Source organism: Bos indicus, chromosome 16 (genome assembly GCF_029378745.1).
Source record: "Bos indicus isolate NIAB-ARS_2022 breed Sahiwal x Tharparkar chromosome 16, NIAB-ARS_B.indTharparkar_mat_pri_1.0, whole genome shotgun sequence".
Classification (NCBI taxonomy): domain Eukaryota; kingdom Metazoa; phylum Chordata; class Mammalia; order Artiodactyla; family Bovidae; genus Bos; species Bos indicus.
The window spans coordinates 6,967,664-7,079,496 of record NC_091775.1 but is presented as its reverse complement, the minus strand read 5'-3'; the positions used below and the strand labels follow the sequence as shown (position 1 = coordinate 7,079,496).

Below are 111,833 nucleotides of genomic sequence, written 5' to 3'. Positions count from 1 at the left end.
GCCCAGGGCTTCCCACTTTGGCTTCTGTCCTCATTACCACACGGGAGCCTCAGGTGACTCTAACTAGAGGAGGCCATCGTGTTAAATTCCTACTGGATACAGGAGCCACTTTCTCAACCCTCCTGTGTAATCCGGGTTCTCCTTCTACTAAGTCATCTACTAAAGGTGGCATTTCTGGAAAGCCAATTACAAAATTCTTTACACAACAGTTGAGTTGTAACTGGGATTCTCTTCTTTTTTCTCATGTGTATATGTGCATGTGCTCAGTCATATCCACCTCTCCGACTCTACGACCCCTTGGACTGCAGCCCACCAGACTCCTCTGTCCAAGGGATTTTCCAGGCAAGAATACAGGAGGGGGTTGCCATTTCCTCCTCCAGGGCATCTCCCCCTCTCAGGGATCGAACTTGCATCTTTTGCAACTGCCTGCATTAGCAGACTGATTCTTTTCTACTGCGCCACCTGGGTATCCCAAGTGAGCACAGGGCACCTGGCGTGCAGGCGTGGGGTGAAGGGCAGTGGCAGCAAAACTCCAGGAGGTGAAGAAGGGGGAGGGCGACCACCCGAGGCCGGGTGATCCGCTCCTCCCATGGGGAGGCCGAAGGATCCCCCACGCTCCATCCACGAGGGACGCAGCATCCTTCCCCAAAGTTCTGATGGGGAGACCCTCCTCGAGGGCCCGGTGGGCCGGAAGTGGGGCTACGGACACCAGCCGGGCACATCAGGGACAGCCGTGGCACCCTCACTTCCACCCCCCCCGGGGGTGGTGGTATAGGCATGGCATTCCACTCCAGTACTCTTGCCTGGAAAATCCCATGGACAGAGGACCCTGGTAGGCTGCAGTCCATGGGGTCCCTAAGAGTTGGACACAACTGAACAACTTCCCTTTCACTTTTCACTTTCATGCATTGGAAAAGGAAATGGCAACCCACTCCAGTGTTGTTGCCTGGAGAGCCCCAGGGACGGGGGAGCCTGGTGGGCTGCCGTCTATGGGGTCGCACAGAGTCAGACTCGACTGAAGTGACTTAGCAGCAGCAAGCCGGTGACCTGCGCACACTTGGACGAGGGTACCGCAGGGGGCGTCACGCCGGGGGCTCAGGCGCTCTTCCTGGTCCAGCACGCGACAACATCAGCGGACAGAAGGAGGCAAAGGGCAATGGAGACGGGGCAAGGCGGGCCAGGGAAGTGTGACGCACTAGGGTGCAGCCCCAGGGATCAGAGGACAGGACGATCGAGGCACCAGTGAAGTGCTGCCACGTAGGCCCACGTGGCATAGACACGGCAGAGGCATAGAACCGACAGTGGGGGTGGGGTGGCCGCTAGCTACTGCGAGGGGCCCGGAAGTCATTCTGAAGGACCCGGAAGCGAAGCTGCTTCTGCGTCAGGACACGGAATCTCACCGCAAGAAGCCTCCAGCGCAGGACGGTCCCCTGGCACCCAGGATGTCTATTGACCTTCCTGGCCCCCATGGAGCCCCCGTATCGGGGCTTGCGCCCACCACCGCCAACACCCAGAGCCACAACTGGCCCAGGAGAGCACTTTCCCGCCATGTACCGGTGCCTCCACGGCCCTCACATGCAACTTGCTGTGCCCAGCTTCCCCCCTCGGGGACCGAGGGCACTTCTGTGCCCGGAGACACCACCAGCCATGGAGGCCAGGGAAGGACACCACATGAGGCAAGACCGGTTAGGTCCTAAACAGGGTAAGGGGGCACTGGGCGGTCACCTGTGTGGGGTGGGCCGGGAGCGGGGAAAAGCTGGAAGTGACGGGGAAGAGCAACAAACACGCACAGGGAGGGCCGGGGGACAGGAGCACGTGCGCTGTCTGGTGATCAGAAAGACTGAGTCACGGCCGGCCACCTAGTTCAAGTAGGAATATTGCTATTTTTAAACAAAAACACGTCCACACCTGTTAAAGGATTTTGAGAGGCAGATTGGAACCACTCACCCTTGTATGTACTATCAGCTGACCGAGTAGAATGATTTGAATTTGTTTCATGAATATAAAGATATTTTGCTGCTTTGTTTTCCTAACGTATACTACAGATTCCACTCCAAATAGTAACAGAGATGAATTTCAGGTGTTTAATACATTCATCACCTTTTGGTAATTTTTTTTCTTTTTTGTTTTATTCATCCTGTTGAGTATGTAATGGGTCCTAATTTTCTTGAATACATATTTTTCCTGATGACTAATGATATTATGCAAGTAAGCTTTTGGGTCATCACGTTCTTTTGCCAACTTTTGTTGGGTTATTTGCCTTATTAGTTCATTAAACTTCTTTATAATTGGGACCATGAGTCTTTTCTTAGAATAATATATATTTCAAATAACTTTATTCATACTTTGTCCTGTGTATTTACTCAGAAAATGCATTTGGTAAGCAGAAGTTCTTATTCAAAATATGTTTCAGTTCCTTATATTTTCCTGTGTAGTTATTACTTTTCAAATCCTGGATAAGAAAAAATTCCTACTCCAAGATTTTGAAAATGTTTCCTTATGCTTTATCTTCTAAGAGACAATTCTATTTTTATTTGCACTTATATCTAAAATCTATCTAGAATATATTTATGTGTTTAGTGTGAGGTTGCTGTTGTTGTTCAGTCACTAAGTCCAACTCTTTGTGACCCCATGGACTATAGCCCTCCAACCTCCTCTGTCCATGTAATTTTCCAGGCAAGAATACTGGAATGGGTTGCCATTTCCTCCTCCAAGGGATCTTCCCAACCCAGAAATAGAACCTGTGTCCCCTGTCTCCTGCTTGGCAGGTGGATCATTACCACTGAGCCACCTGGGAAGCCCTTAGTATGAGGTAGGTGGTTACATTATTATTATTTTTTCTGTGTACTTATTTAAACAAACTCATTCAATTTCTTAAAAATAGTACAATTTCCTCTCACTTCACTGCAGTGGAGCATTTCTTACACATAACATAACTTTGTGAAGTATTAATGTATGTTTGTCTGGCTTCTGTTTTACTGGCCATTTTTTTTCTTCCTATTTTTACACTAATGCTTCACAATCTTATTTACCAATGGTTTATAAGAGCCTTGATATCTGGTGGTAAATGATGATGATACCAGCAATTGATGTACCGGGCTCCTCTGTCCCTGGGATTCTCCAGGCAAGAACACTGGAGTGGGTTGCCATTTCCTTCTCTAATGCATGAAAGTGAAAAGTGAAAGTGAAGTCGCTGAGTAGTGTCTGACTCTTAGCCACCCCATGGACTGCAACCTACTAGGCTCCTCCATCCATGGGATTTTCCAGGCAAGAGTCCTGGAGTGGGGTGCCATTGCCTTCTCCAAAAATTGTGTTTACTAATCTTTATAATAAAGAAACTACTTAATCAGATAGTTGTATTGACGGCTATGATGATGTATGTTAATATTTTGAAAAATATAATATTCTCTGAAAATGTATGTATGTATATACACTCTTGAGAGTCCCTTGAACTCTCAAGACCTTGAGAGCTCAAGGAGATCCAACTAATCCACCCTAAAAGAAATCAGTCCTGAATATTCTTTGGAAGGACTGATGCTGAGGCTGAAGCTCTAATACTTTGGCCACCTGATGCAGAGCACCAACTAATTGGAAAAGGCCCTGATATTGGGAAGGATGGAAAGCAGGAGGAGAAGGGGACAAAAGAGGATGAGATGGTAGGATGGCATCACTGACTCAATGGACGTGCGTTTGAGCAAGCTCCAGGAGTTGGTCATGGACAAGGAAGCCTCATGTGCTGCACTCCATGGGATTACAAGGAGTTAGACATGACAGATGGAGAAGACAATGGCACCCCACTCCAATACTCTTGCCTGGAAAATCCCATGGATGGAGGAGCCTGGTAGGCTGCAGTCCATGGGGTCGCTAAGAGTCTGACACAACTGAGCGATTTCACTTTCACTTTTCACTTTCATGCATTAGAGAAGGAAATGGCAACCCACTCCAGTGTTCTCGCCTGGAGAATCCCAGGGACCAGGAAGTCTGGTGGGCTGCCCTCTATGGGGTCGCACAGAGTCGGACACGACTGAAGCGACTAAATAGCAGTACCAGCAAACATGACAGAACAACTGAACTGAACTGATACATCAGTTCAGTTCAGTTCAGTCACTCAGTCGTATCTGACTCTTTGCGACCCCATGAACTGCAGCACGCTAGGCTTCCCTGTCCATCATCAACTGCCGGAGTTTACCCAAACTCATGTTCACTACACAGGCCTCTAGGGCTTCCCAGGTGGTTCAATGGTAAAGAATCAGCCTGCCAAGCAGGCTGACCCGCTTCAGTCTGTGGGTTGGGAAGATCCCTGGAGAAGGAAATGGCAACCCTCCTCAGTCTTCTTGCCTGGGAAATCTCATGGACATAGAAACCTAGGAGGCTATAGTTCATGGGATCACCAATGAGTTGGATATGACTTAATGACAAAACAAGGAACGGAAGGTTCCTCTAATCTCCACAAAAGAGGGAGAAGGGGTGGAAGAGAGATGGGAGGTAAGCAGGTTGACAGGAGTCTATCAAAGTTACAACTCATTCTCAGGGCCTTCTTTCCCAATCCAAACTGGAAATTTCAAGTCAAAGAACATTTGAAATTACATTATAATATTGCTACTCTCATGATTAGAATGGAGAACTTAAATTCAGATAGATGTGTTTTCTGCATTTCCAAGAAATTAGAGACTCTGAGTATGCCCACAGAAGACGTTCTTTGGCCCAAAATCTATAGTGTGATTCCAGAAGAGTACAGGGGATAAGTTTTGTGGTTGCTGCTGTGGTTTGCCACTGAATTACATTGATTTCTACTCTCCCAGTTCCGTGAAAAATAAACCATTGCCCTCCTCTAACCTAACCAAAGTAGACACCCTATTCCAGATTCCAGCTTTAAGGGTCTCTTTCCTGGAATCACTTCTGTAGCATATGGTTTCTATTTTGTCTCTTTTTATCCTTGATTAATTTTTCAAGAAAACAAATTATTATATACTTGGTCATATTCATTCTCATATAACTTAACATCCATGTAGTTGTGTCATTTTTCTTCTCATTACTCCTTCAAATATAAATTTAAATGTAAATATTTATGGGGTAACTCTTCTGAAGAGGAAAGTGTATGAGAAACATATATATATATATATATATATATATATATGTATATACACACACACATATACACACACAGATGTGTAAAGTGAAGTCACTCAGTCGTGTCCGACTCTTTGCAACCCTATGGAGTATAGCCTACCAGGTTTCACCGTCCATGGGATTTTCCAGGCAAGAATATAGGAGTGGGTTGCTATTTCCTTCTCCAGGAGATCTTCCCGACCCAGGCATTGAACCCAGGTCACCCGCATTGTAGGCAGAAGCTTTATCATCTAAGCCACCAGGGATAGACAGATGTGTATATTCATACACACAAATGTATGAATTCTCCCCTGATATTTGAAGGTGATCTAGTTGATAAAAATTTTGATCCTAGCATTCATTATTTTTTTGTGATTTTTTAAAAAGTTTCATTGGAATGTGGTTGCTTTTCAATGCTGTGTTAGTTTCTAATGTATAACAATGTGAATCAGCATACTTATACATACATCCCCTCCCTTTTGTACTTCCTTGTTATTCAGCTCATCACAGAGCATTAAGTAGAGTTCCCTGTGCTGTAACATTCTCACTAGTGATGCTTTAAAAATACATAAAATATTGCATTATATAATTACTGAGCAGTCTGATGGCTAGCTCAATCCTTGTCAGAGTCTCAGATGCAGTCCTTGGGAATATCAGCCTGTTGTGTAAATTTGTGGGTGGGGAAACAGTTGCAGGCAAGACCCTAACTTGTACATATCTTTGCTAGTTTATGTGCAAATGAGTGCCCAATTTAAAAGACAACTACATGATGTCATGAAACTGGTAAAGATCATTTTTGATTACTTCCATGTCCAGCTTCCCCAAAGGGCAATTCCATTCATGGGACTGTAGATACACTGAATTCATGGTGACTTAGAAGGAAAGGAAGGAGAAAGTTGAATGTCCACAGATGTGTCGTTAGTTTAAACCAATATTCATCTCTTTTGATAATGACCTGTGAACACATAGGCTAGGTGTCAAATCTTGTGAAAGAAAAAGATCACAATTATCCTGGGGAACCAGAGAGAAATAAGAGGTCAATGGAAGCATTCCACACTATTCTATTTAATGCATATTCAGTATTCACTGCAACACTGATGCTAATTTTTCCAACCTAAGAGATTCTTTTGTGAACATTTTTGTACTTAAGCCTTTATATAAGAGCAATTCTAGGGTATATACCTGGAAGTGGAGTTTTGGGATCATGTACAAGGGCATCTTAAACTTTCTCAGATATTAGCCAAATGTAATCTAAAGTACCGTAAAATATTTCTATTTATATGCCAGCAGTGTGTTAGAGTTTCCTTTATATTTTTATAAAAGAGTAATATTTTACACTATTTTAAATAAATATTAAATAGGTGTATAGTAGTATCATTGTCATTGTTGTTCAGTCGCTCAGTTGTGTCTGACTTTCTGCAGCCTCATGGACTGCAGCACGCCAGGCTTCCCTGTCCTTCACCGTCTCCCGTAGCTTACTAAAACTCATGTCCATTGAGTTGCTGATACCATCCAACCATCTCGTCCTCTGTTGTCCCTTCTCTTCCTGCTTTCAAACTTTCCCAGGATCAGGGTCTTTTCTAAGGAGTCAGCTCTTCACATCATGTGGCCAAAGTATTGGAGCTTCAGCTTCAGCATCAGTCCTCCAATGAATATTCAGGACTGATTTCCTTTAGGATTGACTTACTTGATATTCTTGAAGTATTCTCCAATGCCACAGTTCAAAAACATCAATTCTTCATCACTCAGCCTTAAAAATTAGTATTTTAGACTATTTTAAATCCATATTATAGGTGGACAAGGGTATCATATAATCTTTTAATTTGAATATTCCTGATCATCGATGTGATTGATTATTCTTTTATTTGTTTTCTGACTATTTTGATTATTCTTCTGCAGATTACCTGCCAATCCAAATTTTGCATCAGTTATGCTCTTGGTCTTTTCCCTTTTTGTGTGTGCACATTTAATATGTATCTTTGAGACTAACATTGGTGATTTAGTTACATTGCATATTTGTCATAGTATTTAAGATCAATTTTTAAAAAATAAATTCTTTTCTTCTGTGTGTGTGTTTAGTCACTCAGTCGAGTCTGACTCTTTGTGACCCCATGGACTGTAGCCTGCCGGGGTTCTCTGTCTATGGGGATTTTTTAGGCAAGAATACTGGAGTGGGTTGCCATGCCCTGCTCCAGGGGATCTTCCCAAACCAGGGATTGAACCCAGGTCTCCCACACTGCAGGCAGATTCTTTAGCATCTGAGCCACCAGGGAAGCCAGTGTTATTTTATATTTTAAATATATAGTATGTGGATTCCCCGTTTGTACTTCTCTCTTTTTGATTGGAATTATGTTTATTTTAGAGATTATTTAGGAAAAATAATTTCTATCAGTGATATTGTTACTGTACCACTTATCACCTTTATTTTTGCATGAGCACATTTTTGTTTTCAACTTCAGTGTTACTTCTGAGCATTTTAAAAGTGGCATCTTAATATTTTATGTGTTATATTATTATGATTTTTCATTTTCTGATCACTTTTTTCAAGTTTTTATATTCAGAATTTATAGAGAACTAACTTGGCATGTTTATTTAATTAATAAATCTTTTTATTCCTTAACACAATCTATCTATCTATCTATACGTATATATAACCTTGTGGCCATACCAAGTGGCATGTGGGATTTTAGTTACCCAACAAGAGATCTAACCTGTGCCGCTTCAGTGGAAGCTGAGAGACCTAACCACTGGATCTCCAGGGAAATCCCTAACACCTGGCATGTTTTGAGTTTGCTTGTTTATTTAATTAATTTATTTTTAAAGAAGGATATTTGCTTTACAAAATTTGTTGGTTTCTGCCAAACATCAACATGAATTAGCCATAGGTATACATATATCCTTTCCCTCTTGAACCTCCCTCCCATCTCCCTCCCCAAATCACCCCTCTAGGTTGATACAGAGCCCATTTTTGAGTTCCCTGAGCCATACAGTAAATTGGCTATTTTGCATATGGTAATGTAAGTTTCCATGTTACTGTCTCAATACACATCCCACCCTCTCCCTCCTCCCTTCTCCCCATGTCCATAAGTCTGTTCTCTATGTCTGTGTCTCCATTGCTGCCCTGAAGATAATTTCATCAGTACCATCTTTCTAGATTCCATATATATGTGTTCAGTTCAGTTCAGTTCAGTCACTCAGCAGTGTCCGACTCTTTTCGACCCCATGAATTGCAGCTTGCCAGGCCTCCCTGTCTATACCAACTCCGGGAGTTCACTCATGTCCATCGAGTCGGTGATGTCATCCAGCCGTCTCATCCTCTGTGGTCCTTTTCTCCTCCTACCTCCAATCCCTCCCAGCATCAGAGTCTTTTCCAATGAGTCAGCTCTTCTCATGAGGTAGCCAAAGTACTGGAGTTTCAGCTTTAGCATCATTCCTTCTACAGAACACCCAGGACTGATCTCCTTTAGAATGGACTGGTTGGATCTCCTTGCAGTCCAAGGGACTGTCAAGAGTCGTCTCCAACACCACGGTTCAAAAGCATCAATTCTTCGGTGCTCAGCTTTCTTCACAGTCGAACTCTCACATCCATACATGACCACTAGAAAAACCATAGCCTTGACTAGACAGACCTTTGTTGGCAATGTAATGTCTCTGCTTTTGAATATGCTATCTAGGTTGGTCATAACTTTCCTTCCAAGGAGTAAGCGTCTTTTAAATTCATGGCTGCAGTCACCATCTGCAGTGATTTTGGAGCCCCGCAGAATAAAGTCTGACACTGTTTCCACTGTTTCCCCATTTATTTCCCATGAAGTGATGGGACCGGATGCCATGATCTTCGTTTTCTGAATGTTGAGCTTTAAGCCAACTTTTTCCCTCTCCTCTTTCACCTTCATCAAGAGGCATTTTAGTTCCTCTTCACTTTCTGCCATAAGGTTGATGTCATCTGCATATCTGAGGTTATTGATATTTCTTCCGGTAATTTTGATTCCAGCTTGTGCTTCTTCCAGCCCAGTGTTTCTCATGATGTACTGTGTATATAAGTTAAATAAGCATGGTGACAATATACAGCCTTGACATACTCCTTTTCCTATTTGGAACCAGTCTGTTGTTCCATGTCCAGTTTTAACTGTGGCTTCCTGACCTGCATATAGGTTTCTCAAGAGGCAAGTCAGGTGGTCTGGTATTCCCATCTCTTTCAGAATTTTCCACTGTTTATTGTGATCTACACAGAGTTAGGACACCATATTTATTTTTCTCTTTCTGACTTGCTTCACTCTGTAATAGGCTCTAGGTTTATTCACCTCATTAGAAAGGACTCAAGTGTTCCTTTTATGACAGAATAATCTTCCATTGTGTATATGTACCACAGCTTCTTTATCTGTTCATCTGTCCATAGACATCTAGATTGCTTCCATGTTGTAGCTATTATAAATAGTACTGTAATGAACAGTAAGGTACATGTGTCTTTTTCAATTTCTCTAACCTGGCATGTTTTTAATAAGCTTTATTTGTGGTAAATAATAACTATGAAATAATTAATAAAACGTATTCAGAGTTTGTTTCTTTTTACAATATTTTATATAAATATTGAAGCATAGTTAGAAAACATTTACCAGTAATTTCAAGAACTATAAAAGTATTATTAGGATTGAATCTAGATATCTGATCTAGTGTAGTTTAATTTCACTCTATTTTATTCCATAGTTTATTACTCATTTAGGTATAAGTTATGCTTTCAGATGTAATTTTGAACATCATTTTCAGACTTATTTCAAAACTTTGAAATGTTGCTCTTTACAGATTAATTTTATCAGAAATCAATGTTTAGCTGTCAACTTCATTGGGATTTTCAAGATTGCATTTCTTATTATTTTGTTTTAACTTTTGTTGAGAGTTCATTTTCAGCAAGAGCTTTTGGATTTTTTTTCTTTTCTTCTGTTTGGCATTTTGAAATTAATTAGCTCATAAGGAATTCCAGCCTTAAGACATGTTTGAGAGAGTGATTGCTAAGTCACACAGTCGTGTCCAACCCTTAGGGTCCCCATGAACTGTGCCCACCAGGCTGCTCTGTCCATGTAATTTTCCAGGCAAGAGTACTGGAGTGGGCTGACATTTCCTCTTCCAGGGGATCTTCCCAATCCAGGGAAATATGTGTAGTAGTATTTAATTATTTTCCCTTTTTTTATTCACTGATAGAAGTGGAAATACTGACTTGGAGTATTAAGTTAAACTGAGGCCCCCATAATCCTAACAATAACTTAGCATACCAACCAAGAAGGAGCAATACTCATGTGATAGACAAATTCCCTGTTCTTGGATTTATTTCATATATGAACCCAACTGTCCTCTTTAGCTTTCTTCATGTTTATAGTTGCTCTGATTTTAAATAAAAGGCAACATCAAAGCTAGAAATAACTTGCTGTACTGTGCCAGTTGTTTGGGCTGAGTTTCAAAACTGTGTCAGAATCCAATAGAAAAAGCAATTTTCAATTACTAGAAATTAGTACAATATACCTTGACAATATAATAGGTAACCTAAACTGTATACAAAGGGTCATTCTATGTCATATTGCCTTCAAATTTATGATTTTGAGAAACCATCGAGAATTTTTATTCAGCATTAATTGCATTTTAATCTATGCTGATTTATTTATTCAGATTAGAAAATTTTATGTTTTCTAGTTTTGTGGATAACTTCTCAATAACATTGCTTGTGTAATCATATGTACTAGTACGTATAGTATATCAGCAACTTCATTTTTTAGTTTGAACTGTTTCTGTTACATATATTTTATTTCTTTTTTTCTTTTGGAAAAGTTACAGTGACATAAACATTAATTTACTTAAATATACAAAATGTGTTTTAGGAACCAGAAAACTGGTGCCTCTCACTTTGGCCTATACAGACAGGATTGGAGATTGAAATGCTATGAGGAACTGATATTCTTTGGGAAGATTCAGCTTCAGCTTTTATCTATCATTAGTGTTTATGTGATAAGTGTATTCAGCTATTCATGAGTTCTGATGTTTGTTCCACAGTAAGAACTACCTAGTCAAATACCTTACCTTTATGACTAAGAAAAACAAGGATCAGATTTGTGACATTTGTTACAAACTGTCACAAGTTGGAATGCATTCTTAAGATGATAAACATTTATAAGTAAATGGATGCAGTTCTTTGACATTAAGCATTGTAAGATTGTACACTTAAGCTTAAACTGTAAAACTCCTGCCTTAACAGTTAAAAAGTATATTCAAGTTTAAGAACTGTGTTATAATGTTAACCTAATTATTTCTTACATAATACAGTAGCCTGTAGTTGGATTACTTCCATCAGATAATTCAGTTTTAAGAAAACATAATTTAGCAACGGACTGGAATATATAATGGCTGCTTGTACATACTGTTCTGCTTGAGTGCATGCTGTATGTTTGATTGTGACACCAAGGACTGCAGCCCTCCAGGCTCCTCTGTCCGTGGAAGTTTCCAGCAAGAATACTGAAGTGAGTTACCACTTCCTCCTCCAGGGGATCTTCCTGACCTAGGGATCAAACCCAATTCTCCTGTGTCTCTTGCATTGGCAGGCAGATTCTTTACCACTGACCCACCTGAGAACTTCATTCATTACTTGCAACAGTGCTGATCTACGCAAAACAAATTACACACCCTCATTATCCTAAACTGATGTCAGCCATGACGTCACCGGAATAACAACGTTTAACTTTCTTAGGGAAATTAGGTGTGACAGCAATGCAGATTTCCCTTACCAAGCAATAAATAATAGCTTGTTTTATTTTGGTTAGATTGTGTGACTTCAAAAACAAAAGTTAAAAATATTCCACAAAATGATTATTTTCTACATTATATAGATGTTCTGAAATAAAAGTTTTAGTCAGTACTTTTTATGCATATCAGAAGATGGAATGTAAACAAAATTTCCACTTGAAGCTGGAAGATTAACTATATTAATTTCGATCCACAAAATTTGTTATCTAAGGGTGAATGAGTGTTATCCAATTTTTATGTTTCTTTCTATAAAAATGAGATTTCTTGTTTTAAAATCGTCTGCTCTTGGATACGTGCCTTACTCCTTTTCATAGAATTAATGTGGTTTGCATCATTTCTCAGACAGGACTCTTGGTGTCTCTTTCTTTCATCTGGACTGGTGTGAGTCCTGACCTTCTGTAAGGTCTGTATAGACACAGGACTCTTATAGAAAAGTACACTAGTTAGCTCTGTAGAGAAAAACAAGTGATGTTCTTTCTGTTCTTCTTGGTCACATTTCTGTCTTATATCAGAAAGTTTGGGTTCATATTTGATCAAAAGAAGTGATATTTATTATGTCTTATCAGTTATTTTATTTTTTACTATAAAAGTACACTTAATTATACTTAACAAAGTTACTTGCTCACCTGTTTTCTGTATTGAAATCTAATTCTGTAATTTCTTTTGTATATTTTCCCTTGTGTACAGGAATAATAATAATTACATTTACACTCATTAGATGTAGCAACTAGTTTAAACACACACACATAATTTATTCTTCACAACAGTTTTATGAAATAGATGTTATTATGTCTCAGACTAGGAAGACAAGATAGGAAAAGGATGACTAACCACTCCTAGGATACAGACCAAGTAAAAGGTAAACTAAAGATTCATACTCAAACAGCCTAATTTCAGAGTTCATATCTTTTAAAATTTGTTTTGTATATCACATAGCATTTTTACTAATTTCTTCATTAAAACTATATAGAACATAAAACAAAGTAATTGTTCCAAACAACTGACGGTGTACTTCAGTTCAGTTCATTCGCTCAGTCATGTCTGACTCTTTGTGACCCCATTGACTGCAGCTTGCCAGGCTTCCCTGTCCATCACCACCTCCCAGAGCTTGCTCAAGCTCATGTCCATCGGGTCGGTGATGGCAGTGGCACTGAACAACCTCTCTATCTGCCAGTAATGCTTCGAGCTCCATTAGATCTGCTGACCCATGGGACTTAAGTGGCAGAGCAGTTGCAGCTGGTGCCCCTGGGCTTCCAGTCTACTGCAGTCTTCCTGTCTGACTGCTGCCTGTAGACATTAAGCTTCAGCTCGGTGTTGAATTTCTCTGACTCTTAATAAATATTGCTTGTACATGTGAGTAGAAATAGGATGTTTAAATTACTTTGCATCTTATTATTATTCATTTTCCTATTCCTGTTCATCATGAGGCAAGATATTCTGACCTACCAAAGTACAAAGTCAGGAATGTGTGACAGTGCTCCACTATCAAATGGAAGTGGGGATGAAGGAGACAGGGCCTGAGCAGGGATGAGAGAAAAGTAGCTTGTGTGAAGGAAGTAGTTCACATATCCATGGCTCCAACTCATATATCACGTTCCTGAGCCCAGTAAAGACAGTACTGTGGGATATAAAGAGACCACCCAAAGCTGACAGCTGTGACCATCTAGTTTCTGTCTTGGGGTACCTATAAAGGACAGGGCTGAATGGAGACTCGACCAGGAGACTTGTAACAGAGCACAGCCAAGAGCAGACCTCAGCACAGCCATACCTGTGAGCTATTACTCTGCACCCTGTTACCAGGCAACAAGTCCTGTTCAGCCATTTGCAATGGGCTCCTCCCCCCAAGGAAGCAACTGTCAGTGAGTGATAGTTAGTGGGGACATTCAGGCAAGGTCAGTGGAGCAGGGGTCGTCAGGTGGACAGTGAGGTAAGAGTCAATCTCGGCCTTCCCCCCAGGGTGCTCCAGTTCATCCAGCCACAGACCAGCAGTGATCTGGGGGCCCAAGGGACATGTGGGGGGCTGTGTCCTGCTGACCTCCAGAGCCCTCACTGTGGCCCCTACTGCCGGGCCCAGGCCTTGAGGAGCCAGTGACCCTCTCCCCGCCTCTGCCACATCCTGGCAGCACAGTCTGCCTGGGATGCCATCTGCAAGACCTGCTCCCACACCCCCCACCACATGGCCGGCCTGAGGAGCCTGAGGACCAGTTGCGTTTGGCACCCGGCTCCCTCAGCGATGACAGCTGAGGAGGGTCTGAGGGCCCAGCCCTGAGGGTGCTGCCAGCTGAGCTCTGACTCTTCCAGGACTGGACCCTGGAGGCTAAGTCGTGCCTCAGGACCTGCCCTTTCTTGTCAGAACAGAGACTACCACTCATGAGATAATTTATGGGAACAGTTACCTGACCATGACCTGGTCCCCAGATCTAGAGCTCTGACACCAAGATGTTTAAACACATCACCACGCTCCTGCCTCAGCTTTCTAGGAAAGGACTTCACTGAGAGCTTTCAGGGAGTTTGGGGTTTTTAAGGCATGAGCCACTCCTCTCCTTGCAGGGCCCTCAGTACATCTTTCTGGGCTCCACACCCTGACCTGCTGTTCTTGTTTAGCCTCCCTGTAAGTTGGGCATAGGGACTTGTTTTCAGTAAAAGGCAGAGCTTCAGCCAGGGTAATTGCCTGTTTGTTTTTGCCTATAAGGAGAAATGCCAAATGACCAGCTCGATACCAATTCATGAAATGTGGCCAATGGTTTGGTGGAATGATCAGGCACAATTGTAAGATTCATGAAAAAAGAGTCCTGAAGATGGTATGTAGATAGATGTCTTTGGAAACAGGATAGGAAGATATTTGTGTTCCATGTGAATTAGTAAAAAGAAAACAAACAAAAAAAGAGAGAGAGAGAGAGAGAGGGAGTTTAGCAATCAAGTGACTAAGACGGCCTCTACTATGAATGTCTTGTCAGCATCCTGCTCAGCCACCTCTGTTTTTGCTCAGTGACTCATGAACAAAGCAGCCCTGGTGACAAGGATGGGATCAGCATGAGCTTAGCAATGCTGAATTCCACCCCCAAGGCTGGCCTGGCTATAGACTCTGTTGAGTGTCCATATCCCAACAACGGAGACTGACCCTGAGTTCTCTGAGGTGATCAGCCAGATACCTGGTGGCAGGCTGACTACATTAAATCCCTTCCTTTATTGAACTGGGTAACATCTTGCTTTTCCTGGAAAATACACGCACTTAGAAAATGAATTTGCTTTCCTTGTCCACAGTGCTTCCCCCCGGACTACCATGACTGCTATATCCACCGTCATGGTTTCCCACACAGCTTTGCTTCTGAAGTAAATCCTGCAGAATTCCGTTTCTAGTGTGTTTCTACATCGGGTAGGCTGCAAGAGCTACACTCCTGTGAAACTTCAAGGAGGCCTTGAAATAACAATTTTATAGTGCACATACACACACCTCCTAATGACCTAGTTACACACTCATCTTTTCACTGCTGTGTAGGAATTTTGAAGCTGCAATGAAATTGATTTAATGAATCAGGCCTAAGCAGTCAATTTTATTTAAGTCAAGTCATCTTGGGTGGGCCAAATTTAATTAATCAAAAGGCCTTTAAAAGAGGATGTGTGCGTGTTAGTCACTAAGACGTGTCTGAGTCTTTTGTGACCCCATGGATGGAAGCCCACCAGGCTCCTCTGTTCATGGGGTTTCCCAGGCAAGAATCCTGAATCAGATTGCTCTTTCCTTTTCCAGGGGATCTTCCTGACGCAGGGATCAAACCCAGGTCTCCTGCATTAGCAGGTGGCTTCCTTAGCATTGAGCCACATGGGAATTTCTGTTAAAAAAAAAAGATAGACCCTTTCTATATCCAGAGATTCCAGGCTTTCGTTCATATAGTTTCCGGTCATGATCTTTAGCTCCTGACTGTATGCCTTGCCAAAGTTCTTGTCTTTAATCAGCCACCAGGAATGGGTGAACTAATCCCTTGTAATAAGTACTGCTTCTTTTATTGAATTTCTGTGCACAAAAGTAATTCATGTTATTAGAGATTATTTCTAACACCACAAGAAGCACTTTTATTAATTACATTTCTTTATCGTTGATTATAATTTTTACAACTGATGGACCAATGTTGTCACCTGATTATTAAGTAAGCACCATAATTTATGTTAGGCATCACTCTTCCTGTTGTACAGTTTTGTGGGTTTTGACAAATGCATCATGCCATCTGTCCACCGTTGTAATGTTGTATAGATAGTTTTAGGACCCTAAAGACCCCTGGGCTCCACTTATTCATCACTCTTTCTCCTCCCCTTCCAGCAAACTCTTCCACCAAACTTCTGTCAATCCCTGATCTTTTCAACACCTGTAGAGCTTTGCCTTTTCCAGAATGTCAGATAGGTGAAAGCATCCCTTTTGATTGAGGATTTTGAGAATGACTTCTTTCACTTAGTAATAGCTCTTTAAACCTTCTCCATTTCTTTCAAGGCTCAGTAACCCATTTCCTTTACTTACCAAATAATAATCTATTGTATGAATGCATCACAGTTTATTCACTTACTGAAGGACAACTTGATTACTTCCAATTTTTGGCAATTATGAATAAAGTTACTCTGAACATATGTGTGGAAGCTTTCATGTTTTCAGTGCATTTGGATAATTAACTAGGAGTGTGATTGCTGTATTACATGATAGGTAGCCTATATTTAGCTTCATAAGAAGCCCATAAAGTGCTTGTACTGTTTTACATTCCAACAACAGTTAGTTAATTGAGTTCCTGTTGCTCTGTATCTTCACCAATATTTGGGATTTTCTGTTTATTGGAGTTTAGCCACTGTGATAATTGTGTAGTGGTATCTCTTTTTAAAAGAAATGAATTTTTCATTCTTTCTTACTTTACTTTAGACCTTATTCTTGTCTTTATCTATTTAGTAGTGTAGCTATAGTGTAGTACCTGAAAACTTTAATCCCTAGATCTAGGTTTCTTAGATTCAAATTCTAACTCTACCTTTTACTCCTTGGTGACATAGGTGAGCTGTTTAACATGTGCTTCAGTAACCTGTGGGTTTCCGCAGTAAAGAGCTCAGATGCTAAAGAATCCACCTGCAGTACATGAGACCTGGGGTGTACCCTGGATCTGGAAGATCCCCTGCAGAAGGGAATGGCAACCCACTCCAGTATTCTTTGGTGAATCCAGTGTACAGAGGTTTTAGTCCATGGGGTCACAAAGAGTTGGACAGGAATAAGTGACTTTCACTTTTTTCAGTAGCCTTAATGATAAGATATACCTCACAGAGTTGTTAAAGTAATTAGGTTTAGATTATTCTGGAACATATAAATAGCAATGAGTATCTGGCCTGTACTAAACTCTTTTATTATTTAATTGTATAAAATCACTTTTTGTTAAGAGGAATCCATTTAGAATGTAATTCCAAATATAGGTAAAATAATGATCATTATTTTAATTTTAAATTAATTGTAAGGAAAACTTTCACATAATGATAAGATTCCGCCATTGCTGCAGCATTACCGTATTCAGCTATCACTATACTATTTAAAGTGTAATTCAGTAACTTCATAGTTGTAGGTCTTTTCACAAACCTTCAGTATTGAGAAGGGCAGCCTAAAGAATTCTTATTTATTTATTTATTTAATGAAAGGGAGAAGGATACATTTTAACCACCACTATTTTGTAATTTTGTTTGGTCATGGCTTTGATTTGATGAAACTGATTTCAGTATAATAAATGAAATTGCAAGTTCAAGATTTTGATCCTATATTTTTTGTTAACAATTCAATAAACTGAATTCTTAAAATTTCCATTCTCTGTAGAAGATGCCATAGCTAAGCATCTTAATTTCAATATATAAGCAGATTGTTATTGGTACTCTGATTCATCTACCACAACTGAATAGCCTGTGGCCTGACCTTAATAGGGCACAAAGTTCAGAGACTTAATTATTACAAACAGTATGTCTTCTGTTTTAATTTTCTAATGGAGAGTAATTCTAAGACACTTATGCAAGGAACTGACTTATGTTTCATGGCCTTGAAAAATGTTGCCACCTCAGTTAAATTAAGGGTCTACAGCTTTGACCATTTTGGGAGAACTGTCAGTAGTTATATGTCGTAAATGTGGCCAGTTTCATATGAGCATTGTTAAGACATTAGAGGACTTCCTCAGTGGTCCAATGGTTAGGACTCTGAACTTTCACTGCCCAGGCCCAGAATTCGATCCTTGGTCAAGAAACTAAGATCCTGCAAGCCACAAGATGTGGCAAAAAAATAAAATAAAACAACCCCACCTCCCTTCCGAAATACTGTTAAACTTCAGAACTAAGTTGTGCTTGTCACGGACATCATATTTAGGAGTTTTTCTATCACATCAAAATTTTCATTGACACTACCAAATTTTAGAGCTAATGGATTTTTTACTATATATATATTTACTACATATATAGTTTTACTATATATAAGTATCATAAATGGCTTAACTTTTTCATAGGATTTGTCCTGTGAATTTACAGCCTTGTCATGACACTGAGTAATGCTGTGTGTCTTCAATAATGTTATTTTTGGTTTTGGAATATGGGGCATAAATTTTCTCCTGCATTCAAGAGATAATCCCTTATAAACTCTCCATTCCTAAAAAATTTTAATGAACAGAGGATATTTTTCAATTCCTATGCAATTAGATTTTATAGAATAATTATATTTTTAATATTGATATTTTATAAATCTGGGGAATTTCTGACTATGCTGAAGAAATACCACTGGAAAAAAACAAAACAAAACAAAAATCAAATAATAATTCCCTGTACTATGCTGGGCTCTAAACTTGGCAGTTAAAGGTACATTTCTAAGAAAAGTTAATTTCAACAACAGTAATATCTTTAAGGTAAATATTTCCCTTAAACTTGCCTATCATACAACCATACAAAAAGTAGATAGATTAAAAAAAAAAAGTCAGAATTTTCTGTCTGATTGGTCAGAGCCAAAGGGGCAGTGATTCTTTTTTTAATATTAAACTAATAAATAAAATAGAGTGAAACATACTTTTGTAGTTTGTAAGTCAAAGCCATCTCTTAAATGATATTATATTTATCCTATTAAATTTTATTTTTTATGATGTACTTTCCAGTTTATTTATTTTCTTAATTGATTTCTTTTAATTGGAGGCTAATTACTTTACAATATTGTAATGGTTTTGTCATACATTGACATGAATCAGCCATAGGTTTACATGTGTTCCCCATCCTGAACCACCCCCCCCCCCACCTCCCTCCCCATCCCATCCCTCTGGGTCATCCCATTGCACCAGCCCTGAGCACCCTGTCTCATGCTTCGGCCTGGACTGGTGGTCTGTTTCACATATGATAATATACATGTTTCAATGCTATTCTCTCAGATCATCCCACCCTCGCCTTCTCCCACAGAGTCCAAAAGACTGTTTTGTACATCTGTGTCTCTTTTGCTGTCTTGCATATAGGGTTATCATTACCATCTTTCTAAATTCCATATATATGCATTAGTATACTGTATTGGTGTTTTTCTTTCTGGCTTACTTCACTCTGTATAATAGGCTCCAGTTTCATCTACCTCATTGGAACTGATTCAAATGTATTCTTTTTAATGGCTGAGTAACATTCCATTGTATACATGTACCACTGCTTTTTTATCCACTCATCTGCTCTTTGGCCCATTTTTTGATTGAGTCATTTATTTTTCTGGAATTGAGCTGCAGGAGTTGCTTGTATATTTTTGAGATTAATTATTTGTCAGTTGCTCTCTTTGCTATTATTTCTCCCATTCTGAAGGCTGTCTTTTCACTTTGCTTATAGGTTCCATCATTGTACAAAAGCTTTTAAGTTTAATTAGGTCCCATTTGTTTATTTTTGCTTTTATTTCCATTACTCTGGGAGGTGGGTCATAGAGGATCCTGCTGTGACTTATGTTGGAGAGTGTTTTGCATATGTTTTCCTCTAGGAGTTTTATAGTTTCTGGTCTTATGTTTTGATCTTTAATCCATTTTGAGTTAATTTTTCTGTATGGTGTTAGAAAGTGTTCTATTTTCATCCTTTTACAAGTGCTTGACCAGCTTTCTGAGCACCACTTGTTAAAGAGATTTTCTTTTCTCCATTGTATATTCTTGCCTCTTTTGTCAAAGATAAGGTTTCCATATGTGCATGGATCTATCTCTGGACTTTCTATTTTGTTCCATTGATCTATATTTCTGTTAAATTTTCAAACCCTAGTTTTCAAACAGTATTGAAAACAGAGAGATTAAGAAAAATTGCCAACACCTTTTTGGATACTTTCTTTTTTTAAAAGATAGCAAATGGTAGTTTATTTTTTTTAATAAATTGTGTACAATTTAGGAATACTTTCCATATACACTATTCTTGGACATTTTCTTACAATAGTAAATATTCAGAGCACTTCACGATATTCCACAATGACATTTTTAAGTTTATTTTCCATTCTATTCTGATCTCTTGTGTACATCTGTTTTTGTGCACATTAAGGAAAATGTCCAAGTGGTTTAGTATTACATTTTCATTACAAAAGGTAAGTTTCCATAAAGGAACAACTGTGAAAAAGATCAAACAGTATCAATTTTCTGTTTTATTGCCCTCCAAAGCAACCTGTGGACTTAAATAATTGCAATTTTGATCTCTATTGCAAATGATCAATCAGCTCAGACTTATTAAAAACTCTTAATATGACTGACAGAAGAACATACAATTGGGCCAAAAAATGGCCAGAGATGTATTGATCTTAGTTTTTAAAATCTTTATTTGCTCAATGACAGATATAAATATTCAACTCTTTCATTAAATTTATTCAATAAATACTTACGGTCTTCCCAGTGGTCATGTATAGTTGTGAGCGCTGGACTGTAAAGAAGGAAGAATGCCACAGAACTGATACCTTCGAACTGTGGTGCTGGAGAAGACTCCTGAAAGTCCCTTGGACAGCAAGGAGATCAAACCAGTGAATCTTGAGGGAGATCAACTCTGAATTTTCACTGAAAGGACTGATACTGAAGCTAAAGCTGAAGCTCCAATAGTTTGGTCACCTGATGCAAACAGACAACTCATTGGAAAAGTCCGTGATGCTGGGAAAGATTGAGGGCAGCAGGAAAAGAGGACATCAGAGGATGAGATGGCTGGACAGCATCACCAATGCAATGGACATGGGCAACTTGGGCAAACTCTGGGAGATAGTGAGGGACAGGGAAGCCTGGGATGCTGAAGTCCATGGGGGTCACAAAGAGTTGGATATGACTGGGTGAGTGAACAACAACAACATCGAATATTTATTTAGCAGCTAACAGGTGTTAGGCACTAGTCATTTGGGATCTAGAGTGAGACGTTTTAATAGCATAATAAATGGTGGCTTATCTAATAAAGTTACCTCCAGCAGGCCTCAGAAGAAAGTAAATGAATAAGCCAAGCATTGGGGATGAGCTCGGCAGGGAGAGAAGATGCCTAAAGCAAAGGCCCCCCTCTGTGGACTGGGCCTGCCAGGAACAGTGAGGAAGTCAAGGAAGTGGATGTAAAGTGAGGTGTTAGGTGGTGAATTAGGAGGAGTCAACAAGAGCACGCATGGCCTGACCTAACTTTGTGTGTGTCTGTGTGCGTGTGCGTGTGTGTGTGTGTTTAGATCTGATTAATCAGAAAGGGGGTAGGAAAAATAGCAAGGTGTATATCTGTGTGTGTTCTTTTTTTTTTTTTACCCGTTCATTCATTCCTTTATTCAAACACTCATTCATCCAGTGAGTCAACATATGTTGATTTACCCCCGACTGTGGTTAGGCAGTTTCAAGGCCTTAGAGATGCGCAACAATGAACAGTGAACACAGCTCAGGATTCCCTGTCCTCTTGGAGCTGACATTCCATGGGGCAGATGGACAGTCAACACATGGATCTTTATAGCTATTGCTTAAGTGATGTCTTTGCATTCTGCCCTCATGTGACATGACTGCAGTTGCTGACCACAGAGAGGACTTAGAAGTTTACACAGAGACAAGTAGTCCAACTGATGCTCTCGGTCCTTCTTTATGAGTCTCACTGGCCCCTCCTCTATTCCCTAGGAATAGAGGAGGGGCCTGTGTGTGTTCTTATTCTTGCATACTAACAGTGCTAAGGAGAAGGCAGTGGCAACCCACTCCAGTACTGTTGCCTGGAGAATCCCAGGGATGGGAGCCTGGTGGGCTGCCGTCTATGGGGTCGCACAGAGTCGAACATGACTGACGTGACTTAGCAGCAGCAGCTTAGCCTCAGTAACAGTGCTAAATTCTTTATCTGATTCTTGGACATGCCTGATAGCTCAGTTAGTAAAGAATCCACCAGCAATGCAGGAGACCCCAGTTGGATTCTTGGGTTGGGAAGATCTGCTGGAGAAAGGATAGGCTACCCACCCCTGTATTCTTAGACTTCCCTTGTGGCTTATTTGGTAAAGAATCCGCCTGCAATGTGGGAATCCTGGGTTCAATCCCTGGGTTGGGAACATCCCCTGGAGAAAGGAAAGGCTACACACTCCAGTATTCTGGCCTAGAGAATTCCATGGTCTGTATAGTCCATGGGGTGACAAAGAGTCTGACATGACTGAGCCACTTTCACTTTCACTTTTGATTTCATTAAATAACTCTCTGTGTTAGAAATTTTATTTGTATTTTACATGTGAAAATATGGTCTTCAGATTCTTTTTTTTTTTTTCCTGCTTCCTAAACACCTCCTCTTACTACCTGCCAAAACAGTCTTTCTAGGATCCCAGGGAGGCCAATGAGAAGTGCTAAAGAATGCCTTCAAGGCAGCATGGTGCAGATAGGGTGTGGAAATTGGCCCCGGATTTATCTGGGTTTGAATCCCAATGTCACTGCTAGTTAGCTAAATTGACACTTATTCACAGAGCTATACAAATATTTCAGATGATCATTGGTTTCATTGTCTATGAAATGAGTGTAATAATTTCATGTATGTAAAGATGGGCTTCCCAGATTGTATAGAGGTAAAGAATCTGCCTTTCAATGTAGAAGAGGCAAGAGACTCAAGTTCAGTCCCTGGGCTGGAGAGATCCCCTGGAGAAGGAAATAACTGCCCACTCCAGTATTCTTGCCTGGAGAAATCCATGGACAGAGGAGCTTTGTGGGCTACACTCCATGGGACTGCAAAGAGGTGGACCCTACGGGCACACACACAATTAAAAAGGGAGCTAGCCTAGAATCCCCAGATGTAGGTAATACCAGTTCCTTTCTTCTCCCTACCTTTAATTAGAGATAATGGGGATCAGGTGATTTGATCAACCTGCTTTGGGGAAATTGATGGAGAAAAAGAGCATGTGTGGGATGGCCCTGTGAGGCAAAGCCCCCTTGCTGGAGGAGAGTTGAGGTGTGTGGTCTGATCCTTTGCAGGGTTTGTGTTTCAAGGACTGAAAAGAACTAATGTAAGGGGAGATTTGATTCAGAATTGGTGGAGGTGGAGGTGGGGTGGGTGGTCACATTCTGAAGGTTGAACTAGCAGATGTGAAATGGGAAGTAAAAGAAAGTGAGGGATTAATCATGATTATCAGCTTTTTGTCAAGAAAACACTGTAAGGAGTCTATGGGACTCTGAAGTGAGGCAGATTGCAGAAGAGAAAGATCCCTTCTCTTGAGTTGATGGCACACTTGAATATGACTCACAATTCCAGGCAGAAGATTTAGGAGCCCCAACAAATTGGCATTAACTAGGAAACCGAAATGCATTAATTGCTTATACAACAAGATAAAGACATTTTCATTTTCTATTTATTTACATTGTAATACTGTAAGAATTTCTAAGGGTATTATTCATTTCAAAATTTTTCATTTAAAGAAAAACAATAGTATTCTAACAGACATATTCATGAAGAATAGTATTACCAGAATGAAGGAGGATGAAATCAATATTATAATTAAAGTAGCATGTCCAAATTATCTTAGTCTGAAGTAATGCCACAGGGGTTTTACAGATAGGGAAGCCTCATATACACATAGCACCATCCAGGGTTTACCCCTACCTTGGAAGGACTGGGAGGAATGAAACCTGGGAAAGCTTGAGTAAAGGTCACAGAGTAGGCAGGACTGGGGTGTGGGGAGCAGGGGCAGGGCTGTCTGGATAGAGCATTGGGTCCTGTGGAGAACAGTGATCCTGGGTTCTGCTGCTCTGAGTCTCTGACCTAGGTCTGGTCAGTCCCAGGAGACCAGGTCAGCAGGGCTGTGAGTGCAAATGTGTTAAGAAAGCCAGTGGCTCCTTCAAATTTTCTACAATATGTGGCCATGTTGGTGTCTAGGGGCAGCTGGACATGGACTAGTCTCACTTGAAAGCACCTTCAGCACAGCATCCTTGGGTTGGAAGCTGAGATGAGTTCCAGGAGACTCAGTCCAGGCTGGAACGCCAGAGCCTGTGTGCTTTTACGTATCCAACCCCAAGAACACCCTTTACATGAGGAATAAACAATGAAGACAAATGTGAGAGGAATCTACAAATCCTGAAAATGCAGAGGTAGAGAGTTCATGTCTCACCCAGAACCTGACACTCACTGCAAGAACTTGGTCTGCAATGTCAAGTAACTATTAGACTTTTGGTCCCATTAAGGAATGGCCATCATAGGAGAATTTAAACATGAACCCAATGTCCCTTATATAAGACCCTGAAGGCACTGACCATAAGCCACTCTTTCATATTTGTCAATGAAAGGACAAAGAAAGAGGAGTCTTGTGAGAAAGGACATTTCTAAATGTAAAAGCAAGAAGAGATGTCTATAACAAGAGATGACTATAGGCACAACACAACAAAACACATGGACACATAGTCCTATTATTTCATTAAAATATGAGGAACATATCACAACTTTACACATATTCCCTTCTTCTTCTTCAGTTTATATTCACCTTCTTTTATCTCCCAGGTGGTCCATAAACCATCTCCCTCCAATTTAAATCCTCAGTTCATATTCACCTATTTTATCTCCAAAGAAGCAGGTATAACCTGAGTGGTTCAGGAACCCTCTTCCTCTAAATCCTACTCTCCCTGAGAACTGTGCCCTACCTAGTTCTCTTCTACATCACTGCTGCTAGTACTCTGTAGGATACATTCTGTAGAAAGACAACTACGAGCAATAATACAGTCATTATACAAGTTGACCCATCCATCTCTCCTCCTCCTCTTGGCTCACAAAGCATCTCCCTGGTCTTCCCTCCAGGTTCACAGACCTTCCTGTGCTTGGTGGAGTCAGAGCCCTTCCACAAGATGTTGATCACAGTTGCAAAATTTCACATGACAGAGAGATGCTGAGAGAATCACCTTTCAACCTTACATTTCCACATGCTCAGTATAGCTCTTACTTTCAACTTTATGAAACTGAAATTCCAACATTTATGGACACACTTGAAATATCACTAGTGTGACCAAGTAATTGTGTGGGTTTTGTGGGTTTTTTTAAGATAACACGTCTATTATTGTTTGAAGTATGTTCATTATAAATAGGCTTATCTGAGTAGTGGCTACTGCACTGGAACATTCAGCTCTAAGAGCTCCAAAGATAAGGAAAAGACACTGAACTGCTGTTCTGGTTTTTCTTTATTGCAGAAGATTTGATGGTCTGATATGCTTGTTCATATGTAGGTATACCTGGGGCTCTTGGACACAGGCCAGGCATTGGGAGAGTGCTTGTGGATATTTCAATAGTAAAGTGAACACTCAGATTCAAAGAAAATTCCCAGTTGGAGGCTTACTTGTAGGCAGAGGTGAAGGGCATAGCCCTGCACACCTGTACTACAAGTAACCAGAGGGCAGGTACAGAGGGGAGGGAGGACATTCCCTCTCTTCTTGAGCCCATCTTCCCGTCCCTGACTCAGATGACTCAAACAAGGCAGCGCAAAAGGCTCCTTAGGAAGTGAAACATTTGTGCACTGAAAACCATAGGACACTGTTGAAAGAAGAGACAAGTAAATGGAATGACATACCATATTCATAGACTGGAATATTTAGTGCTGTTGACCTTCTTATACAACTTAAAGTGATGTGCATATATATTGAAACCACTCACAAAATCTCATTTCAATTTTATAGAAATGAAAACAAACAAACAAAAACACCCAAAATACTAATACTTATGGAACCTAAAAGAAACCCAAAGAGAAAAAATCTTGAGAGCAAAGAACAATGGGGCCTTAAGGCTTCATGAATTCAAAACACATAAGAATGCCACAACAGTCAAAACAGCGTTGTACCAGCAACAAAAGAGGAAGAGAGACCAGTGAAACATAAGAAGGGAATTGCAAATAAATTGACATATGTGTGGCCATATGATCTTTGCCAAGGTTCTAAATTTACCAAGTGAAGAAAGGACAATCTCAACAATCAACAACAATGCAACCTATAGAATGAGAGGAAGTATCTGCAAAATTTGTATCTGAAAAAGGGGCCTATATCCAGAATATCAAAGAAACTACTACAACTCAACTTCAAAACAACAGCAGGCAAATACTGAATTTTCAGTCAGTTCAGTTGTTCATTTGTGCCCAATTCTTTGTGACCCCATGTGACCTGTAGCACGCCAGGCCTCCTTGTCCATCACCAACTCTTGGAGTTTACTCAAACTCATGTCCATTGAGTTGGTGATGCAATCCAACCATCTCATCCTCTATCGTCCCCATCTCCTCCTGCCTTCAATCTTTCCCAGCATCAGGGTCTTTTTAAATGAGTCAGTTCTTCGCATCAAGTGGCCAAAGTATTGGAGTTTCAGCTTCAACATCACCTCTTCCAATGAACATTCAGGACTGGTTGGATCTCCTTGCAGTCCAAGGGACTCTCAAGAGTCTTCTCCAACACCATAGTTCAAAAGCATCAATTCTTTGGTGCTCAGCTTTCTTTATAGTCCAACTCTCACATCTGTAAAAAGCTTCAATAACATTTCTTCATAGAAGTGATCAATATGCATAAGAAAAGTGCTCAAAATCACTAAGTATCAGTGAAACAGAAATCAAGTCCAAAAGAGATATCATGATATTTTCAAGATGTGTATTATAAATAGAAAAAAGCAGATATTAGCAAGGATGTGGAGAAGTGCAACTTTTGTACCCTGTTGGTGGGAATGGAAAATGACATACCCATGATGGAACAGTTTGGAAGTCCCTCCAAAAATTATTTAGATCCAAAATTATCATAAGATCCAGCAATCACTTATTTGAGTTTATGTCCGAAGGATACAAAGCTAGAATGTCCCAGGAAATATCTACAGTCTCTTATCCATTGCCACATTGTATACAACAACCAAGATGGAAATACTGTCCAGTGTCCACGGGCAGATAAATCAATAAAGAAAATGTGATATATACATACACTGGAATGTGATTCAGTCTTTAAAAATGAAAGAAAACCTGTCATTTGCAGCAATAAATGAAGTTGAAGGATATAGTTAAGAGTGAAAGTAGCCAGTCACAGTAAGACAAACAGCACATGATTCCATTTACCTGTGGTATCCAAAGGAAAACTCAAGAGGAGCAGACAGTGGAAGCGGGATTCCAAGAGCTGGAAGGAGGTTTACATTGGGAGGGTCTGTTAAATAGTTGTAAAATTTTAGTTGCAAGGTGGAAAAGTTCTAGAGACATGCAGAGCAATATGTTGCACTGAATTAACAGGACTGACTGGACACTTCAAAGCTTAAGAGGCAAATCTGTACTGAACTTCCTCCATCTATGCCTGGAGGCTCCTCCTTTCTCAGATTCCTCTAGATCTGGGTGTGTCGTGTGGGTACCACCAGGGGCTCCTGGTAGAAGGAAGGAGCCTCGCTAGTAGCACTAGGTGCCTTGGGTGAGGGGGGAGGTCTCATTCTGAGGCTGGAATAGGAAAGAGTTTGAATGAGGGAAGTGGCATAGTGATGAATCATGATCAATCAAAAAGCCAGAAGACCTACTTAAGGGGTAAGATTTACTGTGAAATGAAGGTGTGATTGACCCAGTAAGGGGGCTTCTGAAACACAGTTTTGCTCATTAAGAAGCCTGTAGGTCTTCCCTGGTGGCTCAGTGGTTAAAAATCTACCTGCCAATGCAGGAGATACAGGCTCAATCCCTGGTCTGGAATGATTCCACATGCCCCGGAGCAACTAAGCTAGTGAGCCACAACTACTGAGCCTGTGCCCTAGAGCCCAGGAGCTCCAGCTACTGAGCCCGTGTGCCAAAACCACTGCAGCCCGAGAACCCTAGAAGTCATGTTTTGCAGCAAAAGAAGCCTCCAAAGTGATGTCTATGCACCACAGCTACAGAGTTGCCCTCACTCTTCACGAGTAGAGAAAAGCCTGTGCAGCAATGAAGACCCAGCAGAGACAATAAAAATATTAATAAAAATTAAAAGAATCCTATAAATATTTTCCTGGGTAATGATCTAAGTTGTCTTCCAGGTTAAAGGTTTTTTCTCACTATAAAATCAAATCCTACAGCAAATGTGTATACTTTGTTTAATTCTTATACACATACTCATTCATGGTACAATGGTGATGGGAATTTTTAGGGGGAAGATGACACCAGTAACAGTGATGTTTAGGGTAACATAAACCAATAAAAACACAACACAAAATAGTCACACACACACACAGAATTACACTCTTCATTACACATAGAGACATACCTATTCCCATGGACACAAACCTACATTATTAATCATAATACAGCTTCTTTCTGGAACTATAGGATTGGCCACATTATTCTACTTGCAAGCTACTTTTACCACCAGGGCCTCTATACTCATTCCAAGCAGGAATTTGGAATCAGTGTGCGTCTGCCCTAAAACCAATGAGAAAGCCCCAAATTTCCCATCTACAGAGCTTTTTTCTGCCCAAGTGAATGACTCTAGAATACCTACCGCTTTCCCATTCTGGAAGGGCCACCGGCAAGTACAGAAGAGAACACACTGTGAGGAGAAGACACAAAGATGCACAGTGTTTGGTTCATTTGGTGACAGTAGAAAACCTGATGAGAAGCAGTGGTGGAGTCCAGGCAACCCAGCAAGATCAGAACACTGGTGCTCAGGATGTCAGAATGAAAGGCAAGACCCGTGCCTGGAGGATGGAACTCCCAAGTCCATTTGCGTTGGAAATTGCAGAATTCTTTTCCTAGGGGAAATGTTGCTGCAGGAGAGAGAACTCTACAGGGTTAATGGATGCTAGCAATTTTAATATCCTGTGGACTGAGGCATCATGAGTCCGTAAAAGACTCCCTCCACATTATCTCAACCAAGGGAATTGTCTCTAACTGGAACAAACACCGTCAAAGACTCATAACTTAATTCTACTGAAAGAGAAATGAAACAATATTTCTGTCTCAGACCAGAAAAAAACAAACAAAAAACCAAAACAGCTAGCCTTGGAGATACATGGAATCTCTTCTGTCCTGTCACAATGTAGGTTGACTGGCAGGTCCTCAGTTAGATCTAGAGGGGCACAGAATAGCTGTTACAACACTGGTGAGGCTGCTTTGCAAACATTTGGGGGGTTTTCTCTTCCTGTTGACACGGGGCGGTCTCTATGGCTGTGGGAGGTTAATGAGCATGAGCTCAATTTGTGCTCATCCATTCTCTTCAGAGGAGGAAGGAAAGCAAAGGAGAAGAGGGAAGAAATGAAAACAGAGCTTTGTCCTCCAGCTAAGAGAAACCTAATCAAAAGGAAATATTCAATCTAATAAAAGGAAAACTCTAAAATGAATGCTACTGTTCAATGAAAGTGACCTATGACTCCTCCTGCTTATTTTGAGCTCCTGTTAAATTGTCATTGTCTCTTGATTTTTCCCAGATCATTCTTCCTCCAGGATCCACAGCTGCTGCTACTACATCATGTTTTCTATGAGACTTTGTACTTGATTAAAAGTAAACTCTGTTAGAGGACTGAATTCAAACCTGAGCAAAATGTGCTATTCTATTAATTCACTAATCACTTGTCTTAAAGAAAATCAAATGCACAAGTTTTGATAATACAGAATTCCTACCATTTAAATACAGCTACTATCAATAATATCATATTTTTCTATAAATATTTGTTTTCTAAACAAATATGTTTTTTTCTTTGTGGATGTCCACTGAGTCATTGGCTGTCCATACTCACAGAGGCCATATGTTTAGTGGGACAACACCTTAGAAAAACCACAGAGTAAGCATTAACCATCTCTAAACCACACAGATAGGAGATTTTCAACAAGAGTCATGGTCACCAAGCTAACAATCAAGTTTCACTTTGAGTTCTTAGTTGCCATTATCCCTTGAGTGTGCATTGCAGGGTTTCATCAATTGAAAGACTTATGGTAATGTTACCCAATACAATAACACATCTTCCTGATTCTTATCTGTTTGTGCCCTAGTTAATCTGACACCTGCAGTGACGGATGTGACCTGTATTGTCTACATGAATCTCCACAACCCTCTGTGAGCTGACAGAAGGATGAGGGTCCAGAGGTAACTTTCACACTAATGACTGTGCCGAAGTTGGCCATTAATCCCCAGAGTAGCTGCCCTGGGTTCTGTGCCACAACTCTGGAGCTACTAGTACTTCCAGGCATGAACATGGAGCAAGGACCCCTTGCTCCATGACTGAGGATCACTCGTCTCACTGACATGGGCAGGTCAGGGGTCCAGAGCATTCATACTTAGACCCAGCCCTGGGTTTTCAGGTTGACTTTTCCACTTAAGAGATCAAAAGCTGAGAACATCGATCTCTGCACCATCTCCAGCCAACTAAAGGGAACACGAGCCGAACCTGGGGAAGAGCTATGTTGATGGCATAAGAGAGAATGCACAGAGACTGTGCAGTGTTAATGAGACTTTTTTGCAAAGAACATTGACAGTTTTATTGTCTAAAAGGAAATATCTCCTGAGGAAATACACAGACAGGCAGATTCACAATCATACTATGTGGGTTCACACAGCCCCACCTCCAAACACCCTCCTTCACACAATCCCACACCATCTAAATGATGCAGGTGCTTCTGGAGAAACTAGAACTGGGCCAGCACTTTTTCCTGGGAGGTCAATCTCTTGGTCTCACCACCTGTAGGAAACCCAAATTCAGGGCTCCTCCTCAACTTGAGGAGGCAAAGAGACCCACCTTCACCAATTAGATTGTATCTGAGAAGAGGGATGTATATCCCTGAATATGAAGAAATCTCTTTGGCTGTTTCATAAACCTGTGATGAGAGAGAAGAAAACAGTGTGAGAGTGTCAGCGTCTTTTATTCTCTGCACTAAGTCTTATTTTCTCTGACTTTTCTTCTTAGAAAACTAAAACTCCTTAAGTCAATGGCCCCAAAACAAAATAGAAAGGCTCCCCTTTTGAAAAGGGTGGCCTATTTCATGTAAGATCTCTCAGTTTCCATTTGACCAACGATTAAAAGTTCTTTTCAAGGAGGAAAAATTTCTGCTGAGGAAAGTACCTACTGTTATACAGTAGTAACATGCTTTCGTTTTAAAATGTCCCTTTGAATCACGTCTGTGTTGATAATAGATACACCCTCAATATTCCAGCAACCAAGTAAACTTGGTAAGTAAACAGTAAAGTAAGTAAGTAAACAGTAAACCGTTGTTTATACAGTAAACTACTATAATTGTATTCAACTGAATAAAAAAGAAGTGAAGCAATGGTCTTATCCCAGAGAAAGAGATGTGACCATACCTTCAGGGTACTCAGTTCCTGTTCCTCATTCCAGCCCTGGGGGGGTTCCTCCACCAGGTCCTCCTGGAGAACTAGTGAGACACAGAGTAGCTCTCAGGACACTGGTGAGGTTGCTCACCAATCCCTCAGTGTTCTGTTTTTCTTTATTTTTGATGAGGACACAAGGTGGAGTGTATGCATGTGGGAGGTTAGTAATTATGGACTGAGCTGCCATTGAATCATTCTCCTTTCTAGATGAAGGAAAGAAAAGGAGAGGAGCAGGAAAGAAATGAGGTACAGCTTCTGCATGTTAACTAACAATAACCTAACAGATGAGGAAAAAAGAGACACTAAAATGCATATCAGTTTTCAATGATAGAGACCTATGACCCTCCTATCTGTTGAGCCGTAATCCCTTTTTTTTGCATTGTCCATTGTTGGGGAGACCTCATGGTTCTCCTGCTTCCGATCTTTCCATCTGTTCTCTGGAAGAGTGTGTACAAAACTGTCAATAGGAAATTGGACATTTTTCTAATTTAGAAAGATATTTAAGGCAGCCATCTGTCCGAAGAACCAAAAAATATAAATAAAGGAATAAAACAAAACTATAAATACATTTATAACTCTGTACAATTATGGAAATTTAAAAAAAAATGAGGAAAAAATGTCCATAAGAGTTAACCAGCCCATTTGAAGAAACAGGCTACAGAGGATCAGTAGGAACCTACCTCCAGAACCACAGTTCAGGTTGCCCATTTTCAATCTCAAGGTTGAAGGTGAGCTCTTCTCTGGTCCTACCTCCAGAACAACAGTTATGGTTGCCCATTTTCACTCTCAAGGTTGAGGGTGAGCTCTTCTCACGACACCATATGTGAACCTCTCAGCTCACAAAGAGACACCTGGTGCAGAATGTGCATTATCACATTACAGTGGAGGCGATTCATCACAGAACTTTCAGAGTGAACTGGACTCTGCACAGGATGAGTCCAATTGCTACTGTCCAGAAACTGTGTTTCTATGGACAAACTGGGCTTTTCAAAATAAACGTTTTATTTCAAAAACTGAATCCCAGGTTCACAGATTCCTCTCTGATTAAGAAAATAATGTATATGAGAGAAAATGGCCTGCCCCCAAATATAGTTGTTTGTGAACATCTCAGGGTGAAGAAGGCCAAGGCTAACACGTTGACAATAAAATGAATTCTATTCCTGTACATATATCATTTCCAATCATTTCTAGTATTTCTAAGTAACCAGATACTTCTAGATAAAATAGTTTAAAATATGTTCCAGTTGAAATAAAAAGCAGCATAATTGAATTTCAATTGCAAAATGTCATATTCTTACTGTAAAATGCATATACTTATCAAATTATGTAAATCCTCTCTCCTTCTGTACATATATAACTTCCTTTTCTCTGTATGCACCTAAATGTACAGGCTTACTTATCTCTCAATTTCTGCCAATTCATTTAACAATTTATCTGTTACTGTGTGTAAAGCCTGGCTATTGACTGAACAAATAACAAAAAAGAATTCAGTGTTTTCACCTGTAGGTTAGGTGAAAGTGTAGATATTGTTTTTCTACATGAAGAATTTTAGACAACCCAAAACTCTAGGATTAAATGTGTGTTCTGGATCATAATTCAACACCTAATCACTCCCCATTCTCGTGGTCATGAACAATGGCTATAGGATGATAAGTGACCAGCCACCTAAAATATAGAAGTGAAAATTTTAAGAGAAAGATGAAAAAGTGAAAGTGAAGTCGCTCAGTCGTGTCCGATTCTTTGTGACTCCATGGACTCTAACCTATCAGGTTCTTCCATCCATGGGATTTTCCAGGCAAGAATACTGGGGTGGGTTGCCATTTCCTTCTCCAAAAGTTGCCCCATTTAAAACAAAGTGGTTGCCCTTACAAGGTATGGAATCCTGTATGTGTGTGCTTATCTCTGTGTTCAATAGCATCTGATTCTTTGAAACCCCATAGATAGTAACCAGCCCTATTCCTCTGTCCACGGGATTTTCAAGGCAAGAATACTGCAGTGGGTTGCCATTTCCTTTCCAGGGGATCTTCCTAACCCAGGGATGGAACTCTTGTGTCCTGTGTCTCCTGCATTGGCAGGCAGATTCTATATCACTGAGCCATCTGGGAAGCCCAGTTCAGTTCAGTTCAGTTCAGTTGCTTAGTCATGTCTGACTCTTTGTGATTCCATGAATCACAAGACGCCAGGACTCCCTGTCCATCACCAACTCCCAGAGTTCACCCAGACTCACGTCCACTGAGTCAGTGATGCCATCCATCCATCTCATCCTCTGTCGTTCCCTTCTCCTCCTACCCCAATCCCTCCCAGCATCAGTCTTTTCCAATGAGTCAACTCTTCGCATGAGGTGGCCAAAGTACTGGAGTTTCAGCTTTCGCATCATTCCTTCCAAAGAAATCCCAGGGCTGATCTCCTTCAGAATGGACTGATTGGATCTCCTTGCAGTCCAAGGGACTCTCAAGAGTCTTCTCCAACACCACAGTTCAAAAGCATCAATTCTTCAGTGCTCAGCCTTCTTCACAGTCCAACTCTCGCATCCATATATGACCACAGGAAAAACCATAGCCTTGACTAGACGGACCTTTGTTGGCAAAGTAATGTCTCTGCTTTTCAATATGCTATCTAGATTGGCCATAACTTTCCTTCCAAGGAGTAAGTGTCTTCTAATTTCATGGCTGCAGTCACCATCTGCAGTGATTTTGGAGCCCAAAGAAATAAAGTCTGACACTCTTTCCATTGTTTCCCCTGTTTCCCCATCTATTGCCCATGAAGCGATGGAACCAGATTCCATGATCTTCGTTTTCTGAATGTTGAGCTTTAAGCCAACTTTTTCACTCTCCTCTTTCACCTTCATCAAGAGGCTTTTTAGTTCCTTTTCACTTTATGCCATAAGGGTGGTTTCATCTGCATATCTGAGGTTATTGATATTTCTTCCAGCAATCTTGATTCCAGCTTGTGCTTCTTCCAGCCCAGTGTTTCTCATGATGTACTCTGCATGAAGTTAAATAAGCAGGGTGACAATATACAGCCTTGACATACTCCTTTTCCTATTTGGAACCAGTCTGTTGTTCCATGTCCAGTTCTCACTGTTGCTTCCTGACCTGCATACAGGTTTCTAAAGGGGCAGGTCAGGTGGTCTGATACTCCCATCTCTTGAAGAATTTTCCACAGTTTATTATGATCCACACAATCAAAGGCTTTGGCATAGTCAATAAAGCAGAAATAGATGTTTTTCTGGTACTCTCTTGCTTTTTCGATGATCCAGAGGATGTTGGCCATTTGATCTCTAGTTCCTCTGCCTTTTCTAAAACCAGCTTGAACATCTGAAAGTTCATGGTTCACGTATTGCTGAAGCCTGGCTTGAAGAATTTTAAGCATTACTTTACTAGCGTGTGAGATGAGTGCAATTGTGTGGTAGTTTGAGCATTCTTTGGCATTGCCTTTCTTTGGGATTGGAATGAAAACTGACCTTTTCCAGTCCTGTGGCCACTGCTGAGTTTTCCAAATTTGCTGGCATATTGAATGCAGCACTTTCACAGCATCATCTTTCGGGATTTTGAAATAGCTCAACTGGAATTCCATCACCTCCACTAGCTTTGTTCGTAGTGATGCTTTCTAAGGCCCACTTGACTTCACATTCCAGGATATCTGGCTCTAGGTCAGTGATCACACCATCATGATTATCTTGGTCGTGAAGATCTTTTTTGTACAGTTCTTCTGTGTATTCTTGCCACCTCTTCTTAATATCTTCTGCTTCTGTTAGGTCCATACCATTTCTGTCCTCCTTATCATTGCTGGAAAAAAAATAAAAGTGTGAAAGTGTTAGTCACTCAATCATGTTGGGCTCTTTGCATCCCAGTGAACTGTAGCCAGCCAGTCTCTTCTGTCTATGGGATTCTCCAGGCAACAATGGTGAAGTGGGTAACCATTCCCTTTTCCAGGGGAATCTTCCTGACCGAGATCGAACCTTTGTCTCCTGCACTGCAGGTAGATTCTTTACTGTGTGAGCCGCCAGGGAAACCCTTCATTGCTGACTCACCTCACTTCCAAATATCTGAACTAATAGATTAAGTGGGTCTTGATGAAGTAAAACAATAATTAAGATGGTGTCAAATTTTTTCCAAGGATTATCAAACTGAGATATCAACCAAGGTTCAAAAATAACAGGTAATATTATGTTACGCTAAATAAAAAATTTTAGTGCTTCCCAGCTTGATATGTGTGTGTGTGTGGGGGGGATGGTATACATATATATATCCACAGACATCCAATAGAATACTACTCATCCATAAAAATTAAAATATGCCATTTGCAGCAACATGGATAGATTTAGACGTTATTACATCTCACATGCTAGTAAACTAATGTTCAAAATTGTCCAAGCCAGGCTTCAGCAATATGTGAACCATGAACTTCCAGATGTTCAAGCTGGTTTTAGAAAAGGCAGAGGAACCAGAGATCAAATTGCCAACATCTGCTGGATCATGGAAAAAGCAAGAGAGTTCCAGAAAAACATCTATTTCTGCTTTATTGACTACGCTAAAGTCTTTGACTGTAGATCACAATAAACTGTGGAAAATTCTTCAAGAGATGGAAATACCAGACCACCTAACCTGCCTCTTCAGAAACCTATATGAAGATCAGGAAGCAACAGTGAGAACTGGACATGGAACAACAGACTGGTTCCAAATAGGAAAAGGAGTATGCCAAGGCTGTATATTTTCACCCTGCTTATTTAACTTATATACACAGTATATCATGAGAAACACTGGGCTGGAAGAAACACAAGCTGGAATCAAGATTGCTGGGAGAAATATCAATAACCTCGGATATGCAGATGACACCACCCTTATGGCAGAAGTGAAGAAGACCTAAAGAGTATCTTGATGGAAGTGGAAGAGGAGAGTGAAAAAGTTGGCTTAAAGCTCAACATTCAGAAAACAAAGATCATGGCATCTGGTCCCATCACTTCATGGGCAATAGATGGGGAAACAGTGGAAACAGTGTCAGACTTTATTTTTGGGGGCTCCAAAATCACTGCAGATGGTGACTGCAGCCATGAAATTAGAAGACACTTACTCCTTGGAAGGAAAGTTATGACCAACCTAGATGGCATATTGAAAAGCAGAGACATTACTTTGCCAACAAATGTTCATCTAGTCAAGGCTATGGTTTTTCCTGTGGTCATGTATGGATGTGAGAGTTGGACTGTGAAGAAGGCTGAGCACTGAAGAATTGATGCTTTTGAACTGTGGTGTTGGAGAAGACTCTTGAGAGTCCCTTGGACTGCAAGGAGATCCAATCAGTCCATTCTGAAGGAGATCAGCCCTGGGATTTCTTTGGAAGTAATGATGCTAAAGCTGAAACTCCAGTACTTTGGCCACCTCATGCGAAGAGTTGACTCATTGGAAAAGACTCTGATGCTGGGAGGGATTAGGGTAGGAGGAGAAGGGGACAACAGAGGATGAGATGGATGGATGGCATCACTGACTCGATGGACGTGAGTCTGGGTGAACTCTGGGAGTTGGTGATGGATAGGGAGGCCTGGCGTGCTGTGATTCATGAAGTCACAAAGAGCCGGACACGACTGAGCGACTGAAGTGAACTGAACATACAGTGAGATATGTTTACTTTTTCCCCTGTAAATATCTGTCTTCTCAAAATAGTTCTTGTACCATGAGATAAAGGGGCCTTTATGTTTTGTTTACTCTTCTAGATTCCAAATGACTAGTACCTAACACCTGTTAGCTGCTAAATAATATTCATTGTTGTTGTTCAGTCACCCAGTCATGTACAACTCTTTGCTACCCCATGGACTGCAGCATGCCAGACTTCCCTGTCCCTTACCATGTCCCAGAGTTTGCCCAAGTTCATGCCCATTGCATCAGTGATGCCATCCAGCCATGTCATCCTCTGATACCATCTTCTCCTACTGCCCTCAATCTTTCCCAGCTTTCGGGACTTTTCCAATGAGTTGTCTGGTTGTATCAGATGACTGAACTATTGGAGCTTGAGCTTTAGCTTCAGTATCAGTCCTTTCAGTGAAAATTCAGGGTTGATCTCCCTTAAGACTCACTGGTTTGGTCTCCTTGCTGTCCAAGGGACTTTCAGGAGTCTTCTTCAGCACCACAGTTTGAAGGTATCAATTCTTTGGCATTCTTCCTTCTTTACAGTCCAGCTCTCACAACTGTACATGACCACTGGGAAGACCATAAGTATTTATTGCATAAATTTAATGAAAGAGTTGAATATTTATATTTGTCATTGTGCAAATAAAGATTTTAAAAACCAAGATCAATAAATCTCTGGCCATTTTTTTGGCCAATTGTATCTTTTGTCAGTCATATTAAGAGTTTTTAATATGTCTCAGCTGATTAATCATTTGTAATAGAGGTCAAAATTGCAATTCTTTAATTCCACAAGTTACTTTGGAGGGCAATAAAACCAAAAATTGATACTGTTTGATCTTTTTCACTGTTGTTCCAAATAAACTTAAAAATGCCATTGTGAAGTGCTCTGAACATTTACAATTACAAGAAAATGTTCAAGAATAGTGTACATGGAAAGTATTTCTAAATTGTACACAATTTATTTAAAAAATTAATAAAATACCATTTGCTATCTTTTACAAAAAAGAAAACATCGAAAAAGTTGGTAATTTTTCTTAATCTCTGTTTTCAATAACTAGGGTTTTAAAATTTAATATGATAAATATAATATCAATTAAGGGATGGCTTTGACAAGCTATAAAAGTATGTTTCACTCTATTTTATATATTAGTTCAATATTAAAAATAGAATCACTGGGCCTTTGGCTCTGATCAATAGATAAAAATTCTGACTTTTTTAAAATCTATCTACTTTTTGTATGGTTGAATGATAAGGCAAGTTTAAGGGAAATACTTATCTTAAAGATATTAGGATTGTTGAAATTAATTCTTTTCTTAGAAATGTGCTTTGCTGCCAAGATAAGAGCCCAGAGTAGTACAGGGAATTATTATTTGACTTTCTTTCCTTTTGTTTTTTCCAGTGGTATTCCTCAGCAGAGTTGGAAATTCCCCAGATTTATAAAATATCAATATGAAAAATATAATAATTATTCTATAAAATCTAATTACATAGGAATTGAAAAAATCCTCTGTTCATTAAAACTTTTTAGGAATGGAAAGTTTATAAGGGATTATCTCTTGAATGCAGGAGAAAAATTATGCCTCACATTCCACAACCAAAAATAACATTATTGAAGACAAACAGTATTACTCAGCATCATGGTAAGACTAAAACTTCACAGGACAAATTCTATGAAAAAGTTAGGCCATTTCTGTTTTATATATATAAACTATATATATATATAGAGAGAGAGAGAGAGTAAAAAATCCAGTTAGTTCTAAAATTGGTGGCATCAATGAAAATTTTGATGCGTTAGGAAAACTCTTAAACATGATGCCCATGATAAGCACTACTTAGTTCTGAGGTTTAACAATGTTTCAGAAGGGAGGTGGGGTTGTTTGATTTTCTTTTTTTGCCACACCTTGTGGCTTTCAGGATCTTAGTTTCCTGACCAAGGACTGAAACCTGGGCCTGGGCAATGAAAGTTCAGAGTCCTAACCATTGGACCACCATGGAAGTCCTGTAATGTCTTAACAATGCTCACATAAAACTGGCCAAAGTTAGGACACATAACTTCTGACAGTTCTCCCAAAATGGTCAAAGCTGTTAGACCTTTAATTTAAACTGAGGTGGCAACATTTTTCAAGGCCATGAAACTTAAGTCAGTTCCTTGCATAAATGATTTAAACAGAAGACATACGGTTTGTAATAATTAAGTCTCTGAACTTTGTGCCCTCCTAGGCTCAAGTCACAGGCTATTCAGTTGTGGTAGATGAATCAGAGTACCAATAACAATCTGCTTCTATATTGAAATTAAGATGCTTAGCTGTGACATCTTCTAGAGAGAATTGAAATTTTAAGAATTGTTTATTGAATTGTTAACAATAAATATAGGATCAAAATCTTGAACTTGGAATTTCATTTATTATACTGAACTCAGTTTCATAAAGTCAAAGCCTTGACCAAACAAAATTACAAAATAGCAGTGGTTAAAATGTATCCTTCTCCCTTTCATAAAATAAATAAATAAGAATTCTTTAGGCTGCCCTTCTCAATATTGAAGAGAAAGAAATGGCAACCTACTCCAGTATTCTTGTCTGGAGAATCTCATGGATGGAGGAGCCTGGTAGGCTACAGTGCATGGGATCACAAAGAGTCAGACATGACTGAGCAACTTCACTTCACTTCACTTCTCAATATTGAAGGTTTGTGAAAAGACCTACAACTGTGAAGTTACTGAATTACAATTTAAATACTGTAAAGTGAAGTCACTCAGTCGTGTCTGACTCTTTGCAACCCCATGGACTGCAGCCCACCAGCTCCTCTGTCCATGGGATTTCCCAGGCAAGAGTACTGGAGTGGGTGGCCATTGCCTTCTCCATACTGTAGTGATAGCTAAATATGGTAATGCTGCAGCAAAGGAGGAATGTTTTCATTATGTGAAAGTTTTCCTTACAATTAATTTAAAGTTAAAATAATTACCATCATTCCATCAATATTTGGAATTACTTACATTCTAAATGGCTTCCTCTTGATAAAAAGTGAAGTTATTTTAGACAATTAAATAATAAAAGTGTTTAGTACAGGCCAGATACTCATTGTTATTCATACATTCCATAATAATCTGAGCTTAATTATTGTAATGACTCTGTGAGGTATATCTTATCCTTAAGACTACTGAAAAAAGTGAAAGTCACTCATTCCTGTCCAACTCTTTGTGACCCCATGGACTAAAACCTCTGTACATTAGATTTACCAAAGAAGAATACTGGAGTGGGTTGTCATTCCCTTCTCCAGGGGATCTTCCAGATCCAGGGTACAAACCCAGGTCTCCTGCATTGCAGGTGGATTCTTTAGCATCTGATCTCTTTACTGTGGAAGCTCATAAGGTTACTGATCCACATGTTAAGTAGCTAACCTATGTCACCCAAGGAGTAAAAGGTAGAGTTAGAATTTGAATCTAAGAAACCTGGTTCTAGGTTTAAAGTTTTCAGGTACTACACTATAGCTACACTACTAAATAAATAAATGCAAAAATAAGGTCTAAAGCAAGAAAGAATGAAAAATCTAATTCTTTTAAAAGGAGATACCACTACACAATTATCAGAATGGCTAAACTCCAATAAACAGAAAACCCCAAATATTGCTGAAGATACAGAGCAACAGGAGCTCAATTTATTAACTGCTGTTGGAATGTAAAGTGGTATAAGCATTTTGTGGGTTTCTTATGAAGCTAAATATAGGTTGCTGCTGCTGCTGCTAAGTCGCTTCAGTGGTGTTTGACTCTGTGCGATCCCATGGATGGCAGCCCACCAGGCTCCCCGTCCCTGGGATTCTCCAGGCAAGAACACTGGAGTGGGTTGCCATTTCCTTCTCCAACCCATGAAAGTGAAAAGTGAAAGTGAAGTTCCTCAGTCGTTTCCGACTCTTAGCGACCCCATGGACTGTAGCCTACAAGGCTCCTCTGTCCAAATAGTACTGGAGTGTATTGCAATTTCCTTCTCCAGGGGATCTTCCCAACCCAGGGATCGAACCTGGGTCTCCCACAGTATAGACAGATGTTTAACCGTCTAAGCCACCAGGGAAGACCTAAAAATTCCTACACAGCAGTGCAAAGATGAGTGTGTAACAAGGCATTACGAGGTGTGTGTGTGTGCAGTATAAAATAGTTATTTCAAAGCCTCCTTGAAGTTTCACAGGAGTGTAGCTCTTGTAGTCTACTGATGTAGAAATGCACCAGAAAGGGAGATCTGCAGGATTTAGTTCAAAAGCAATGCTGTGTGGGAAACCATGATGGTGGATATAGCAGTCATGGTAGTCTGGGGGGAAGCACTGTGGACAAGGAAAGCAAATTCATTTTCTGAGTGAGTGTATTTTCCAGGAAAAGCAAGATGTTACCTAATTAGATAAAGAAAGACATATACTGTAGTCAGTCTGCCACCACAGATCTGAGATGGCTGATCATCTCAGAGAATTCAGGATTAGTCTCCATTGTTGGGATATGGACATTCAACAGTGTCTATAGCCAGGTCAGCCTCGGAGGTGGAATTCAGTATTGCTAAGCTCATGCTGACCCCATCCTTGTCACCAGGGCTGCTTTGTTCTTGAGTCATTGGACAAAGACAGAGGTGGCTGAGCAGGATGCTGAGAGACATCCATAGTATAGGCCGTCTTAGTCACTTGATTACTCAGACTCTCTCTCTCTTTTAAAATTTATATGAAATGCAAATATCTTCCTACCATGTTTCCAAAGACATCAAACAAAAGGTCAGAGTGTGGAGCACAGAAAGATGTACTGAGGGCCCTGCAAGGAGAGGACTGGCTCATGCCTTAAAAACCCCAAACTTCCTGAAAGCTCTCAGTAAAGCCCTTTCCTAGAAAGATGAGGCAGGAGCATGGTGAGTTGTTTAAACATCTTGGTGTCAGAGCCCTTGTTCTGGGGGTCAGATCATAGTCAGGTTCCTGTAAATATCTAATGAGTATTAGTCTTTGCTCTGACAAGAAAGGGCAGGTCCTGAGGCACGACTTACCCTCCAGGGTCCAGTCCTGGCTGAGTCAGAGCTCAGCTGGCAGCACCCTCAGGGCTGGGTCCTGAGACCCTGCTCAGCTGTCAGTGCTGAGGGAGCTGGGCACCCAACCCAACATGCCCTCAGGCTCCTCAGGCCATGTGGTGGTGGTCGTGGGACAGGTCCTGCAGATGACATCCCAGGCAGATGGTACTGCCAGGAGGTGGCAGAGGCAGGGAAAGTGTTACTGCCTCCTCAAGGCCTGGGCCTGGCCAGTAAGGGGCCACAGTGAGGGCTCTGGAGGTCAGCAGGACACAACCTCCCACATGTCCCCTGGACCCCCAGAACACCCACTGGCCCGAGGCTGGATGAACTGGAGCACCCTGGAGGGAAGGCTGGGATTGACTCTTACCTCACTGTCCACCTGATGATCCCTGTTCCAGTGACCTTTCCTGAATGTCCCCACTAACGGTCACTCACTGACAGTTGCTTCCTTGGGGGAGAAGCCAATTGCAAACAGCTGAACAGGACTTGTTGCCTGGTAACAGGGCACAGAGTAATAGCTCACAGGTATGGCTGTGCTGAGGTCTGCATTTGGCCATGCTCTGTTACAAGTCTCTTTGGTGAGTCTCCATTCACCCCTGTCCTTTAGAGGTACCCCCCAGACAGAAACTAGGTGGCCACAGCTGTCAGCTTTGGGTGGTCTCTTTATATCATGCAGTACTGTTTTTATTGGGCTCAACAGTGTGATATATGAGTAGGAGCCATGGACATTTTAGCTACTTCCTTACACAAGCTGCTTTTCTCTCAGCCTTGCTCAAGCTCTGCCTCCTTCATCCCCACTTCCTTTTGATAATGGAGCACTGTCACACAGGCCTGGCTTTGTGCCTTGGTAGGTCAGAACATCTTACCTCATGATGGATGGCTCAAGATGCATTGTAACTCGGTGGCCCACGGTAAAGCTTTAGTCTTTACCAAGACCCAGAAACAAGCCAACAGCTATGTTCAAAAGGACTCTCCTTTTCCATAGATGATGTCTGGGCTTTGCTCCAAAACCCTAAGGGTGGAGATGTGATTCGCCTGTAAGGACCTGCCAGTGGCACCAAACAACATCTATATCTGCTAATAATGCTTCGAGCACAATTAGATCTGCTGACCCATGTGACTTAAGTGGCAGAGCAGTTTCAGCTGGTGCCCCTAGGCTCCCAGTCTGCTGCAGTCTTCCTGTTCTCATGGCTGCCTGTAGACACTAAGCTTCAGCTCCTTGTTGAATATTCTCTGACTCTTAATGAATGTTGCTTTTATATGTGAGTATAAATAGGATGTTTAAATTATTTTGCATCTTATTATTGTGTAGTTTTCTATTCCTGTCCTCAAGCAACTGCTTCTTTTTCACCGATAGTTTCCCATCATCTAATACTAATGCCGGGCTTCCCTGGAGGCTCAGAGGTAAAGAATCCGCTTGCTGATTCAGGAGATGTGGTTTGATCCCTGAGTCACAAAGATCCCCCGGAGGAGGAAAATGGTAACCCGATCCAGTATTATTGCCTGGGAAATCCCATGGACAGAAGAGCCTGGCCAGCTACAGTCCTTGGAGTCAGAAAGGAGTTGGACATGACAGCTATTAAGCAACAACAATATTAATGCCTAGTGTATAACAGGCCCTTTAAATATATGTATTGAATTCATCTAAATTTAATATACGTTGCTGATAAAAATAATTATCTATATACATATGTAACTTCTAAGATGCACATGTACACACACACTCACATATGCATACAGGCACACATCAATAGACACAGAGTTCTGAAGAAAGAAATCACCAAGTAATAATCTCATCATTCATTACCTCCTAATGAAGATATATCTAATACTATTTATTTAGGTCAAGACCTTGATGATTACATATTTTAAAACTCATTTCATATCACCAATTTGGGAATATATGTGCTTTAAAAAGTATACACATGTGCTTCAAAAAGTCCTATTCTGTCGATTTGTGAATCATACATGAATTTCATTTCTTCACTGAACTAACATCATTGCAAAACCACAAGGTTAGACCTTAGCAGTTTCTCATGAATATATTTTATGATTACTATAGTTAGTCTGAGTAATTATGAGATTGATACATTCACAGATTGGTCTAATTAGCCTTTGAACAGACTGATGGCTCAATTTAAGACCTAATATATTATCTGGGTGATCATCACACACATTTTATAGTTGGCTCGATTAATACCAAAACTTTTGGCGAAGTAACTGGGAAAAGGGCAGAAATTTATCCAATCACCTTTCAATAATCACATTGTTAAATGGGTGTGTATCGCTCCTGAGTACTCAATTCCTTTGCTTCAGTTCAGTTCAGTTCAGGTCAGTCACTCGGTCGTGTCTGACTCTTTGCAACCCCACGAACTATAGCATGGCAGGCCTCCCTGTCCATCACCAACTCCTGGAGTTCACCCAGACTCAAATCCATCAAGTCAGTGATGCCATCCAGCCATCTCATCCTCTGTCATCCCCTTCTCCTCCTGCCCCCAATCCCTCCCAGCATCAGAGTCTTTTCCAATGAGTCAACTCTTTGCATGAGGTGGCCAAAGTTTTGGAGTTTCAGTTTTAGCATCAGTCCTTCCAAAGAACACCCAGGACTGATCTCCTTTGGAATGAACTGGGTGGAACTCCTTGTAGTCCAAGGCACTCTCAAGAGTCTTCTCCAACATCACAATTCAAAAGCATCAATTCTTCGGCGCTCAGCTTTCTTCACAGTCCAACTCTCACATCCATACATGACCACTGGAAAAACCATAACCTTGACTAGATGGACCTTTGTTGGCAAAGTAATGCCTCTGCTTTTGAATATGCTGTCTAGGTTGGTCATAACTTTCCTTCCAAGGAATAAGCATCTTTTAATTTCATGGCCACGGTCACCATCTGCAGTGATTTTGGAGCCCGAAAATATAAAGTCTGACAATATTTCCCCATCTATTGCCCATGAAGTGATGGGACCAGATGCCATGATCTTCGTTTTCTGAATGTTGAGCTTTAAACCAACTTTTTCACTCTTCTTTTTCAATTTCATCAGGAGGCTTTTTAGTTCCTCTTTGCTTTCTGCCATAGGGGTGGTGTCACCTGCATATCTAAGGTTATTGATATTTCTCCCGGCAATTTTGATTCTAGCTTGTGCTTCCAGTGCAGCGTTTCTCATGATGTACTCTGCATATAAGTTAAATAAGCAGGGTGACAATATACAGCCTTGACTCCTTTTCCTATTTGGAACCAGTCTGTTGTTCCATGTCCAGTTCTAACTATTGCTTCCTGACCTGCACATAGGTTTCTCAAGAGGTAGGTAAGGTGGTCTGGTATTCCCATCTCTTTCAGAATTTCCCACAGTTTATTGTGATCCACACAGTCAAAGGCTTTGGCATAGTCAATAAAGCAGAAATAGATGTTTTTCTGGAACTCTCTTGGTTTTTCCATGATCCAGCAGATGTTGGCAATTTGATCTCTGGTTCCTCTGCCTTTTCTAAAATCAGCTTGAACAACTGGAAGTTCATGGTTCACATATTGCTGAAGCCTGGCTTGGAGAATTTTGAGCATTCCTTTGCTTAAAAAAAAAAAAAAATACACACACACACACACACACACACACACACATATAGTGTTGCTTATAACAATGATTATCATTTTCCTTTTATTTGCATACAGGCTAGGTATTAGAAGGCTTCCGTGAGACTGTCTCAATGATATAAGTAAGCAATATTAGGAAATCTAGACATACTGTATAAAGATGCATGAAATTGGTATGTGCAGTCCCAAGACGGTGGAGGAATAGGATGGTGAGACCACTTTGTCCCCCACAAATTCATCAAAAGTTCATTTGAATGCTGAACAACTTCCACAAAACAACTTCTCGACATTGGCAGAAAACACTAGGCACCCAAAAAGGCAGCCCAATCTCTTCAAAAGGAGGTAGGACAAAATATAAAAGACAAAAACAGTGACAAAAGATTTGGGGACTGAGACCCCTCCTGGGAAGGGAGTCATGAAGGAGAAGTTTCCACACAGTAGGAAACACACAGGTGTGTCTGTGGGGATTTTTGGATTCACAGAGGGCAACATAACCTGGAATGGAAAAACAAACAAAGAAACAACAACAGAATTTCCACATAACCAAATACAAGCAGAGAGGGAGAAGTAGCCCAGAGGCTCGCTTTTGCCACCAGCGAGTGGGGTCTGGGCAGGGAGGCCCAGGCTGCATCATTGGTCTTTAGGGTAAGGATCAGGCCTGAATGCCCTGTAGACAATATGAGGGAGCTAACCTGAGACAGTTACCCAAACTATGAGATTGCCAGAGAGACAAAAAATATCCTTTCCCGTGAAAGGCTCTAAGGCTGCATGGTGACTCCTGGTGCGCTCACAGAATGAAAGATTGAGCAAATACCAAAGGAGGGCAAGCTGGCTGCTGTATAGGGCCCTACTTTCTCGGAGGCAGAAAGGCAGGCAAGTGACAACCAGACCCAGAAAGCAAGGGGCTGCTGCAATCTCGGCCCCAGAGAAGCCATCTTCCACCAAACTGTGAGCAGGCTCCCAGTTGCTAACCATGTCTTCCTGGGTTCCTGAATGGTTGACATCTGCTAGGAGTGTCACAGCCTGAGATCAGCTCCCGAGAGGAGACACATGGCACACCTGAGACAGTGCTCTCATGGCGAACCTGGGAAACCGAGTGCCCAAACCCAGGAGGCGATTAAGATGCATGGCACACCTGGGACAGTGCAGTCGCCAAGCACCTAGTCGCTTGAGCTGATCAGACCTGGCAAGAGCACAAAATGCATGCCCATCCGGGTCTTGCCCTTGTGGAGCACCCAATAAGCTGGGTGGCTTAGACCCAGGAACTGCGTGAAACGCAGGGCCCACTTGGAACAGTGCCCTTGCAGAGCAGCTTGGACCCTGAGCAGTGTAGACCCAGGAAGCTCACACTGCCTTGGGTTGTGGCAAATCCAGTGAGGTCTATCCACTACAAGAACTCCCCACACACACCAGCGGTATTTGTTTGCAGAGTCCCTCCCTCCTCAAAACACAACTGAACAAGTGAGCCTAAATATGTTGCCACCTTTGCCCCCTTGTGTCAGGGTGGAAATTAGACATTGAAGAGACTTGCAAACAGAGGAATCCACAATAAAGAAAGGGGAACCACTCTGGAAGTTACAGGTGCAACAGATTAAAACCCTGCATTTAATACTGGAGACTGTATTTGAGGGGCACCTGTAGACCTTAGTAAAGTAAGTGTAGACCTTGAGGGGCTTCCCTGATAGTTCAGTTGCTAGAGAATCCACCTGTAATGGAGGAGACCCCAGTTCGATTCCTGGGGCAGAAAGGTCTGCTAGAGAAGGGATCCACTACTCACTCCAGAATTCTTGGGCTTCCATTGTGACTCAGCTTGTAAAGAATCTGCCTGCAATGCAAGAGACCTGGGTTTGAGCCCTGGTTTGGGAAGATCCCCTGGAGAAGAGAACAGCTACCCACTCCAGCCTTTTGGCATGGAGAATTTCATGGACTGTATAGTCCATGGAATTGCAAAGAGTCAGACACAACTGAGTGACTTTCAGTTCACACAGAACTTGAGAACAAGCACAAGCTGGAACAAGGGACTATCTGACACTGAACTGACCCCATACTGCCCACAACAGTTCCAGAGAAATCCCTAGATAGGCTTTTGCTATTATCACTTTTTATTTTTTTTAACTTAGTTCTTTATTATTCCTTTAACTTTTACCTTTAAAACCTTTCCAAAAAACTTATTTAAAAAATTCCATATATTAAAAAAAAAAATTTTGTGATTCATTGTTTTGTATTTTTATATTGTATTTTTGAGAATCTAACCTCTATTCTAGGTTTTTAATTCTTGCTTTTGATATTTATTATCAATTGTGTACCTCTAAGAATCTAATCATCAGTATCCATTTTCACTTAGGGATTTGATTACTGGCTTGATTGCTCTCTCCCCTTTTGACTCTCCCTTTTCTCCTCCAGGTGACCTCTATCTCCTTCCTCCCTCTTTTCTCTACATAACTGTGAATCTCTCTGGGTGTTCCAGTCTATGGAGAGCACTAAGGGACTTAATTACTGTCTAGATTGCCCTCTCCCCTTCTGACTCTCCATTTTCTCCTCCAGGCCACCTCTATCTCTCTCCTACCTCTTCCCTCATCTATATAACTCTGTGAATATTTCTGGGTGTTCCTGGACGTGGATAATTATTTCACCTATAACCTAGGGGTTTTATCTTCTGTGCTGTATGGATGAAGAAGTCTTGAGGCTACTGTAAGAGAAGGACCTAAAGCCAGAGGTAAGAGGCTTAACTCCCAAACTTTAGAACATCAGAGAACTCCTGACTCCAGGGAACATTAATAGACAAGAGCTCACCCAAAAGTCTCCATGCTGCTAAGTCGTGTCAGTCATGTCCGACTCTGTGCGACCCCATAGACGGCAGCCCACCAGACCCCCGTCCCTGGGATTCTCCAGGCAAGAATACTGGAGTGGGTTGCCATTTCCTTCTCCAATGCATGAAAGTGAAAAGTGAAAGTGAAGTCGTTCAGTTGTGTCCGACTCTTAGCGACCCCATGGACTGCAGCCTACCAGGCTCCTCCGCCCATGGGATTTTCCAGGCAAGAGTACTGGAGTGGAGTGCCATTGCCTTCTCTGAAAAGTCTCCATACCTACACTGAAACCAAGCTCCACCCAAGAACCAACAAAATCCAGTGCAAGATACCCATGCTAATTATCCAGAGAAACAGGAATACAACCCTAAGCATTAAAAGATGGGCTGCCCAAAGCCATGCCAAACCCAAAGACACCCTCAAACTCATTACAGGACATTTCACTGCACCCCCAGAGAGGAGATCCATCTCCACCCACCAGAAAACAGACACAAGCTCCCCTAACCAGGAAACCTTGGCAAGCCATTCATCCAATCTCACCCCCACAGGAAGCAGACTCCACAATTAAAAGGAAACACGAACTTCCAGCCTGCAGAAAGGGCACCCTAAACACAGCAATCTAAACAAAATGAAAAGGCAGATAATAATCAGCAGGTGAAGGAACATGATAAAAACCCACCAAACCAAACAAAAGAGAAGGAGATAGGGAGTCTACCTGAAAAAAAATTCAGAATAATGATAGTAAATATGATCAAAACCTTGAAAACAAAATGAAGTTACAGATAAATAGACTAGAAACAAGGACTGAGAAGATGCAAGAAATGTTTTACAAGGACCTAGAAGAAATAAAAAAGAGTCAGTCAATAATGCATAATGCAATAACTGAGGTCAAAAGGACTCTGGAGGAAACAAACAGTAGAATAACTGAGGCAGAAGAGAGGATAAGTGAGGTGAATGAGAGATGGTGGAAATGAATGAAGCAGAGAGGGGAAAAAAAGAAGAATTAAAAGAAAAAAGGACAACCTCAGAGATCTCTGGGACGTTGTTAAATGCCCCAGCATTCAAATTTTAGATATCCCAGAAGGAGAAGACACAAATAAAGGGCAAGAGAAAACACTTGAGGAGAGAATAGTCAAAAACTTCCCTAATAATGGGAAGGAAATAATCACTCAAATCCAAGAAATACAGAGAGTCCCAAACAGGATACACCCAAAGCAAACCATCCCAATATACATATCAATCAAACTAACGAAGATCAAACAAATAGAGCAAATATTGAAAGCAGCAAGGGAAAAGCAACAGATAACACACAAGGGGATACTCATAAGGACTACAGCCGATCTTTCAGTAGAAACTCTTCAGGCCAGAAGGGAATGGTAGGACATACTTAAAGTGATGAAAGAGTAAAACCTACAACCAAGATGACTTTACCCAGCAAGGATCCCATTCAGCTACAAAGGAGAAATTGAAAGCTTTAAAGGTTCATAAAAACGACCCCCAAAAAACAAAGTAAATGGTAATAGGATCATACTTATCAATAATTGCCTTAAATGTAAATGGGTTAAATGCTCCAACTAAAAGACAAAGACTGGCCAAATGGATACAAAAAAAGATCTACTATATATGCTGTCTACAAGAGACCCACCTCAAACCTAGGGACACATGCAGACTGAAAGTGAAAGGCTGGGAAAAGATGTTACATGCAAATGGGGACCAAAAGAAAAAAGGAATAGCAATACTCATATCAGATAAAATTAGACTTTGTAATAAAAACCATGATAAGAGCGAAAGGACACTACATAATGATCAAACAAGCAACCCAAGAAGATATAGCAATTATAAATATATATGCACCTAACATAAGAGCACCTCAATATGTAAGGCAAATGCTAACAAGTATGAAAGGGAAAATTAACAGTAACACAATAATAATGGGGGACTTTAATATGCCTATGGATAGATCAACCAGACAAAAAATTAGTGAGGAAACACAAGCTCTAAATGATACACTGGACCAAATATACCTAATTGATATCCATGGGTCATTTCACCTCAGAACAATGGAATTCAACATTTTCTCAAGTGCACATGGAACATTCTGCAAGATAGACCACATCCTGGGCCATAATAGCCTTGGTAAATTTGAAATAATTGAAATCATTTCAAGCATCTTTTCCAAACACAGTGTGGTAAGATTAGATGTCAACTACAGAAAAAAATCCATTAAAAATGCAAACATATGGAGGTTAAACAACACAATTCTGAATAACCAATGGATCACAAAAGAAATAAAAAAGGAAATCAAAATCTGCCTAGAAACAAATGAAAATGAAAATACTACAACCCCAAAACTATGGGATTCAGTAAAAGCAGTGCTAAGAGGGAGAGCTATAGCAATACAAGCCTACATGAAGAAACGAGAAACATAAAATAAACAACCTAATTTTGCACATAAAGCAACTAGAAAAAGAACCCCAAAGTTAGTAGAAGGAAAGAAATTAAAAAATCAGAGTAGAAATAAATGAAAAAGAAATGAAAGAGACTATAGCAAAACCCAGCAAAATAAAAACCGGTTCTTTGAGAAGATAAACAAAATAGACCAACTATTCACCAGATTCATCAAAAAAAAGGAGGGGGGAGAAGAATAAAATCAATAAGAAATGAAAATGGAAAAATCACAACAGACAACACAGAAATACAAAGGATCATAAGATACTACTATGAGCAATTATATGTCAATAAAATGAACAACTTAGAAGAAATGGACAAATCCTTAGAAAAGTATAACCATTCAAAACTGAACCAGGAAGAAATAGAAAATTTTAACAGACTCATCACAGGAAGAAAAATCGAAGGTGTAATAAAAAATCTTCCACCAAAAAAAAGCCAGGGATCAGATGGCTTCATAGGTGAATTCTACACAAATTTTAGAGACTTAACACCTATCCTACTAAAACTCTTCCAGAAAATTTCAGAGGAAGGTAAACCCCCAAACTCATTCTATGATGCCACAATTACCCTAATACCAAAACCAAACAAAAGATGCCACAAAAATAGAAAACTACAGGTCAATACCACTGATGGACATAGATACAAAAATCCTCAACAAAACTCAAGCAAACAGATTCCAACAACATATTAAAAGATCATACACAATGACCAAGTGGGCTTTATCCCAGGGATGCAAGGATTCCACATTATTTGCAAATCAATCAATGTGATACACTATATTAACAAATTGAAAGATAAAAACCATATGATTATCTTAATAGATGCAGAGAAAGTCTTTGACAAAATTCAATATCCATTAATGACAAAAACTATGCTGAAAGCAGACATAGGAGGAACATCAGTTCAGTTCAATTGCTCAGTCGTGTCTGACTCTTTGTCAGACCCTATGGACTGCACAGGCCTTCCTGTCCGTGATCACCATCTCCTGGATTTTACTCAAACTCATGTCCATTGAGTCGGTGATGCCATCCAACCATCTCATCCTCTGTTGTCCACTTCTCCTGCTCTCAATCTTTCCCAGCATCACGGTCTTTTCAAAAGAGTGAGTTTTTCACATCAGGTGGCCAAAGTATTGGAGCTTCAGCATCAATCTTTCCAATGAATATTCTGTACTGATTTCCTTTAGGATGGACTGGCTAGATGTCCTTGCAGTCCAAAGGACTCTCAAGAGTCTTCTCCAACACCACAATTCAAAAGCATCAATCGTTCTGTGCTCAGCTTTCTTTATAGTCCAACTCTCACATCCATACATGACTACTGGAAAAAACATAGCCTTGATTAGACGGACCTTTGTTGGTAAAGTAACGTCTCTTCTTTTTAATATGCTGTCGGTTGGTTATACATTTTCTTCCAAGAAGCAAGGGCCTTTAATTTCATGGCTGCAGTCACCATCTGCAGAGATTTTGGAGCCCAAGAAATAAAGTCAGTCACTGTTTCCATTGTATCCCCATATATTTGCCATGAAGTGACAGGACTGGATGCCATGGTCTTAGTTTTCTGAATGTTGAATTTTAAGACAACTTTTTCACTCTCCTCTTTCACTTTCATCAAGAGGTTTTTTAGTTCTTTTTCACTTTCGGCCATAAGGATGGTGTCATCTGCATATCTGAGGTTATTGATATTTCTCCTGGCAATCTTGATTCCAGCCTGTGCTCCCTCGAGCCTAGCATTTCTCATGATGTACTCTGCATATAACTTAAATAAGCAGGGTGACAATATACAGCCTTGATGTACTCTTCTCCCTATTTGGAACCAGTCTGTTGTTCCATGTCCAGTTCTATCTGTTGCTTCCTGACCTACATACAGGTTTCTCAAGAGGCAGGTCAGGTGGTCTGGAATTCCCATCTCTTTAAGAATTTTCCACAGTTTGTTGTGGTCCACCCAGTCAAAGGCTTTGGCATAGTCAATAAAGCAGAAGTAGGTGTTCTTTTTTGAACTCTCTTGCTTTTTCGATAATCCAAAACATGTTGGCAATTTGATCTCTGGTTCCTCTGCCTTTTCTAAAACCAGCTTGAACATCTGGAAGTTCATAGTTCATGTATTGCTGAAGCCTGGCTTGGAGCATTTTGAGCATTATTTTACTAGTGTGTGAGATGAGTGCAATTGTGCGGCAATTTGTGCACTCTTTGGCATTGACTTTTTTGTGGATTGGAATGAAAACTGATCTTTTCCAGTCCTGTGGCCACTGGTGAGTTTTCCAAATTTGCTGGCATATTGAGTGGAGCACTTTCACAGCATCATCTTTCAGGATTTGAAATAGCTCAACTGGAATTCCATCACCTCCACTAGCTTTGTTTGTAGTGATCCTTCCTAAGGCCCACTTGATTTCCCATTCCAGGATGTCTGGCTCTAGGCTGGTGATCATACTATAGTGATTATCTGGTTCATGAAGACCTTTTTTTGTACAGTTCTTCTGTGTATGCTTGCCACCTCTTCTTAATATCTTCTGCTTCTGTTAGGTCCATACTATTTCTGTCCTTTATTGTGCCCATCTTTGCATGAAATTTTCACTTGATATCTCCAATTTTCTTGAAGAGATCTCTAGTCTTTGGCATTCTACTGTTTTCCTCTATTTCTTTGCATTGATTGTTGAAGCAGGCTTTCTTATCTCTCCTGGCTATTCTTTGAAACTGTGTATTCAAACGGGTGTATCTTTCCTTTTTCCCTTTTCCTTTCACTTCTCTTCTATTCACAGATAATTGTAATGTCTCCTCAGACAACCATTTTGCCTTTTTACATTTCTTTTCCTTGGGGATGGTCTTGATCCCTGCATTCTGTGCAATGTCCTGAACCTCCAACCATAGTTCTCCAGACACTCTGTCTACCAGATCTAATTCCTTGAATCTATTTGTCACTTCCACTGTATAATCATAAGGGGTTTGATTTAGGTGATACCTGAATGGTCTAGTGGTTTTCCCTGCTTTCTTCAATTTAAGTCTGAATTTGGCAATAAGGATTTCATTGTCTCTGCCACAGTCAGCTCCTGGTTTTGTTTTTGCTGACTGTATAGAACTTCTCCATCCTATGCCCACCAGAAACCCTCAGAGAGCTCAAGCAAACCTTGTGTGCAGCAGGACCCAGAGACCCCACAGAAACTGAGCCAGATCTGTGTTGAAGCCTCTCCTGTGAAGGTACAGGCCAGCAGTGGACTGCTGCAGGAGCAAGGGCTCTGGGTTCAGCCAACCTGGGTATGGAATAAACCTTCATGGTGGAGGTCACCATTAATTACACCACAGAGCCACCAGAACTTACACAGGACTAGGAAACAGTCTCTTTATAGGCACAAGCAGAACCGTCTGCACACCAGGATCCAGGAGAAAGGAGCAGTGACTGCACAAGAGACTGACCCAGACTTGCCCATACATGTCCAGAAGTCTCCAATGGAGGTGTGTGTCAGTGGTGGCCAGATGCAGAGATGGGGCATTGAGTGTAGCAGTGCATTCATGGGACTTTTTGAAGGAGGTCACCATTATCTTCGTTACCTCCACTATAGTTGGGTCTCAGACCAAACAACAGGGAGGAAACACAGCCCCACCCATCAACAGAAAATTGGATTAAAGATTTACTGATCATGGCCCTGCCTATAAGAACAAGATCCAGTTTCCCCCACAGTCAGTCTCTCCCATCAGGAAGCTTCCATAAGCCTCTTACCCTTCTCCATAAGAGGGCAGACAGACTGAAAACCAGAATCACAGGAAACTAACCAATCTGATCACATGGACCACAGCCTTGTATAATTCAATGAAACTATGAGCCATGCCTTGTAGGGCCACCCAAAATGGACGAGTCATGGAGGATAGTTCTGACAAAACGTGGTCCGCTGGAGAAGGGAATGGCAAAACAGTTCAGTATTCTTCCCTTGAGAACTCCGTGAACATTATGAAAAAGCAAAAAGATAGCAGACCGAAAGATGAACTCCCCAGGTCAGTAGGTGCCCCATATGCTACTGAAGAGCAGTGGGGAAATAAATCCAGGAAGAATGAAGAGACAGAGACAAAGCACAAACACTACCCAGTTGTGAATGTGACCGGTAGTGGAAGTTAAGTTCGATGTTATAAAGAGCAATATTGCATAGGAACCTGGAATGTTAGGTCCATGAATCAAGGCAAATTGGAACTGGTCAAACAGGACATGGCAAGAGTGAACATCAACATTTTAGGAATCAGCAAACTAAAATGAACTGGCATGGGTGAATTTAACTCAGATGACCATTATGTCTACTACTGTGGGCAAGAATCCCTTATAAGAAATGGAGTAGTCATCGTAGTCAACAAAAGAGTCTGAAATGCAGTACTTGGATGCAATCTCAAAACAACAGAATGATCTCTGTTCATTTCCAAGGCAAACCATTCAATATCATGGTAATCCAAGTCTATGCCCCAAGCAGTAATGCTGCAGAAGCTGATGCTGAATGGTTTTATGATGAGCTACAAGACCTTCTAGAACTAAAACCCCCAAAAGATGTCCATTTTATCATAGAGGACTGGAATGCAAAAGTAGGAAGTCAAGAGACATCTGGAGTAACAGGCAAATTTGGTCTTGTAGTACAGAATGAAGCAGGGCAAAGTCTAATAGAGTTCTGCCAAGAGAACACAGGGGTCATAGCAAACACACTCTTCCAACAACACAAGAGAAGACTCTACACATGGACATCACAGATGGTCAACACCAAAATCAGATTGATTATATTCTTTGCAGCCAAAGATGGTGAAGTTCTATACAGTCAGAAGGAACCTACCTCAACATAATAAAAGCCATATACCACAAACTCACAGCAAATATTATCCTCAGTGGAAAAAAGTTGAAAGCATTTCCTCAAATCAGGAATAAGACAAGGGTGATCACTCTCTCCACTACTATTCAACATAGTTTTTGGAGTCCTAGTCACAGCAATGAGAGAAGAAAAAAAAAAGAAAAGCAATGCAAAAGAAGAAAAACTCTCATTGTTTGCACATAACATAATCCTCTACTTAGAAAACCCCGAAAACACCACCAGAAAATTACTAGAGCTAATCAATGAATATAGTGAAGTTGCAGGATATAAATTTAATACACAGAAATCCCTTTCATTCCTTTACATTAACAATAAGAAAACAGAATGATAAATTAAGGAAACAATCCCATTCACCATTGAAATGAAAAGAATAAAACACTTAGGAACAAATTTACCTAAAGAAGCAAAAGACCTATATATAGAAAATTATAAAACACTGATGAAAGAAATCAAAGATGAAACAAAAAGATTTAGACATATACCTTGTTCATGGATTGAAAGAATCAATATAATGAAAATGATTATGCTACCCAAAGCAATCTATAGATTAAATTCAATCCCTATAAAGCTATCAATGGTATTTTTTATAGAATTAGAACAAATAATTTCACAATTTGTATGGAAACACAAAACAACTCCAATAGCCAAAACAATCTTGAGAGAAAAGAATGGAACTGGAGGAATCAACCAGCATGACTTCAGACTATATTAAAAAGCTACACTCATCAAGACAGTATGGTACTGGCACAAAGCCAGAATATAGATCAATGGAACAAAATAGAAATCTCAGAGACTAATCCATGCACCTATGGACACCTTGTCTTTGACAAAGAAGGCAAAAATATACAATAGAGAAAAGAAAATCTCTCTAGCAAGAGGTGATGGTAAAACTGGTCAACCACCTATAAAAAAATGAAACTGGAACACTTTCTAACACCATACACAAAAATAAACTCTAAATGGATTAAAATCCAAATGTAAGACCAGAATTGATAAAACTCTTCAGTTCAGTTCAGTTCAGTCATTCAGTCATGTCCAACTCTGCGACTGCATGAACTGCAGCAAACCAGGCCTCCCAGTCCATCACCAACACCCAGAGATCACTCAAACTAACGTCCATCGAGTCGGTGATGCCATCCAGCCATCTCATCCTCTGTCGTCCCCTTTTCCTCCTGCCCCCAATCCCTCCCAGCATCAGAGTCTTTTCCAAAGAGTCAACTCTTCGCATGAGGTGGCCAGGGATTGGAGTTTCAGCCTCAGCATCAGTCCTTCCAATGAACACCCAGGACTGATCTCCTTTAGGATGGACTGGTTAGGCCTCCTTGCAGTCCAAAGGACTCTCAAGAGTCTTCTCCAACACCACAGTTCAAAAGCATCAATTCTTCTGCGCTCAGCTTTCCTCAGAGTCCAACACGCACATCCATACGTGACCACTGGAAAAACCATAGCCTTGACTAGACAGACGTTAGTTGGCAAAGTAATATCTCTGCCTTTTAATATGCTACCTAGATTGGTCATAACTTTCCTTCCAAGGAGTAAGCATCTTTTAATTTCATGGCTGCAATCACCATCTGCAGTGATTTTGGAGCCCCCCAAAATAAAGTCTGACATTGTTTCCACTGTTTCCCCATCTATTTCCCATGAAGTAATGGGACCAGATGCCATGATCTTAGTTTTCTGATGTGGAGCTTTAAGCCAACTTTTTCACTCTCCACTTTCACTTTCATCAAGAGGCTTTTTAGTTCCTCTTCACTTTCTGCCATAAGGGTGGTGTCATCCACATATCTGAGGTTATTGATATTTCTCCCGGCACTGTTGATTCTAGCTTGTGCTTCTTCCAGTGCAGCGTTTCTCATGATGTACTCTGCATAGAAGTTAAATAAGCAGGGTGACAATATACAGCCTTGACGTACTTCTTTTCCTATTTGGAACCAGTCTGTTGTTCCATGTCCAGTTCTAACTGTTGCTTCCTGACCTACATACAGGTTTCTCAAGAGGCAGGTCAGGTGGTCTTGTATTCCCATCTCTTTCAGAATTTTGCACAGTTTATTGTGATCCACACAGTCAAAGGCTTTGGCATAGTCAATAAAACAGAAATAGATGTTTTTCTGGGACTCTCTTGCTTTTTCAATGATCCAGCAGATGTTGGCCATTTGATCTCTGGTTCCTCTGTCTTTTCTAAAACCAGCTTGAGCATCAGAAGTTCATGGTTCATTTATTGCTGAAGCCTGGCTTGGAGAATTTGAGCATTACTTACTAGCGTGTGAGATGAGTGCAATTGTGTGATAGTTTGAGCATTCCTTGACATTGCCTTTCTTTGGGATTGGAATGAAAACTGACCTTTTCCAGTCCTGTGGCCACTGCTGAGTTTTCCAAATATGCTGGCATATTGAGTGCAGCATGTTCACAACATCATCTTTCAGGATTTGAAAGAGCTCAACTGGAATTCCATCACCTCCACTAGCTTTGTTCGTAGTGATGCTTTCTTAGGCCCACATAACTTCACATTCCAGAATGTCTGGCTCTAGGTGAGTGATCACACCATCGTGATTATCTGGGTCATGAAGCTCTTTTTTGTACATTTCTCCTGTGTATTCTTGCCAGGTCTTCTTAATATCTTATGCTTCTATTAGGTCCATACCATTTCTGTCCTTTATCGAGCCCATCTTTGCATGAAATGTTCCCTTTGTATCTGTAATTTTCCTGAAGAGATCTCTAGTCTTTCCCATTCTGTTGTTTTCCTCTGTTTCTTTGCATTGATTGCTGAGGAAGGCTTTCTTATCTCTCCTTGCTAGTCTTTGGAACTCTGCATTCAGATACTTATATCTTTCCTTTTTTCCTTTTCTTTTCGCTGAACTAAAATGTTGGAGCCGACCATCCTCCCCTGTGGCCAACAATGGCTATTTATTTCTGAATAGTTATGGGATCTAATGCAATTGGCAACCATTCCTTTCACTATATTCTTTTACATTTGGTTTTCTAATTTCTAAATATATGAATTTTTAAAAGTAGGATTACAATAATGGCTAAGTTATTGACATTTAATCTGAAAAGAAAATAAACCCTTACAGGAATGTGACTTCTTAAAGACTTTTTGCTCATCATTCCAAAGTTTAATTGTTAATTCATGATTCTGTCATGAAACTAAGTCCAAAAGAAAATAAAATTCCTAAGTCTATGTATTTCAGAACTATATTATGCAAAATACTGAGAATATTTTAATATTGAAAATGTATTCTACCTACTATCAGAAGATGGTATAAAGTTATATAACTATTTTATTGACTACTGCATTTTATTGTATTTTATTGACTACTAGAAATATATAACAATGAAATTGTGATGTAAACAGAAAGTGGAAAATGGCTTTGTGTTTGCCATCTTTTTTTCTTTTTAAAATAATAACCAGTGTATCTAATATTTATTCAATAACTACTTCTATATGTTTCATTAATTTAGTATTATTTTATTTAACTTTAAAATATTTTCATATCATGATGATTAAATAGTATATAAGATTTTTTTTTCTCATGTATGAAGTCAGCTAAATATATAGATCACATTAAAGCTTTGGACAAAACAAAAAGCATATCTAGTAGGAAATGGTAGCCAAAAGGAAGAAACCAGAGAATAATTTAAAATAAACAATAACAATACCACCTGGTCACAATTTCTTTCTCTTTTTTGAGCAGTAGTTTCGTGGGACATTAAGAATTTGGCACAAATTCTAGTTTATGTATTCTGGGCATCTGTGCTGCCCTGGATATCTTCAAATATATTAGTCAAATATAGTCATTACATTTTTCACTTATATGATTTTCTTGGTATGTAAAAGTCTAGTTAATGCTGTATAAGTGGTAAAATGTAAATACCTTAAATCTGTTTGAAATTTTTGACTGTCTTATAGGATACCTATATATATATGTGTGTGTGTATGTGTAACTTATAATTATGAAATAGCTGTATTTTATATAGTATTATTAAAATGTTTTTCTTATAATATCACAGTTGAAAATGTGTATTGGTGAGAAAAGAGTTCAGGAAACATGTTCTCAAAGTCCTGAAAGCTTCTAATATGAAGCATTAATCATTTTTCTTATTGAAAATAAAAAAGTAGTCTAGTTCATATGGCGTTTATATCTGTAACAACTGCCTCTGGACTCATAAATAATGAAAGACAAAAACAAGAGAACATAAGGTGGCTTTTGCATATTTTTTCCAAAGAGTTCATTCTAAAGTTTTGCATATTTTTTCCTAAATTTGACTTATTACTCATCTAATTTTCATGAAGAAAATTAGAACGAAAAACTTTACTTCTTTTTAGAGATTACAGAGGAAAACTGCAAAGTAAATTTTGGTGTTCTTTATTTGCATACATCAATTCAGTTCCGTCGCTCAGTTTTTGGGATCCCATGGACTGCAGAACACCAGGCCTTCCTGTCCATCGTCAACTCCTGGAGTTTACTCAAACTCATGTGCATTGAGTCAGTGATGGCATCCTACCATCTCATCCTGTATCATCCCCCTTCTCCTCTTGCCTTCAATCTTTCCCAGAATCAGGGTCTTTTCAAATAAGTCAGTTCTTCACATTAGGTGGCCAAAGTTCTGGAGTTTCCACTTCAGCATCAGACCTTCCAGTGAATATTCAGGACTGATTTCCTTTAGGATGGACTGGTTGGATCTCCCTGCTGTCCAAGGGACTCTAAAGAGTCTTCTCCAACACCACAGTTCAAAAGCATCAATTCTTCGACATCCAGCTTTCTTTATAGTCCAACTCTCACATCCATACATGACTACTGAAAAAACCAAAGCTTTGACTAGATGGACCTTTATTGGCAAAGTAATGTCTCTGCTTTTCAGTAAGCTGTCTAGGTTGATCATAATTTTTCTTCCAAGGAGCAAGTATCTTTTAAAATTTCATGGCTGCAGTCACCATATGCAGTGATTTTGGAGCCCCCCAAAATATCTTTTTCTACCCCTTCACTTTCAGTCTGTATGTGTTCCTTGTTTTGAGGTGGGTCTCTTGTAGGCAGCATACATAGGGGTCTTGTTTTTATATCCATTCAGCCAGTCTTTGTCTTTTGGTTGTGGCATTCAACCCATTTACAATTTAGGTAATTATTGATAAGTATGATTCCGTTGCATTTACTTTGTTGTTTTGGGTTCGAGTTTATAAACCTTTTCTGTGTTTCCTTTCTAGAGAAGATCCTTTAGCATTTGTTGAAGAGCTGGTTTGGTGGTGCTGAATTCTCTCAGCTTTTGCTTGTCTGTAAAGCTTTTGATTTCTCCTTCATATTTGAATGAAATCCTTGCTGGTTACAGTAATATGGGTTGTAGTCTTTTCTCTTTCATCACCTTAAGTATGTCCTGCCATTCCCTTCTGGCCTGAAGAGTTCCTACTGAATAATCAGCTTTTATCCTTATGGGAATCCCCTTGTGTGTTATTTGTTGCTTTTCCTGTGTTGCTTTTAATATTTGTTCTTTGTGTTTGATCTTCAATAATTTGATTAGTGTGTGTCTTGGGATGTTTTTCCTTGGGTTTATCCTGCTGGGACTCTCTGGATTTCTTGGATTTGGGTGGCTATTTCCTTCCCCATTTTAGGGAAGTTTTCAACTATTATCTCCTCAAGTATTTTCTCATGGCCTTTCATTTTATCTTCCTCTGGGACTCCGATGATACAAAAGTTGGGCATTTAACATTGTCCCAGAGGTATCTGAGGTTATCCCCATTTCTTTTAATTCTTTTATATTCTTTTTGCCTCTCTCCTTCCTTTATTTCCACCATTCTGTCTTCCACCTTACTTATCCTCTCTTCTGCCTCAGTTATTCTACTGTTGGTTCCCTCCAGAGTGTTTTAGATCTCAGTTATTGCATTGTGCATTATTGATTGACTCCTTTTTATTTCTTCTAGGTCCTTGTTAAACTTTTCTTGCACCTTCTCAAACCTTATCTCCAGACTATTTATCTGTAACTCCATTTTGTTTTCAAGATTTTGGATCATTTTCACTATCATTAATCTGAATTCTTTTACAGGTAGACTCCCTATCTCCTCCTCATTTGTTTGGTTTGATGGGCATTTATCATGTTCCTTTACCTGTTGAATATTTCTCTGCCTTTTCATCGTGTTGAGATTGCTGTGTTTGGGGTGGCCTTTCTGTATTCTGGAAGTTGGTGGTTCCTCTTTATTGTGGAAGTTCCTCCCTGTGGGTGGGTTGAATGAGTGGCTTGTCAAGGTTTCCTGGTTGAGGAAGCTTGCATCAGTGATCTGGTGGGTGAAGCTGGATCTCTTCTCTCTGCAGTGCAATGAAGTGTGCAGCAGTGAGTTTTGAGGTGTCTATGGGTTTGTTGTGATTTTGGGCAGCCTGTGTTTTGAAGCTCAGGGCTATGTTCCTGTGTTGCTGGAGAATTAGTGTGGTATGTCTTGCTCTGGAACTTGCTGGCTCTTTGGTGGAGCTTGGTTTCAGTGTAGATATGGAGGTTTTTGGATGAGCTCTTGTCAATTAATGTTCCCTGGGGTCAGTATTTTTCTGGTATTCTCAAGTTTTGGATTTAAGCCTCTTGCCTCTGTTTTCAGTCTTATTCTTACAGTAGCCTCAAGACTTCTCCATCCATAGCACACCAATGATGAAACATCTTTGTTAATGGAGAAATTATTCTCCACAGTGAAGGACACCCAGAGAGGTTCACAGAGTTACATGGAGAAGACAAGAGGGAGGAGGGAGATAGAGTTGACCAGGAGGAGAAGAGGCAGAATAAAAAGGGAAGAGAGCAATCTATCAAGTAATCAATTCCCTATGTTCTCTCCACAGCCTGGAACACTAAAAGAGATTCACAGAATTTCATAGAGAAGAGGGAATAAGGAGATAGATGTGACCTGGAAGAGGAGAGGGGGAGTCAAAAGGATAGAGACAGATGTACCCAGTAATCAGTTCCCTAAGTGTTCTCCACAGCCCAGAGTACCCAAAGAGATTCACAGATTTGGGTAGAGAAGAGAAAGGGGAGGGAGGAAATAGAGGTGACCTGGGGGAGAATAAGGAGAGTCAGAAGCCAGAGAGGACAATAAAGTCCGTAATCACACTCCTAAGTAAAAATGGGTACTGAAGAGTGGATTCTTAAAGGTACAAAATTGACAACAAACACCAAAAAGCAAAGATTAAAAATCAAAAGTAGAGGTTAGACTCTCAAAAATACAATATTAAAAAAAATCATAAAAGTTATAAAAAATATATATGAAATTTGCTTTTAAAATAGGATCTTTTGCATATATTCATTGACTTTTTTTCTGGAAGGAGAGTTTGGATAATTGTACCTGTCTTACATTTCAGCGGGCTGATCATTTTCCATGATGCTTTCATATTTGGGTCTCATCAATAAACACAGATTGGTCGGTGAAAAAAAAAAATAAAATAAAATAAAATAGGATCTTTTGGGGGGGGCAGGTAATAGGTTATAAAAATGAAAATTAAAGGAGTAATAAAGAACTTAAAATAAAACAAAATTTTTAAAAATGATAGTAGTAAAATATATCTAGGAATTTCTCTGGAGCTGTTGTGGGCAGTGTGGGGTCAGTTCATTTCAGATAGTTCCTTCTTCCAGCTTATACTTTTTCTTGAGGTCTATAGGCCCCTTCCAATGTAGTCGGTGCTAACTACAGGGTTTTAATCTGTTGCACCTGTCACTTCCAGAGCAGTTCACTCTTCTTTGTTTATTTTGGCTTCTTCTGTTTGCAAGTCTCTTCAGTGTCTAATGTCTGCCCTGACACAAGGGGATGGAGGGAGTCACTTATTTAAGCTCACTTGTTCAGTTGTGCTGCGGGGAGAGAGGAACACTGCAAACAAATATCACTGGCATGTGTGGAGAGTGCTCTTAGTGTCTGGGCCACACTGGATTTGCCCCCACTCATGGCGTGTGTGCACTGCCAGGATCCAGGTTGCTTTGCAGGGGAACTGTCTAAAGCAGGCCCTGGATTGTGTGCACTTCCCAGGTCTAAGCCACTCAGGTTCAGGTTCTTGGGTACTCCACAAAGGCACAGACTCAGTTGGGCCTACATTTTGTGCCCTTCCCTGGTCCGAGCAGCTCAGGCGACCAGGTGCTTGGTGAGCACACACTGTCCTGGTGGACGGTGCATCTTATTACCTCCCCCACCCCAGTTGCTCAGTTTCCTGGGTGCGCAGTGGGAGCACTGTCTCAGGCGTACTTTGTGTCTCCTCTGGGGAGCTGATCTCTGGCTGCGACCCTCCTGGTGGATGTCAGCCATCTAGGATCCCAGGAAGACTTTGTTAGCAACTGGAACCCCGCTGGCAGTTTGGTAGAGATGCCATCTCTGGGGCTGAGATTTCCCCTTGCCTTCTGGCTCTAGCTGTTGCCTGCCTGCCTCTCTGCCTCCGGCGGGGAATTGGACTGTCCACAGCAGGCTAGCTCTCCTCTGATATTCACTCAGTTCTTTGTTCTGTGAGCAGGCCTGGCAGTGCCTTAGGAGCTTTTCAGGGGAAAGTTCTCTCTTTTTCTTTTTTCTTTCTTTCTTTTTTTCTCTCTTTGTCTATCTCACAGTTTGGGTTGCTATCTCATGTTAGCTCCCTCAGATTGTCCTCAGGGCCTTCAGGTCCGGTCCTTACCCTAAGCAATGCAGCCCGCCCCTCCCTGTTCAGCCCTGGCTTGCTGGTGGCAAACGTGAGAGTCTGGGCTACTTCTCCACTGGGTGTTGCAGTTAAGGGTGTAATCTGTGGGTTTTATTGATTTATTTTTCCTCCTGTTTATGTTGCCCTCTGAGATTCCAAAACTCCCCACAGACCCACTGGTGAGAGGGTTTCCTGGTGTTTGGAAACTTCTCCTCCTTCACGACTCCCTCCCCAGAATGGGTCTCTGTCCCTCACTCTTTTGCCTCTCTTTTTATCTTTTATATTTTGTCCTACCTCCTTTTGAAGACAATGGGCTGCCTTTCTGGGTGCCCGATGTCCTCCACCAGTGTTCTGAAGTTGTTTTGTGGAATTTGCTCAGTGTTCAAGTGTCTTTCGATGAATTATGTGGGGGAGAAAGTGGTCTCCCCATCCTATTCCTCCATCTTAGGACCACCCCTCCCCCAGAGTCCCCAAAAATAAAATCTCTCAATGTTTCTCCATCTATTTGCTGTGAGGTAATGGGACCAGATGCCATGATCCTAGTTTTCTGAATGGTGAGTTTTAAGTCAGCTTTTTACTCTCCTCTTTCACTTTCATCAAGAGGCTCTTTAGTTCTTCACTTTCTGCCATTAGGGTGGTTTCATCTGTATATCTGAAGTTATTGACATTTCTCCCAGCAATCTTGATTCCAGCTTGTGCTTCATCCATGCCAGTGTTTCTCAATATGTACTCTGCATATAAGTTAAATAAGCAGGGTGACAATATACAGCCCTGACATACTCTTTTCCTGATTTGGAACCAGTCTGCTGTTCCATGTCCAGGTCAAATTGTACTAACAGTTCTAACAGGCGGTGGCCTGCTGCAGGGGCACTGAGTGTGGCAGTGCATGCATGGGACCTTTTGGAGGAGGTCAGATTATCTTCATTATAAAGATAAGTAAAGGCAATTTTAGCACTAGACATGGCCATACATTTAGATTACATGTAAACTGACCTGTCCTTAATAAGTTATATAAAAGTCAGAATCTTCATTAATGAACTCATAATACTTCAGAAATGGAAGAAAAATAAACAATCATATTGCCATAAAAATAGACATGGGAGCTTCTTCTGTTCCTAAGCCTATTATACTCATTACCTAATTTAATCATCACAATACTTTTATCATCCCCTTTAGTAATAGAAGAGCATAAGGGACTAAGTGCAATCCCACAATCTGACAACAGCATCCAAAATTTCATGGAAAGGGACACTCGGTTTATGTTGAAATTATTTTTGTGCCATGGAGGTCAAGGTGGAGGATAAATGTGAGAATAAGAAGAGTGAAACACAAGCTGACTCTTGAAGTGTCACCAAGAATTCCATGTTAACGTGTTGAGAAATACATTGTAAGCCAAGAAGCACCTCATACACAGGTCTTTGATAAATATGTGTTTGAAATGTACTTGTTTGCTATATGGCACAAGTAACTTATTTTTACAATATGTACAAACACATGGTGAAAATGAGGATGAGCAGTTAGAGTGAGTTAAGCTGTATGAATGGAAGATGTGTATTTACAAGCAAAACTCATAGAGCTTAGTGACTAATATGAGAAATATGAGATTCTTAGAATTATTGTTATATATTTTATTGTCAGTTTATCTACCTATATAAGTGATATACAAACATTCTCCCATTTAACCTTAAAGTGATTTCTTCTTGACTTATCATGCTGATATTTTAAAATCCAATATGCATGTTACTAACAATGACATATGGAGTAGGTTTTCAGCATACATGTTGACTTATGGCAAAACCAATACAATATTGTAAAGTAATTAGCCTCTAATTAAAATAAATTAATTTAAATTAAAAAAATTTAAATTAAATTAAAATAAAAAAATCAACCTAGATGTCCATCAGCAGATGAATGGATAAGAAAGCTGTGGTACATGTACACAATGGAGTATTACTCAGCCATTAAAAAGAATACATTTGAATCAGTTCTAATGAGGTGGATGAAACTGGAGCCTATTATACAGAGTGAAGTAAGCCAGAAAGAAAAACACCAATACAGTATACTAACGCATATATATGGAATTTAGAAAAATGGTAATGACAACCCTGTATGTGAGATAGCAAAAGAGACACAGATGTATAGAACAGTCTTTTGGACTCTGTGGGGGCGGGGGGAGGGGGATGATTTGGGAGAATGGCATTAAAACATGTATAATATCATATAAGAAATGAATCACCAGTCCAGGTTCGATGCCGGATGCAGGAAGCTTGGGGCTGGTGCAGTGGGATGATTCAGAGGGATGGTATGGGGGAGGAGGTGGGAGGGGAGTTCAGGATGGGGAACACGTGTACACCCATGGTGGATACATGTTGATGTATGGCAAAACCAATACAATATTGTAAAGTAAAACAAAAATAAGAAGAAGAAGAAAAAATTTTTTTAATTAAAAAATAAATAAAATTTAGGAAAAAAAAATTAAAAACTCCTGATGGAATCCCAGGCGTCTAGTATCCTTGTCAGGTATAAGTTAAAAAAACAACTAAGAGCCTTCTTTTACCTTTCTCCCCAAGCATAGGAATAATTTCTCAAAGATGGGACTCAAAACAGATAATGATGCCTTTTTTTTTTTTTTTTTTTTTACCAAGCAATACAGCAGTAGCAAGATTTTCTCTTACAGATATTAGATATTGCCAAAATCCACATGGGAAATGGTCTCAAGATAGCATCATAACATGTCCGATGTAAGCAGACAGATCTGGAATATATGGTCATCCCTCAGTGCACTGAGAGAGGCACTGGAATTATGAGGTATGGGGGTTTTCAAGAGAGGGCTTTTGCATATTCATCTAGGTAGGTGTGGACTGGCACTTTTGATTGACAGTTACAAGTTACATAACAGCATGCTGTATTGCACATATCTTTCCCATAAAAAGAAGAGAAGCAAAAAGCAAAGGAGAAAAGGAAAGATATAAACATCTGAATGCAGAGTTCCAAAGAATAGCAAGAAGAGATAAAAAAGCTTTCCTCAGTGATCAATGCAAAGAAATAGAGGAAAACAACAGAATGGGAAAGACTAGAGATCTCTTCAAGAAAATTAGAGATACCAAGGGGACATTTCATGCAAAGATGGGCTCAATAAAGGACAGAAATGGTATGGACCTAACAGAAGCAGAAGATATTAAGAAGAGATGGCAAGAATACACAGAAGAACTTTACAAAAAAGATCTTCATGACCCAGATAATCACGATGGTGTGATCACTGACCTAGAGCCAGACATCCTGGAATGTGAAGTCAAGTGGGCCTTAGAAAGCATCACTACGAACAAAGCTAGTGGAGGTGATGGAATTCCAGTTGAGCTATTCCAAATCCTGAAAGATGATGCTGTGAAAATGCTGCAGTCAATATGCCAGCAAATTTGGACAACTCAGCAGTGGCCACAGGACTGGAAAAGGTCAGTTTTCATTCCAATCCCAAAGAAAGGCAATGCTAAAGAATGCTCAAACTACCGCACAATTGCACTCATCTCACACGCTAGTAAAGTAATGCTTAAAATTCTCCAAGCCAGGCTTCAGCAATATGTGAACTGTGAATTTCCTGATGTTCAAGCTGGTTTTAGAAAAGGCAAAGGAACCAGAAATCAAATTGCCAACATCCGCTGGATCATGGAAAAAGCAAGAGAGTTCCAGAAAACCATCTATTTCTGCTTTATTGACTATGCCAAAGCCTTTGACTGTGTGGATCACAATAAACTGTGGGAAATTCTGAAAGAGATGGGAATACCAGACCACCTGACCTGCCTCTTGAGAAACCTGTATGCAGATCAGGAAGCAACAGTTAGAACTGGACATGGAACAACAGACTGGTTCCAAATAGGAAAAGGAGTTTGTCAAGGCTGTATATTGTTACCCTGCTTATTTAACTTCTACGCAGAGTACATCATGAGAAACGCTGGACTGGAAGAAGCACAATCTGGAATCAAGATTACCGAAAGACATATCAATAACCTCAGATATGCAGATGAAACCACCCTTATGGCAGAAAGTGAAGAGGAACTAAAAAGCCTCTTGATGAAGGTGAAAGAGGAGAGTGAAAAAGTTGGCTTAAAGCTCAACATTCAGAAAACGAAGATCACGGCATCCGGTCCCATCGCTTCTTGGGAAATAGATGGGGAAACAGTGGAAACAGGGTCAGTCTTTATTTTTCCGGGCTCCAAAATCACTGCAGATGGTGACTGCAGCCATGAAATTAAAAGACGCTTACTCCTTGGAAGGAAAGTTATGACCAACCTAGATAGCATATTCAAAAGCAGAAACATTACTTTGCCAACAAAGGTTCATCTAGTCAAGGCTATGGTTTTTCCTGTGGTCATTTATGGATGTGAGAGTTGGACTGTGAAGAAGGCTGAGTGCCAAAGAATTGATGCTTTTGAACTGTGGTGTTGGAGAAGGCTCTCAAGAGTCCCTTGGACTGCAAGGAGGTCCAGCCAGTCCATTCTGAAGGAGATCAGCCCTGGGATTTCTTTGGAAGGAATGATGCTAAAGCTGAAACTCCAGTACTTTGGCCACCTCATGTGAAGAGCTGACTCATTGGAAAAGACTCTGATGCTGGGAGGGATTGGGGGCAAGAGGAGAAGGGGATGACAGAGGATGAGATGGCTGGATAGCATCACTGACTCGATGGATGTGAGTCTGAGTGAACTCCGGGAGTTGGTGATGGACAGGGAGGCCTGGCATGCTGCAATTCATGGGGTCGCAAAGAGTGGGACACGACTGAGCGACTGATCTGATCTGATCTGATCTGAGGCTCCAGCTGCATAAGGTCACCTGAGGACACAGCTGTGCATCAAGGGCAAGTGTCTAGGAACTAGAGAAGCCCCTGTGGATAATCTGTATCCATTCCGTGCCTAGAGCACATTCATGGAGTTGGAACAGTCTCTGTGATTATTTTGTAGCATATCTGTTAGCACTCCTGGGCGAAATTGGGGTTTGTCTGGGATAAGGTTTATAGAGATCAGCTTGAATCTTTTTCTGCTAGGCCACCACTGTTTCCTCAAGCTTACCTTTCTACCAGACAGTATCAGATTGGGAAATAATCAGTGAAGGTTAAATTAACTTTATAGGAAAAAGTTTACTAGTGAGATAGATGGCTGCTATTTAATGGTAAAATGTTAGCAAGAAGATAACCCCCTAGTGGCTGAAACATTAAACAATCTGCCTGCAATATAACTTGGAGGCAATGTCTGCCTCCAAGTTGTATCCCTGGGGAGGGAATATCTTCTGGAGAAAAACAAGGCTACCCACTCCAGTATTGTTGCCCGGAGAATTCCATGGACAGATGAAATTGGTGAGCTACAGTCCATGGGGGTTGCAGTCAAACAAAACTGAGCAACTAACTAATATTAAAGTAATTCTTCCACTTAATAACATAAGAAAAAATTGTATAAAGCAAAGACTTTTGTATCACAATTGCTGGTGTCATTATCATTTACCACCAGATATCAAGGCTCTTATAAAGCATTGGTAAATAAGATAGTGAAGCATTAGTATAAAAATAGGGAAAAAAGGGGGGGGGTGGCTAGTAAATCAGAATAAAACAGAAGCCAGACAAAATTATATTAATACTTTACACAGTTACCTTTTGTGTAGCAAATGTTCCACTGCAGTGAAGTGAAAGAAATTTGTAGTATTTTTAAGGAATTCTACAGCTTTATTTAAATAGGTACACACACAAAAAATAATAATCATGTGACCTCCTATCTCATACAAAGGGTTTCCCAGGTGACTCGGTGGTAAAGATCCACCTGCCAAGCAGGAGACCAGGGGTTGCAGGTTATATTCTTGGGTTGGGAAGATCCCTTGGAAGAGGAAACTGCAACCCATTCTATTATTCTTGCCTGGAAAATTCCATGAACAGATGAGGCTGGCAGGCTATAGCTCATGGGGTCACAAACAGCTGGACTTAGCAACTAAACAACAACAGCAACCTCACACTAAACACAAATACATTCTAGATAGATTATATATACAAGTACAAATAAAAATATAATTGTCTCTTAGAAGATAAAGCATAGGAAAATATTTTCAAAATCTTGGAGTAGGAATTATTTCTTAACCAGGATTTGAAAAGTGATAATCATTCAGGAAAATATAAGAAATTGGATTATATTATGAAGAAAAACTTCTGCTTACCAAATGCAATTTATGATTAAATCCACAGGCCAAAGTATGAATAAAGTTATTTGAAATACATATTTTTCCAAGAAAAAACTCATATTCCCAATATAAAGAATGTCAATGTACTAATAAGGAAAATAGCTCAACACAAGTTGGCAAAAGAAAGGGATAATCCAAAAACTTACAAAATATAATCAGTAAACATAATATCAGTCATCGAGAAAAATATATATTAAATCAAAATTAGGATCCATTACATATTCAACCTAATGGCTAAAATGAAAAAGACAAAAAATACCAAAAAGTGAGGACTGTATTGAACAACTGGAATCAACATTCTTAGTCTTTGTAAATTAGTAGTATATCTTTGGAAAACAAAGCAGCAAGGTAACATTTTCTTCCTGTAAATTAGTAGTATATCTTTGGAAAACAAAGCAGCAAGGTAACATTTTCTTCCTGAAACAAATTCAGATTCTTTTATTCAATCAGCTGATGGTATATATAAGGGTGAGAAGTTGTAATCTGCCTCTCAAAATCTTTAACAGGTGTGTACATGTTTCTGTTTTAAAATAGCCATATTCCTAGCTGAAGAATAGTATCCATTTTCAGAGAAATTCATATAATAAGTTCAGTTTTCTGTTTGGAAAGGATTCTTAATTATAAAAATGCATTTAGTTATTGTAGACAGACATTGGTAACAAACATATATTTATATAATCCTTTGAAAAGATGATAGAAATAATTTTCAAAACAAAAAAGATAATTGCATTTTGAAAATTAATTTGTGGAACCAGATCACCAAAGCATCAATAAGCTCATATGATAAAATACTGAAAATGTGATAAGCTATGAGGAATATTACTTACAAAAATATTTAGTTATAGTCAAGATTTGATAAATGATAGTCATTGCAAAAATAAATGTATTTTAATTTTTAACCTTAAGGATTTTTTCATATATGTAATATCTAACAACTTAATTTTTGAATTACTTGGTAGGTTTCACTATACAAATGGCAATTGTATACTATGATTTATGATCATGTTACAGTATTTTTTAGGAATCAAGAGAAAGCAAGGGAAAACTTTGTGAGCGTAAGGCTCACTGTTTTCCCCCAACATATTCCTTTAGGACAAAAGGAATGAGTCATGAGGACAAAAAGGCCAATAATGAAGATGTTTAGGACTGTGGGTGTCATAGGGCAGAGTGAGTACAAGCAACCATGAGACAGAAAAACATGCAGCATTTCTGAATTGATAAGAGCAATTGCCAGGCCAAGCAGGCTGTTCGTACCTGATGCCCACTGAGAAGTGGAAAAGTGCCCACAAGATGCCAAAAAAGTTGCAAACATCATGTTTGCTAACAAACATCAGTGACAGACATATTCTTAAATCAACAGAGATATGAGATATGACATGGAAACTTTTCAAAGTACAGCTTTAAAAGGTGTTAGATCCCAGACCAAAAAAGCACAAAACCCTTCGAGAATGTTTTCAATTATTATAACTCACTTCCACATATTGCTTCTTTATACTCACATACATATATCCTGCCCAAAACACAACCCATTGTGACCTTACAGTTACAAGACAGTCATTTTGGTCAGTACCAAAATCATCACATTCCATTAGAACTGTAGTTTCAGTCAATTATTAAGAGTATAATTTGGAGACTTTACTAAATACAATGCAAAAGTTATTCACAATTTTTTTAACTACAAAATTTTGTGTGTATTTTGTATTTCTTCCTTAAAATATAATGTTCATATCAACTAGGGTAACAATATAACAATACAATTAGTTGCAAAAAAGTTTACAAATCACTTTATTATATTTGAACAAATCAAATTTTATTGACATCAACTATCCAAGTTAAATATTAATATTTATTCTTCCAGGAAGAAAAAAACAGTCAGAAACTGGACACATATTTACAAGTTTATTATGTGCTAAGTCCTAAGTTGCTTCAGTCATATCCAACTCTTTGTGACTCTATGGACTGTGGCCTGCCAAGTTCCTCTGTCCATGGGATTGTCCAGGCGAGATTACTGGAGTGGGCTGCCGTTTCCTCCTCCAAGGGATATTTCTAACCCAGGGACTGAATCTGCAACTCTCGTGTCTCCTTCACTGGCAGACGGATATTCTTTACCATTAGTGCCACCCAGATACTTGAGATTAAATCTCAGATATTTTATTGAGGAAAACACTCTTTCCACTAAACTCTACAGCATTCTGTTCTTCTTCTCTGGACAAAATAATGTTTCTTTTCTGCCTTTGCAGAGATATTGTAACAGAGAAGAACAAACCTAACTTCATATTGAATCTATTCCTTTAACACTTGAGCTCTGTTGCCTGTGCTTAGAAATGCTGGCTCTGCACCTTTTGTAAAAGAATGTCCCCCGTGGCCTGAAATATACATTCTCAAGGCTGTGACCTTTACAGGTATAATACTTCAATTCATTTAGAGATCAAAAGTTGCAGAAAATAATAGCTAAAAACTTCCCTAACATGGGAAAGGAAATATTCAACCAAGCTCAGGAAGCAGAGAGTCGCATGCAGGATAACCCCAACGAGGAACATACCAAGACCCAGAGTAACCAAACTGAAAACAATTAAAGACAAAGATAACATATTAAAAGCAACAAGGGAAAGATGACAACATACAATCAGGCTATCAGCTGACTTCTCAACAGAAATTCAAAAAGACAGAGGGAATGGCATGATATATTTAAAGTGATGAACCATTGTAAGTCAACTATACTTCAATATTATATATATATATATACACACACATACACATACATATATGTATATATATATACACATATTTAAAAGATGCAGAACAATGATTATCTTTTTTTTTTTTTTGGAGGTTTATATATAAGAACACTGACTACACAGCTGCAAGAACAAAGGATTCTGGTACCAAAATATTTGCAACAATCAGCCATAACCCCTCCTCTTTAAATATAAAAAATCTTGAATTATAAATTGAGTAAGATGGTTCTTTGGAGTCAAATTAGTCCATCATCTTGGTCAGCTTGATTTCTGAATAAAGTTGCTATTCCGCAATGCAACAGCTTGTCTCTGGATTTATTGTTCTGTTATGTGGTGAGCAGGATGAACTTGGTCTCTGTAGCAAAATCTACACTTTTATGCATTTCCACTCTTTCTGTGTCTCTTTTCTCCATAATTCTGCATTCCAAACTTGATCCTCCCAACTAATCCAGTAACACAGATCTGCTGCTGGTAAGTCGCTTCAGTCATGTCCGACTCTGTGCGACCCCATAGACGGCAGCCCACCAGGCTCCCCCATCCCTGGGATTTTCCAGGCAAGAACACTGGAATGGGTTGCCATTTCCTTCTCCAATGCATGAAAGTGAAAAGTGAAAGTAAAATTGCTCAGTCGTGTCTGACTCTTAGCGACCCCATGGACTGCAGCCTACCAGGCTCCTCCATCCATGGGATTTTCCACGCAAGAGTACTGGAGTGGGGTGCCATTGCCTTCTCCAACACAGATCAAAAGTTGCTTTCTAATCAAGATGATGTAAAATTGCTTCTACAGTTTTTATAGGTGTGCAAGTGTCAGTCTAAATAATTCAGTTACAGGAAATACCAACTTTAAGTATTAGGTTGCATTTTGGGGAATATCTTAAGTCATATACACTAAGTATGGAGTTTTCCCAAAATTTTAAAAATAGAAATACCTTATGATCAAGCAATTCCATCTATGGGTATTTTTTCAAAGTGTGTATCAAGAGATGAATTCATAAGATGTGGTGTGCATGGATTATTACTCAGCCATATAGAAGAATGAAATCTTGTTATTTGTGACAACATGGATGGAGCTAGAGGGTATTATGCTAAGGATAATAAGGATAATAAGTCCAATAGAGTGACCAATACAGTATGATGTCACTTAAACATGTAAACCAAAAATCAAAACCAATAAGCCAAAATAACCAAACAGTAATGGAGTCATAGATACAGAGAATAAAGAAGTGATTACCAAAAAGAAGAGGGATGTGGTGATGAGAAAGCTAGGTGAGAGAGTTTAAGACTTACAAACTCCCCTTATAAAATAAATGAGTTTTGGGGACAAAATGTTCACCATGAGAATATAGTCCTTTGCACAGCTGGAATAAAAGAGCAGGAGAAATATAAGGGAATAAAAACTAGAATTTTAAGAGCCTTTTTGGAGAGAAATTCTCTGTTAGAAGAAAAGAGAAACACACTTAAGTTACAAAAGGAGAGCAATGATGAATCATGAATTTTTACCACAAAAGCAGCCTGAGTTTCAAAAAATCCTGACATGCAAGTTAGGAAAGTTCTAGGATCATATTGATCTCCTATGACTAGTAGAATGAACAGACATGAGAAAACAGAATCCTTAAAGACAATGACAGTAGGACAGATGTAAGAACTAAATCTGCAGTTCCTTAACAACAAAGACTGAACTGTATACCAAGGGGAGTGATCGTGGTGGTGGACACTAAGGTAATTGGTTTACAACAATTGATTAAGTTCTACCTCTGTTGAGGGGGCTACTCTATGCATGTGTGTTTTACAAAAGAGTATTTTAAAAGTAACATATAAAAATTTTTAATGAAAAAACTTACATGTAAATATAGAACATACAGATAGACATGAAACATATAGATAAAACTAATACTAAATCTATACAACATAACAAGTGAAACTATACTAAATGAGGACCCTCGGGAGAGAAGCAATGAGGCCTCCCTTGATCTGGTCCAGATAAGGCTTCTGGTGCTGTGGGGGCTCCATCCCCTCTGGTGTCCAGGATGGCATCCAGGTCCAGGTCTTCAGGGATTCCGAGCAGAGCCTACAACACCAACACAGGTGATGGTGAACCTCCCTGGGCGGTTAAGAGTCAGACAGAAGAGGGCTCCCTGGGCAGGGTGTGCAGGACCCAGAAGACTTCCCAGGATCTAGACTTGGCTTCAGGGCTCAGATCTACAGGGCACTGGGCCTGTTTGCTGCTCTTTGCTGAGGGTGTTGTCTGTTAGTAAGGAGTGTCTAGAAATGTCCCACAGGAGCAAGTACACCTGGGTGAGGTTTGGCTGGCAAACCTCAACTGATGGGTCCCCTGGACAGTGAGACTCAGGCAGAGGAACAGGGCACTCTGGGATCCAGGACTAAAAGCTTGGGTCTCCCCTTCCCTCTAGGCCCTGGGAGGGGCAGGGATCAGATGACACAGGAGGTATGAGAATCTGCCCACCCATCCTACACTCAGTACAACTGCTCCTGAGACCTGAGCATTAGAAATGGACAGACACCTGAAGTCTCTGTTTTCCTGAATAATCATTTCTAACCCCCAGCCAAACTCCTGAGGTTTATGATTTTAAATTGTTATTATATTGTTATATTATTTAAAAAGTACATTTTACTTATTTAGCATATTGCAACATTAAAATTTGAGAGGAGACACTGCATTTTAAACTGTAATAAAACGGGATATGCTATCAATGACAGAATTGGGGGAAAAAATAAAAGGAACATGAGTAACTTGAATCCTACCACTCATCCCAAGTGTGCTGCTCATTTGCTTCAGTCATATCTGACTCTGTGCAACGCTGTGGATTATAGTCCACCAGGCTACTCAGTCACTGGGATTCTCCAGGCAAGAATATTGAAGTGGGTTGCCATTTACTTCTGCAGGGAATCTTCCTACCCAGAGATTGAACCTGAGTCTCTTGTGTCTCTTGATTGGCAGACGGGTTCTTTAGCACTAGCCCCACCATGCCAAGTGCACACTCCACTGAATTGTATTCTGGTGTTTCTTTAGTTGGAATTGGACACATACAGAACCTCTACAGAACCTCCAACTTCAGCTTGAGGAAAGGTGCCTGAGGTGACCCAAGACTCTAGAGTTCCAGGTCCTGAGGGTCCCCTGACTCAGGCATCCATAGGCTGGCTGGGACCCTCAGGACCAGGGAGAACCCACAGGGATGCAGAGCTGCCAGGTGACTCCTGCCTGCATGAACTCTGGGCGCCTGTGTCTCCTTCACTCTGTTCCCAGGAGCCTAGGACTGGGGAGGCAGGGGCTGCCCCAACTTCTCTCTGCAGCTGGTGATAGACTAGAGATGCCCCCTGCTGCCTTTAGGGGGTTAGGAGGGCAGAGCTGGGTCCTGATGAGGAAGCCCCCAGGGAGGATCTTCAAAGAGAACATGCTGGAACAGCAGCTCCTGGACTCCTGCACACGGTGGCCCCACAGTGCCCCCAGCCTCCCTGAAAATGTAAGAGCTGTCAGAGGAGCCAGCCCAGCAACCTCGGGGGCATCTGTGGACAGGACCTGTACCCTGGGGAGATGTGCTCAGGGCATCCTCCACTCATCTGCATGGATTGTTACAACACTCTCATCTCCACTTTTGTGGTCACACTCGGCAGCAGACCCCAGGGGTTTTGCTCCTATTTCTGAAGCACCAACAAGTGAATTGGGGTCATGATGGAGACACGGGCCCTCGTCTGCCTCACCTTTTCAACTCAGGTCCCATGTTCACACTTGCTCTTCCAGGTCTTCTTCATCATCATTGATGATATTCCCAAAAGCACTCTTCACAAAGATGACCAAAGAGCTTTCTGACATCTGGAAGGAAAAGATTCATCAGGCAGGTCCAAGCCCTCCCAGGGCAGGAAAGCAACCATATGAGGTAGCCCAGGGCAGTGTAAATTTCATGGGGCCCCTTCAGCCATGTGGGTCCTGACCTACTGACTACAGCCTCAACTCCTGCTCAGCAACTCATGGTGACAAAGCCAGGTTCAAGGGTGCAGACCTGAGTTCAGGAGCCAGGGCAATGCTAAGAAAATGGGGGAAGAGGGCTGCAGACAGATTTCATAGATTTTATATAAGTTCCCAGATCCCCAAGTGCCTACAAGAGACCAGGTCCTTGATTATCCAGAAGGATAATATTAAAAGATGGAAAGAGCAAAAAGAGTCTATGGATCAGAAAAAGAGAAAAAATTTAAAAGATATGAGAGAAGAAATAAATGACCTCCGTATTCTTGTTATCTTTCTCCAAATCTTCAATATCTTCCATGAAGTTTTCTGGTGTCTGAGGGCAGCAGTCATGTGGAGAGTCTGTGTGAAAGCAAAGGGGAGACTTAGAGTCAGGATGTGACCAGGGGACCCTGTGCTCCTCACAGCCTGGCATTGGGACCCCTGGTGTCCTTTAGTCCAGGGACTTCCCAGGGCCTCAGTGTTTCAACTGTGTAATGAAAAAGTGGGTCTCTGACATCCAAAATCCTGTTGCCACCCTCAACTTGTCTACATGTTACCAGGAATGAGGCCGTGTCAACCTGTTCCTCATCTAGGTGGTCATTGTCTCCATGCATCTCTGCTCACAACCTTGCTTGCCTCCTTCTCCCACTGTTTCCTCTCTCTTCCTTTCTCATTTCTCTCCTCTAGTCCCTGTTCCTTGAACCTCCAACCAGCCCTAGCGTTCTCCAACGTGGACACTTTGGAAGAAGGAACATGAATGTATGGTCACAGTCTCCAATCAGACCATTATTTAATTAACCAATCCATTCCTCCCAGGGAGTACCTGGCATGGACCCGAGAGTGTGCTGAGCCCTGGGGGAGGGAAGGACAAAAATTCCACATAACAGAGACTCTCCCATTATTGGGGTGACCTTAGATACCTGGGAGATGCTTAATGCTCACAAAGACACCTTCAGTTTCCCAGACCCCTAGAGAGGATAGAGGCAAATACTTCCAATTTCATTTAGCCAGAATAATGTGACAAGGGTTCTCTGTAAACAGCTGGTAGCTGCCAGGTTTGCACTAAGACTTGGAAAAATGGAGGAATGAGACCTGGGAAAGGGGCAAGTCTGTCTGGATGGAGCAGTGGGTTCTGAGAGCAGCAGTGCCCCCAGGACAGGCTGTGCTGGGACTGCTCAATCCCAGACCAGGTCAGCAGGGCTGTGAAAGCAAGTGTGTGAAGAAGCCCAGTGGCCCCTTCACAGACTCTAGCATCTGCAGCCATGGAGGGTCTCTAGGAGCAGCTGGACATGGACCTCTCACATGGAAGCACCCTCAACACATCAGCCTTGGCTGGTGTCCTGAGGGTGAAATGAGCTCCAGGAGACCAAGCCCAGGCAGGGACCCAGAGCCTGTATGCTGTGACTCATCCACCCATGGGAGCGACCTCTACATGAGGAATTAACAATGAAGGCAAACAAGGGGAAGTCACAAGTCCTGAAAGCTCAGCAGGAGAGAGTTCACATCTCACACACTACCTCACATGCGCTATAAGTACATGGTTTCCAGTGTCAAGTGACAATGAGAGTTTTGTGCCCACTAGGATATGACCATCATAGTTCAACATGCAATAGAAAACAGAGTCTGCAATGCACAATATCCTAGATGTGCTGACCAGAGTCCAAGCTTCTGTATTAGTCAGTGACAAAAGCAGAAAACAGCATCTCTTATGGGAAAATTAATTTTTGAAGAGCAAAGCAAGAAAAAGTGATTATAAAACAGAACTCAATGCAAGTCCAGGACAAAATTTCTCTATATCATTAAAATATTAAAAGAATAAGTCAAAACTCTACACACATTTCCTTATTCCTAATTTCCTGTTCACCCTCCTTAGCCTCCAAGCAGAGTGTTTAACCCTAAAGTTCCAGGAGCCCTCTCCTATCAGGTCCCAACTGAATGCTGTTTCCTGCCTGTGTTACTTCCTTACCACTGCACCAAATGCTCTCCACAATGCCTTCCATTGAAACACAACCATCAGCAACAAGGTGACTAGAATGAGCAACCCACCCACTTCTGCTCTAGTTGAGGCCCTGCTGGCTCTCACAGCATCACTTTGATCTTTTTCCCAGGATCCTGAAGAGACACCCCACTATGGATAGCAGATGGCAGTCATCTGTGCTCTGTGCAGTTAGAGCCCTTCAATAAGACACTGATCTTAGTTGCAAACTTAGAGATGCTGAAAGAGTCAATTCTCAATCTCTCACTTCTACAGGCCCATTAGAGATCTTACCTTCATGCTAACCAACCTGAAATTCCAAGAGTTTTTGACACATGTAAAAGATGCCTTTAAGCAAATTATAACAGTCACAGCTGGAGGTGGCTACCACACTATAATACATAGCAGCCATTATATATGTTTATATGTGTGTGCATGCTTATTCACTCAGTCGTGTTTGTCAGTTTTGTGACCCCTTTTACTGTAGCCCATGGCTCCTCTATCATGGAATTCTCCAGGCAAGAATATTGGAGTGAATAGTCATTTCTTTCTTCAGGGGATCTTCCTGACTCAGGGTTAAAACCCAGGTCTCTTGCATTGTAGGTGAATTCTTTACCATCTGAGCCACCAGGGAAGATTGAACAAATCTTAAGCACCACTTGTTCTAACACTTCTGACAGATTTTGGCAGAACAGTTTTTGGAAAACTAGGGAACTTTGGTACAAGGGAGGGTGTAGGTCTTCCCAGCTGGCTCAGTGGTAAAAATCTGCCTGCCAATATAAAGGACATATGTTCTATCCCTGGGTTGGAAAGATGCTGTGAAGGAGGAAATGGCAATCACTTCAATATTCTTGCCTTGAGAATACCATGGACAGAGGAGCCTGGTGGGATATAGTCCATGGGATCACAAACAGTTGGACACACTGAGTGACTAATCACACATAATGTACACGACGTTATCCCCTCTCCCCTTCTTATCCCCTGTTCATTTTCTGGCCATTTCAAGATGGCTGTTTGCTGATAGATTAACAAAGAAAAGAATTCTGCCTCATAAAAGTATTTAGCCTGAGGGGCTAAGAAAGGGATGTTGCCCTATACTGGTTTCCATGGTAAACAATGTAACAAATGAGCCAATCTGCTGTTAATCCCCCCTGTATCTGTTATGCTCTTTATCCCCGCTAAGCGAAGAATGCAGTAGCTGCTGTGTTCTGCCTGTCCCCTGCTATCCACAGTGGGTGTCTTTCCAGCACCCTTTTACTTCAGATATATGACATCCCATCTATTAAACCCTCTGATATCTCTGTAGACTCTGGAATCTTTCTTAGGTCTCAAGTCCAGGCAAGAACAGGGCTTTCAGGCCTGTGCAGTGTAGCCCAACAGCTTCTGCCGAGTATTTGTCTGGTCTGATTTGATGATTCACTTGTATGTGCTTCCTGGGCTCATGCACACATGTACTCATGAGCCTTTGGGACACTGAAACAGAATGTCAACACCCAGATTTTAGAGGAATTCCCAGAAGGTGTTCAGGTATGGACACAGGGCCCAGTGCCCCTGTGCTGATACATCATCAGAGAAGAGATGAGGAGCAAGGCACACTGTATCTCCTCATGAGCCCATCCCTCCACCACTGACTCTGAAATCAGGGAGGGAGGACACAGGGCCTTCAGAGAGACACGACCAGCACAATGAACACTACACACCCCACTGAGAGAGTGAAACAAGGTGCACAGAATTGAAATAACAGATCATGCTCATAGACTGGAGACTTAGTACTGTTGGTATTTCTACACTACCCAAAGCCAAGTAAAGATTCATTGGAACACCAGTCAAAATATTAACATTATTTTCAAAGAAATGGGAAAAGCAAATCTAAAAATATATATGGAATCACTAAGGACTCCAAATAGACAAAATAATCTTGAGAACAAAGATCAAAGTTTCTCACCTCCTGATTTCAAAACACATTACAAAATTATCAGAATCAAAGCTGTATTATACTGATATAAAAACAGATGCATAGCCCTAAATACCAGAATAAAGAGCCCCAAGTAAACTCAAAGATACATGGTCAAATTAAATTCACCAAGTTTCTAAGACAGCAAAATAGGGAAAGTGTAGTGTCTTCAACATTCACTAGGATGAAAAGATAACCTCCAGAAAATTACAAACCATGCATCAGATAAGCAGCTTATACTCAAAATATATACGAGAACAGCACAACTCAAATGCAAAACATATAATAAAATAAAAAGTAAATGAGTTGAGGAGTTTGCAAAACCATTTGGAGCTTTTTTTCTGGAGGGAGTAGTGAGTTCTAAGAGGAGCAGTAACCCAGAGTCCTACTCTCTTGAGTCTCTGACCTAGGTCTGGTCAGTCCCAGGACACAAGGTCATCAGGGCTGTGAGAACAAATGTGTAAAAAAGCTAGCAGCCCCTTCACAGTCTCTAGAATCTGAAGCCATGCTGTTCTTTAGGAGGACATGGACTGCTCTCACGTGGAAGCACCTTCAGCACAGCATCCTTGGGGAGGTGTGGTGCTGAGATGAGCTCCAGGAGACTCAGCCCAGTCAGGGATTCCAGAGCACGTGTGCTTTGACTCACCCAACCCTGAGAGCACCATTTACATGAGGAATAAACAGTGAGGACAAGCGTGAGGGGAAGCCACATGTCCTGAAAATGCAGAGGGAGAGAGTTCATGTCTCACCCAGTACCTGACACTCACTGCAAGAACTTGGTCTCCAGTGTCAAGTGACTATGAGACTTTTGTGCCCACTAGGATGTGGCCATCATAGGAGAATTTAAACATGAAGCCAAAGTCCCTCATACATAATACCTGCAGGTACTAACCAGAACCCAGGCTTTCACATTTGGCAGCCAAAGGACAAGGAAAGAGTAGTCTTGTGAGAAAAGATATTTCTTAATTGTAAAGCAAGAAGAGATAAGCACAGCATATAAGCATAGCACAATAAAGCACAGGGACACACAGCTCTATTATATCATTAAAATATGAAAAAGGCAAATCACCTTTCTAAACATATTTCCTTCTTCCTTCTCAGTTTATATTCACCTTCCTTCATCTCCAAAGAAGCTGGTGTAATCTGAGTGGTCCTGGGACCCTCTCCCTCTAAATCCCACCTGAGAGTTGTTTCCTACCTGCATTCTCTTCCTCATCACTGCTGCTAATACTTTGCAGGAAGCACTCTGTAGAAAGACAACCAAGAGCAATAATTTAGTTATACAAGTTGATCCACCCATTTCTCCTCCTCCACTTGGCTCACATAGCATCTCCCTGGTCTTTCCTCCAGGTTCACAGAACTTCCCTGTGCTTTGTGGAGTCAGAGCTTTTCAACAAGGTGTTGATCACAGTTGCAAAATTTACATGAGAGAGAGATGCGGAGAGAATTACCATTCAACCTTACACTTCTAAGGCCCAATATAGCTCTTATATTCAAGTTTACAAAGCTGAAATTCCAACACTTATGGACTCACTTGAAATATGACTAATGTGACCAAGCAGTTGTGTGATTTCTGTGATTTTCTTAATGTAACAAGTTAATTATTGTTTGAACTATGTTCATTATAAGTAGGCAGATCTAATACTACACTGGAAAGTTCAGCTCTAAGAGCTTCAAAGACCAGGAAAAAGGCAACTAATTGCCTGTTATGGTTTGTTTGTTTGTTTACTCCAGATGATTTGATGGCCTGATAAGATCATTCACATGTAGGTATACATGGGGCTCTTGAACCCAGACCAGGCATTGGGAGAATGCTTGTGGACATTCCAATACTAAGGTGAACACTCAGATTAAAAGAAAATTCCCAGTAGGGGGCTCATTTGTAGGCAGAGGTGAAGGGCATGGCCTAGTGCTCCTGTGCTACAAGTAACCAGAGAGTAGGTACAGAGGGGAGGGAGGAACATTCACTCTCTTCATGAGCACATCTTCCCAATCCCTGACTCTAGAGGACCCAAGCAAGGCAATGGAAAAGGCTCATTAGGAAATGAAAGATTTGTACTCTGAAAACCATAGAACACTGTTGAAAGAAAGAAGAGAGAAGTGGAATGGCATACCATACTCATAGACTGGAATATTTAGTGTTGTTGACCTTCCTATACTCCTAAAAGGGATGTACATATGTATTGAAACCACTCACAAAATCCCATGTCCCTTTTATAGAAATGGAAAAAAAAAAACTCCCCAAATACTAAACCTTATGAAATCCAAAGAAACCTAATGAGCAAAAACAATCTTGAGAGCAAAGAATGACAATGGAGATTTCAGGTTTCCTGAATTCAAAACAGATAAGAATGCCACAACAGTCAAAACAGTATTTTACCAGCAACAAAACAGGCAGAGAGACCAATGAATCATAAGGAGGAAATCTTGAATAAACTGACACATGTGTGGCCAAAATATCTTTGCCAAGGTCCTAAAATTACCAAGTGAAGAAAGGATAGTCTCGGAGGTTGCTAAGATGGCAGAAGAATAGGACGGGAGACCACTTTCTCCCCCACAAATTCATCAAAAGGTCATTTGAATGCTGAGCAAATTTCACAGAACAACTTCTGAAAGCTTGAGGAGGACACCAGGTACCCAGAAAGGCAGCCCGTTCTCTTCAAAAGGAGGTAGGACAAAATATAAAAGACAAAAAGAGAGAAAAAAGAGTTAGGGATGGAAACCTGTCCCAGGGAGGGAGTCATGAAGGGGGAGAAGTTTCCTAACACCAGCAAACCCTCTCACCAGCGAGCCTGTGGGGAGTTTTGGAATCTTGGAGGGCAACATAACCGGGAGGGAAAAAAAAAAGAACCCAAAGTTTACGTGAGGTAGCCCAGTCGCCCGCATTCGCCAGCAGCGAGCAGGAGCTAAACAGGGAGGCACAGGCTGGATGCATAGGGTGGGGACTGGACCTGAATGCCTTGAGGACAATCTGAGGGAGCTAATGTGAGATAGCAACAAAAACGGTGGTATAGCCAAAAAGAAGTAAAAAAAAAAGAGAGAGAGAGAGAACCTTCCCACAAAAAGCTCTGAGGCACAGCTTGGCCCGCTCACAGAACAAAGGATTGAGTGAATACCAGAGGAGAGCTGGCCAGCTGTGGACCTACCCCTCCCCCACTGGAAGCAGAGAGGCAGCCAGGTGACAGCCAGAGTTGGAAGGCGAGGGGCAATCTCGGCCCCAGAGACGGCATCCTCCACCAAACTGTGAGAAGGCTCCCAGTTACTAACGAAGTTTTCCTGGATCCTGGATGGCTGACATCCACCAGCATCAGCTCCCCAGAGGAGACACATGGCCCACCTGAGATGGTGCTCTCGCGGTGCACCCAGGAAATGCAGGGGCTGGGACCAGGGAGGTGATAAGATGCACCACCCAGCTGGGAGAGTGCAATCACCAAGCACCTGGTCTCCTGAGCTGCTCGGGCCTGAGAAGGGCACTAAACGCAGGCCCAGCAGTCTGTGCCTTTGTGGAGTACCTGAGAACCTGAACCTGAGCAGCTTAGACCTGGGAAGTGCTCACAACCCAGGGCTGGCTTTGGACAGTTCCCCTGCAGAGCAACCTGGAGCCTGAGCAGTGTAGATTGGGAAAACACACAAGTCATGAGTGCGGGCAAACCCAGTGTGACTCCCTACACTGCAAGCATTCCCCACACATGCCAGTGTTATTTGTTTGCAGTGTTCCTCCCTTCCCACAGCAAAACTGAACAAGTGAGCCTAAATAAGTGACCACCTCCGCCCGCTTGTGTCAGGGCAGAAATTAGACACTGAAGAGGCTTGCAAACAGAGGAAGCCAAAATTAACAAAGAAGAGGGAACTGCTCTGGAAGTGACAGGTGCAACGGATTAAAACCCTGGAGTTAGTACTGACAACATTGGAAGGAGCCTATACACCTAAAGAAGTATAAGTGTGAACAAGGAACTATCTGAAACTGAACTGACCCCACACTGCCCTCAACAGCTCCAGAAATCTCCTAGATATATTTTATTATTATCCATTTTTAATTTTTCAATTTTTTTAATTTTTAAAGTTCTTCATTACTCCTTTAATTTTCATTTTTGTAACCTATTACCTTGCAAAAAAACACACCCTATTTCTAAAGCAAATTTCATAAATATATTTTTTATAATTTTTGTGACTTTTTTAATATTGTATTTTTGAGAGTCTAACATCTACTCCAGATTTTTAATCTTTGCCTTTTGATTTTTGTCATCAATTTTGTACCTTTAAGTATCCAATACTCAGTACCCATTTTTACTTAGCAGTGTGATTACTGGCTTGATTGCCTTCTTCCCCTTTTGATTATCCTTTTTCTCCCCCAGGTCACCTCTATCTCCTTCCTACCCCTTCTCTTCTCTACCCAACTCTGTGAATCTTTTTGGGTGTTCTGGGCTGTGGAGAACACTTAGGGAACTGATTACTGGCTAGACTGGTCTCTCTCCTTTTAACTCCCCCTCTTCTCCTCCTGGCCACCTCTTTCTCCCTCCTCCCTCTTCTCTTCTCTATGTAACTCCGTGAACCGCTCTCAGTGTTCCAGACTCTGGAGAGCACATAGGAAATTGATTACTGGCTAGATTGCTCTCTCCTCTTTTGATTCCCCCTTTTCTCTTCCTGGTCACTTCTATCTACCTCCTTCCTCTTCTCTTTTCCATGTAACTCTGTGAACCTCTCTGGGTGTTCCTCACTATGGAGAATCTTTTCAACATCAACCTAGATGTTTTATCATCAGTGCTGTATGGATCAGAAGTATTGAAACTACTGTAAGAATAAGACTAAAACCCAGAGGCAGGACACTTAAATCCAAAACTTGAGAATACCAGAAAAATACTGACTCCAGGGAACATTAATCAACAAGAGCTCATACAAAGCCTCCATACCTACACTGAAAGCAAAATCCACCCAAGAACCAACAAGTTCAAGAGCAAGACATACCAAGCTAATTCTCCAACAACAAAGGAACATAACCCTGAGCATTAAAATACAGGCTGCCAAAAGTAACCAACCCAAGACACCTCAAAACTCACACTGGACACTTCATTGAACTCTAGAGAGAAGAGATCCAGCTCCACCCACCAGAAAACCAATGCAAGCTTCCCTAACCAGGAAACCTTGACAAACCACTCAATCAACCCCACCCATGGGGAGGAACTACCACAATAAAGAGGAATCACAAACTTCCAGCATACAGAAAGGCCACCACAAACACAGCAATATAAACAAGATGAAAGGCAGAGAACTATTCAGCAGGTAAAGGAACATGATAAATGCCCAACAAATAGAACAAAAGAGGAGAAGATAGGGAGTCTACCTGAAAAAGAATTCAAAATAATGATAGTATTTTGTATCAAAAAGGATCCAAAATCTTGATAACAAATGGAGTTACAGATAAATAGTCTGGAGACAAGGTTTGAGAAGATACAAGAAATGTTTAACAAGAACCTAGAAGAAATAAAAAAGAGTCAATCAATAATGAATAATTCAATAACTGAGGTCAAAAACACTTTAGAGGTGACCAACAGTAGAATAAATGAGGCAGAAGATAGGATAAGTGAGGTAGAAGATAGAATGGTGGAAATAAATAAAGCATAGAGGGGAAAAAAAAGAATTAAAAGAGGACAACCTCAGAGACTTCTGGGAAAATGTCAAACTCCCCAACATTCAAATCATAGGAGTCTCAGACAGAATAAGAAGACAAAGAGAAAGGCCATGAGAAAATACTTGAGGAGATAATAATTGAAAACTTTCCTAAAATGGGGAAGGAAATAGCCACCCAAATCCAAGAAATCCAGAGATCCCCAAAAGAATAAGCCCAATGTGAAACACCCCAAGACACATATTAATCAAAATTAACGAAGATCAAACACAAAGAACAAATATTAAAACAGCAAGGGAAAAACAACAAATAACACAAGGGGATTCCCATAAGGATAACAGCTTACCTTTCAATAGAAACTCTTCAGGCCAGAAGGGAATGGCAGGACATACTTAAAGTGATGAAAAAGAAAATCCTACAACCTAGATTACTGTACCCAGCAAGGATATCATTCAAATATGAAGGAGAAATCAAAAGCTTTTCAGACAAGCAAAAGCTGAGAGAATTTAGCACCACCAAACCAGCTCTTCAACAAATGCTAAAGGATCTTCTCTAGAAAGGAAACACAGAAAAGGTTTATAAACTCAAACACAAAACAGCAAAGTAAATTGCAACAGGATCATACTTATCAACAATTACCTAAAATGTAAATGGGTTGAATGCCACAACCAAAAGACAAAGACTGGCTGAATGGATAAAAAAACAAGACCCCTATATATGTTGTCTACAAGAGACCTACTTCAAAACAAGGAACACATACAGACTGAAAGTGAATAGCTGGAAAAAGATATTTCATGGAGAATATGAGAATAAAAGAAAGCAGGAGTAGCAATACTCATATCAGATAAAATAGACTTTGAAATAAAGGCTGTGAAAATAGTCAAAGAAGGACACTACATAATGATCAAAGGATCAATCCAAAAAGAAATATAACACTTATAAATATATATATGCACCCAACATAGGAGCACCACAATACGTAAGGCAAATGCTCACAAGTGTGAAAGGGGAAATTAACAGTAACACAATAATAGTGGGAGGCTTTACTACCCCACTTACTCCTATGGATAGATCAACTAAACAGAAAATTAGTAAGGATACACAAACTTTAAATGATAAAATGGACCAATGAGACCTAATTGATATCTATAGGATATTTCACCCCAAACAATGAATTTCACCTTTTTCTCAAGTGCACACGGAACATTCTCCAGGATAGATCACATGCTTGGCCATAAATCTAGCCTTGGTAAATTAAAAAAAAAATTTGAAATCATTCCAAGCATCTTTTCTGATCACAATGTAGTAAGATTAGATGTCAACTACTGGGAAAAAATTAAAAATACAAACATATGGAGGCTAAACAACACGCTTCTGAATAACCAACAAATCACAGAAGAAATCAAAAAAGAAATAAAAATATGCATAGAAATGAATGAAAATGAAAACATAAGAACCCAAAACCTATGGGATTCAGTAAAAGCAGTGCTCAGGGGAAGGTTCATAACAATACAAGCTTACCTCAAGAAAGAAGAGAAAAAAATCAAATAAATAACCTAACTCTACAGCTAAAACAACTAGAAAAAGAAGCAACAAAGAACACCAGGGTTAGTAGAAGGAAAGAAATTATAAAAATTAGGGCAGAAATGAATGAAAAAGAAACAAAAGAGACTGTAGCAAAAATCAACAAAGCTAAAATCTCATTCTTTGAGAAGACAAATAAAATAGACAAACCATTAGCAAAACTCATCAAGAAATAAAGGGAGAAGAATCAAATCAACAAAATTAGAAATGAAAATGGAGAAATCACAACAGACAACACAGAAATACAAAGGATCATAAGAGACTACTATCATCAATTTTATGCCAATAAAATGGAAAACTTGGAAGAAATGGACAAATTCTAAGAAAAGTATAACTTTCCAAACTGAACCAAGAAGAAATATAAAATCTTAACAGACACATCACAAGTACAGAAATCAAAACTGTAATCAGAAATCTTCCAACTAACAAAAGCCTAGGACCAGGTGGCTTCACAGGTGAATTCTACCAAAAATTTAGAGAAGAGCTAACACCTATCCTACTCAAACTCTTCCAGAAAACTACAGAGGAAGGTAAACTTCCAAACTTATTCTGAGGCCACCATCACCCTAATATCAAAACCAGACAAAGATGCCACAAAAAAAGAAAACTACAGGCCAATATCACTAATGAACATAGATGCAAAAATCCTTAAAAAAAATTCTAGCAAAGAGAATCCAACAACATATTAAAAAGATCATACATCATGACCAAGTGGGCTTTAGCCCAGTGATGCAAGGATTCTTCAACATTCACAAATCAATCAATGTGATGCACTACATTAACAAATTGAAAGATAAAAACCATATGATTATCTCCATAGATGCAGAGGAAGCCTTTGACAAAATTCAACATCCATTTATGATAAAACCCTCAAGAAAGCAGGCACAGAAGGAGCATGCTGCTGCTGCTGCTAAGTTGCTTCAGTCATGTCCGACTCTGTGCAACCCCATAGACAGCAGCCCACCAGACTCCCCCATCCCTGGAATTCTCCAGGCAAAGAACACTGGAGTGGGTTGCCATTTCCTTCTCCAATGCATGAAAGTGAAAAGTGAAAGTGAAGTCACACAGTCATGTCCAGCTCTTTGTGACCCCATGGACTGCAGCCCACCAGGCTCCTCTGTCCATGGATTTTCCAGGCAAGAGTACTGGAGTGGGGTGCCATTGCCTTCTCTGAGAAGGAGCATACCTCTACATAATAAAAGCCATATATGATAAACCCACAGCAAACATTATCCTCAATGGTGAAATATTGAAATCATTTCCCCTAAAGTCAGGAACAAGACAAGGGTGCCTACTCTCACCACTACTACAATTAAACATAGTTTTGGAAGTTTTAGCCACAACAATCAGAGAAGAAAAAGAAATAAAAAGAACCAGATTGGAAAAGAAGTAAAACTCTCAACTGTTTACAGATAACGTGATCCGCTACATAGAAAACCCTAAAGACTCCACCAGAAAATTATGAGAGCTAATCAATGAACATAGTAAAGTTGCAGGATATAAAATCAACACACAGAAATCCCTTGCATTCCAATACACTAACAATGAGAGAACAGAAAGAAATTAAGGAAACAATTCCATTCACCATTGCAATGAAAAGAATAAAATACATAAGAATAAATCTACCTAAAGAAACAAAAGACTTTAAATAGAAAACTATAAAACACTAATGAAATAAATCAAAGACGACACAAATAAATGGAGAAATATACCATGTCCATGGATTGGAAGAATCGATATAGTGAAAATGAGTATAATACCCAAAGCAATCTATAGATTCAATGCAATCCCTATCAAGCTAACAACGGTATTTTTCAGCGAACTAGAACAAATAATTTCACAATTTGTATGGAAATACAGAAAACCTCGAATTGCCAAAGAAATCTTGAGAAAGAAGAATGGAACTGGAGGAATCAACCTGCCTGACTGCAGACTATACCATAAAGCTACAGTCATCAAGACAGTATGGTACTGGCACAAAGACATAAATATAGATCAATGGAACAAAATAGAAATCCCAGAGATAAATCCAAACACCTATGGACACCTTATCTTTGAAAAGGCAGCAGGAATATACAATAGAGAAAAGACAATCTCTTTAGCAAGTGAATCTGGGGAAACTGGTCAACCACTTGTGAAAGAATGAAACTAGAACACTTTCTAACACCATGCACAAAAATAAACTCAAAATGTATTAAAGACCTAAACGTAGGACCAGAAACTATAAAACTTCTAGAGGAAACATAGGCAGAACACTCTCTGACATAAATCACAGAAGGATCCTCTATGATCTACCTTCCTGAGTAATGGAAATAAAAGCAAAAATAAACAAATGGAACCTAATTAAACTTAAAAGCTTCTGCACAATGAAGGAATCTCTAAGCAAGGTGAAAAGACTGGCTTCAGAATGGGAGAAAATAATAGCAAATTAAGCAACTTACAAAGAGTTAATCTCAAAAATATACAAGCAACACCTGCAGCTCAATTCCAGAAAAATAAATGACCCAATTCAAAAATGGGCCAAAGAACTAAACAGATATTTCTCCAAAGACATACAGATGGCTAACAAACATATGAAAAGATGCTCAACATCACTCATTATCAGAGAAATGCAAATCAAAACCACAATGAGGTACCATTTCATGTTAGTCAGAATGGCTGCAATCCAAAAGTCTACAAGCAATAAATGCTGGAGAGGGTGCGGAGAAAGGGGAACCCTCTTACACTGTTGGTAGGAATGCAAACCGGTATAGCCATTATGGAGAACAATGTGGATATTACTTTAAAAACTGGAAATAAAACTGCCATATGACCCAGCAATCCTACTGCTGGGCATACACACCAAGGAAACCACAATTGAAAGAGACACCTGAACCTCAATGTTCATCTCAGAACTGTTTACAATAGTTAGGACATGGAAGCAACCTAGATGTCCAATGGCAGATGAATGGCTCAGAAAGTTGTGATACATATACACAATCAAGTATTACTCATTTATTAAAGAGAATGCATTTGAATCAGTTCTAATGAGGTGGTGAAACTGGAGCCTATTGCACAGAGTGAAGCAAATCAGAAAGAAAAACACCAATACAATATATTAACACATATATGTGGAATTTAGAAAGGTGGTAATGATGACCTTATATACAAGATAGCCAAAGAGACACAGATGTAAAGAATAGAGTTTTGGACTGTGGGAGAAGGTGAGGGTGGGATAATTTGACAGAATAGCATTGAAACATGTATATTATCATATGTGAAATAGATCACCAGTCCAGGTTTGATGCATGAGACAGGGTGCTCAGGGCTGGTGCACTGGGATGATCCTGAGGGATGGGATGGGGAGGGATGTTGAAGGGGGGTTCAAGATGTGGTACACATGTACACCCATGGCTGATTCATGTCAATGTATGGCATAAACCACTACAATACTGTAAAGTAATTGGCCTCCAATTAAAACAAATAAAAAAAAAGAATAGTCTCCTCAACATCTATAGAAAGGCAACCTATGGAATGAGAGGAAGTATCTGCAAGCATTGTATCTGAATGAAGGATCAATATCCAGAACATATAAGCAACTACTATAACATAACTTGAAAAAACAGAAAGCAAATAACTGACTAAAAAATGTGCAAAAAATGTCAATAGACATTTCCTCATAGAAGACATAGAAGTGACCAATATATATAGGAAATATTCTCAGCATCACTAAGTATCAGTGAAATGGAAACCAAGTCAAAAAAAAAAAAAAACACCACCTTTCAGGATGTGTATTATAAAAAGAAAATAACAAATGCTAGCAAGGGTGTGGAGAAGTGCAACTTTTGTACCCTCTTGGTAGGAATGGAAAATGGCATGCCCATTATGGAACAGTTTGGAAGTCCCTCCAAAAATTATTAAGATCCAAAAATTATCGTAAGATCCAGCAATCACTTATTTGAGTTTATGTCCAAAGGAGATAAAACTAGAATGTTCAGCAGATATCTATAATCTCATATCCATTGCCACATTGCACACAATAACCAAGATAGAAAAACTGCCCAGTGTCCATGGGCAGATAAATCAAGAAAGAAAATGTGGTGTATACATACACTGGAATGTGATTCAGCATTTTAAAATGAATGTTATCTTGTCATTTGCAGCAATGAATGAAGCTGGAGGATATTGGTAAGAGTAAAATAAGCTAGTCACAGGAGGACAAATACTGAACCATTTCATTTACCTGTGGCATCTAAAGGAAAATTCAGAGAAGTATAGAGTAGAAGGGTGGTTCCAAGAGCTGGGAAGAGGTTGACACAGGGAACGTCTGTTTAATGGTTATAAAATTTTAGTTACAGAATGGAAATTTTCTAGGGTTGTGCTGAACAACAAGTTGCATTAAGTTAACAAGACTGACTGGACACTTGCAAGCTTAAGAGGCAAAGCTGAACTGAACTTCCTCCGTCTATGCCTGGAGGCTCCTCCTTTCTCAGACTCCTCTAGAACTGGGTGTGGCATGTGTGTACCGCCAGGGGCTCCCTGCAGAATGAAGGAGCCTGCCTGGTACTGAGGGCGTTTGGTGAGAGGGGAGGACTCATTCTGAGGCACTAATAGGAAAGAGTTTGAATGAGGGAAGTGGCAGAGTGATGCATCATGACCAAAAGAAATGCTATAAGACCTATTAATACATGAGATTTACTATTAAACAAAGGTGTGATTAAGCCAGTAAGTGGGATTCTGAAACATAGTTTTGCACGTTAAGAAGCATGTAGGGCTTCCCTGGTGGCTTAGTGGTTATGAATTTACCTACCAATGCAGGAGATACGAGCTCAATCCCTGGCCTGGAAAGATTGCACATGCCGTGCAGGACCTAATCCTGTTTGCCACAACTACCAAGCCCATGCTCTAGAGCCCAGGAGCCATAACTACTGAGCCCACGTGCCAAATCTATGGAAGCCTGAGAGCCCTAGAACCCATGCTCTGCAACAAAAGAAGCCACCAAAGTGAGAAGTCTGTGAACCAGAATTAGAGAGTTGCCCTGGCTTTTCACAAGTGGAGAAAAGCCTGCACAGCAATGAAGACCCAGCAGAGCCAATAAAAAATTTAATAAAAATTAAAAAGAATCCTGCAAATATTTTCCTGGGTAGTGATGGGATTTCTCTTCCTGGGAAAAGGATGTTCACTTGGTGTAAAATCAATGCATACAGTAAATATGTATACTTTCTTTAATTTTTAATACATACATATTCATGGTGCACTGTGTTGGGAAATTTTAGGGGGAAGTTAACACCAGGAAGAGTGATGTTTAGGGTGACAAATATCGAGGAAAACACAACACAAAAAATTCACACACACAAAAAGAATCACACATGGACACACACCCAGTTCCATGCACACAAACCTACACTATTAACCATAATACAGCTTCTTCCTGGAACTACAGTAATCATCCACATTGATCGCTTGTAAATTACTTTCTATCAGCAGGACCCCTATACTCATTCCCAGCAGGAATTTGGAATCAGTTTGGCCTCTACACTAAAACTAGCGAGAAAGCCCCAACTTTCTCATCTACAAAGTTTTTTCTCCCAAAGGGAATGATTCTAGAATACATACCACTTTCACATCGTTGAAGGGCCACCTGCAAGAACAGAAGAGAAGACGCTATGAGGGTAAGATCACATAGATGTACAGTCTTTGGTTCATTTGGGGACAGTAGGAAACCTGATGAGGAACAATGGTAGAGTCCAGGGAACCCAGCAAGATCAGCGCACACATACTCAGGATGAAAGGCAAGACCTGTGCCTGGAGGATGGAACTCCAAGCCAATTTAGGCTGGAAATTGCAGAATTCTTTTCCTAGAAGAAATGTTGCTGCAGGAGAGAGAAATCTGTACTCTTACAGAACGTAATGGATGCTAACAATTTTAATATCCTGGGGACAGAGGCATCATGAGTTGGTAATAAGACTCATTCAACATTATCCCGATCAAAGGAATCGTCTCTATCTGAAACTAACACCCTCAAAGACTCATAGCTTAATTCTACTGAAAGATAAATGAAAATGTATTTCTATCTCAGACCAGAAAACAAAATAGCTTGCCTTGGAGACACACGGGGTCTCTTCGGTCCTGTCACAAGCTGGGTTGATTGGCAGGTCCTCAATGAAATCTAGAGGGACACAGAGTAGCTGTTAGAACAGTGGTGAGGCTGCTCAGGAATCATGCAGGGGGTTTTCACTTTGTGTGGACATGGAGTGGTGTGTATGGATGCAGGAGGTTAATAAGCATGAGCTGAACTTGTGTTGATCCATCCTCTTTGGAGGAGGAAGGAAAATAAAGAGGAGGAGGAAGGAAATGAAAGCAGAGCTTTGGTTTTCTAGCTAGGAAGAACCTAATCAAGAAGAAATATTCATTCTAAAAAAAGGAAAACTCTAAAATGTGTTCAATGAAAGAGACCCATGACTCCTTCTGCTTACTTTGAGCTCCTGCTAAATTACCATGGTCTCTTGATTTTTCCCAGATCACTCTTCCTCCAGGATCCACAGTTGCTGCTACTCCACTCATCATGTTTCCTATGAGACTTTGTACTCGATTAAAAGTGAACTCTGTAGAGGACTGAATTCAAATCTGGGCAAAGTGTGCTATTCTATTAATTCACTAATCAAGTGTTTTAAATAAAATCAAATGTACAAGATTTGATAATACTGAATTCTTATCATTTAAAAACAGCCACTATGAATAATATCATATTTTTATATCAGTATTTGTTTTATACAGTGTACATGTCCACTGAATCAGTCACTGTCCATACTCATAGGGGCAATATGTGTAGTGGGACAGTTGATTATAGAAAGCACAGTTCCTCCACCAGGTCTTCCTGGGGAGCTAGGAAGTCCCTCCACCAGGTCTTCCTGGGGAGCTAGCTACATGGAGGAGCTGACATGTCAAGACACTTGGTGAGGATGCTTACCAAATCACTCAATGATTCTCTCTCTCTCTCTTTTTTTTTTAATAGGATGTGGGATGGTGGAGTGTATGCATGAGGGAGGTTAGCAACTATGGACTGAGCTGCTGTTGAATCATCCTCTTTGCTGGTTGAAGGCGAGTAAGGGAAAGGAACAGGAAAGAAATGAAACAGAGCTTCTGCATTAAATTACTGATAACCTAAATGATGGGGAAAAAATAAACACTAAAATGCATGTCAGCTTTCAATGACAGAGACCCATGATCCTCACTGCCTTTTTAAAGCATCTTTTAAATGGCCCCTGTCTTCTGGATTTTTTTCCCATATCACTGCCTCTCTAAGATCCACATTTGTAGCTCTTGAATTTACCAAGTTTTCTATGAGATTTTTTTCTTGATTAAAAGAAAACAATGTTTGCCTGTCCACTGAGTCCCTGGCTGTTCACACTCACAGAAGTCATACATTTAGTGGGACAGTTCATTATGGAGAGGACACATAGGGTGAACACTGACTATCTCTGATCCAGCTGTTCAGGAGATTGTAACAGGAGTAATGGTCATTAGACTAACAAATTCCACTGTGAGAGCTATCTGATATCTTCCTTTGAGTGTATGCTACATGGTTTAATCAATGCAAGGCTTGTGGTAGTGTCACCCAGTACAATGAAATATTTCCCCGATTATAATCTGCTTTTCTCCTTGTTTAAGCAATGACACAGGCACCAACAGATATGACCTACATTGTCTACACAAAGCCACGCAACTCTCAGAATCTGAGAGGTGACCAAGAAGATGCAAGTCCTGAGGCTCCTTTCATACTACTGACTGAGCCAAATGTGGCTGTTAATTCACCTTTGGTTTTCCTCGATTTCATTACCACTGAGCCCACCTTATAATGAATGTAAGGGTCTGGACCCCTGGACCTGCTAGTACCTCCAGGAATGGACACAAATGCATGGACACCCTTGCTCTGTGACTAGGATTTCAAGGCTGAGTGATCAGTGCAGGTCAGGGGTCCAGAGAAGTCACATTGGGATCACCCCTAGGTCCTCAGTTTGGCTTTTCCACTTAGAAGGTCAAAAACTTGCACCATTTTTCTCAGCACCATCTCCATCTGAAGAAAATGAATATTCACCAAACTTGAGAAATGGTTGAGTTGAGAAAAGAATCAGGTAATGTATAGCCAGTGTGCTGTGGTGATGAGAAGTGTTTAGAAACTTCACAGTTGACTTATTCTGTGTAAGAGGGAAATATCTTCTGAGGAAAGACACACACACACAGCCTCAAAATCCCACCACGTGGCCCCCCAAGCCTGATTCACACAAACCCACAGCATCTAAATGATGGAGTTGTTTTAGAGACCATAGAACACAGACATTGTTCTTTCCTGGGCATCAGTCTCTTCTCTGTACTCCCAGCCCTCACCCCATGTAGGAATCCAGCATCAGGGGGCCTCTCCAACCAGAGCTGGCAAGATAGCCCCACCTTCATCAGCTAGATTGTTTCTCAGCAGAGGGATGGTCATTGAGTATTTACCATATTCAAAGACTGCTCCGGATTCCTGTGATTAGAGAGAAGCAAACAGAGTGAGGCTGTCAGCATCATGTGTTCTCTGCAGTAAGTCTTCTGTTATCTGATTTTGGTCCTCAGATAACTAAAACTTTTCGAGTCAATGCCCACCCCCACAATTAAACAGAGAGGACCCCTGTTGAAAACTCTGGAGTATTTTATGTAAAATCTGCAGTTTCAATTTTAGCAACAATTACAAAATTATTTTTGAAGTAGGAAAAATTTCTGAGCAAGGTACCTACAGTAGTAACTGATGCTGTCTTTCTTAAAAGTACTTTTGAATCAAGTCTATGTTGATAATATATTTATCCTCAATATTTCACCAGTCAAGAAACTGCATACATCAGTGATAATGTATACCTCAGATTACTGTGACTGTATTTGACTGAATGCGAATGAAGAAGTGAAGCAATGCCCTTATCCCAAATGCAGCCGGGTGAGCTTACCTTCGGGGCCCTCAGAGGCTGCCCCTCACCCCAGGCCTCACGCCGCCGTTTCACCACCAGGCCCTCCTGGGGAGCTAGAGGGACACAGAACAGCCGTCAGGACACAGGTGAGACTGCTCCCCAATCTCTCAGTATTTTTGTTTGTTTGTTTGATGGAGACATGGGGTGTAGTGTGTGCATGAAGGAGTTTAGTAACAATGGACTGAAATGCTGTTGAATCCTCTTTGCTGGTTGAAGGCGAGTAAGGGAGAGGAACAGGAAAGAAACAAAACAGAGCTTCTGCATTAAATTACTGATAACCTAAATGATGGGGAAAAAATAAACACTAAAATGCATGTCAGCTTTCAATGACAGAGACCCATGATCCTCACTGCCTTTTTAAAGCATCTTTTAAATGGCCCCTGTCTTCTGGATTTTTTTCCCATATCACTGCCTCTCTAAGATCCACATTTGTAGCTCTTGAATTTACCAAGTTTTCTATGAGATTTTTTTCTTGATTAAAAGAAAACAATGTTTGCCTGTCCACTGAGTCCCTGGCTGTTCACACTCACAGAAGTCATACATTTAGTGGGACAGTTCATTATGGAGAGGACACATAGGGTGAACACTGACTATCTCTGATCCAGCTGTTCAGGAGATTGTAACAGGAGTAATGGTCATTAGACTAACTAACAAATTCCACTGTGAGAGCTATCTGATATCTTCCTTTGAGTGTATGCTACATGGTTTAATCAATGCAAGGCTTGTGGTAGTGTCACCCAGTACAATGAAATATTTCCCCGATTATAATCTGCTTTTCTCCTTGTTTAAGCAATGACACAGGCACCAACAGATATGACCTACATTGTCTACACAAAGCCACGCAACTCTCAGAATCTGAGAGGTGACCAAGAAGATGCAAGTCCTGAGGCTCCTTTCATACTACTGACTGAGCCAAATGTGGCTGTTAATTCACCTTTGGTTTTCCTCGATTTCATTACCACTGAGCCCACCTTATAATGAATGTAAGGGTCTGGACCCCTGGACCTGCTAGTACCTCCAGGAATGGACACAAATGCATGGACACCCTTGCTCTGTGACTAGGATTTCAAGGCTGAGTGATCAGTGCAGGTCAGGGGTCCAGAGAAGTCACATTGGGATCACCCCTAGGTCCTCAGTTTGGCTTTTCCACTTAGAAGGTCAAAAACTTGCACCATTTTTCTCAGCACCATCTCCATCTGAAGAAAATGAATATTCACCAAACTTGAGAAATGGTTGAGTTGAGAAAAGAATCAGGTAATGTATAGCCAGTGTGCTGTGGTGATGAGAAGTGTTTAGAAACTTCACAGTTGACTTATTCTGTGTAAGAGGGAAATATCTTCTGAGGAAAGACACACACACACAGCCTCAAAATCCCACCACGTGGCCCCCCAAGCCTGATTCACACAAACCCACAGCATCTAAATGATGGAGTTGTTTTAGAGACCATAGAACACAGACATTGTTCTTTCCTGGGCATCAGTCTCTTCTCTGTACTCCCAGCCCTCACCCCATGTAGGAATCCAGCATCAGGGGGCCTCTCCAACCAGAGCTGGCAAGATAGCCCCACCTTCATCAGCTAGATTGTTTCTCAGCAGAGGGATGGTCATTGAGTATTTACCATATTCAAAGACTGCTCCGGATTCCTGTGATTAGAGAGAAGCAAACAGAGTGAGGCTGTCAGCATCATGTGTTCTCTGCAGTAAGTCTTCTGTTATCTGATTTTGGTCCTCAGATAACTAAAACTTTTCGAGTCAATGCCCACCCCCACAATTAAACAGAGAGGACCCCTGTTGAAAACTCTGGAGTATTTTATGTAAAATCTGCAGTTTCAATTTTAGCAACAATTACAAAATTATTTTTGAAGTAGGAAAAATTTCTGAGCAAAGTACCTACAGTAGTAACTGATGCTGTCTTTCTTAAAAGTACTTTTGAATCAAGTCTATGTTGATAATATATTTATCCTCAATATTTCACCAGTCAAGAAACTGCATACATCAGTGATAATGTATACCTCAGATTACTGTGACTGTATTTGACTGAATGCGAATGAAGAAGTGAAGCAACGCCCTTATCCCAGATGCAGCCGGGTGAGCTTACCTTCGGGGCCCTCAGAGGCTGCCCCTCACCCCAGGCCTCACGCCGCCGTTTCACCACCAGGCCCTCCTGGGGAGCTAGAGGGACACAGAACAGCCATCAGGACACAGGTGAGACTGCTCCCCAATCTCTCAGTACTTTTGTTTGTTTGTTTGATGGAGACATGGGGTGTAGTGTGTGCATGAGGGAGTTTAGTAACAATGGACTGAAATGCTGTTGAATCATCCTCTTTCTGGATGAAAAGCAAAGGAGAGGAGCAGGAAAGAAATGTAACAGAGCTTCTGCATTTTAACTAGTGATACCCTAAACGATGTGGAAGAAATAAACACCAAAATGCATGCCAGCTTTCAATGAAAGCAACCCATGATGCTCCTGCCTGTTTAGAGTTACTGGTAAATCACCCCTCTCTTGAAGATTTCTTCCTAGATCACTCCCTCCACAGAATTCAGTTACAGCTATTATATTTACCTAGTCTTCTATGAGACTTTGTTCTTGATTAAAAGAAAACTCTGTTAAGAGGACTGAATTCAATCATATCTTTCCAAATAGCTTCTTTCAGTCATGCAATATTTTTTCCCAGTCTTCATTTTCCAAACAATGTTTGCATGTCCACTGAGTCAGTGGCTATCCACAATCACAGAAGTCATGCATTTAGTGGGAAAGTTCATTATGGAGAGGAAGCATAGGGTGAACGCTGACCTTGTCTGACTCAGCTGTGCAGGAGATTTACAACAAGAGGCATGATCAGTAGGCTAACTATCAAGTTCCACTGTGAGATCTATTTGAAACTTTCCTTTGAGTGTGTTCTACCATGTTTAATCACTGTAAGGCTTATGGTAATGTCACCCTGTGCAATGAAATCTCTCCTGGATGATAATCTTTTTTCCTTGTTTCAGCAATGAAACTAGCACCAACAGAATGATCTACATTGTCTACGCAAAGCCATACAACTCTCAGAATATGTGTGTTCACCAGGAAGATGAAAGTCCCAAGGTGCTTTCAAACTAATGACTGTGCCAAAGTTCGCTATTAATTCACCTATGCTTGCCCTGGGTTCCATGACCACTGATCCCACCTTATAATGATGGGCATAGTCTGGATTTCTAGTTGCTAGTACCTCCAGGCATGGATATAGATGCAGCAGGGACCCCCTTGTTCCATGACTAGGATTTCAAGGCTGAGTGGTCAGTGCAGGTCAGGGGTCCAGAGTAGTCACACTGGGACCACCCCTAGGTTCTCTGTTTGGCTTGTCCGCTTAGGAGGTCAAGAGCTTGGGCCATTTTTCTCAGCACCATCTCCAACTGAGGAAAATGAATATTAACCAAACTTGAGAAATGGCTGAGCTGGGGAAAGAATCAGGTAATGTATAGCGAGGGTGCTGTGGTGATGAGAAGTGTTTAGAAAGTTCACAGTTGACTTGTGCTGTTTGAGGGCAGTATCTACTGAGGAAACACACACATGCAGAGCTTCAAAATCTCACCACATGCGCCAATTTATGGGCCCCCAAACCTGATTCACACAAACCCACAGCATCCAAATGATGGAGTTTTTTTCCAGAAACTGTAATTACAGTCATGTTTTTTCCATGAGATCAGTCTCTTCTCTGAACCCCTCAGCCTCACCCCTTGTAGGAATCCAGCATTAGGGCGACTCTTCAAACATACTCTGCAAGAGAGCCCCACCTTCAACAACTAGATTGTTCCTCAGCAAAGGGATAATCTCTGAATATTTACCGTGCTCATAGGCTGTTCCGTAAGTCTGTGATTAGAGAGAAGGAAACAATATAAAGGTGTCAGCATCACATGTTCTCTTCAGTAAGTCTTCTGTTATCTAATTTTTGTCCTTAGATGACTAAAACTCTTTAAGTCAATGGCTCCAAAAGAAAACAGACAGGACCTTTGTTGAAAAGGCTGGACTCTTTCACGTAAGAGCTCTCACTTTCAATTTGATTAACAATTACAAAATTATTTTTGAGGCAGAAAAATTTTCTACTGACCAAACTACCTACAGAGTAATGGATACTGTTATTTTATTAATGTCCTTCAGAATCAAGTCTGTGTTGATAATAGACTCATCCTCAATTTTTCTCCAGACAAGGAATTGCATACATCAATGATAATACACATTGTCAGATTACTGTAACTGTTTTCCACTCAAAAAAAATTAAAGTGAAGCAACAGTCTTATCCCAATAAAGACAGATAAGCTTACCTTCAGGTTCTTCAGAGGCTCTTCCTCAGCAGAGGCCTGGTGCACTTCCACCACCAGGACCTTCTGGGGACCTAGAGGGACACAGAATAGCCATAAGAACACTGATAAGGCTGCTCATCAATCATTCAGCATATTTTTTTTTTTTTTTGATGGAGACATGTGATGGAGTGTATGTGTAAGGGAGTTTAGTAACTATGGACTAAGCTGCTGTTGAATCATCTTTTTTGCCAGAGGAGGAGGAGAGCAAAAGACAGGAACAGGAAAGAAATGAAACAGAGTTTATGCCTTTTATCTAGTGAAACCCTAACAGCTGGGGAAAAAAGAAAGACTAAAGTGCACACCAGCTTTCAATGACAGAGACTCATGACCCTCCTGCCTGTTTAGAGTTTCTGCTAAATCTTCTCCTGTCTTCTGGATTTCTTCCTAGATCATGGCCTCCCCAGGATCCAGCACTATAGCTACTGCACTTACTGAGTCTTCTGTGAGACTTTGTTCTGGATTAAAAGCAAACTCTGTTAGATGACTGAATTCAGTCCTACCTTTCCAAATAGCTATTATCATTCCTGTGTTGTTGTTGTTTTTGTTTTCAGTCTTCATTTTCCAAGTAATGTGTGCATGTCCACTGAGTCAGAGGCTGTCCACATTCACAGAAGTCTTACATTTTTGGAACAGTTCATTATGGAGAGAAACCATTAAGTGAGTGCTGACTGTCTCTGACCCAGCTGTGCAGTAGATTTACAACAAAAGACATGGTCAGTAGGCTGACCATCAAGTTCCAATGTCAGGTCTGTTTGACACCTTCCCTTGAGTTTGTGCTACATGGTTTAATCAATGTAAGGCTTATGTCACCCAATACAATGAAATCTCTCCCTAATGATAACCTTCTTTTTTCCTTCTTTAATCAAGAACACTAACACCAACAGATATGACCTAAATTGTCTACACAAACCCACACAACTCTCAGAAACTGTGAGTTGACCAGGAAGATGTGAGTCCAGAGGTGACTTTCACGCTAATGACCTTGCCAAAGTTAGCTGTTAATACACCTGGTTTCATGATCACTGAGCTCACCTTAAAATGATGGGCACAGTCTGGACCTCTGGAGCTGCCAGTACCTCCAGGCATAAATATAGATTCAGGGACCCCCTTGCTCCATGACTAGGCTGAGTGACAAAGGCAGGTAAGGTCTTCTTGTGTGTGAGAAGGAAACATCTCCTGAGGAATCATACACACACACAGAGAGCTTCACAATCACACCACATGGGCCCACACATGGGCCCCCAACCCTGATTCACACAAACCCTCATCTTCTAAATGATGGAGTTGTTTTCAGGGATCACTGAACACAGATATTGTTCTTTCTTTGAGATCAGTTTCTTCTCTGCACCCCAGCCTTCACCCCCTGTAGGAATCCAGCATCAGGGTGACTCTCCAACCAGAGCCAGTCAGAGAACCCCACCTTCATCAGCTAGATTGTTCCTCAGTAGAGGAACGATCCATGAATATTTACCATGTTCGTAGGCTGCTCTGCCTGCCTGTGAATAGAGAGAAGAAAACAGTGTCAGGGTCCCAGCATCTTGAGTACTATGCATTCCGGTCTTTCATTCTCGTTTTGCTCTCATAAAACCAAATGGTTTGAGTTTGTTTCTTTGTTCAACTCAAAGTGTTGTTTAGTCCATAGCCCAAAAGAAAACATAGAGGACGCCTGTGGGAAAGGCTGGAGTCTTTCCTGGAAGATCTCTCCAGCCCACTTTAACCAGCAATTAAAAATTTTTATTTCAAGAAGGAACATTTTCTACGGAGGAAATTTCTCCCAACTACAGTTTTTAATTTACACTGTCATTTGTTCAAAATGTCCTTTTGAATAAGTTATCTGCCGGGAAAGACTCAACATTCATCCATCAAATTAAAAACTATATCAGCTGTCTTGAATCTTTTGAAACCTTATCTGAATTCAGCAAAAAAGTCAAGTCATAAAGCAACACTTTTATCTCAGATAAATAAGGGGCACTTACCACAGAGGTGGGCAGAGCTTCTTCCTGCAAATTTGAATTGGATAGCTCCTCCAGCTTGTCCTCAGGGAGCTCTAGGAGGACATAGAGGGATTGTCAGGATATCTGTGATGCTGATTGGGAAGACCTTGTTAAGGTGGACACATGGAAGGACTGTATGGACGTGGGTGGTTAATCAGTGTGGGCTGAAATCTGTTGGACAGCCTTCCTAGTGGGTGGGGGAAGGCTAAGGAGATGGATATTTCAGAAATGAGTCAGAGAGCTTTTAATTTTCTAACTAAGGGGAACCTGATCGACTTGAAATTGTCAGTCTGACAAAGGCAAACAGAAAATCACACTGTTTCAGTAGTCATGTACAGTTGTAAGACCTGAACCATAAAGAAGGCTGAGTGCCAAAGAATTCATGCTTTAGAATGCTGTTGCTGAAGAGACTCTTGAGAGTCCTTGGACAGCAAGATCACACCAGTTAATCCTAAAGGAAATCAACCCTAAATATTCATTGGAAGGACTGACACTGAAACTTCAATACTTTGGCCTCCTGATGTGAAGAGCAGACTCTTTGGAAAAGCCCCTGATACTGGGAAAGGCTGAGGGAAGGAGGAAAAGGAGGGGCCACAGAGGATGAGATGTCTGGATAGCATAATCACTTAATGGACAAGAATTTGAGCAAACTCGGGAAGATGGTGAAAGGCAGGGAAGCCGGGTGTGCTGCTGCCCATGGGCTCACAAACAGTCAGACACAACTTAGCAATTGACCATTGTGATCAAAGATACATTATATTTATTATTTTCATAACTTTTAAGAATTAAAAAGTTATGTAGCATTTTCTATACTCACAATGCTGTGTACCTATCAACACCATCTACATCTAAATCTTTTTCTTTAGTTCTGATACAACCTCTGTACCCATTAAGTCATAATCCACCTTCCTTCTTGCCTCCTGGCTTTGGTATAATTTCTATTTCCAGTTTCCATGAGTTAGCCTATCCTATGTACCTTAAACCAGTGGAATCATACAATATTTTTATTTCTGTGCCTGCCTTATTTCACTAACCATAATACATTTTTTGTATTATCTGGTCCATCCATTTTGCAGCATATTTCAATCCTTAATTCATTGTTATGGCTGGATAATATTCCATTCTGAGTATATATCATATTTCTTTTATTCATTCATCACATGATGGTCTTTGGGTTGTTTGTATCATTTGAGTGCTAATAATACACTGTGAACATTAGTGTACAGATTTTTGTATGGTACCATAATGGTAATAAATAATATTGTGCATATTTAAAATATCATTGAATGTAACAATACAAAGTGTGAATCTAAGGTGAACTATGGACTTTTAATTACTAAAAATATATTATCTCACTAATTGTAATAAATGGACCACATATATGTTATCTGTGAGTATCATATTATAGCATAAACTGAAGTGATAGGATACAGCAATTTTCTATATTATCTGTATAACTTTTATGTCAATTTAATCCTGTTCTAAATAAAGTCTAATAATTTAAAGAAATCCTAAAACATGTCTTCAGGGACGAACATATCACAGCTTATGTTAAAACAATTAGCTAGTGTCCAAACCACAGCTAGAGACCATCTCCACTCTTAAACATGAAGCAAATGTTGAATTTAAAATGCTTTCCTCCCATAGTTAAGGGTTCAGGAAGGGGAACACATGTATACCTGTGGCGGATTCATTTTGATATTTGGCAAAACTAATAGAATTATGTAAAGTTTAAAAATAAAATAAAATAAAAAAAAAAAAAACCAGTACCAACAGATATAGTAAGTTTCAGTTTAAACACATGAGATAAAAGAAGAACATTGCTTAATATTTCACAGTTTTTTTTCTTAAATATGAGGCATTAAACATAAACTATAACTATTCTTGAGTGAGCTTAATGAGAAAATTTCCACGGTACCTTCAACTGTGTCAGTTGTAGGGTGCACCCTATTTTGTGGCCGACTACGAAACCTCCTGACCCAGCTGGTAGTGGATGTTGACCTCTTGGGGGTGTTGGTCTTCCGGGGATAACATCCTGGGAAATGCATTATAATGGAGAGAGCTGTTGACATCTTGCTGGCAGAAGACCACCCGGAAACTAATAACAATTGACCCACAGTTCAGTCCTCCAGTCCCCTTCCTCAGCAGACGCCTAGCAGGAGGCAGGACCAGGAGTCCTACTAGGCATCTGGCACCCAACAGACTGGTTGTTCAGGCAAATATCTCTATTTAACTGAGACCCAGAAGCTCAGCAGAGCATGGTGACCATGACTGATGAACTGGATTCAAATCCCATTTAGGAGAAGCAGATATTTGGGAAAGACATATGGTTCCCTCTTTGCCTCAGTTCCCTGTCCTGAGTAGGAGAAATGTTAATATGGCCTATTTTTAATATTATGAGGCCAAGAATGATTAAATACAGGTAAAATATTAGAAAAATAAAGGAGGGATTACCTGGCAGTCCAGTGGTTAAGAATCTGCCTCACAATGCAGGAGACAGGGATTTGATTTCTGGTTGGAACACTATGGCCCCACATGCCTCAGAGCAACTAAACCCACAGGCTGCAACTACTGAGCCCAAACACCACAACTAGAGAGTCAGTGCCCTGCAACGAAAGATCTGCATGATGCAACGAAGATCCCATGTGCCACAACTAAACCCAATGCAGCCAAATAAATGAATAGATACAGACAAATGAATACATAGAAAAGTAAAGGACTGGTGCTTCGTAATTGCTCTGTAAGTGTTCAACCTTGAATGATGGCAAGAGTAAGGTGGACCTTTAGTAGTGGTTGAAGGCAAAGAGGGCATTTGGATGGCTCCAATAAGTGGAAATGGAAGCATATTCTTCAGCTTTTTCACAGAAGCAAGGTTTCTCATGGAGAGTATCTATTATCACCTCCTCTGACACCCAGCATTGTTGGGGAGGAAGGGAGGACAAAGTAGGGGCTGTAACCCATATGTTACTTTGGAGGTTGTTGAAATTTAAAGAGGTCAAGTGACTTTCCAACAGTCACACAATGATAAATAGTAGATCTGGGACAGGACTGTAGTTCGTTCCCTGAGGACACAGATGCCTGCACCCTTGAGACCTGTGCTGAACCCCTGAACCAGGAGCTCACCCCCCACTCAAATTCCTCTCCCCCTAGTTTTCTGTAGATGAGAGCTGATGCCCTGGAGAAGATGCCTGAGCCCAGAAAGAGCTCAAATCCTCCTTCTACCATTTGTCTCTATATTTCAGTTCCTGATCCAAAATACATGTTTCTTCTGAGCAAAGCCCTTCAGAAAGACTACAGGATTCCAACTTTTTCATCCTCCCCAGCCTCTTTACACACTCAACCATCTCATAGGCGGCTGTTACCTTGCTAAGTGGCCAGTGGTCTCTTTGGCCACCAAGTTGCTCAGCGCTCAGAACCTTCTAAACCAAAGGCCACATGATGGCTGTACCAAGAATTAGCTTCCCTTCCACTGACTAAGTCTGGATGAGCAGTTAATGTGAGGTGAGGTGGCCTTCTGTGCTAGGCTCTCATGGCTTAAATAAGTCTGTGATGCTCAAAGTCTCACAGTTGATCTGAGCACTGATTTGAGCAGCCTGGACCAAGGGCTAGCTAAAAATGGGCAGGAGTTCAAGTCTGTCCTCACTAAAATTCTGACCTCATCAACTCCTCATCATGCTCTAGACCTTGGAGTGGAAGACAACAGAGCCCCATATTCTTTTTGAAAATCATCTTGATACTCACAGCATGGAGACCACAACCCAAGATTCTCCTTGAGGATCAACAGAAAGATTCTTCTTCCCTCAGTGACCAAATGTTTATCCTACTAAACCGACTTGGGATCTCCCGGGTGACTAGACAGTAAAGTGTCTGCTTACAATGCAGGGACCCAGGTTCGATCCCTGGGTCAGGAAGACCCTCTGGAGAAGGAAATGGCAACCCACTCCAGTACTCTTGCCTGGAAAATCCCATGGATGGAGGAGCCTGGTAGGCTACAGTCCATGGCATCACAAAGAGTCAGACATGACTGAGTGACTTCACTTTCCCTAACCGGAGAGCACTGCCCCATCTGACCAAACTCCCTGGCACCAGCCAAACAGTGATCCTGTCCATATCAACCCATGGAAATCCCACCATAAACCCCAGTTTCTTTCCTTTTTAAAAGTCTCTGGATTTACACTGCTAGTACTTGTATATTTGGGCAGCAACATTTAGAAGAGTTGAGCTGTAATTTCCTTTTCCTGTAATGTCCATTGTTGGGGAGACCTCACAGTTCTCCTGCTTCAGGTCTTTCCATCTGTTCTCTGCTAAGATGTGTACAAAACTGGCACTGCGAAATTGTATATTTTTATTTTTTTGGAAAGCAGTTTTGAAGTAAAAATTAATATGTGTAGCAAAGTTCTGTATCAGCAAAAACACACATTAGAAAGTATCCAATAATACAACAGAGGAATCCTGGAGTAAAGATTTAGAAGATGATGTTTCTCCTCTTATTCCTCAATGACAACCTCTGTAGGTTGGAAGAAACTAGAAAAAGTCATGTGGACTAGCTCCAGCTACCACAGTTTTACATACACCTTTTTAGATAACTATTCTGAGACAACCATTTAAGTAGTGGTTTTTTCTATATCATGAGTCAACATCTTCTGAACAATGTTTCAATGTCTGTCATATAAAGATATTCAAGAAATTGTTCTTAAATTATAGCACATCATAAGGATATTCAAGAAATTGTTCTTAAATTATTGTGCACATTTTCAGGTAATTAATATTCAAACATTCTAAATTTAGGAAGATATTTAAGGCAGCCAGCTGACCAAAAAATCAAAATATAATTTAAGGAATGAAGCAAAAGTATAAAACACATTTATAGCTCTGTAGATAAACTAGAGTGAGGGAAAAGAAAAAAAAAAAAAGACAAGGAAAATTCATCAAAGTTAACCAGCCCATTTGATGGAACAGCCTTCAGAGGATCAGCAGAAACCTACCTCCAGAACAGCAGTTGAGGTTTCCCATTTTCAAACTCTAGTTTGAAGGTGAGCCCTTCTACTTGTACCTTATGTGAACCTCTCAGCTCACTAACTGGCACTTGGCACATAATGCAGAAAGTGCATCACCACATTACCATGGCGACGATACATCACAGAACTTTCAGAGTGAACTAGACTCTGCATAGGATGAGTCCAAGGTGCTGCTGCCCAGAAAGTGTGTTTCTATGGGCAAACTGGGATTTTCAAAGTAAGGATTCAATTTCAAAAATTGAATATCAGGGTCACATATTCTTTTCTGATCAAGAAAATGATTTAGATGAGAGAAAGTGTCCTGCCCCCAAAGATAGTTGATAGTGAACATGTCAGGGTGAGAAGGGACAAAGCTAACACATTGAGAATAAAAAGAGATTCTGTTCTTGATTAGAATATCCTCTTGGTACTGATCACAAGTTTGTGTTCCTAACACACAGTGAGGCCAAACAATACCAAGAATCAGGAGCCTGGAGCAGAGAAAGCCTTACTGCAGGGCCACACAAGGAGAAAAGACAAAAAAACCTGAGCTCCCCAAAAGCTCTCAGCAAAACCATTTTCTAGGGAAGCTGAGGGAGTGGTCTGGCTACTTCTTGGGTCAGAGCCTTTGTTCATGAGGTCCCAACCACAGAGGCGAGCCTGAAGTAATGATGTATAAGATCCTTGTACACCGACCCAACCTCCTGCCACTTCCTAGGGGTGGACAATGGGTCAACACTGGACCAAGTGTGGAAATGTGAACAGAGAGACAGAAGCTGGTGAACTCTTACCTTAGTAGCCAGGGTCAGATCCTCCAGCTGCCCAGGGCTCCAGAGACCACGCCTGTATTGACCTCTGCAGCTAATAGGTCATGGAGGTGGGGACTGGGAAGAGGTTCACTGCTTTGTGGCCTGGATCTGGCCTATGGGCATCTGTGGCAAGGGCTCTGGGGCCCTGTGGGACACAGTCCCCAAACTGTCCTGGGCCCCCATCTCACCTGACTGTCCTGAGGCCTGAAGGCCTGGAGAGCACATAGAGAAGGCCTCTGCCCCACACTCACCACACTCTGGTGAGGACATGCTCCGTTGGTGGAGCATGACCTCTAATCCCTAGTCTAAGGGTCCCGCTAAAGGTCTTACAATATTGACTGTGCGCCCACCCCACCCCAGCACAGTCTCCACCCATTTCTACTCTTCCTGAGTGCCCAGACTTCCCTAGAGGAAACAAAGTGTAAGATTTAACCTTATAAACAAAATTAAGTTTTTCACGTCTAATATATCGAGTTGCATTCTTTATTTGGAGCCCTATAAATTCTTCTCACAAAAATGAATGTTTTGTCTTATGTAGCAAGTATGTTTTTTATTTATCACTATCATTTTTTAAAAATTTACATTTTATTTATTTTTGTCTGGGCAGGGTCTTCATTGCTGTGCTCGATTCTCTCTAGCTGTCCTGAGTGGGGACTTCTCTCTTGTTGTGGAGCACAGGCTCTAGGCACACAGGCTTCAGTAGCTGTAACTCGCAGGCTCTGGAGCCTGGGTCAGTAGCTGTGGTGCACAGGCTAGTTTCTCAGCAGCATGTGGAATCTTCCCAGACCAGGCATCAGACCCATGTCCCCTGCACTTGCAGGCAGATTCTTGACCACTGGGCCACAAAGGAATTCCATCAGTGTCTTTTTATTATGGTTACTTTTACTTATATCAAGAAGACATTTATTTTCAAAAACATCAGTAAGTTAAATATTTTTGTTGTTTTCTTTGTGAGAAGGAAGAAGGGAAGCATGTTATGACTAGTATTCTTATTAAAGGCTAAGTATTCCTTTAAAAATATTTTAATAAATAAGAAAATAAAAGGTGTTTCAAGATAAACTTTTCTATTAAACAATTCTGAATATTTCTGAAGATGTTTGTCAAAATGGACTAATTAATTTTTTAGGATAATGATAGAAATTTCCCCCCAGAAATGATATAGAGTAGAAATATCCTGATACCATCATAAATAGAACTGAGTATTTTGTAAAGCACATGTGGTAATTTATGTCTCAAAAACCTTAGAACATTTTGGAAGTGATAATGATGGTACATCAATGATTCAGTCATTTTAACAGATATCATTTACAATGTGTCTATTCATCAGGTAATGAACTTGTAGTTGTTTTCTGAGAAAAGAGGGGCATGTTCAATTAATGTTAGTTAAAGAACTTTAAAAGAATTTGTGATTAAATTTGTTACATCCTATTAATGATTTCAATGGTGGAGAATTCACTGAGTTTTAATATAGCTCCAATTTGCCAAGTAGATTTGTGTTTCTTTGACCAAGCAACATATTGGACTTTTTGAAAATTTTCCTATAGTTGATTCAAGAACGATTTATAAAAATTGGTGAATATTTATAATAATCAAACAGGATAAATTATGTAACACAAGGAAATAGGACCAACTTAGAGAATATCACTCTGTTAAGGACATAGTACTTCAAACATCCTAACTAAACACTGCTGACTATAAGTAGTGTGAGCTTATATTGATATGGACTGAATCTTTGTGCCCCCACATAAAGTCATACATTGAAAGGCTAACCTCCAGTGGGATGGCCCTAGGAGGTAGGACATTCGGGAGGTAATTAGGCCATGAGGGTGGAGTCCCCATGACATTACCATCTTTATAAATGAGGAGTAGAGCTAGTCCTTTCTCTCTTTCTGCCACGTGAAGATAAATGAGAAGGTGGCAAAATCTAAGTAAGAACACATTTACCAGAACCTGACCTTGCTGCATCCTGACCTTGACTCTCAACTATGAGAAACAAATAGTTACTGTATAAGCACCCTCATCCAAGGTATTCTGTTACTGCACCCCTAACTGACTGAAGCACCTATCATTATGGATTTTGAGAGTAAAAGTTTTCTTTAGCTATTTAGTTAAT

General features: G+C 40.6%; 1 protein-coding gene and 1 long non-coding RNA gene across 3 annotated transcripts; one reads left to right on the top strand and one right to left on the bottom strand.

Moving 5' to 3' along the window:
- The first annotated feature begins 13,126 nt into the window (after positions 1-13,126).
- Positions 13,127-73,802, top strand: LOC139176316 (uncharacterized). Of its 2 annotated transcripts, none has more exons than XR_011560719.1 (3): positions 13,127-13,822; positions 30,263-30,356; positions 73,590-73,802. It is a non-coding gene; the product is annotated as an uncharacterized lncRNA (long non-coding RNA). The 2 variants fall into 2 exon arrangements; XR_011560720.1 differs by lacking the exon at positions 73,590-73,802 and adding an exon at positions 31,803-33,693.
- A 6-nt stretch (positions 73,803-73,808) lies between these two features.
- LOC109570276 (uncharacterized) lies at positions 73,809-109,024 on the bottom strand. Its single transcript, XM_070767908.1, has 16 exons — positions 108,900-109,024; positions 105,833-105,949; positions 103,897-103,967; positions 103,392-103,416; positions 101,882-101,952; positions 101,405-101,429; positions 99,675-99,748; positions 99,196-99,220; positions 97,557-97,630; positions 97,078-97,102; positions 94,680-94,747; positions 94,194-94,218; positions 82,587-82,634; positions 77,734-77,819; positions 77,216-77,327; positions 73,809-75,563 (listed from the first exon to the last, which is right to left on the bottom strand). The coding sequence occupies exons 1-15, from the start codon at positions 108,925-108,927 to the stop codon at positions 77,238-77,240; spliced, it is 852 nt and encodes a 283-aa protein (XP_070624009.1). The 5' UTR covers positions 108,928-109,024; the 3' UTR covers positions 73,809-75,563; positions 77,216-77,237.
- Positions 109,025-111,833: the final 2,809 nt, after the last annotated feature.

Coding starts and splice junctions, on each gene's coding strand:
- LOC109570276 (XM_070767908.1), bottom strand. CDS start 108,927: ATGGGAAACCTCAACTGCTGTTCTGGAG. Junction 105,950..108,899: donor CCTCAACTGCTGTTCTGGAG/GTAGGTTTCTGC, acceptor TGCATTTCCCAG/GATGTTATCCCCGGAAGACC. Junction 77,820..82,586: donor TGATGAGGAAGAGAATGCAG/GTAGGAAACAAC, acceptor GCTTTCACACAG/ACTCTCCACATGACTGCTGC.